The 144,179-nt window shown below is 34.6% G+C and overlaps 7 protein-coding genes across 8 annotated transcripts in view; 4 read left to right on the forward strand and 3 right to left on the reverse strand.

The window, feature by feature from the left end:
• The window catches only part of tap1 (transporter 1, ATP-binding cassette, sub-family B (MDR/TAP)), an 11,780-nt gene extending 10,113 nt beyond the window's left edge, over positions 1–1,667 (reverse strand). The window contains exons 1-3 of one of the 2 annotated variants that reach the window (XM_051132083.1): positions 1,437–1,667; positions 473–807; positions 174–363 (exon numbers count right to left, since the gene is read on the reverse strand). In XM_051132083.1, the coding sequence (XP_050988040.1) occupies positions 174–363; positions 473–799 (517 nt within the window). In that variant the 5' untranslated portion in view covers positions 800–807; positions 1,437–1,667. Of the gene's footprint in view, positions 1–173; positions 364–472; positions 808–1,193; positions 1,379–1,436 lie in introns of those variants that run through there. The other variant, XM_051132082.1, reaches the window with a different exon arrangement.
• Positions 1,668–3,523: 1,856 nt separating this feature from the next.
• On the forward strand, positions 3,524–16,653 carry notchl (notch receptor, like). Its single transcript, XM_051132286.1, has 11 exons — positions 3,524–3,788; positions 5,419–5,563; positions 7,906–8,238; positions 9,652–9,875; positions 10,481–10,781; positions 10,888–11,018; positions 12,741–12,799; positions 12,961–13,090; positions 13,635–13,732; positions 15,274–15,608; positions 15,691–16,653. The coding sequence occupies exons 1-11, from the start codon at positions 3,731–3,733 to the stop codon at positions 16,205–16,207; spliced, it is 2,331 nt and encodes a 776-aa protein (XP_050988243.1). The 5' UTR covers positions 3,524–3,730; the 3' UTR covers positions 16,208–16,653.
• A 3,085-nt stretch (positions 16,654–19,738) lies between these two features.
• Positions 19,739–31,605, reverse strand: pbx2 (pre-B-cell leukemia homeobox 2). Its single transcript, XM_051131462.1, is given in 9 exon segments — positions 19,739–20,829; positions 23,224–23,318; positions 25,325–25,466; positions 25,616–25,751; positions 26,158–26,348; positions 28,092–28,238; positions 28,240–28,337; positions 30,532–30,605; positions 31,246–31,605. Coding segments are annotated over 9 exon segments (1,209 nt in total). The 5' UTR covers positions 31,491–31,605; the 3' UTR covers positions 19,739–20,748.
• Positions 31,606–32,577: 972 nt separating this feature from the next.
• LOC127178531 (G-protein-signaling modulator 1) lies at positions 32,578–39,234 on the forward strand. Its single transcript, XM_051131463.1, has 5 exons — positions 32,578–32,920; positions 33,168–33,658; positions 36,747–36,903; positions 36,977–37,216; positions 38,794–39,234. Exons 2-5 carry the CDS (start codon positions 33,209–33,211, stop codon positions 38,847–38,849), a joined length of 903 nt encoding a protein of 300 aa, XP_050987420.1. The 5' UTR covers positions 32,578–32,920; positions 33,168–33,208; the 3' UTR covers positions 38,850–39,234.
• A 9,997-nt stretch (positions 39,235–49,231) lies between these two features.
• On the reverse strand, positions 49,232–113,509 carry ext1a (exostosin glycosyltransferase 1a). Its single transcript, XM_051131325.1, has 11 exons — positions 111,943–113,509; positions 62,389–62,482; positions 60,901–61,008; positions 58,009–58,128; positions 57,028–57,160; positions 56,818–56,936; positions 55,389–55,484; positions 55,097–55,186; positions 53,219–53,379; positions 52,915–53,086; positions 49,232–52,446 (listed from the first exon to the last, which is right to left on the reverse strand). The coding sequence occupies exons 1-11, from the start codon at positions 112,854–112,856 to the stop codon at positions 52,261–52,263; spliced, it is 2,193 nt and encodes a 730-aa protein (XP_050987282.1). The 5' UTR covers positions 112,857–113,509; the 3' UTR covers positions 49,232–52,260.
• Positions 113,510–131,705: 18,196 nt separating this feature from the next.
• On the forward strand, positions 131,706–139,936 carry rad21a (RAD21 cohesin complex component a). The gene is made up of 14 exons (XM_051131873.1): positions 131,706–131,831; positions 132,656–132,842; positions 132,920–133,049; positions 133,138–133,237; positions 133,349–133,455; positions 134,794–134,991; positions 135,074–135,196; positions 135,877–136,008; positions 136,135–136,358; positions 136,442–136,595; positions 137,190–137,335; positions 137,412–137,594; positions 139,208–139,291; positions 139,367–139,936. The coding sequence occupies exons 2-14, from the start codon at positions 132,699–132,701 to the stop codon at positions 139,556–139,558; spliced, it is 1,917 nt and encodes a 638-aa protein (XP_050987830.1). The 5' UTR covers positions 131,706–131,831; positions 132,656–132,698; the 3' UTR covers positions 139,559–139,936.
• Positions 139,937–143,717: 3,781 nt separating this feature from the next.
• eif3ha (eukaryotic translation initiation factor 3, subunit H, a) overlaps positions 143,718–144,179 on the forward strand; it is an 81,169-nt gene continuing 80,707 nt past the window's right edge. Inside the window, exon 1 of the mRNA XM_051131758.1 lies at positions 143,718–143,871. Within this exon, the coding sequence (XP_050987715.1) occupies positions 143,791–143,871 (81 nt within the window). The 5' untranslated portion in view covers positions 143,718–143,790. The remainder of the gene's footprint in view (positions 143,872–144,179) is intronic.

The following is a 144,179-nucleotide window of genomic DNA, read 5'->3' on the forward strand; positions in this document are numbered from 1 at the left end:
ATGAAGTTCTTAGCAATGCATATTACTAATCAAAAATTATGTTTTGATATATTCACAATAGAAAATATTAAGGATAATTCTGACCCATATTGTCGGCTATTGCTACAAATATACTTGTGCTACTTATGACTGGTTTTGTGGTTCAGGGTCACATATGTATGACACATTTTTACCTAATGAAGAAATAACCACGAAGAAAAAGACGGCTGCAAAGCGTCCACTAAAAGGCTTCATGTATCCCAGCAGCCTTTGCAGCGAAGCCTTCTGCTCCGTCTTCTCTTTTTTGGCTGTTGGGAGGAGAGTGGGAACATGTCGTTTCCACAGCAACAGAGACAAAGCCAACACCGCATAACCCTGAAGGACCTGAAATACAATGCACACATAAAAAATGTCACCGTATCTTCACACCTGACATTTAAAATAATCTTCCAGATGTCTGTACGCCATTTCAATGTGTTAAAACACATCTTACCCCTTGAAAGGTGTGCCAACCCCACACCAGCTCCACTGTGGACTTCTCACAAGCCCAGAGGAAAGATATATACACAGGATAGAGAAGACCGTGAATTATAGCTGTCTGTACACCCTCGAATCCTCTCATCCACGCCGGGCTGCCAGGGTAGGTGAAGGAGATGAAGAGGAGGAGACATGTTCGGAGGAGTCCACCGGCCCACAGCAGGATAAAAGTGTTATTAATGAAAGACGGGGACAGCTGGATAGCACCAATGAACATCACCGCACACACGTCCACACACACTGCCAACAGGGTGAACAGAGGAACGGCCATCTTATCCTTCATCTCCAGCACTGGCAAAGAGGAAACAACATTTAAAACAAATATGTGAATAAAAACAGAACAAATACACTTTTGCAATTAGTAACAACCTGTGTAGGGTGTGCATAAAATAGTCTTTATGACATCACAACATGCCATTATCATGTTACCATGTTTGAAGTAAAACAAATGTAGTTTTTGTTACTGGTTTCGTATAAGTAAATCACTTTCACTTTCACTCTAAAAATGATTTTCATTTATGTTCAATGAGTTTTTGCTTTCTTAACAGTTTATTTTATAACAAAGTAATAGGCAAATGTTTGGTTCATTCAAACACTGAGTAAATGTAAAAATTTCTCAGCACTGCATTTTGACAACAACTTCACTGAGGAGAAACAAAGAAACATACGTAACTTACCTGTTAGTCGATACTACTGAAAACAGCGTCAAAATTAATTTAAAGCTTACAATGTCGTTACAATTATTTAATACATTATAGCTTAAAAATAGTAAATAAACAAGAGAAAAGACAGTACTGCTCGTGTAAACTGCACACAAGGTTCAAAGCTGAAACTGAAAGTAAGATCTGCAAGGAAAATCCCATCTGAGCATAACTACTGAATATTAATTACGCAACGTGACGGCAGCGACGTAGTCCTACCTCATTGGTTGGATGGCAGGCGTCGGTGGGCAACTGGCCAATCAAAGTGGACTTATCTTATATGCATAACGTTGAATGTCCGTAAAAGTCCCGCACAGCTTTCGCTGTTTTGTAACTGTTCTCCTGTGTAAATAGGCGTATTTGACGGCTGCGACTCGTATCGCTGTTTTATCAGGGCTGTCGCGTCACAAATGCGGGTTTTAAGACGTTCTGGTCTCTTCGATTACGTTGCGCAGCGCGGTGCGTGGACGTGAACGACCCTACTGTAACGTCGGCGTGGCCTAATTAATATTCATAAGTGTTCAGTATAACCAGTCTCTATGCTCATAAAGGCTGGATGCAGATAACCAGTACAAATTATGCAGTATTTGCAGTACTTCTTTCTGTCTCTGTGTGTCATGCTTGCATAACTCCAGAAATTGCAAAAAAAAAAAAAACTGAATTTTCAGCATCAGTCCATTCTAATATGCTGATTGCTAATCATTTCATATTATTATCAATGTTGAAAACAGTCGTGCTGGTTATTATTTGTTGTGGAATATATTTATATACTTCCTATCAAAAGTTTTTTGAACAGTAAGATTTTTAATGTGTTTTAAAGAAGTCTCTTCTGCTCACCAAACCTGCATTTATTTGATCCAAAGTACTGCAAAAACAGTAAAAATGTAAAATATTTTTACTGTTTAAAACAACTTTTGCATCCTTGCGAAATAAAATTATTAATTTCTATAATTTATTTTCTTATACCAAGCTTTTGAATGTTATAGTGTATATTGTTACATAAGTTTTTTTTTTTTATTATTTCAGATAAATTCTGATCTTTGGATCTATATATTTAATCAAAGAATCCTTAAATAAGTCTCTTTTGCTCACCAAGCCTGCATTTATTTGATCCAAAGTACTGCAAAAACAGTAAAAATGTAAAATATTTTGACTGTTTAAAATAACTGTCTCTAAAAATGAGATATTGAAGTTTTTGTGGTATTGTCAACTATGTAAAATATACTACCAGTCAAAGGATTTTTAAAGTGTCTTCTGCTCACCAAGCCTGGATTTATTTGTTTCAAAGTAGAGCAAAAACAGTAACATTTTGAAATATTTTATTTTTTTAAATAACTTGTTTTCTATTTGAATATATTTTAAAATGTAATTTATTTCTGATTTCAAAGCTGAATTTTTAGCATCATTACTCCAGTCACATGATCCTTCAGAAATCATTCTAATATTCTGATTTGCTGCGCAAAAACATTTATTATTAGTATTATGTTAAAAACAGCTGAGTAGAATTTGTTCAGGTTTCTTTGATGAATAGAAAGTTCAGAAGAACAGCATTTACCTGAAATAGAAATATTTTGTAGCATTATAAATGTCTTTATCATCATGTCTTTTGATCAATTTAAAGCATCCTTGCTAAATAAAAGTATTAATTTCTATAAGTTATTTTCTTATACCAAGCTTTTGATCTTTGTATCTTTATATTTATCAAAGAATCCTGAAGAAAATGTACTCAACTGTTTTAAATATTGATAATATAATAATAAATAAAATGTTTAATAATAAAAAAATGTTTCTTGAACAGCAAATCATCATATTAGAATGATTTCTGAAGGATCATGTGACACTGAAGACTGTAATGATCGTTTTTAACATGATGAATGTCTTTATTGTCCATTTTAATCAACTTAATGTGTCCTTGCTGAATAAAAGTATTAATATCATTTTAAAAAATCTTACTGACCCAAGACTTTTGAACAGTAGTGTATATATCTATCTTCAAGTGAATATAATGAGAAAAAGCAACACAAATGTGTAAGACTTTTAGCAGGCATATAAAAATGAGATATTAAGTCTGGTTTGAACACAAGGAAGTGAAGGTTTTTTGTGTGGTATTGTTCAATTGTCCTGTCAAATTTCCTTCAACACAATTCATGCAGAAAAATAATTCATAAACAGGTCAAACTCCTGCGATAATAACGACCTTTCAAATTCACACACACACACTCGCTCCTATTCTTTTCCACACAGTGGCAGGAAGTCGTCCAGATATCCGCCGTGGTTTTGAAAAAGAATGAGGGACAAATTCGGGGAGGGAGCTGGTGAGGGTGTAGACATGAACGTTCACATGCCTCACACAGTATTACTGGACTGATGCTGCATCCATCTAAAGAAACCATCCAAGACTCCCTCAAATGAGAAGACACCAGTTCTTGGTCTTGGTGATTCATACTCGAGGGGTTGTAGTGTTGCATCAAAGAGGAACCTGACTAACTCCTGACTCGTCTGTGTGTTCAGACATGCACCTGACTGTAAGACTATCTATCATCTTATGGACTCTGTGCAAATTATCTCAAGGTGAGTCAAATTCAGTTTCCTGTGGATAGAAGTGATGGATGAATGAATAGATGGACACAGATGATTGCTGGTCTTCTAATGACCTACTTATTATAGCTGCAAATGAGAGAGGAATAGTATATAACTTGTTTTTATAACTTAATAAATGTAAAATTTAACCTGAATTTGAAGGAACTTTGTAAAAAGTTATATTAGTAATAATATTTATTACATTGTTTAAAAAATATTTATTAAATTACACATTAACATACAAAAACAAATTAATTATTTTAATTAGTTTATACTATTTTGTAAAAATCTGTAATATTTTTTAAATAAAAAGTTTTTTGTGATATTGTCAACTATGTAAAATACACTACCAGTCAAAGGATTTTTAATGTTTTTTAAAGAAGTCTCTTCTGCTCACCAAGCCTGGATTTATTTGTTTCAATATACAGCAAAAACAGTAACATTTTGAAATATTTTTATTATTTAAAATAACTGTTTTCTATTTGAATATATTTTAAAATGTAATTTATTCCTGTGATTTTAAAGCTGAATTTTTAGAATCATTACTTCAGTCACATGATCCTTCAGAAATCATTATAATATTCTGATTTGCTGCTCAAAAAACATTTATTATTATTATTATTATGTTGAAAACAGCTGAGTAGATTTTTTTCAGGTTTATTTGATGAATAGGAAGTTCAGATGAACAGCATTTATCTAAAACAGAATTCTTTTGTAACATTAGAAATGCCTTTATAATCACTTTTGATCAATTTAAAGCATCCTTGCTAAATAAAAAGTATTAATTTCTATCATTTGTTTCCAAAAAAATGATACTGACTCCTTTTGAATGGTACAATATATATTGTTTCAAAAGATTTTTACTGCAGATAAATGCTGATCTTTGGATCTTTCGATTCATCAAAGAATTCCACTCTGTAGTGTTTAAATATTGATAACAATAATAAATGTTTCTTGAACAGCAAATCAGAATATTAGAATGATTTCTGAAGGATCATGTGACTCTGAAGACTGGAGTAATGCTGAGAATTCAGCTTTTGTCACAGGAATAAATTACATTTTGAAATATATACAAATTATTTAAAATAGTTTAGAAATGTAACATTTTTACTGTTTTTGCTGTACTTTGGATCAAATAAATGCATGCTTGGTGAGCAGAAGAGACTTCTTTAACAAAAAAAAACATTAAAAATCTTACTGTGGTAGTGTATATACAATTTAAAAGTAAACCAGTTGAACTTTCTGTGTTTTGCTGTACAGAATTCTCTTCTATTGTTCAGCTTTTATGGCTTGATTTTGCTTTCACACACCTGTCAAAGCCATTGTCCCTCTCTATTCCATCCCTCATCGCTACAGTAATGCCCTTCAGTCTTCATCCACTCCCATTCCACCCCATTTCCTGTTGCTGTTCGTCTCTTCTGGAAACTTCCTGTTTGTGTCATGCCCCTCGTTTCCTGTTTCCTGAATTCAGGTCAAGGCCCCGCCCCCTCCAGCCAGGATGATGCTGAATATCTTTAGTTATGTGGGCCCTTTAATAGCTCAAAAACATGCTTGACATTGATACGTGTTCTACTCGTTTCTATGACATGATAATCATACCTACTTTTGCTTTCCCTAAAAGCCTCCCCTAGTGATCCATACAGCAGCTGTAGGGAAGGAAAAAGGTGCCAGGCCAAGTTTGGGAATGGAGTATGTGATGAGGAGTGCTCCAAGTCTGAATGTCTGAGAGATGGATTTGACTGCCTTAAAGACAAAGGCACCTGCATGTAAGAAAGCAGCATAGCACATGCTAATATCACATAAAAAAAATAATTAAAAAAAATATAAATAAATAAATAAATAACAGGAGAAGTAACTCCAGTTGTGGACAAAGTACAGATATCTAACAAAATATTATTCTAGAAAAAATATTAGTACTTCTTTTCAATTTTACTCGAGTAAAAGTATAAAGTACTGATCTATGAATGTATATTTTGTAATTTCATTTTAGATATATTATAATTCTACCGCTCAAAATCATTAAATGCGTTGACATATTAATTACATTTCCATAATAAACATTATAAAATATCAACGTCATGTAAAAATAAAAATAAATATATAACATATAGTATTTAAAAATTAGGAAAACTTATCCCATTGAGACAGTGATACGGTCATAAATAGAGATCTGATGAATCAGACTTGTGAATTCACTGACTCGTTAACTGAAGACTCGCTCTGGCCGGATCATTAGAATCAGCGAGTCATTATTGACTCGAGAACAGTTGTAATCCTATTAGTTCAATTCGAGAATGAATCGTTCGATTTGATTTGTGAACCGAGTCAACAGGTTCATTCAAAAGAATAAAGTCGCTCACGAATCGGACATCGCGACCGCGTCTCAGAGAGGTACCGTTAAGAATTTCTCCATTTCAAAATACCGGGAACGGCGTGTTTTTAAGAAATGTAGTGCAGTAAAAAGTACGATTTATTCTTTGGAATGTAGTGAAGTAAATCATTGCGATTTGCGAAATGATTTAACAGGTTCATTAATAAGAATCAACTCGCTCGCGAATCGGACACCGCTATCGAGTCTCGGAGCAGGTGGCGATTTCTCCATTTCAAAATAATGAGGAATGGCGTGTTTTAAAAAACAAAAATGTAGTGGAGTAAACAGTACGATTTATGCTTTTAATTTAAGGAGGTAAAACAGTGCGATTTGCGATCCGATTTAACAGGTTTGTTCAAAAGAATCAACTCGCTCGCGAATCGGACACCGCTATCGAGTCTCGGAGCTGGACACGATTTCTCCAGTTCAGTTAACGAGGAATGATGTGTTTTTAAGAAATGTAGTGGAGTAAAAAGTACGATTTATCTTTTTAACGTAGTGAAGTAAAACAGTGCGATTTGCGAACCGATTAAACAGGTTCGTTCAAAAGAGTCAACTCGTTCGCGAATCGGACACCGCTATCGAGTCTCGGTGTGGGTGACGATTTCTCCATTTTAAAACAACGAGGAATGACGTGTTTTTAAGAAATGTACTGGAGTAAAAAGTCCAATTTCTGCTTTGGAATGTAGTGAAGAGTGCGATTTGCGATCCGATTTAACAGGTACTTCAAAAGAATCAACTCGCTCGCGAATCGGACACCGCTATCGAGTTTCGGAGCTGGTGACGATTTCTCCAGTTCAAAATAACGAGGAACGACGTGTTTTTAAGAAATGTAGTGGAGTGAAAAGTACGATTTTTACTTTGGAATGTAGTGAAGTAAAAAAGTGCGATTTGCGAACCGATTCAATAGGTTCGTTCAAAAGAATCAACTCACTCGCGAATCGGACACCGCTATCGAGTCTCGGTGTGGGTGACGATTTCTCCATTTTAAAATAACGAGGAACGACGTGTTTTTAAGAAATGTAGTGGAGTAAAAAGTACGATTTTTGCTTTGGAATGTAGTAAAGTAAAACAGTGCGATTTGCGAACCGATTCAACAGGTTCGTTCAAAAGAATCAACTCGCTCGCGAATCGGACACCGCTATCGAGTCTCGGTGTGGGTGACGATTTCTCCATTTTAAAATAACGAGGAACGACGTGTTTTTAAGAAATGTAGTGGAGTAAAAAGTACGATTTTTGCTTTGGAATGTAGTAAAGTAAAACAGTGCGATTTGCGAACCGATTCAACAGGTTCGTTCAAAAGAATCAACTCGCTCGCGAATCGGACACCGCTATCGAGTCTCGGAGCTAGTGACAAGTTCTCCAGTTCAAAATAACGAGGAACAACATGTTTTTAAGTAAGTAGTGGAGTAACAAGTACGAGTTATGCTTTGGAATGTAGTGAAGTAAAAGTAAACCTTTCTTAAAAAAAAAAAAATACAACGATAGGCCTACTAGAGAAATGTAGGCCTACTTACAGTAAGTACAATAACGAAAAGAAAACTCTTTAGTAACTTCCCTAGAAAACTCTATGAAGAATGATTTATTTGTTATGAATAATTGTAACCATAGTTATAATATATCAAACTACATGCATAAAGTAAAAATCAAAGTTGTTATATGAGTTCATTGCAATGCAGTATGAATGTTTATAATTCATTATATGCATGCTTGATGTCAAATGTTTTGTTTTCTCAGTTCAGGGCATATTCAATACTGCCGAAATCATTATGACAATGGCCACTGCGACCAGGGCTGCCACACCGCCCCCTGTGGATGGGACGGCTCAGACTGCCACAAAAATCAGCACCCCAGTTGGGCCAAAGGAAGCCTCATACTGCACACTAGAATCCCGTTCCAGAGGGGTCAGATCCAGAATACCTCTCTTTTATGGCCCTTAAGCACTGTCCTGCAGACCAGCGTCAAACTCAGAGGGATGGCACCTCTCCAGCTCACCGCAGACTTACTTACAATGGACACCCAACAGCTTGTTGAGCTGCACGCCCAAACGCCATCCTATGACAGCAATGGGTTAGTGATACATGTTTTCAGTTTAAAAAAAATGCCATATTCTACATTTAAAGCTTTTATTTTATTTTATTTTGAAATTATTTCATTTAAAGAGGCCAAGTTCTACATTTCAAGCTTATATTTAAATTTATTTTATTTTATTACAGTCTATGTTTATGCATAAAAAATATAAATTATATTGTATTTTACTTTGTTTTTGTAGTCCATGTTAATCCATATACACCAAAAATACTCATAATGTAAATTAACTATAAATAAACCCCTAAAAATATACCTATAAAATAATGTAAAAAATAAATATTTTTAAGTCTAAAAAGGCCATATTCTACATTTCAAGCTTTTAAATTTATTTTATTTTATTTTATTTTAGTCCATGTTAATGAAGGGTTTTTGTATCAGAAATACTCATAAATAAACTGTAAAAAAAAAAAAGAGAAAAGTATACCTAAAAATAATGTAAAATAATTTAAAGAGGCCATATTCTACATTTCAAGTTTATTTTATTTTATTTTACTTAATTTTTATAGTCTATATTAATCAAGGGGTTGTGCACCAAAAATACTTATAATGTAAATAAACTAAAAATCAACCCCTAAAAACATACCTATAAACAAATGTAACAATAAATATTTGTAAGTTTAAAAAGCCATATTCTACATTTAAAGCTTTTACATTTATTTTATTTTATTTTATTTATTATTTTATATTAGTCCATGTTAAACAAGGGTTTATGTATCAGAAATACTCATAATATAAATAAACTGTAAAAAAAGAAAAATATATCTAAAAATAATGTAAAACAAATTATTTAAATATGCCATATTCTATATTTTAAGTTTTATTTTATGTTATTTTATTTCCATAGTCCATGTTAATCAAGGGGTTATTCACCAAAAATACTCATAATGTAGGCCATATTCTACATTTCAAACTTTTTTTATTTTATAGTATTGTATAATGTAATTCATAATATAAATAAAGTGTAAAAAACAAAAAAAACCTGAACATATACCTAAAAATAATGTAACAAATAATTTAAAGAGGCTGTATTCTACATTACAAGTTTTTATTTTATTATTTTATTTTATTTTATCACACAGCTATTTCCACCAACTCTCTGAGCTTACGAATTAGGCTGTTATTGCTATTATGCCTGAAATTTTATTTTATTGTTTTAAAGTGTATGTTAATCAAAGCTTTTTTGCACCAAAATTACTCATAATATAAATTAACTATTTAAAAAAATAAAAAAGAATTATTGATTGGCTAATCTGAATTCATGCACTTCATGTTTGATTTTAAGGCCATTTTGTTTTACTTTTATATAAGATTGTGAGTATTATCTGTTTTCCTGTAATCAGTAGTCTGTTTTCCAAACGTATGCTGACTGCATGTGCATTTTTTGTATTACAGGTCAGTGTTATTCCTGCAGCTGGATAACAGACCCTGCAACAGGAGAGACACCTGTTTCCACTATGCCATCGAGGCTGCACACTTCCTACGTGCCATCCTGGCACAGAATCATGCCTCATTTCCCATGATCCCAGAGATCCAGGCGGCTGTGATCAGTGTACAGGGATTTGATGAGGAAATAGGAACCAGAGAGGAGGTGAAACTGCTAATAGAGGAGGGCAACGGTGTGTTTTCGTTGTACTTTACCAAAACATAGCCATACTATTCAGACACTTGCAGAAGTACCTTATGCAAAATGTGAATTTTATTATTATTTACTTATTATTGTAGTTTCAAACCAGTATGCTGTTATTTTTCCTGCAAAAATGTTTGAAGGGGTCAACGGATGCCCATTCTCCAGTTGATATGATTCTTTAGGGTCTTATTGAAAAGTCTATTATATACTTTGGTTAAAAATTCTCAATGGTTGTGTAAAACAACACCCTTTTTACCTTGTCAAAATCAGCTCTGCAAAATGGGACTGTTACAGCTGATTTAGGGCGGGTCTGAGGTAAAATGCTCATGTCAATCAACTACCGTGGGAGCGGCCTCTGTCGGTGTGGCGAATGGCTAGATTTGAAAATTATTTTTACAGGTTAATTAAAAACCACTTCATGGATTTTTATCATTATAGGGTAGATTTGTACATACACTGCCAACACACATTAATGTTCAAACAACATGTAAAAGTGAAATTTGCATCCGATGACCCCTTTAATATTAGGATGTATTAATACTTTTAATTAAGAGCATTACTGAGATGCTAAATCTCACGTTTTAATTCATAAAGCCTGGATGTGGCCTGTGGTCGGTGTGGCGACGGGACTCGGTGTGGCTGCTGTCATGCTCATTACGGTGGTGTTCCTGTGGTTAAAGAAAAGAAGACAGAGACGAGGAGGAGAGCGAGTGCGTCACAGATCCACGGTGACCGATAGCAATAACGGCAGCAAGGCCTGGACCCGCCGCTCTGAGGAGAAAAGAAGCAGATCAGGAAGAGATAAAGACAAAAATGGGATGAAGAAAAACAAGAAAGGAAAAGACTCAGGAAAAAGACGCAAGGAGCCCCTCGGTGAGGATGCGATCCGTATGCGGTAAGTGTTCAAAGGAACTCAAGGGTCTTTGAAGAGTTTTCATACTGTGAGTGAGGAAACCACGCTAATGGCGAGGAATTGTCTGTGTCCTTTACGCTCTTTATAGACCCCTGAGGAAGGAACTGGACATCGGAAGTGACACCGATGTGACCCAGAGCTCAATGGAGGACATCAACAAGACCATCTGTGACCACAGATCACCAGACCAAAAACACTTCAACCAGCCACGCATGCTGGGTGAGACCTGAACTGACTGCAGCCACTTCACATATTCATATATTTTCAGTATTATTTATGTATTTGCTCTAAAATGGCAAGCAAAAAAAGGAGGGGTTTAAGGGTTTTTTAAGGTTTTTTTTTAGTAATTTTAGACCTTATTTCTAAGGAGCCCTAAAGGGACCTTTGCAAAAATAAAAATAGACAGACTTTGGCATGCTCACGAGAAACTCTCACGCAATAGTTTTTCATGAGCATGTAATAGAATTGGATTTCAATAGGGCAATACAGCCTATAATACTTTTTACTTTTGTAGATTAAACGCAAAAGTTTCTTGTGAGCATGCAAAAGTTTCTCATGTGCATGCAAAGGTTTTTTGTGAGTTTGCAATCGTGAGCATGTGAAAGTTTTTCTTGCGCATGTGAAAGTTTCTTGTGAGCATGCAATCGTGAGCATACAAAAGTTTTGCGCTCGCGTGAATACACAATAATTTCTCAAGAGCATGCAAAAGTTTCTCATGAGCACGTAAAAAAATCTCGTGCATGCAATAGTTTCTCAAAAGCACATGAAAGTGTCTCTTGAGCGTGCAATCGTGAGCACGTGAAAGTTTTTGTGTACACGAGAAAGTTTCTTGTGAATAAGCAATAGTTTCTCATGCACACACAAAAGTTTCCCATGAGCATGCACTCATGAGCAATAGTTTCTTGCACACAGGTGAAAGTTTCTTGGAAGCACACAAAAGTTTCTTGTGAGCAAGCAATAGTTTCTGGTGCGTATGCAAAAGTTTATTGTGTGCACGCAAAAGTTTCTCGTGAGCACATGAAAGTTTCTCACACGCATGGAAAACTTTATTGTGAGCATAAATGCAATTGTGAGTTTCTCATGAGCGTGCAATACTTTCTTGTGAACACACAATAGTTTCTCGTGAGCATGCAAAAAAGGTTTTTGTGCACATGCAGTAGTTTCATGAGCGTGCAATACTTTCTTGTGAGCACGCAAAAGTTTTTCATGAGCATGCAACAGTTTCTCGTGCACATGGAGTAGCTTCTCATGAGCATGCAATACTTTATTGTGAGCACGCAAAAGTTTCTTGTGAGCATGCAATAATTTCTCGTACGCATGCAGTAGTTTCTCATGAGCGTGCAATACTTTCTTGTGAGCGTGCAACAGTTTCTTGTGCGCATGCAGTAGTTTCTGGTGAACATGCGAAAGGTTCTCATGCACATGCAGTAGTTTCTCATGAGCATGCAAAGGTTTTTTTGTGCACATGCAGTAGTTTCTCATGAGCGTACAATACTTTCTCGAAAGCACGCAAAAGTTTCTTGTGCACATACAGTGGTGAACATGGGAATGTTTCTCATGCACATGCAGTAGTTTCTCATTAGCACGCAAAAGTTGCTCGTACATATGTGAATGTTTCTTGTGAGCATGCAATAGTTTCTCATACACACTTGAGAGTTTCCGTGAGCATTGACAAATTTCTTGTGCACATGCAGAAGTATAAGTTGAACAGATGCATGTAAACAAACTCAAATGTGTTTTTTCTAATAAGATTTACTCCCCCAACATAACCTTTGAAAATCATGTGCATCTGAATAACATTTGCATATCATTTTAAATGCATCATGAATAGAGAAAGTGCTAATTCTAATCTTGCATACTGTTTAGCTCAGGTAGGAGGAGAAATGGGACACAGCTACTGTACTTCAACTCAGTTGTGTTTCTCTGTTATTATACCTTTAGCTCCCCCTAGAGGATGGGAAAGAAACGCTGTCCCTACACCTCAAAAACCGCCAAGAAATGTGAGTTTATTTAATTTTAACAATATTTTAACATATTAATAATAACTTATTCTGCAACTCTCATAATGCATGCTATTAGAAAGAATTCTGGATTTGCTGCATTATTGTGCATTTGAAAAATTCTCTCTGTAGAGTTAATCTCTTGTGCTGTCATCTCTCAGACCGCTCCAGTGCAGTGGTGTGGCCCGGACGGCTCGGTCGTGCTGATCCGAGCTGTCAGAAGCGGGCTTGACCGAGTGGTTTTGGAACTCCTGAGAGCCGGAGTGCCGGTCAACAACACCGACCACACGGGTAAGAGCTCCATTAACCCCTTGCATGTGAAACGAGTCTCTTCAATCAATGTGGTCTTCAAGAATACATTACAGGAATAGTTTTTGTTTCCTTTGCAGTTGGGGAGTAATGTGTTTTGCCCTTTCTGATTTTGTCTTTGTCACTGTCTCTGTCCTGTCCTGAACTCCCCACTGCCGTCCACCGTCTCCTTCTGCTTCCCTCACGTCACTCCAGCACCCCTGATAAACACGTCTGATTCAGAACAGAGTTAATGTGCTGTAGCGCCCGGTCAATGTGGAAATAATGTATTAACCATCCATGCCTCTGTTTCTCTCTCTCTAAAATTTCCCTCTTATATTGTCCTGATGGTTGGCTTCCTGTTTTCCCTTTCCATAACACATTCCTGGATGCTGTCATGTCATTTTTTGGCTTCGTCCACTACTGTGTGACCCCTCTGTGTGCTACAACACGCCATTTCCTGATCACCCTTGTCCTCTTTGTTATCAATTCCTTCTTGCATCTCTTCTCTCTCTGTCTGTCTCTCTCTCTTATTCTCTTCATCCAGGGAGATCTGCCCTCCACTGGGCATGCTCAGTAAACCACCTCCCATTGACACGGACCCTCATTCGCTACGGTGCTGCAGTGGACATACAGGACCATAAGGTAAAGAAAAGTCAACCTTTTGTATAACCAAATGTATAAACCAGGGTTAAGCTGCATTCCGAATTTGAACTGGGGTAGCAAACAGGATACAACAGAATATTATTAGAATTTCAATTTAGGACATTAATGCAATTAATACAGTTAATTAATGCAATTTTTAACTAGTAAACAGGTAGAACAAACTAATGAATGAACAATGGATGGATAGATAGATTAATTCATGGATGGATGGAATGATGGATAGACAGACAGACAGACAGACAGATAGATAGATAGATAGATAGATAGATAGAGTGAATGAATGATGGATGGATGGATGGAATGACAGACAAAATGATAGAATGATGGAACAATAGAATCATAGCTGATAGATAGACAGACAGATAGATAGATAGATAGATAGATAGATAGATAGATAGATAGATAGATAGATGGACGGATACACTGACAGACAAAACGATAGAATGACGGAACAATAGATAGATAGATAGATAGATACAGAATGAATGAACTGTGGATGGATGGAATGAGAGACAGAACAATAGATAAAATGATAGAACGATAGATTGACGGAACGATGATAGATAGATGATAAATAGATAGATAGAATGAACGAATGATGGATGGATACACTGACAGACAAAATGATAGAATGACGGAACAATAGAATGATAGTTGATAGATAGATAGATAGATAGAAACGAATGATAGATAGATGGATACACTGACAGACAAAACTATAGAATGATGGAACAATAGAACGATAGATAGAACGACAGAGATAGATAGATAGATAGGTAGATAGATAGATACATAGATACAGAATGAATGAACGATGGATGGATGGAAAGAGAGAGAACAATAGATAAAATGATAGAACGGTAGATAGATAGATAGATAGATAGATGGGTAGATAAATAGATTGATAGATTGAATGAATGATGGATGGAACGACAGACAAAATGATAGAATGATGGAACAATAGAATCATAGCTGATAGATAGACAGACAGACAGATAGATAGATAGATAGATAGATAGATAGATAGATAGATAGATGGACGGATACACTGACAGACAAAACGATAGAATGACGGAACAATAGAACGATAGATAGAACGACAGATAGATAGATAGATACAGAATGAATGAACTGTGGATGGATGGAATGAGAGACAGAACAATAGATAAAATGATAGAACGATAGATTGACGGAACGATGATAGATAGATGATAAATAGATAGATAGAATGAACGAATGATGGATGGATACACTGACAGACAAAACGATAGAATGACGGAACGATAGAACAATAGAACGACAGAACGATAGATAGATAGATGGATGGATACACCGACAGACAAAACGATAGAATGACGGGACAATCGAACAATAGATAGATAGACAGACAGATAAATAGATACAGAATAAATCAACAATGGATGGATGGAATGAGAGACAGAACAACAGATAAAATGACAGAACAAGATCGATAGACAGATTACTATACATACTAATGAAATAAAAATCTTTCTCTTTAGGGTGAAACGGCTTTGTTTCTATCTGCTCTCCACGGTTGCTATGACACCGCACGATTCCTGCTGCTCAACGGGGCCAATCAAGATCTGTGTGACTGCAAGGGGCGGCGGCCACTGGATGTGGCTCGAGATGGATTACATCATCAGGTCCTTGAGCTCCTATTGGCTCACAGAGTTCACCGGGCACCGGTTCCTCTAGATCCCGCCACTGAGGTGCTCTGGGACGATCGCACTTACGTCTATTCTCCTTGGGTCGCATCTCCTCCATGTCTGCCTGGACGAAGTGCTTCGTTTTCGGGGGTCATCGGCCAAAGGGGGGTCCCAACACCTCCACCTACGTAAGTCAGCTATCAGCTCACTATTTCACTCAAATATCTTATACAATTTTACCAGCATGCTCTCATGTTTTGTTCTCAACAGTGATTGGCAGATGGGAAGAACGCAATGCTCCTCCCCCCAGAACTGGCGTCCAGCACCCAACCAATCAGCAACGGCACTGGTCAGCCCCAGGATTCTCGGCCGCCCGTCTCGACCTATCAGCACTCTCCAGGAAGTGACATCAGAGGCAGAAGACGAGGAGAGGGAGATGACCCAAAACATTACTCGAGCGGCAACACCTCACTTCCTGTCTCCACAACCCGCACCTCGACAACGCTCGTTCTCCTGTACCCAGCATGCACTGAACCGCCGTTCCAGTGGCAACCAACCAGAGCTCTCCGTGGCAACTGCAGCTGAAAAAATAGCCAATGAGCATGTAGAAATAGTGATTGTGCCACACCCGAGAGAAGCGGCCAGCCAGTTCGAGAGCAAAACCACAGGGAACGGCCACAGCGCAGCTCAGATGGACTCTGAGAGAGAGAATATGAGGAACTGCAACTCTAAAATCGGTGAAAGGATCAGTATTGAGCCCCCCGTCACCATCCAAAGCAGCTTGTGAGAGAAGATACAGAGAAAAGAAATTAGACGACTAAAAATGCACAAAACTCTCGTTTACAGTGTGTCATTTTATGGACTATTGAAATAATCTGATTATGTAATATTATTGGCGGAATCTCAGGAAAACATGTCCTCACCCCAAAATCAAAAGCAACTCATATTTGCATGAAACAAATAAAGCCTATATAGAACTATTAAGATTAGGGTTTTTTTGTATTTTGACTTTTTTATGACAATAAAACATATTTTTTCCTTTATTTCCTCTCTACTGTTATATGGTTGAATGTTTTGCTTTACTGTAATGTTGGATTTACTTTAATAGGTCACAGAATATACAAATAAAAAATCCTTTTGCACTACAGTAGTAGTGTAAGAAATTGCTTGTTAATATATTACAATAATTACTGTAACATTATCATTATTGTATATTATAGTAATTATATTACAGTATGTACAGTGGTTTTTTTATTATGCTAAAAATAGGCTTTTCTGTAAACAGACAAATGTTATGCATAATAAAAATCATAATACAAATAATGCAACATAAAATAATGCATCACAATCTTAATTATGCTTAAAATAGACTTAATTTTCTGTAAGAAAACATATATAAATTTGCGAACCCGCTCCGAAATGTTGATCTGAAACAACTGATTCACAAACCCCCACATAAGTCCAAATCTGAATCTAATGAATTGCGATCCGCGCTCCAAAGTTCAAATCTGAATAATGATTCGCGAACCATCAATTCAGATCAGGATTCGGAGCGCGGATCGCGAATCAGTCAATTCGCGAAATGGTTCCTTCTAAATCAAATGATTCTCCAACCCCCTTTGAAGTCCTGATCGAATGATTCGCGATCCGATTTGAGCGCTTCGAAACGGTGAATCATTTTGCGACACAATGGTTTAAAAGATTCAGAGTTTCGAAAAAGCACCATTTCGTCCATCACTATCCATCCTAAATAGTATGTGAGATTACAATAAGTGTGTCCCAAAGCATAGTATGCTGAAAAGAGTATGCCAAAAGTCCCTGGATGGTCTACTATTTCAGGTCGGTTTTTGAAGTGTGGATCCGTGCACACTCTAATGGCTAATATTCCCCACAATTCATTGCGGTTTGGCAGAGGATTCGTCCCAGAACTACAAATCGCGTTGAAAAAACTACAAACATGGCGGATGTCCGCGACCGGCGGTTAGATAAAGATGTTTAGAAAAAAGGGTATGAGTTACTAATAACATTCAACCTGGTAAAAATAATAATGTTACCTGTGTTACATTTCATCTGCAACAGCAATGTGAAGTTTTATTATCATCCGTTTGGTCGTTAACTTTTAAATGCATCATTATGCAGAAAATATGAGCAGAGTTTTCTTCATGAAAGACCCGCGACTGGCAGATCAACGTGCTTCTTTTCTCCCCAATACGGTAAGAAGTTAAATTAAATTAAATGTGGAAGGTGTTAACTGTGACAAGATGATTGACAAGATAAAGACACACAAGTTTGAATCAATCGGGGCGGTTCCAGCATAAATGACTCACTCAAATTATTTTGTGTGAAAAGACTGAAACAAACACTTACTTCATACTTTAATTCAAGCAGCTTTTAAGCATCTTGTCAGGAAAATTGCCATTTTCAAGGGTTTTCCTGGCCTTAAATTTTAAGAAGTCAAATTCAAGTACTTCAAGCACCTTGTATAAGCCCTAATGTTCACTAAAGTTTTCCAGAAAGAAGTATTACACCTGAATAAACTAGATGAGTAAAGTTTGAGAACATACTTTAAGTTGGCTTGAGAAAGCCTAGCCTGAAAGTTTGAAGCAGTTGTAAAAGTATGAAAGCAGCTAGCATCATTTAACACATTGCTTACATGATTTAACATGTTGTTAGCTTGTTGCTTGTATTTTTATAGGCTGATTACAATGTTGTTAGCATGATTAGCATGTTGATAGCATAATTAGCAAATTACTAGAATGTTGTTAGCATAATTAGCAATTTACTAGCATGTTTCTAGCCTGATTAGCATGTTGATAGCATGTTTCACGCACGATTAGCATGTTACTAGCATGTTTTTAACATGGCTAACGTGTTATTAGCATGTTTCTAACATGGCTAACATGTTACTAACATGTTTCTAACATGGTTAACATGTTACTAGCATGTTTCTAACATGGTTAACATGTTACTAGCATGTTGCTAGCACGATTAACATTATACTAGCATGTTGTTAGCATGTTTTTAACATGGTTAACATGCTGCTAGCATGATTAGCAAGTTACTAGCATGTTGTTAGCTTGATTAGCATGTTACTAGCATGTTTCTAGTATGATTAGCATGTAACTAGCACGTTGCTAGCATGATTAGCAAGTTACTAGCATGTTGGTAGCATGATTAGCATGTTTCTAACATGATTAGCATGTTACTAGCATGTTTCTAACATGATTAGCATGTTACTAACATTTTGTTAGCATGTTTCTAACATGCTTACCATGTTGCTGGCATGATTAGCAAGTTACTAGCATGTTGGTAGCATGATTAGTATGTTTCTAACATGATTAGCATGTTACTAGCATGTTGCTTACACAATTAGCATGTTACTAACATTTTGTTAACATGTTTCTAACATGATTAGCATGTTGCGGGCATGATTAGCAAGTTACTAGCATGTTGCTAGCATGATTAGCATGTTACTAGCATGTTGTTAGCATGCTTCCAGCATAATTAGCATGTAACTAGCATGTTGCTAGCATTATTACCAAGTTACTAGCATGTTGTTAGCACGATTAGCATGTTGCTAGCATGATTAACAAGTTACTAACATGTTGCTAACATGATTAGCATGTTGTTAGCATGTTACTAGCTGGTTGCTAACATGATTAGCATGTTACTAGCATGATTTAGATAGCTAGATAGATTAGAAATATTAGAGTGGAAGCTTAAATGAGTCTAAATTGATTAGAAATAGTACATAGAAGGGAAGCTTGATTGAGCCTCAAGGGATTCTGGGAGTTTGAAGAGTGTTGGCTCATTCGAACATTCCGTCAATGTAAGTCTATGGGATTTTTGGTGGTTTTGAAAGTCTGGTTTATGAAAACCGTAAGCCGGATCAGTCTGAAAAGATACAGCACACCGAGTCAGACCAGTCTGAAGGTCTGGGCCGAGTTTGGTGGTTCTAGCTTGAAAGCTCTAGGAGGAGATAGATACCGAAATTTGGCTCAGAAGAAGAAGAAGAAGAATCTTAAATAGTAGATCAGTAAGTTGACTTTCTCAAGCCAACTTAATTAATAGTAAAATTACATACTCACATGAGATGATTCCAGAATGGTCCACATTTCAGATTCAGTAACCGAATTCTCACTTTTGTGAGACGCTACTTCTAGCTTTAGTCCAACTGAAATATTGTCCACCAAAACATAAACATATCACTGGGAAATTACTCAGATCACTGAAGTTAAATTTACTGGAAGTTCTATACTGAATAAACATTATTCAGTGATAAAAATAAACGTAAAAAATTTTTTTTTAGCACAAATGATGAATGTGTACACAGACAGTCTTTATTGTAAAAGAGGTAGAGAATACAGGTGTTTCACTGTACAGAGAAAAGACAGCACTGTTGATATACTCATTCAAACGGTAAATAAAGACAGCAAACACACCTCATTCATATAACTGATACATACACAAACCCAGTAAAAAAGAGAAACACACACACACACGAAAAAAAAAAAAAAAAAAAAAAAAACAATCTTTGGATTTTTCTCTATTGCCCCCTTCACCCAAGCCAATTCTATCTGAGCTTTGAATAAACAATATAGAGCAGTGATAATAACAATAATAATATAACTATAATGAAAGCAGTATTAATGCAGTTTAAAAAGTTCCCCTTTCAACACCCAGATATTGCAGTAACAAATAGTGGAAGTTGTGATGTAGTGAAAAAGTGAAAATAAAACTAAAATAAAATATATGACGACATGATCTCATCCAACTCTTCTCTCTCACACAAACACACTCATTCATCCAAACGGAGAAAACGGCCCCATTCATGAAACAAAAGCTCAACAAATGCATAAATTGTTTGTAAAACTAAAACTTTTTATCTAAATTAGCATATATATATTATATATATATATATATATATATATATAGATAGATATAGTGTGTATGTGTGTGTATTTGTATACATATGTATACAACAAAACCTTATGGAAGTTAGCACACAAACACATTGGCATTAAAAAAAAAAAATCAGATTTTACGAACAATTTACTTGATGCTTCATGAATGAGGCCCATTCTTATGTGAATTATCGTATTAAATACAATACAACAATTTTCATAAGAAAAGCTTTATGAACGGTTTACACGGAAAATCTCTGCTCGTGTTTCATGAATGAGGCTCAATGTCAAGTCCGATAATGAGCTTCTAAAAACAAAAACGCGAAAAACTAAAAACTGCAGTTGGGTGGAAGAGTGACCATCATTCTTTCGTCATTCCGTTTGTCCTCCGGTGTCTGAGGCGGACGTCAGCGGAAGAAGCTCATCAGTCAGAGTTGTCGGAGTGATCACTGCCGGGTGAAGTGGCGGAGGGTGGCGTGTTCTGCTCCTGCCAGTTTCCATTAGTCTGCAGACACACAAAACTGCTGTTAAAACCATAAAAATTGGAAGAAAATCGATTTCTGTACAGAAATCTAACATACTAACATACATGACAGCATTTAATGGAGAAGTCCACTTCCAGAACAAATTTACAGATAATGTACTTCTAAGATGTTCACGTCTTTCTTTCTTCAGTCGTAAAGAAATTATGTTTTTTGAGGAAAACATTTCAGGATTTTTCTCCTTATAATGGACTTCTATGGTGCCCTGAGTTTGAACTTCCAAAATGCAGTTTAAACGCGGCTTCAAACGATCCCAAATGCGGTTGTCAACGATCCCAATGAAGAAAAATGGTTGTATCTAGTGAAACGATTGGTTATGTTCATTAAAAAAAATACAACTCAAATACTTTTTATTCTCAAACGCTCGTCTTGTCTTGCTCTGCCTGAACTGTGTATTGTAATTCAAGACAGTTAGGGTATGTTGAAAAACTCTGATCGTATTTTCTCCCTCAACTTCAAAAATCATTTCAAAATCATCCTACATCGCTGCAGAAGTTCTGACCCAGTCTTTGGAACGTGAACATGCAAAGAAGATCAAACAAAAAAGGTAAAACAGTGATATAGGACAATTTGAGGGAGTTGAGGTAAAACATGAGATGGGAGTTTTTCGACATACTCTAAACGGCATGAACCGGAAAAAACACAGAGTCCAGGCAGAAAAGGACGAGACGAGCATTTGAGATTAAAAAGTATATAATTGTAAGCCGTTTGAAGCCGCATTTAAATTGCATTTTGCAGTTCAGGGGCACCATAGAAGTCCACTATATGGAGAAAAATGCTGAAATGTTTTCCTCAAAAAGCATAATTTCTTTACAACTGAAGAAAGAAAGACATGAACATCTTGGATGACAAGGGGGTGAGTACATTATATGTGAATCTTTGTTCTGGAAGTGGACTTCTCCTTTAAGGCCTATTCACAGGGACTAGGAAAAAAAGTGCTTTTTTATAACTTTTTTTGATCCACGTTTTTAAGTAACAGTTTGGATCAATGGGGGGGAAAAAAACTAAATAAAAAAAATAAATAAATAAATAAAAATATTTTTTTTTTTTTAAGTTGTAGACATTATATTCAAAGTAACGCAGAAGCATTCACTTGTTTTATTGATTTCACCCCAGAAACCATATTGTAAATGCAATGCTTTCTTCTTTTAAAAAAAAAAGAAAGCTATTTTGTAAAATGGAACACATCATTAAAAAGCTGATCACATTTATAATTTTATTACTAATAAAAGTACAATATCATTATATCAATATATATTCCTATTTAACACTTATTTAGCACAAGTAAAATTTATACTGTCAGATAATACTATTAAAATAATAATAAACATTTATAAGGCACTTTATTTTTATTACTAATATTTCTACTACCAATATATTAGCATTACACCAATATATGACTATTTTACGCTTAAAACAAGTTAAATTTGTTAACTGATATTTTTAAACAAGTGAAATTTGATAATCTGATTTAACTATGTGATCATTTACATTTTGTAACAATATACATTTAATAACTATAATAATTTAAACAGTGCTTTATTATTTACTACACTATCAGTCAAAAGTTATTATAAAGTTTGTATTAGTATATTTAATATACTATATTTAACAATAGTATTATTTAACATTTATACAGCACTTTATTTACTATTTCTATTACTAATAATAGAACACTATTATTATCTTTTTATCAAAATACATTCATATTTCACATTTATTTGATTAGATAATATTTTAACCATTTATACAGCACTTTATTATTTCTATTACTAATAACAAAATATATTAATATTTCACACTTATTTAAAGTTAAATCTTTATTATTCAGATAATAGTAATTTAATTTTAACATTTATACAGCATTTTTCTGGATTTTCCACTTTTCCACTTTATCATATGTGTGTAATTCATCTTTGTTCACACACGTGAATGTTTCTCGTAAAATATTCATGGAAACTTCACACATTGCTCTTGACATGAACAGGCCTTAATTATAATCAACAAAGCATGAGAATCCTTGCCAAAAAAAGCATAACTGAGTAAAGATCACAGTGATGTGCATGTAAGTCATTTAAAAAGCGAGGCCGACAGAGGCAGACACAAGCATGCATGTAATGAGCTCCTCACCCGGCTCTCTCTGGTACTATAGAGTCTGTCTGAGAAGCGTGATTGAGCGTCCTACCAGAGAGAGAGAGGAAAAGGACATTTAGGCAGAGCTGCATGGCAAAGCAAACACACAAAACCACATCATTCATTCTAATGTTACTGAACCAGTGAGATCCAAACACATGCACGGAGATGATGACATGCAGCGGGGCGAAAGGAAATGCTGTTTGAGTTTGAGGAAGTCGTACCTGAGCTCCCATGTGATAGGGAGGCTGCTCGCCATTCATTGGAGGAACTCCTAGGAAGCAGTCAGCTGACCCTGACAGCGAGAATGACCCTGAGCCTTGGAAGAATGAGAGATGTATATATTTAATTACATATTATGCAAAAGTTTGATGCAAGGATGCATTAAACTGATCAAAACTGATAGTAAAGACATTTATAATGTAAAAACATTTGTGACCCTGGACCACAAAACCAGTCTTAAGTAGCACAGGTATATTTGTAGCAATAGCCAAAAATACATTGTATGGATCAAAACTATAGATTTTTCTTCATGCAAAAAAATCATTAGAATATTAAGTATAATATTAAGATCATGTTCCATAAAGATATTTTGTAAATTTCCTACCATAAATATATCCAAACTTAATTTTTCATTAGTAATATGCATTGCTAAGAACTTTAAAGGTGATTTTCTCAATATTTAGATTTTTTTGCACCCTCAGATTCCAGATTTTCAAATAGTTGTATCTTGGCAAAATACTGTCCTACCCTAACAAACCATACGTCAATGGAAAGCTTATTCAGCTTTCAGATGATGTATACATCTCAATTAAAAAAAAAAAAAAAAAATGGACCCATATGACTGACTTTGTGGTCCAGGTTCATATTTCTATTTCAAATAAATGCTATTCTTTTGCACTTTCTATTCAAAGAATCCTGAAAACATTTTTCAAAAAAATATGAAGCAGCACAACTGTTTAATATTAATACAAATCTGCATATTAGAATGATTTCTGAGGGATCATGTGACACCCTAGACTGAAGTAATGATGCTGAAAATTCAGCTTTGCATCACAGGAATAAATTACATTTTCAAATATATTAAAATAGAAAACAGCTATTTTAAATTGTAATAATATTTCACAATTATACTGTATTTTTAAACAAATAAATACAGCTTTGGTGAGGATAAGAGACTTTATAAACATTAAAATGGTGCCAAACATTTGAACAGTATATTAATATATTTATAAAACATATTTATTTATTGCTTTCAAACATATTTAATCCCTTTGGAGTTTAACAATTTTGGTTTAATTTTATTTGACTGATTCATTTATTCAGCTAAATCAAATTGTCCAATTTAATTAACTAAATATACATGGGTAAATATTAAGTTCCTTAATATGTATTAAAAGAGAACTTCATTTCCAGAAATGTCCTGATATTTACTCACCCCCTTGTCATCCAAGATGTCCATGTCTTAAAAGAAAAAGTCGTAAAAGAACTTATGTTTTTTGAGGCAAACATTTCAGGATTTCTCTCCATATAGTGGATTTCTACGGTGCCCGAGAGATTGAACTTTCAAAATGTAGTTTAAATGCAACTTCAAAGGGCTCCCAGCCAAGGAAGAAGGGTCTTATCTACCAAAACAATCTGTTATTTTCTAAAAAAAAATTGCAATTTATATACTTTTTAACCACAAATGCTCATCTTGTCTAACTCTGTCTGTACTCTGTGTTCATGTCAGTTAGGGTAGGTCGAAAAACTCCCATCTTATTTTCTCCTTCAACTTCAAAATCGTCTTACATCACCGTTTTACTTTTTTGTAAAGGGTGTTTGATCTTCTTTGCACGTTTACTTTGTAAACACTGGGTCGGTACTTCTGCAGTGATGTAGGATGATTTTGAAGTTGGAGGAAAAATTAGATGGGAGTTTTTTGACATACCCTAACTATCATGAACCGGAATAACACAGTTCACACAGAGCTCGCCAAGATGAGCATTTGAGGTTAAAAAGCATATAAATTGTCAATTTTTTAGAAAACGACTAATCATTTTGCTAGATAAGACCCTTCTTTCTTGGCTGGGATCGTGTAGAGCCCTTTGAAGCTGCATTTAAACTGCATTCAAACTTACAGGCACCATAGAAGTCCACTATATGGAGAGAAATCCTCAAATGTTTTCCTCAAAAAACAATTTCTTCACGACTGAAGAAAGGAAAACATGAACATCTTGGGATGACATGGGGGTAACTTCTCCTTTAAATACATCACTCAGGCCTGTTTCAAATCTCCAAAACTAGTGTGAAAACACCTTGTCAGAGCTAAAGACTTGAACTAACCAGTGGAGTTCGGAGTGTGGGGTGATTCCTCGCTCTGTGTCGCCCCTAAGGCCGTCTTCATGGCATACAGATTGGCCTCTTCCTGGAATTTGCCAATGTTCTTCTTATAGCGAATCCTCTTGTTGCCAAACCAGTTGGACACCTGTCACGATTTTAGAGCCAAAATGAAACTGATACGTCTCCAATGACCGGACGCTCCCGTAGTGCACTGAGAGCCAGGCTCCACTCAAATGCTCGAACGAAAACAAGCCAATTACATAGAGTAAATAGATCTGATATAGGAGCTCGTACCTGAGATACAGTGATACCGCACTGCTTGGCCAGCTCTTCTTTGGCCTCCTCGCTCGGGTAGGGGTTAGAGAGATGTGAATAGAAATACTCGTTCAGGACTTCTGTGGCCTGTTTACTAAAATTACGCCGTTTACGCCTGACAAAGCAAGAAAATGTCATAGTCAATAAAATCTGAAATCAACATTTGCATGAAGAACAAACAGGCTTTCTGCAGGTTTTATGAAAGTAAATTTAAGACTTTTTATAGACTGTTTTAAAAGCCATTGACATATTCGTTGTTGTTTTAAGCATAAACTCACTTAAATTTGTTCCATTTTTTAAGACTTAAGTAAATGCATCCTGATTATGCTTAGATATTTGTATTGGAAAACAAAAATATTGAGTAAAATATTTTTGCAATGCATGAAACATTTAATGCCATAATTTAAGACCTTAAAATTAAAAGAGTTTTGTGCAGAAACCCTGAAGAAAACTAAATGTACATTCTAAAATTAATGCATTTGTGCAAATATTTAATATCACAAAATGCGTTTTAATCCCACCTGGCGTCCAGAAAGCGTGAGCGCAGTATCATGACTGCTTCACAGGTGCTCTGTTTGAGCTGTGTCTGAATGGAGCTGAACTTGCGGTGGATGATGGCCACCATGCGCTCGATTTCACGTGGAGACACGGGCCGGGTGCGAGACTGCTCCCTCAGCAGGTTCATAACGTGGGTAGTGAACTCACTGCAGGCCTGGAAACAGCAATGAGATTAGAAAACAGCTCCTTTCTGTCCTTTCTGTGTTTTTTGTGTCAATTTTATGTCTTTATTTAAGGGAAAACGCTGTGCAAACTAAATTAAAAAAAATAACAGATCAAGATGTATTTCAGCTCAATAGTGTGCAACAGTTGGGTTCTGGAAATAAAAATCACATTCATTTTCTCCACAGAGCAACAGATTTTGAACAATAACTTATAAACCATTAAAAGTGAAACCTACTGTGAGCTACAAGGTTGTTAATCGACAGTATATGTTTTCATTGAAACCATATCCCACATTATTTCAACTTATTTTTTAAATAATTGTTTAACAGTGGAGTTCCTGATGAAAAACTACATTACCTATGATTCCGCAGAAAAATCTCCACGAATCAGAGAACAGGATCTCTTTAGCACCCATCCACTCCCATGAAGCACTGCGAATGATGTAATCAAGTCTCGAACTACTTGCATAACATCCATATTTTGCTATAAAATTAATTCACTCTCCCAGTCAAGTTGTTAAACAGTAAGTTTAAAATCTCATTTGCTCACTAAGCCTGCATTTATTTGACCCAAAGAACAGCAAAAACAGGAAAATAGAGATATTTTTATTACTTAAAATAACTTTTTTTCTATTTAAAAATGTTATTTATTCCTGTGATCAAAGTGCAATTTTAAGCATCATTACTCCAGTCTTCACTGTCACATGATCCTTCAAAACTCATTCTAATATGCTCATTTGCTGTCCAAGAAACATGTTTATTATCATCAATATTTAAAATAGTTTAGTACATTTTTTTTCCAGGATTCTTTGATGAATAAAGATCCGCATTTATCTGAAATAAAAAACTTTTTTTTTTTTTTGAGAAAGAAATTATAGAAATTAATACTTTTATTTAGCAAGGATGCTTTAAATTGATTGAAAGTGATAATAGGGACAATTGCAACGTTACAAAAGATTTCTATTTCAGATAAATGCTGTTCCTCTAAACTTTCTATTCGCCAAAGAAACCTGAAAAAAACTCTGCTGTATTATTATGTTTTCAATATAATAATAATAATAATAATAATAATAATAATAGTTTTTTGAGCAGCAAATAAGAATATCAGAATGATTTCTGAAATATCATGTGACTGGAGTAATGATGCTAAAAATTCAGCTTTGAAATCACATAAATAAATTACATTTGAAAATATATTCAAATAGAACACAGTTCTTTTAAATAGCAAAAACATTTCAAAATGTTACTGTTTTTCCTGTACTCTGAATCAAATAAATGCAGGCTTGGTGAGGAGAAAAGACTTCTTTAAAAAACATTAAAAATCGTACTGTTCAAAAACTTTTGACTGGTAGCGTATATGGTTTTTTTATATTTAATCAACATGTTTAAATCAATAGTTTCATATTTCTCCATCGTTTTTAATATAATTACAAGACTGACAACGCTTCATGGGATTGCAGTTCTTTTCTCACTTAAGTCGTAATACTTTTTGCTTCAAATCAAATTTTGCGGTGTCATGATTTTCCTCGTAGATGGTTGACTGGTTCACTTCTTTTAACTTTTTAACCATGGCTTTTATGGGATAAAAATGAATGAGAAAAATACTTCCAGAAAGAAAGCTGCTAAAAAAGTGCACTCTTATGCACTCTATTTACAGCTATGTGTGCAGGATTCTGGACCAATGAGATTTCGCTGGGGGCGTGGCTACCCAGCAGAATGGCAGCGATATGTACCTGCTCGTATTTTTCCAGCTCTGTGTGGTAAATGTTCCGAATTTGGCTCAACTTGCTTTTATAGTCGGAGTGCTCCAGTGAGCTGTCAGGTGACATCCCGCCAGAGCTAGTCGCGGCAGAGACCGCGGCGGCGGCTCCGCCCCCCTTTCTCTGGACCGGCCACTCCTTCGGCCAGCAGCATGTTGTCCAATCGCACGAGCTGTGGGTCTGGAGGCTCCTCCTCCTGAGCGTTTCTCATGGAAAGACCTGAAAATATGAAATTCATTCACTTACTGATTTTCCACCATCTTGTATTGTTACAATGTCAGTAGTATAAGTAAACAACCATTGTGTATTAATTTTATGTTGCCTGCACACACACACAAAAAAACATGTCAGCAAAAGTCAGCTGTATGATAAGTTTTACAACTTTTATTAAAGCTACAGATCGTACTTTAACATTTTCGTATCCCTGCTCACAGATAGGCTGATTGAGTCCGGTGCATTATGGGTAATGTAGTTTTCCCATGCTTTTTCACCACAGCCCTTTTCTTCTATTTGTTCTAGTCACGCAGCACAAAAAAAAAAATGCTTTTTTTTTTTTTTCCTTTAATATTCACCATATGTGACCCTGGATGACAAAACCAGTCATAAGGGTCAATTATTTGAAACTGAGATTTATACATCATCTGAAAGCTGATGAATAATATGTATAATAATCAATATTTGGCCAAGTTACAACTATTTGAAAATCTGGAATCTAAGGGTGCAAAAAAAAAAAAAATCTAAATGTTGAGAAAAATCACCTTTAAAGTTGTCCAAATGAAGCTTTTATATAGTTTTTATATACATCTACGGTAGAAAATTTACAAAATAGCTTCATAGAACATGATCTTTACTTAATATTCTAATGATTTTTGGAATAAAAAGAAAAAAATTATGTTTACATTTAAGAATGCAGATGCCTAATTGTACGACAACTGGTATTCGCACTTCAAATGTAAGAAATTTTGCATGTGAACAGTATGCATACGCACATAATATTAACACATTAATAAATATAATACAATATAAGATATAATTCCACAAATTGTACTGTAATGACTTCATTTATTTTAATGCCATACCAGCTTATTTGGAAATTTTCATACGAGTCATTCAAATTTAAAACAGAGAAGATATTCAAGACCTGTATTTCTTAAACTAAATTTGGGTTAACTTAATTAAAAACCCTGTGACAATTTTCCCAGAGGAGTATAAATATTACAATCCAATAGGTTTAATACAGTAATGGCAGTCAATGACCTACTAGATAAATATGAATTAGAATTATTTTTAATTTATTCCCTGGAGCAACACAAGGTTAAGTGCTTCAGTCAAGGGCAAAACATTAAGCAGGATGACTCATTTTGACAGTTCCTGTGTCATCACTGCTTTAACATTGCAACCACAATAGGTATTGCTTTATTTTGTTACACATACTCTAATTATGAGAGAGTTTATTTTCATTTATATACTATACAAAACATTTCAAAACAGCACTGTGCAATAAACACTGAATAATGCACGGCAGTAGTGTATGATTAATGACACGCAGCATGCAATACCAGGGAGCATGCCAAACCACGGAAATTAAAAGACTCCATTAGGCACAAAGCCATTTAATTACTAACCATCACAGTAAACATTTCAGTCCTCTTATGGGACCTCCTAAACTTAGACTTCATACAGACCAAAGACACATGCAATTATTAGTTCAATTCTTGCATGCAAATAATACGATGCAGCATGCAAATTAAAAGTTTTGTGTTGATATCCAGGACAGTTATTTCGTTTTCTAGTTTCTCATATAAGCCAATTATGATTTTATTGTTGCACTGATACCCTAATGCATGCAAATATGCAAAGATGTGCTGTCACATGCAAAAAATAGAGTTTGAGATATTATCGCTAAATACAGCTGAGAAAAATGTTTACTTGGTATTCAGGAACTGCAAATGTGGTCTTCAGACAAACCAGAAACCATTGTTATTGATGTGCGTTTAGTACAATTTCAACATTAATGCATGCAAATAATTTAGTATAACAAGCAGAGACTGTTTTATGGCATAAGAAGAAGATTATTTGAGAGCAACTTTAATTTTTAAAAGGTGCAGACCTGGTCAAACCCATAATCATAATGCTATTGTTGAGTAAAAAGTGCTGTTTTAACACTCAATCAATGCAATATTGCATGCAAACGTTGGGGTTTGAGAACACATTTAAAAACTACAATAAAATATAAATGGTTATTTAAGAAAATTGCTGAAATTATTGTATTTGTATGAGGTATACAGTCTCTGGCTTTGTTCTTGCAGAACATGGCGCCTGTGTCGAATCCAATGCCAACTTTTAAACCAATTATAAAGTTGCAGTTATGATATTTACCAGTTCTAAAACAAAATGCATGCGCATTACTCACCAGTTTTCTCTTTAATTTCGCACAGGACGCTGAATAAAGCCGGTTTCATCCGATGACAGTTTAAAGCGTGTTTTCTGTCACAAAACAACAAACAAAAGTCAGTTAGCTAACATTAGCATGCTACCGATGTAACAGTGACAGACTCACGTTAAATATATAAAACCTGAAATCGCGTTGGTAGTGGAAATAAAACATTTCACCACACCACTTTTGAGATTTTTTTTATACATATTAAATACTTATTACCCATTTCGATTCTCCTGACACGTTAGCCTTTCACCTTAGCTTCAGGCAGTGATTTGTGTTTTTGTGGAATGAATAAAAATAAAGTTACTTCTGTGATAAGATAAATGTGAATAAATATATTTAAATATATCTAATAGCCAATCCTTATTTTGCAACGTATATATCGCAAAAACTAAGAAAAAGAGTTTGTTTGAAGTCATGAAAAACGTAAACAATAGCAGCTAAGCCCGTGAACTTCAGCACACATTCTAATAATTGTTTAAACAGTAATAACTTTTTATATTTTATGTCTTGTTAAAAAAATAAAATAACATTCAAGTGTATTAAACACGAAATTATGTCATTAAAAATATATAAAAAAAAATACATTATTATATGTTTTAGCGTAACGTTACCCTTGTCTCACGCGTCCGTTAGCTTAATGCTAAACTTGTAAGTTTTCAAAGAAATATTTTTTTAATAACTCACTTTGCTTGAGCTTCGTCTAAACTTTGGTCGGTAATCGTCATGATCTGTTGCAGGATATCTCCAATGTCTCGGCGGTTGTCGTGTCCATTTTCTGCGCCTTCGAGGCCCGCGGGGTCTCCGTCGGGGCGGTGTTGAGAAGACGGGTGCACCGGGTTAAGGGGATGCATTCCCGGGTGGACGTTCAACCCGAGACCGCGGCTTACGCTGGGCCCGTTGCCTGTGATGGGCTGCTGCGGCTGCAACATCCTGAGCAGTACATTAATCTAGATGAGTGTGTGTGACTGTGAGTGAGAGTGTGTCCATGCATCACCACGCTGGAGTCCCCTAGCGATTGACAGATAAAAAACCGTGCCCTTGCATGGACGTAGGCATTCTGCAAATGCAAAAGTCAAGATATGAGTACATTCTGAGCACGCAGTCCTATTGCATAGGTCAAAAAACAGCATGAAAACACATAGTGGTGAAATTAAATGTAACAGTATCCAGTCAAGTCCATTAAATGTTTATTAAATGCAAACACACAAATATGCTAAAGTTCATAAAGGTTTTTGTGAATAAACCTCACAAACCTGTCAGGAACGTTTTCAGTTTGCATTTCATCCTAAAATCAAAAGGAAAAAAAAGTTAATTTAAAGGAAATGTAAATCCAGTTAGGCTTCAATTTATACTGATTTAAAATCAAACAAAACATCATATTACAGCGATTATATATAGGTGAAATTAAAAACTTAAAGAATTCCAGAATGATTTAGGATAGAAATGCACTTAGTATTTTTTTTTTTTAAATGTAAACATTACTTATTTATTGTTTGTTTGTTCACTCATTTATTTATTTGTTTGTTTTAAGGACAAAATGTGAACCAAGCACGTTCTTGACCATTTTCATGAGATTCACTCTAGTATCAAAACAAAGTTTTACTAAATTATGAAATGTGATATTCTTGCATGCACTGAGTTGCTCAACATATACAAGATTCCTTTCTGCAAGTGCATAGTTTACATGTCATCATCATGTCACAGCCTGAAGGCTTTAGGTTTGAACTGTAATCAACAGAACATGTTTTTTTGGTGCCAAATGGGACGTGAATGTCGATAATCTTATTGTAAATGCAAGACGCTCGATCGGTTTCTCCTCTGTGCTCAAGTCTTACTCTATATCACCAAGTCTAACTTCTCGTTTTGCTGGTAGTCAACAGGAAATCTGCAAAACCACAGACTGTGTTAAACAAACAGGCCGCCAGTTTCAACATGCAAGACTTTCATAGCTGTTGAGCGTCAGCACACATTTCCCATACGTATGATTATAAATTAGCTTTGTGTTTGAACAAAAGTGGGTTTAAACAGAGCGGACTGCATCATGCACTTCTCTAGTGCATTTCTATACGTCAGGCTATGCCACTAGTTGAACTGAAGTGGGCCAAATAAATAGGGGTGGATCACGGCCATAAGAGAGGAACAGGAAGAGACAGAGCAAGCAGGCTGTGAAGCAGTGAAGTTGTCGATGCATCGTGTCAGCTTTTAGCTCTTTTCAGATTCGTTTGTGAGAAACACACGTAAAGATTAGCCAAGATATGTGGGAGTTAATGCATGTTCGTACACGGAGGTGAGATGCATGTGGGCTTTACTTGACATTCCGCTGAGAGGACCTCATTTAAACTCGTCAAAGGTTGAGAAGGTAAGCAGGGCCGTAAAATGTCACCCACCATCTAACGCGGAGTTGAAATAAGTACAGTACTGTGTTGTGCATTGATAATGTTTTAGCTAAGATAGATTAGTTGTCATATTTCACATTCTAATACAGACTATGCTTTAAAAAGGTGGCATTATAAATGTTAGACATGCACGACTCTTCAGTGTCTCTCAATGTCTCAACTTGTTTAATATATGGAAATGAGTGTTCTCTAACTTCATACTTTTTGTAGGCTCTCTCATTTTCTTTCACGGGAGCTCAGCAGAAGCTACAATGAACTGCTCTGAGGTCAAAGTTGAAACCTCGGTGGACAAGCAGTTGGAGCCTCTTCTCATTCTCGAAGAGGGGGATGAACCCTTGGATGTGATAAACAGCAGCAGAGGAAGGACCGTGCTAAGAGTTAGGACGGCTGATGAAAACACAAACGATGACATTACAGAACCCACAGAGGGAAGTTCACATGATCACAACAATGTCCAAATAGGAAAAGGTGAGAGCGAAGCAATACAAGCAGAAATGAACGAGGAGACGAATGCAACTCTAGAACATCAGCAAGAAGAGAAGGTGGAAGATCACACGAAAACGGACAAGGGATCGTCAGATGGGACGGCTGCCGGACCGGAGAAGATGCCACAAGCAAAGACTCAAGACAAACCAAGCGCGCAAGGAGAAGTAAAACTGCGGCCTAAAGACAGACTGAGCCCTGATGATGCAAAGTTAACGGTAACATTTAATAATTACGTTCAATTTCATAGAATCTAATTGCATTGAGAAGACACCATGAAATGGCTTGACAAGTGTAGGTTTCCTTCCTGTGTTGATGTATTTCCTAAGTGGGCGGGACCTTTGAAGTGCTTTTTTAGGTTTAGGCCAATAGCCGTTAGGATATTTTAGTTCTAGAAATTAGACGTTTTATTATTTTATTATTTGAAATATTAGACACTACTTTTAAAAAGTTTGGGGTTGGTACGATTTTTTAATGTTTTTAAAAAGTCTCTCATGTGGTCAGCAAGGCTGCATTCATTTGATCAAAAATACTGTAAAAACAGTAAAATTGTGAAATATTGTTTTAGTGTAAAAGAGCTGTTTTCTTGAGTGTCGTATGATCCTTTAAAAATCTGATTTGCTGCTCAAGAAACATTTCTGATTATTGAAGTGTCGAAAACACTGCTTCATATTTTTGTGGAAACTATAATGTATTTTATTTTTCAGGATTCTTTGATGAATAGAAAGTTCAAAAGAACGGCATTTGCTGGAAATTAATTAGGGCACCTGCAGAATTTTTAAGATCAGATTTAAGACTTTTTAAGACCTGCACAAGTAAAATTAATGTCATATGCACTGTCTATGGTAACATATTAAGCTGTAAAATGACTGTAAAACAGTATGATTTGCAATTCAGATTCTGGTTTTCACAAAAAAATGTTTTATAAAATGATGAACTTCATACTTCAGACTTTCTAAACTATTTTTGAGAAAATGGATGCGTCAAAAGTATAAATGATTATATTAATGTAAAGAATTATTATCAATCAGTCATCATATTAATTAAACAACCAAATTGTTTAGATTTTTATAAGCATTAGCTTCTTGTCAATCCACCAGTTCACATTTACAATGCTGTGTGTTTACTGTGTAAAAATATGGGTCGATTTTCATACTAGTCTGAACAAAAACAGCAGACGGGCTTAATGAAAATGCAAATTCATTCTCTGCCAGCAGGTGGCACTTTGGAAACGGCAGAAATATACCAGTAACGATTGTACATAAGCACAGCAGCTGACTTTGAAACATACAGCTCTCATATTTATGTAAAATCATAGCTTTTTGAAGTTTAATTATTACATTAAGCCATGTCGCTAGTCTTGTCTTTCCGTCGCCAAATTTAAGATCTCTTGAAGTCATAATTTCCTGTACCAGCCTTAAATCTGATACAACTAAATTAATCCTTTTTAAGGACCATTGGAAATGTCTTTCCTGTCCTGACCAATTTAATATATCCTTGGTGAATAAGAGTGTTGAAATCTTTTTAAAAAATCTTCCTAACTCCAAACGTTTGACCAGGACTGTAAATGGGCCTCAAAGCTAACAAGCGTGGACTAATATTATTTAAAAAGCTTCACACAGTGACACTTACTATCAAAAAAAAAAAAATCCAAGGATTTGGACAATTTCAAAGATCTTTTAAAAGGAATTTTCAAAAATACAAAAGTGTAGTTCTGAAATTTGCAAACTAACACATCCCATTATTAATTAAGAATTTAAACAACATAAAGTGTACACAGGTTCTGCAATCTGATATATTTAAAAGTGAAATATAGCTGCAAGCAGCGATTACGGGGGGTTCAAGTGCTTTAAGGCATTTAAAGACATTATTTAGCAAGCCTGTAACCATCTATATCAATGATTTAAAAGAGCATTTTTGGCAAATCCAGATAATTTACCATAGAAACATGTTTTGAGTTTTCCTTTGGGTAAATTTGGACATGCCTTCTCTTCTAAACGACCCCGTTATAGCTTCCCAAAAAGAAAATGTTTTTGATAATTATTGACCTAGTGAGTCCAGAGAATTGTACTGTAGTTATTTTTTTCATATTGAGAGAAAAACCTAGGACTAGTTCGCAAAAGTAGGTGTTTGACATCTTCTCAATCATTTAACAAACGACTTGATTGACAGCAGTGGTTATGGAGGCAGAGCTGTACAGAATGAGGAGTTTTATGATATGATATAAATATTGTGTGTATGTGTAAAAAAAAACAACAACTGTGCAATGTACAATTGGTTACGCACTCGAAAAATGCGATATCTCCCCCAGTGGCTGATTTCTTTCAAATTTCTCACAGATCTTTGGGGCTGTGAGTCAAACAGGCCCACCAATTTTCATTCCGATCAGTCTCCGTTAACCTTGTCTAATAGGTGCTCAAAATCCATCACCCAATGGCGGCCATGTTTTTTTTAGATACACAAATGTCCTTACAGACACTTGTTGCACTTTGGACCAAGACCATGCACAGCGCTTGGTTGCGTAGGTATAGCCATTTTTAGTTTTTTCCCTCTTATAGCACCACCAAATGGCCAAGCTACGTGGTTTTTGTCCTGTGACCTCAGATTGAGCTCTTACATAAGAGTTTGTCAAGTCATAGACATTTTACTAAAAGTGGTCCTACCCCTTTCGAATGTTTTGGTGTCCCCCTTTGCGACGCTGAGTTGACAATTATTGATATTCACTCTCCAGAGAATCTTTATACACTGGCTTGGTTCCGATCGGCCGAAAAACCTAGGACTAGTTTGCAAAAGTAGATTTTTAAAAAAAAATCGAAAATACCTGAAATTTTTTTAGCGTGAACCAAGGATTTTGATGACATAAGACACTTGGGCCTGCGAGTGACCGTTTAGGGGTTATGATCGATTTCGTACTTTTGATCACTGTAGCGCCCCCGTCAGGCTGATTGGGGCAAGACTTGGTCACTTTGTAGGCGTAGTGAGTACTACCATCTCTCCAAGTTTCAAATCTCTATGACTTACGGTTTGGTCTGCACAATCAGTTTTGCATGGAGATCGCTGATCCTTGGTCATTCTAACAATTACTATGAACTTGAACCCCTAAAAAGTATATTCATCAAGAAACACCCTTTATTTTATCCATCAGAAACTTAATGGATTGTGTTGAGGAGATACTAGCACTTTTCTAAGCAATCTGACTTTTGGAAATTAAGCTTAGACACTTCTGAAAGGACTCTTTTGACAACAGACCTGTATGAGGTTCTTGAAGGATTTGATATGGTGATGATTTGTTTGTGATGTGCTCAGGTTCACAGGACATCTCCAGATTTCCCAGACGCTTTGTGCGAGCTGTTGTTCGCGTTGCAAGAAGGCCGGCGACTCAACGACCAGCGCTGCTCGTTCCGTCTGGAGCACCGCAGGAGATGTTACTCAGAGCCCAGCACACCTCGCCAAAGCCAGAGAGGTGAAGAAACAAACTGAACGCATTTCATCATCATAGTTATAGAAAATAATACACACTGTGTCTTTCCAAACAGTGGTGTTCTCCTCCATGACATCCCTGCAGAAGGAGGAGTTCTTCGATTTGTTGGCGACTTCTCAGGGTCGTCGACTGGATGACCAGCGAGCAGAACTCCAGGACGTTCCCTCTGCCCCCCCCACCTCCGCTGCCCAAGCCCAAGCAGAGGAAGAGCAGCTGGAAGATCCCAGAGGTCACCCGAACCGTTCCCACGCAAACGCCCAAAGAGGACTTATACAACATGATCGTCAATTCACAAGTGAGTGATGCTGAGATGTTGTTTATCGCTACTGGAACAGACACATTTGACCTAGTCTGTAACTGGCATGTTTGTTTTTGTATTTTTTGTATTTGAATTATGTCAGAAACATTTTCTTTTCTTATTGGTAACTTCACTTAACAGAGGAGTTCTCAAACTTGTTGATGCCAAGGGCCTCCAAAAATATTTCACATGCAGATGTATATTCCCATGTGTAAAAAGGCACAGTTAAACTGTGCGAAAAAAAAAAAAATAGTAAACATGATTTTAGAAAAAAACTTTTATTTATTTATTAAAGAATTAATAACTTTCTTGCCAATAAAAACTCTTGTTGGTACAAAAAGATCATAATTAATCTTAGAATTTCTGGTCATTAATGTCAAATCAGTAAAGTTTTTTTACATTTAAAATATTTTTAGTTTGTGAAATAATAATAATAATAATAATAACAACAACAATATAATAGCAATTATTATTAGTATTATTAAATTGCAAAATGTTATGATTAATACCACAATTTTTGGTCAGTAATGTCAAATTCTCCAAAGGCTAATGTTTTTTAATTTCTAAAATTATTATTATTGTATTAACTTTTTCATAACAACGACCACAATAACAATAATAATTATAATTATAATAATTTATTGTAATGTTAAAAAAAAAAAATATATATATATATATATATATATATATATATATAAAAACAAAATGTTTATAGTCAATATAATATACTACTACTACTACTAATAATAATAATAATTTATTGTATTTTTTAAAAATATTATTTATTATAACATTATATATAAAAATACAAAAATATTATTATTATTATTATTATTATTATTATTATTTTTATTACAAAACGTTTATAATCAATATAATAAAGTCTGGTCAGTAATGTCAAATTGGGAAAGGCTAATGTTTTTGATTTCTAAAATAATTATAATTATATTAAAAATATTATATTATTATTATTATTATTTTTATCATAATCATCATCATCATTATTTTAAGTATAATAATTATATTAAAATTATTATTATTAATATCAAAATGTTTATGACTAGTCTTTTATGGTCAGTAATGTCAAATTGGCAAAGGCTAGTTTTTATTTCTAAAAATATTATTATTGTATTACCTTTTTAATAACAATAATAGTAATAATAATAATAATAATAATAAAACTAATAATAATAATAATAATAATAATTATTATTATTATTAAAATCATAATTTAAGGTCAGTAATATCACATTGGTTAATGTTTTTGATTTCTAAAATTATTTTTACTGTATTAACCTTTCCATAATAATAATAATACATTTTATTTTTAATCACAAAATCATAAAATTATCATAAATTCTGGACAGTAATGTCAAATTGGTAAAGGCTAATGTTTAACAACAACAACAACAAAAATAAATAAATAAATAAATAAATAAATAAATAAATGAATGAATGAATGAATGAATGAATGAATGAATGAATGAATGAATAAATAAATAAATAAATAATAGTAATAATAATAATAACAATTATTAATTATAATAATAATGTATTTATTTTTATTTTGCCAGGCCCAGGGGCGGCTGGAGGAGCAGCGCAGTGCCGCTCCAGGACCGATGGACGATGAAGATTTCTTTTCATTGTTGCTGAAGGTCCAGGGCGGTAGAATGGATGAACAGAGAACGGAGCTCAAGCCTGTTTATTAAAAGATGCTATGATGAGCTGAGAATCAAACAGGAGGTTCCTGCTTTCCTGGGCCTGTTACAGTGTGAGGTTATCATGTCAGACTCTTTCCTGTTCAAATAACTTTAGAGATCTGACTACAAATATAAAAATACTTGCACTACTTTTCAACATTGCTACACTTACTGCGCTTGAATTCATAGCTCGATTATGAATGGGAGAGTCACAGAATATTTCTTGCATTTAAGGATAAAGTCATTTGAAGGATCTCTGCCTCTACTGTGTACATGCTGTTGTACGGAAATAAATGTTTTAAATGTAAATTATAATGTTTACTGTTGTTATGAACAGGTATGTAAACTTAAGAGCACCTTTGAAACATTTGTAATGTTGTAGTAAGATTTAACTAAGAAGTACATCCCACATTTTCCCACTAGATGGTGACAGAGACTAATCATTTTCATCATACTTGATTTGGACAAAGGATCCACTTACTGCAAAAAAATTATAATACATTTTAATTTTTATTTTTTTTTATAGGTATTATTTAAGTGGCTGGATAGTGGATAGTAATAATAAAGGTTATTGCATTAGATAATAAAATAGGATAACAAATGGCATTATTTTAAAGAACGACATTTAAGAAAGCACATTTTTCAAACAAAACACTGCAGAAAAAAGAAGTTTGTAAGGTTTCAGAACATAAAATCAATACATATAGTGTTGAAAGACAAAAAAAGAGTTATGAGCGACACAAGGAAAGGTGAAGGCCTCCTATGTGAGTCGGATCTCATTAAATTCGCTGTTGATTGGTGATGGAGGTGAGCAGACATGAAGGCTAATGAGAGCACAGTCTCTTTCCACAGGGACACGCGACTTTGACTTCAAACTAAAGCGTGAGGATTCAACACAAGCTGAAGGTCACACATGATGTTCGTTCTCATTGGACTGCGGCTTAATGAGGCGCTTCATTGAGGGACAAACGCTGTCATGTTTTCTTCCAGAGAGCGATGCTTGTCAGGTGTTGTTCACAAATCACCAGCTATACTGTTAACATTAGTGATTAGCATTTCTCATGCCTGAGCTTCCCCTGCGGTGATCAGGTTTGTGAACATGGCACTGCCTGCGCATTAATAGCAATTTGTGCTCAATTACAAGATCATGAGGCAGAAAATGTTTGCATGCTAAAAACGGTGGCACATCAGTATGCACAGCTTCCGACGTAATGCCTTCAATAAGTTAAGTTTGGCCAGAAACACAAAAACATGCAACATTTTCGCAAAAATTTAATGTGTTGTTTTTGATGGTTGTTGATATGAGAATTTTCAGTATTATATGCTCACACACACACACACATAAACACACACTAATTACAGCATTCTTCATGAATTTGCTTAGTAAAGTAATATTATTTAAAAATATTATATTTTAATAATATATAAAATATTATACTTATTTATAATATATATAATATTATTATAAGTAAAACAATATTATAATTTTATTTATTAATAAGAATATGCGTCCTATAATGTGGATTGCAAATAAATAAAAAAAGACTGAATAATTATTACATTAATTATTGAGTAATTTTTAAATAAACAATAAATTATATTATAAAATATAATAAATAAATTAAATTATATTCATGTATTCATTTATTCACACACACGCATAGTGTAAAAAAAATAAATAAATTACTGAATAATTTTTATTCAGTACCAAATAAAATAATAAATTAATTTATATCAAAATATAATTTATTTAAAATACTTATTTATTCAAAAACACATTATATGGATGTAAAATAATAATATGAATTATAAATGAATTTTGGTGTTTGCATTTGTATATATATATATATATTTACACACACACACATACATACACGCACAGATTACAATTATTTTAAAATTCATTAAAGAATTCTTGATTAATTTTTTTTAGTAAAATAATATATTAATGAGAATATATTTCCTTTAATGTGGATTGTAAATAAATATAAGTAAATTACTGAAAAAAAATATATATATATCAAAAGGTATTGGATATTTCAGGTTTTTGATCATTTCCTCCACTGAATGCTGAACACCAGTGATTTATATCGCTCTGAAACCTCTGATTGAATTCAGTCACTAAAAGAGACAAACAGCCATTCTTTATGAGCCACAGTCAGCGTTTGTGCCAAAAATCCTGCAGTAAATATAAGAGTGTCAGGCCTGAGCTCGCCTCCTTCACCCTCTTTGACCTCTCCACTCACCTGTGACCTCTGCTGCGTCCCGCAGGGCTCTGGATTTATGACGACCCGCTCAGCTTGGGATTCTCTGCATGACGCTGGGCTGTAGAGAGAGTCAATAGAGTGTTACAAATGAATCAGAATTAGTTTTCTGTTTTAGCATGCAGAGTTTTATTTATCCTTTTGAAATGTCACTGGCTCTGCATTTTCTTTTCGAGAGCATGTATTACCGCTCTGAAACAAGACTAATCGAGCACAACAATATTTGTGGGAAATGTATGTAGCTCTTTAATAATGCTTTATTAAGCATTCATGCTGCATGCTGATCAGTGCAGGATGATTTCACACCTTCCTGGCAAACACTTATTCACACCTAATGAATTTGCATGAAAAATAATGTTTTAATGAAAATATGAATATATGTATACACATAAATTAAATTAATTGTCAAAGATATACATACACATAAAAACACTTCAGAAACATGCTACTTAATAAATATATTTAGTAAAAAATAAATATAACATAAAAATATTATGTAATTAATATTTAAACTATATATTATTTTATTATTTATTTTAGATAAATTAGTTTAAATAAATATATAATAAAATGTGTAAAAATGAATAAAATGTGTGAATTTAACTAAATTCAAAATATTATATTACAAATATTATATTAACAATTACAAACTATAAATTAATTAGCAAAGATACATATATAAATCAACAGATATACGCAAATATAAATTGTCGCAAACATGAAAATGAATTTGACGTGTCCTTTAATGTGTATATGTAAACAAATCGAAATAAATTATAAATAATTAATAATTAACAATGATACAATATTTATAATTTTTTTATTATTTTATATATTATATAAAAATAAATTAAAATGTATTTATTTGTTAAATCTGCACTGCAAAAGGTAAAAAAATAAAAATGTTAAATCCAGATCATTTGAGGTCAGAATTGTGAAAGTCCAGTCATTCATCTCAGATCATTTCCTGTATCAGACAGTAATCAGATTACAGTTTTATCTTCTCTTGTTCTGGACAAATGGACTCGCTCTGGCCTCATCTAAACCCCCGCATCAGTCCGATTCATCTGAGCGTATCTTTTGAAACCAAAAATAACCATGCGGGTTGTGCTCACGGTCGAGGAGGCTTTGTCAGACTCTTACAGCTGCTTCATGTTGCTTCAAATTAAAAAAAATCTGTTGCAGGAAGATTAGCCGGCCCTGAACGCGAGCACGCTTTCTGACAGAGCCTGTCAGCGGCAGCTGTGTTTCCTGAACCAAACGTGATTATGATTTATTGCCGTATTTGTGCAAGATGAGGAAACATGGACTCAATATGGTTTCTTCTAAACAATGTCATTAGTTTTCGCATAAACACAAGAGCAGCCAGAAATCGGCACCATCAGACTTTAGCATACAACATTCACAATAAAACCAAGAGTACTGATCACATATTAATAATAAATTCTATATGTAGATTATGTAATTTTCTGTCTTTTTTGTAAGATGACGATTTAATTATATGTCCTATCATTAACGGCTGTTTTTCATGAAATCCTCAGTCTGGCTGACGATGGCCGCGGTTCAGGTTATTGTCGGGGCTCTGTGTCAAAACCACATAGTAAATCTGCAGAAATTAAAGCTCCAACTGCTTATTTACATGTTTCTTTACTGATCACAGGCAGATTTATGTGAACACAGCTGCTGATTTACCACAGATTTGAGTCAGCATGAATCCTCGTGCTTTACTCTGACTGCAGTATAAGCAGGCCATGTGAGAATGACTTTAAAATCCACGGTTGCCAGGTTTTCACAACAAAACTCGCCCAACTGCTACTCAGAACTAGCCCTAATCTATCCCCCGTTTGAAGGGGGGTCCCCCATTAAAAATCACATTCCGGGGGGTAAAATACACACTTTTTGGCGGGGCAACAGTTTTACCGCAGTGTTAAAGTAGCCCAATTCCACGGGAAACCGAAGACTTGGCAACATTGGAGATGGCTGACATATAATTATATAACTGCGTATAATTGTTAATACAATTTTAATGGCCTATTTACAGATGATATTAATAATATCCGAAATTTTGTATTTAATTTATTATCTTTCATTCTACGTAATAAATAGTTCACCCTAAATTCCATTAAAATATAAATATAAAACATTATAAAAATCTAAAACATTAACACAAGATAGGCCATTTCCAAAATTATTAGACAATTTAAATAATTGGTAAAACTTTACAATAAGTTCTCATAATCAACATTAACTAACAATGAGCAATACCTATTTTCTTACAATATTTATTGACCTGTTAACGTTAATGTTAAGTTAATAAAAAAAAAAAAAAACTGTTGTACAAATGTATTACGCTAGTAAATGTTGATATTAACATTAAGGACCAATATATGCTTTAGAAGTATTTCTCGTTGATAGTTCATGTTAATGTAGTTAAATAATGTAGTAAAAATAATTTCATCAATCCATCTTACTGGTGGACCATAAAATGTTTACATTTTATGGGTCTGATTTCCGGGCTTATCCGCGTCCAGCTATTTTTAGCTGTGCAAAACAGCTAGTTTTGCTCCTTGATATTGCAAATTGGTGTGTCTTATTTTATTTTGATTTATTATCTTAATTATGAACACACTGCTTTGTAGTGGTAACAGTTTTACTGTTTAATGCACATTGTTTTTCTATAGCGGAAGTCTCAGCCATAAGCTCACTTTTACATTGAAGAATAAGTTGGACAGAAACATGTATATAATTTAAACGCATTATATTTAATGAGCATTTTATTACTCTAATTCAGCCAAAATTCTGCCTATATTTATTTACTTTTTTAAAAAATCCTAAAGAAATGTGTTTGACATTTTGTGCTGTGCTGTAATATGTGACCCTGGACCACAAAATCAGTCATAAGGGTCAATTTTTGAAAATTGAGCTTTATACATCATCTGAAAGCTGAACAAACAAGCTTAGGATAAGACAATATTTGGCCGAAATACAACTATTTGAATATCTGGAATCTGAGGGTGCAAAAAAATCAAAATATTGAGAAAATCACCTTTAAAGTTTCCAAATGAAGCTCTTACTAATGCGTATTACTAATCAAAAATCAAGTTTTGATATATTTACAGTAAGAATTTTACAAAATATCTTCATGAAACATGATCTTTACTTAATTTCCTAATGATTTTTGGCATAAAAGAAAAATCTATAATTTTGACCCATACAATGTAATTTTGGCCATTGCTACAAATAAACCCCAGCGACTTAAGACTGATTTTGTGGTCCAGGGTCACATATTGTTTTGACAGTACTCAGTGTTGGGAAGGTTACTTTGGAAATGTAACAGGTTACAGATTACAAGTTACTTGATTTAAAATGTAATAAGTAGTGTAACTTTTCAATTACTTTATTAAAGTAATGTAATTATTACTTTTAAACACTTTTTGATTACTTTTCTACATTTCTAATATTTTCAACTGTTAATCATTTTGAAACATTTAAACCAGGCAGAGTTAACCTTACAGTAGCACTCAACACTGATTACTGTCAGACTTTCACAATCCTTTATCACTTGAATTAAGATTATAATAAGTAACATACATCTTTATTTTGCGGTAACAACTGGCTGAATGTACATTATCAAACTTATTACATAGCTGCTTGATAGATTATTTAGATGTTTTATACTTAGACATGAAACACTGATCTGAGTTGAAATATTTGAACGCAAAGCTTTCATGAAGAAATCAGTTGCTAGCAAACGGCAAGTTCAAACTAGACATTTTAGGGATACGGTGCAGTCATACCAGTTTTCTTACACAACATTTTACCACATAAATAATTAAGTAGTAGTACTAGTTTGTTAGTTATCTTATAATCCATTACAATGTACAAAAAATGGCAGCAAAAATAGAGCAAGTCCACGATACCAGGATGACAGAATTAAGAAACTGTACACATAATATTGAATTAAGCTTCAATATTTTATTAGCTAACCAAACGCAAAGCTTCCGCCAAGAAAAAAAGTATCAAGCATATAGCACTGACTTAAGTTGCCCCAAAAGAGCCTGAGCTGTGTAATAATTTAATTTAAAGCACAGCCACCACAAATTCACTTTTTTTTTTACTTATATTTTTGGGCTTTTTATGCCTTTTATTGTGATAGGACAGTAGAGAGATGACAGGAAAGAGCTGGGAGGAGAGAGGGGAGTGGGATCGGCAAAGGACCTCGAGACGGGAATCGAACTCCGGTCACCGTGAGCACAGTTGCGTTATATGTCATAACATAAATAACATCATAACAAGAAATAGTTTAATAGCTATGATACTGGGTTTGAAATCAAATGTTTGCATAGTTATGACAGAAAACACTAGTATCTAACAATGCCTTGGAAAAAACAATCTTAAAAAATAAAGATTATGCACACACCCAAATAGGAAATAAAACAGTTATCGAATAAGCATGTGTCCAAAACTCCTGAAACATTGGTGTCTCATTTTAGAGCAGTCAATGCAATTTATGAAAGAAGTCAATTAAATCTGTAAGTGGGGGTGGGTGCGTGAAAAAATTCAGATGTAACCCCCTTTGTAATCACTGGCATTTTTCAAAAGTAACTAATTTAATTACATATTCTTTTCTCAGTAACTGTAACTAATTACAATTACATTTATTTTGTAATTAAATTACGTGATTCCGTTACATGTAACTAATTACTCCCCAACACTGACAATACTGAGCTTAGCTCTTAGAAACAATTGTAAACATCAGAGAAAAAAGACATTATTAATGATGGATTTATTTTGATAGCCTATATAAAATCCTCTATTAAATTCCCGTCATATTTAAATTCCACTTCAGCATCCTGTGGAGCATCACCAATTCAATTTAAACACGCTCAGGAATTGAGAGAGAGCCAGTTGTTAAATTCAGTAAGTATAATGTGTGTTTGAGGGGATGAAGCGGTCCAGAGATTCAGCGCGACGCAGTCATGGAAGAAGATTCCAGCACAATGAGTGTCCCACTTGCCCGAGCTGTCAATGATTTATGAATGAGAAGCTTTCGCTTCGCTCTCTGTAATTCCCTCCAGAATGGCTGAAAGAGAACTGAGCTTTCATTACCGCAGCCCGTGACAGACTCTGACTCCCCGGCCAAACCACAGCCGCCTGACAATGATTTAAATGTGAAGGGTGTCATTTTTACGATGTTGATAGAATCATATAGCCAGAATGTCCATTAATACACACCATAAATGTGACCCTGGGCCACAAAACCAGTCTTAAGTCGCTGGGGTTTATTTGTAGCAATAGCCAAAAATACATTGTATGGGTCAAAATTGTAGATTTTTCTTTTATGCCAAAAATCATTAGGAAATTAAGTAAAGATCATGTTCCATGAAGATATTTTGTAAATTTCCTACTGTAAATATATCAAAATTTAATTTTTGATTAGTAATATGCATTGCAAAGAACTTAATTTGGACAACTTTAAAGGCGATTTTCTCAATATTTTGATTTTTTTGCACCCTCAGATTCCATATACTGAAATAGTTGTATCTCGGCTAAATATTGTTCTATCCTAACAAACTACACATTGATGGAAAGCTAATTTATTCAGCTTTCAGATGATGTATAAAGCTCAGTTTCGAAAAATGTACACTTATGACTGGTTTTGTGGTCCAGGGTCACAAATGATTTTTAGAAGATTACTGAAGTACATTTTACAAGTAAATACTATTTCAGTCTTTCTAATTCAATTCATGTTTAATTCAAAGTGTTACTTGCCCATTCTGTGTAATTATTTGGAAATTCACTAGGAATTTTAAAATAGTTAAAATTGATTCAACACACCAAAAAAAATATGATACTAAGGATGCAACGCACCTCGAGTCGACTAAAAATCGATAAAATATTTGACGATTCAAGTCGGTTTGTGATTCAAGATGTTAAACGAACGTCAGTGTGAATTTTCTCATATTGTTGAGTTGAATGAATCGTTACATCGCTATATGATTCAATTTGATATCACGTGATGCAATGAAAACAACACACAAACGTATCAAATATCATTTATTTCTTTTTTTATAAAAGCATTTTTTTTTATATCAAAAAATTCCAACTTTCGTTTTATTGTTCGTAATGATGTAAAATAAAGTCTTTACAGGGTCCAAGGATTAAAAGAATCAAAACTGAAATACATGAATCCTCATGTGTGCTAAATACACGTACAAACATGAGGCAGAGTGAATGAGCGACCGAGATGTTTCCTACAAAACAGGCAGGAATGTCAGAACTGAACCATAAGAAAAACTCCAGTGTTTGACAAAGAAAACTAAACGAAGTGAACAAGAACAGAGAGCAGATGCCCACATATGATCAGCGCTATAGAGGAGATTGTGGTGCTGAAGGCTAACAGAATAACTCAAAAGTGTCTTGAGAAAAGGCACATTCATTTGAGACAAAAAAGAGAGTAAAGCCTGATTGAATCTTGATATATCTGACTAGAACCTCATAATACCGATATATTACTTGGAGAGATGTTTGCCACAATTTTGGCCCAATTCATGCACATCAGATCAATTTTACATTAATGCAACTACTAAATAAGTTTTTCCTCATTTTAAATGATTTGGGACACATTCTGTTTTGTATTGTCATATTACTCCATGTTTCTTTCTCATGTAAATAAAATTAAGCAGTCCCTAATATTTGATCGCCATGCAAATATTAATGGTTAATCAAAATAACTACCATTCACACATTTCTATCATCACATGGTCCAAACCATCAATGTATAATATTCACCCCTAATGTCTTTAATAGAGAAAATGCTCTTACAAAAGCACTCTATATAGTACTTTTTTGTAATTGTAGGGACATCAAACCTTAAGTCAGTGTAGATGCCATATTTTATAAACAGTCGGTTCAATACTGTAGGGTGTACTGTCTTAAGGTGCTATATCATGTCATTTTTTGCAAAGATGTATTTTTATTGACAATACACTGAACAAAGTGTAGGTCCGTCCCTCATAGCAACGTTTTCATTTACGCAACATTATATATGGCATCTACCCTGACTATAGACCAAGTGTATGAATTTTGGACAAAAGTACTTTTGAATCAGTCTCCACTGGGACAGCCAGCTCTATCCATCCCGATCTGAGAAAAAACAGGAGTGATAATGAGTAAATAGCTCTTTCTTAGCAGAAAATCAATGGAAGACATTCTCAAAACTCAAGCTGAAGCTCTGAATGAATGACGTCCTCTCCTAATCAAGCATTTTCAGACGTTTCATTGATTTGCGAGCATAAACACAAAACTAGTGTTAAATATTTCTTTAGAATTACATATCCTGTGTGCTTAAGCTCAAGCCGTTGAGCGAGTAATCCTAGAAATACATACTAGCCACATACACACTGAAACAACATCGGGATTATTGAATCTGTTTTTCTGAAATGGAACAGTGTATAGAACTTTTAGAGAAAATATAAAAAATCTAAATAGATTTAAATTGATAGATTGGAACATCTATTTAAACAAAGAAATAGTGGCGAACGAAGATGTGTTAACATTCTAAATTTTCAGTAAACCACCTGTTTTAAGTGTCTCTTGAACTTTTTTAAATCTAAAATGTATTTGTCACTTTCAAATAGACGAATTCGGACCAAGATGAAGCAGTCAGAAGTGGAGTGACATCTGAATTAGCTGCAGTGTGAACGTGGCTTCTAATAAAGCATTACATTCATAAGACTCTCAAGAAAACCAGACAGAGATTGAGATGTTTGTGTCATTGGGTCTAAATCCTCCAAAAATACTAAAATTATGTCAGTTTGACAAATTACACCTAAAAGCTTGTATTAAAAAAAAACAACAACAAATTTTGGGCCAATTTGTGAAAATCCTACATTATAACCTTTTTGGCTGACTTGTCAAGACTGACAACAAAAGAGAAATGGACTGAAACATCTATTTAGAATCTCAGGTGTTTTAAAGAAAGAAATATTAATGAGTGGAGTTTAGAATGGGTATGAACATTTAGATTTTTTTTTTTAAAAGTTCAAAAAAGTTAAACCACTGTAATGGATTTGGTGTCATTAGACAAGTGGCATTGCTGCATTAACAACCAGTTATTAATAAGAATTGCAAAATGGGTTGTCATTGAACAATTTGAATGTAAAAATGTGTCAAAAACAAATTAAGACCAAGATGAAGCAGTCAGAAGTGGAGTGACATCTGAATTAGCTCCAGTGTGAATGTGGCCTCTGATATGGCATTAAACTCATAAGACTTGCAAGAAAACCAGACAAACGAAATGTCTGTAGCATAGGGTTGAAATCATCATCAAAAGAAAAAAAAACACTAAAAACCGTCAGTTTGACAAATTACACCAAGAGGCCTGTACAGAAAGAAAGAAAAAACAATAAACTTTGGGCCAATTTGTGGAAAACTTACATAATAGCCACATAACCTCTGGCTGACTTGTCGAGACTGACAACAAAAAAGAAATGGATTGCAACATCTGTTTAGAATCTCAGGTGTTTTAAAGAAAGAAACATCAGTGAGTGGAGTTTAGAATGGGTGTGAACGTTTTGAATTTGAAAACAGTGTGAACATGGTCTCTGATATGGCATTAAACTCATAAGACTTGCAAGAAAACCAGACAAATAAGATGTCTGTGGCATAGTGTTGAAATCATCAAAAAACAAAGCAAACAAAAAAAACACTAAAAATTGTCAGTTTGACAAAATGCACCAACAGGCCTGTACAGAAAGAAAGAAAAAAACAATAAACTTAAAACCTTCATAATAACCACATAAACTCTGGCTGACTTGTTGAGACTGATAACAAAAGAGAAATGGATTGCAACATCTATTTAGAATGTCTGATGTTTTAAAGAAAGAAACATTAGTGAGTTGAGTTCAGAATGGGTGTGAACGTTTGAAATTGTAAAATTTTAAATGACCATGAACAGATGTGGTGTTTTAAGCCACTCCATGTTTGTCATTAGACAAGTGACATTACTGCATGAACAACCAGTTATTAATATGAATTGCAAAACTGTCATTGAACAATTTGAATATAAACATGTGTCAAAAACAAATTAAGACCAAGATGAAGCAGTCAGAAGTGGAGTGACATCTGAATTAGCTGCAGTGTGAACATGGCCTTTGATATGGTATTGCACTCATAAGACTAACAAAAAAAACCATACAAACAAAATGTTTGTGGCATTGGGTTTAAATATTTAAAAAAAAAAAAAACTAAAATGTCAGTTTGACAAATTACACCAAAAGGCTTGTATAGAAAGAAAGAAAAAACAATGAACTGTGGGCCAATTTGTGGAAAAACTTCATAATAGCCACATAAACTCTGGCTGACTTGTCGAGACTGACCACAAAAGAGAAATGGATTGCAACATCTATTTAGAATATTTGGTGTTTTAAAGAAAGAAACATTAGTGAGTGGATTTTAGAATGGGTGTGAACATTCTGAAATGTAAAAAAAAAATTCAAACAGTCGTATACAGCCCTGTCATGTTTGTCATTAGATAAGTAGCATCACTGCATTAACAAATAGTTATTATTCATTTGAATTGTAAAAGTGGTTGTCATTGTAAATTTTGGATGTAAAAATGTGTCAAAAACAAATTAAGACCAAGATGAAGCAGTCAGAAGTGAAGTGACATCTGAATTAGCTGCAGTGTGAACATGGCCTTTGATATGGCAGTACACTCACAAGACTCGCAAGAAAACCAGACAAACTAAATGTTTGTGGCATTGGGTCTAAATTATAAAAAAAATACTAAAATAATGTCAGTTTGACAAAACACACCAAAAGGCTTGTATAGAAAGAAAGAAAAAACAATGAACTTTGGGCCAATTTGTGAAAAACCTACAAAATAGCCACATAAACTCTGGCTGACTTGTCAAGACTGACAACAAAAGAGAAATGGATTGCAACATCTATTTAGAATGTTTGGTGTTTTAAAGAAAGAAACATTATTGAGTGGAGATTCAAATGTGTGTGAACATTTAGAATTTTGTTTTTACATTTTTTTATTTTAAACCACTGTAAACAGATTTGGTGTTTTAAGCCCCTCCATGTTTGCCAGTGGACAAGTGGCATTGCTGCATTAACAACTAGTTATTATTAATATTAATTGTAAAACCGGTTGTCATTGAACAAATTGGATTTTTTAAATGAAGCAGTCACATGACATCTGAATTAGCTGCAGTGTGAATGTGGCCTTTGACACTCATTAAGACTCGCAAGAAACCAGACAAACGAGATGTTTGTGGCATTGGGTCTAAATCATCAAAAAATACTAAAATTATGTCAGTTTGATAAAACACACCAAAAGGCTTGTGTAGAAAGAAAGAAAAACAAAATGTTGGGCCAATTTGTGGAACACCTACATTTGAATCCAAATATAAAGCAGCATGAACAAGGTGTTTTTGCATTCATACAAAACCCCTTTGGACTCCCAGATACGGTCCATCTGAAAGCTCAGGCACTGTGACGTTGTGCGCAGTGTTTCGCACGCTTGACTTCTCCACGGGACGTCGTCCTGCGTCTTCAAGAGGGGCGTAACGCTTGCCGAAGGCGAACTGAATAAATATGCACGGCTGGATTGCGGGCGACTCTTCCAGCCAGGCGTATCGCACGTCTAACATGGAGAGGTCTGATCCAGAGGTTAAACCGGTGTGCGGTAGTCTATATTCTGACTGCATGTGGATGTGTGTGTGGCTGCCCGGCTTTGGCAAAGTTGCCATGGTCACCGTTGTCATTGGCAAAGCATTACAAGAGGGGGTGTGGAAGACAGAAAGCTGCCAACGTTGGCGCGTCTTTGTGTTGTGCTAAACATAACGTCAACGTGGTCTCGAATCGAACCTCTCGCTTTCATATATTTATAGTTAGTGACGATCTCTAACAGACGAGCACAACACTCTCCCCCAATCTCGATGCGCTCCCTCCCTGAGGGTTTCCGTGCCCCCGTTTTTATCCCTGTTGATCTGGTTTTTCAGGGTTCTGGGGGGATTTGGATGCCATTTCCCATCCCTGTTCAGAGGGAAAGGGTTGCTCAGCTTCGTCAGAGTCTCTCGATGTCTCTGTACTTTTTGCGCAGTATCGATACCTGGTCCTTGAACAGAACGGGATCCAGTCTCATCTGCGAATGGACCAGGGGCATGGTGCCAAACCAGCTGGCAAATTTGTTCATGCACGTCTGCCGCTGGGCAAAGTGGTCAGGATCAGCCCAACGTGATGCTCGGGATGTCTGTGGAGAAAAAGGGAATTAGTTAACTGCTACATCCACCTTATTTTTAACGTAAGAGTGGATGCAGCCATTTGTAACTTAATTGTGTGAGACATCTGGTGCCGTTTGCTTCCAGTTACTTTGGCTGCACCAACCTGTTATGCTGCTTGGAATGATTTCATTTTATTATCATAACCATGAACACAGTGATTTGTAGTGGAAACTGATTTACAGTTTACTGCACATTATTCACCGAACACATTCAAATTAACACACTGTCCTTATATGAGAATAGCAGAAGCTGTTGGAGGAAGCTGAAGTATTTCCTCAAGTCATTATAAGCTATTTTTGGGAGGGGAAAACACTGACGCATTTGTCTTAAACCCTTCCCCAGAATTCCTGATTTAACTCTGCAGGAAATACTAGCGCTCACACAGCTGAACATATGAGGCGAACGCCTGCATTACATTGATTTAATGCATTTTGTACCTGTCCCATCATCGTCTCCTTGTACTGCTTCTTTTGAGTGACCTTGATAGGAGGCATCTTAGTGACAGCAGACACCAAGAAGTTCATGAGGATGTCTTCACAGTTTGAGAGCTGGTCAACCATACTCTTCAAGCTGCCGGGCAGGTAGTGTGTATACAAGTAGTTATAATACCTGGAGTAAAAAAATATAGCTTGGTAAACACTTTTATGAAACTTTGGGCCTAGGGAACATCTCAGTTCTTCAGAACATTTCAGTTTCAGCAGTATAGGAGCGACTTTGTGCCTAATTGTGAAGGAATCTTACCTGTGGTAGAAAGCAGCTCCAGTCAGCACCATGGAGTAGTCATTGGTCCATTTGGAGGTGTAGCCCCAACGCTCCTTGTTAGAGTCCCAGAAATGGCTCCGTGCTGGGTATCCAACGATCCTCTCTGGGAAACTTTGCCAAACTGTGAAGGCAAAATCCACCTGTGGAAAAAAAAGTATCCTATATTTAGTACTTGCGCAACCATTCACACGTAAAAAACTAAAATTTGTCATTGTGTTGATTGATTTAAACTGCTTCTAAAAGCTTAGACACAATCAAGATCTCAGAAATATTTAACTCTGAATTCATAGTCCATCTTAAAAAGTGTATAACTCAAGTTGGTGGTCAACCAACGAGGTTAATATCGGTATCTACAGAGCAGGGTGACTGAAAACCAATTTATTGCTAAAAATACAATTTCAGCTACATTTTTAGTTTGAAATTAAAATGTAACAAATTTTGCATAGTTTGCATAACACTGCATTGTAATGCAAATCTCGAAACCAGTCGCAATTTTAGTGTATTTGCCAATAAATAGGTTTGTCAGGAAATAGTTTTTTATCAATATTCAATATAAATAGCAATTGCTTTGTCTAATGTCAGTGTCACCAAACTTTTTTAAATGTTATTTTAAAACAATGGATTTCAACAAGTCAAAACAACAAGAGCATATAAGCTTGTTTATGCCACAGGAAAAAATACATACGACTTTTATTTCACAATTCTGAGGAGAAAAGATTCTGAATTGTGAGATATCAAACTCGGAATTCTGAGGAAAAAAAAAGTCTGAATTGTGAGATAACTTGTAATTACCCATTTCATTTTTTATATTCTGTGGTGTAAACAAAAATACAAAATTCAGAATTGTGAGGTGTAATCTCAGAATTCCAGAGAAAAAGAAGTCGGAATTGTGAGGTGTATTCTCAGAATTCCCAGGAAAAAGTCACAATTGTGAGGTGTAATCTCAGAATTCCAGGGGGGAAAAGTCAGAATTGCGACGTGTAAACTCAGAATTCCAGGGGAAAAAAGTTGGAATTGTGAGGTGTAATCTCAGAATTCCAGGGGGAAAAAGTCAGAATTGCGAGGTGTAAACTCAGAATTCCAGAGAAAAAGGCGTCGGAATTGTGAGGTGTAATCTCAGAATTCCAGGGAAAAAAGTCAGAATTGTCAGGTGTAAACTCAGAATTCCAGGGGGGAAAAGTCAGAATTGCGACGTGTAAACTCAAAATTCCAGGGGAAAAAAGTTGGAATTGTGAGGTGTAAACTCAGAATTCTAGGCGGAAAAAAAATCTGAATTGCAAGGTGTAATCTCAGAATTCCAAGGAAAAAAGTTGGAATTGTGAGGTGTAAACTCAGAATTCCAGGGGGAAAAAAAGTCAGAACTGCGAGGTGTAATCTCAGAATTCCAAGGAAAGAAGTCAGACTTGCAAGGTGTAATCTCAGAATTCCAAGAAAAAAAGCTGGAATTGTGAGGTGTAAACTCAGAATTACTGGGAGAAAAAAAGTCGGAATTGTAACGTGTAAACTCAGAATCCTGGGTAAAAAGTAAGAAATGCACATTCTAAAAAAAACTTACTATTCCAAAAAATAAAAGACTTGTGAGATAACTAAAAAAAAATAAAAAAAATTACAATTACCTTGTTATTTTTAAATTCCGTAGCAGAAACAAGTTTCCATATATAATCTTATTTTTTCATAAGCCAAATCATTACCAAATAACTTGTGTTATGCTTTAACTGTGAGAGGGCAAAAAGTTACATAGTGCAACTTTAATGAGCACATGTACACAGAATTTCTGAAATAAATTGAGCAATTATTTTATACAATACTGGTACAAAATTCACAACAACCTAGTACCATATTGATTTGTTGGCTCACCTCTGTAGTCGAGAGCACAGTGTCTTCATCCAGACTCAAGACTGCATCAGTTTTGATATTTTCATAGGGCAGGAATCGACTGCTCATCACCTAAACATGTAATCAAGATGTGAAACCTCAACATCTCTGACTTTAGTAAGATAAATATTCAACGCAGAGCGCAAAACCACAGCAGCAACAAATCTATACACCATCCATCATTTGTCATCGCAGGCGAGTAACACCAGACACTTCATTTGATATGATGGGAATATAAAGACAGCACGGTTGAAAGCACAGAGTGGAGATTCACCTTGCTCTCGCCCTCGATTACGATGACTGGAACAGAGGTGGCAGGCCAGCGGTGCTTCGCAGGGAGAGGCTTGTCACAGTTCCACAAGACGATGATCTGACACAAGCACGTGGTGAGAACATGAGGTGCCGTGAATCAAGCTGTACCAGTGTCATTTCTACTACTCGGTACATTTTTATATCATATACACTACTGCCAGAAAGTTTAGGGTTGGTAAGTTGAGGCTCTCTTATCAACACTGTTTTTACTTGATCAAAAATATAACAAAAACAGTAATATTGCAAAATACTCCTACAATATAAAGAAACTGTTTTCTTTTTTTTTTTATGTATGTTGAAACGTAATTTACTCCTGTGATGCAAGGCAGAATTTTCAGCATCATTACTGCAGTCTTCAGTGTCTTATTATCCTTCATGCTGATTTGCTGCTCAAGAAATGGTCACTTTTGAAAAATTATTATAATTATTATTATTTTTTTTTTTTTATTACTTTTATTAGTCCTTGTCTGTAATAAACTTTTTTTCAATATTTAAAGATGGTAATTTTAAAAATCTTACTTTTCAATGTTAGGTGTCCTTGTCAAAGTGATAAATTATTATTATTATTTTAAAATCGGACTTTTAAATGTTAGTCCTTGCCTTAATAAACTAAATTAAATCATAAACTCCCAATATTTAAAGATGGTAATTTTATTAGTTTATTTTATTTTAGCACAGTTACATTTTTTATCGTTGGGGATTTTTTATTTTTGAGAACAGTGTTCAGTTTTCTTAATATTGTTTAAATAATACGTGTCTAAGCTTGACAAGTGCATATTTCTGAAAGCCTGATATAAAATAGAAAAAGATCAAATAAATATCAAAATTCAAAATATTAATAAAAAAATATTATAGTATCTCAATGATATTAAAATAACACTGATTAAAAATGAAATAAAATGTATATATTAGATGAAAAACTAAAATTTGAAAAAAAGCTACTAAAATAATGAAAACTAAAACTAAATTATTCATAAAGTTAAAGTGTCTAAACTTGACCAGAGGATATTTCTAAAAGCCTGATATAAAATATAAACATCTAAAAGATTAAAGAAAATATTTAAAATGAATAAAAACTATAATGATGCTAAAATAACACTGATTAAAACTGAAATAAAATATATATATTAAATGAAAATTAGAAATGTTTCCTTGGCAACTAACCAAAATAAAAAAAGTAGTAGTATTAAAATTAGGAAACCTAAAACTAAATTTAAAATAATTAAAGCTAAATAGAATTATTAAAAAAACTAAAACTAATAATAATTATAAAGGCATATAACAAAATGACTAAAACCTTAACTGAAAAATGAAATAAAATAAAAAAATCAAATTAAAAGCTGATTCAAAATACTATTACAGTACATAAATAATACTAAAATAACACTGACCTGGGCACAGTACTGTGATTTGGCCACAGCCACTAGCAACTTGAAAATCGGTTGAGACTGAGATACGAGAGGCGTGACAGCGTGAATGACGGCAGTGAACTTCTGCTGTGGTTTAACACCTGTGAAGATGATGATCAATACATTTAATTTAGACGATTCACATATATAAAACAGAGCTCTGATAGCTGCGGTTAAATAAAGGCTGCCTACCGAGCACAGCATAGAAGAAGGGGAAGTCGCCCAGGTAGGACGAGTATTGAGGCAAAGTGAAGAGTCCTCCAGGCAACCGGTTCCACATCAATGTGCTGCGGGCGTTGTGCTGTAACACACGGTCTTGGATGATCTGGGAAAAGCAGTCCAGAAAGAGTTTAGAAAATTATGAGATGTTTCAAATCAGTTTTTACCACTGATGTTCATTAGACTCAAATGGCTCAAATCTGACGAGCGTTTAACTTTCATAAACATAAGGCCAGCTGGACTGCATCCATGTTTACTTGGACTCATATTAATGCTCTGTATCACAGATCCACCCTTCAAGACCTGACCCGGGTGTCCTCTTACACACCAACAGCAATCCAGCACATCTCAGAGCTGCAGTGTTTCCTCCAGGGAGAAGTGTGTGAAACCAGAGCCTGAGACCGGCCCGACGTAGCTCTGTTTTCATTCAGGAATAGCTCCCGACATGACTGATCTCATGCGTTTCTGTCTACTGGAGGGTTTGGGAAAAGGTTGAAATTATATCTGTTCATTTTTAAGAAAATAAAGCTTTTAGGACCATTTAGATTTTTTTATCCAAGATCTAATTCACTTTATGATAATTATGAGTTATTTAAATAGTAAAATACTTCTGTAATGAGTATTTATGCTACATAAATCATTGTGCCAGGATGATTCTCATTACATTTTATCATTTAATCAGTTAAAATAATGATAAATACAAACTCGCAAATTCATCTGATTACGGATGCATTACTATAATGAGAAATTTGTTGTGAAAATGTGCTTAACGATCATGAAAATCACAACGCAAAAACCTTAATGGTCTTAAGATGTTCCATTAAATTTTAATTTAAATTTTAATTAATAAAAGGGTGAATATGACTCGGACAATTTTGTTGTGAGATTTATCTGACTAGTCTTTAGGTCTTGAAGGCTGCACATCTTGTTTTAATTGATCAGGAAGGTGCTTACCTCCAATGTTGTGAGCACAATTTTCTCCACAGAAGAGAAATACGCTTCCCACAAGAACTGCGTCTGCTGGCGGAGAGACAGAATGCGATCTTGATGGATGGAGCGAACCGTCGATGGAATCTGTGAGGAGATGGGAGCAGTGTGATAATGTATTTTCTATTTGACAGGCCTTTCCAATCGGAGGCAGCAGTTAAAATAACTGAAATTTCTCCCTGCGGACAGAGCGCTCTTACAAACTGGACTTTTTCAGGCGGTAGAGGAATTCTGAAGAGTAAGTTTGACGGAACTCTTCGCTTCAAAATGAAGACTTCCTATTCATTCTCATTTCAGGCTTTTGCTTAGGTGATTGCTAGGTAGTTTATAGGGTGTTGACATCTTTCTAGTTGCTATGTGGTTACTAAAGTAGCTGCTAAGGTGTTCTAAAAGATTGCTGGGCTACAGCAAATGTGTTATGAGTGATTGACATACATAGAATGACAGAACGATACACAGATCGATAGATAGAATGATAGAATGATAGACAGATAGATAGATAGATAGATAGAGAGATAGATAGATAGAGAGATAGATACAGAATGAAGATAGATGGAACGCTAAATAGAACGATAGAACAATAGAATAATAGAATGACAGATAGAACAGAATGATAGAACGGTAGAACGACAGATACATAGAACGTTAGATAGATGAACAAAGACAGAATGATAGAACAATGGAACAATAGAACGGTTAGATAGATAGATAGATAGACAGACAGATAAAACAATAGAAAGAATGACAGAAGGACAAAACAACAGATAGACAATGGTAGACAGAATGATAGAACGATAGATAGACAGATAGTAAGATTGATAGATAGATAGAACAACAGATAGAACTGCAGAACGACTAAACAATCAATAAAATGACAGAACGATAGATAGAATGGTAGATAAAACAATAGACAGAATGACAGATAGAACGATAATGGTAGATAGAACCATAGAACGACAAGTAGAATGATAGAACAATGGAACAATAGAACAACAGAATGATAGAATAATAGAAAGAAGGAACGCTAGATAGAACGATAGAACAATAGAACAATAGAATAATAAGGACAGATAGAACAAAAGAATGTCAGAAAGAACGACAGAACAACAGAACGATAGAATGATAGATACACAGATAGAACGATAGATAGATAGATAAATAGAACGACACAACGATAGGTAGAAAGATAAATGATGGAATGACAGATAGAATGGTAGATAAAACAATAGAAAGAATGACAGAAGGAGAAAACAACTGATCGACAATGATAGATAGAATGATAGATAGAACGACAGAACAGAATGACAGAATGATAGACAATGACAGAAAGAATGACTGAACGATAGATAGAATGATACAGTGACTGATGGAATGACAGAACGATACATAGATCGATAGATCGATAGACAGATAGATAGATCAATAGATAGATTGATAGATAAATAGAACGACACAACGATATGTAGAAAGATAGAACAATAGAATGATGGAACAATAGATAGATAGAATGTTAGATTGAACGATAGATAGAATGATAGATAAAACAATAGAAAGAATGACAGAAGGACAAAACAACTGATCAACAATGGTAGACAGAATGATAGATAGAACGATAGACAGACAGATAGACAGACAGATAGACAGATAGACACATAGATAGACATAGATATACAGATAGATATACAGATAGATATACAGATAGATATACAGATAGATAGACAGATAGACAGATAGATAGATAGACAGATAGATAGACAGACAGATAGACAGATAGATAGACAGATAGACAGACAGACAGATACACAGATAGACAGACAGATAGATAGATAGATAGATAGATAGATAGATAGATAGATAGATAGATAGATAGATAGATAGATACAGACAGATAGACAGATAGATAGATAGATAGATAGATAGACAGATAGACAGATAGATAGACAGATAGACAGACAGATAGACAGATAGACAGACAGATAGACAGACAGACAGATACACAGATAGATAGATAGATAGACAGATAGATAGATAGATAGATAGATAGATAGATAGATAGATAGATAGATAGATAGATAGATAGACAGATAGACAGACAGATAGACAGATAGACAGACAGATAGACAGACAGACAGATACACAGATAGATAGATAGACAGACAGACAGACAGACACTGGAATATAGCCTGGGGTCTTGCTCAGTCTTTCAGTGGTTCTGTTCCAGTATTTACTGAGAGGAGAAGTGAGTCACAGCAGGTGTGAGCGATTATTAAAGTCTCTCATCACTGTAAACACAAACGGCCCTTGAGGTGGATTTCCATTACAAATATCTCACTGGCCGATTAGTCTCACCTTTTGTTGAGCCAGTCAGTGCCACAGGGGCACAAGAGCATATTAAATGCAGAAATGTGCTACTGCGGCCTGACAGAAGCTGTCACTTCTCTCACTATAGACTGCCTTTCTACCGCAGGCCGCTAATCGGCGAGGGCAAGAGGTCCCATTTCAATTACAAAGCAACATGCACTTGCTTTCCCCGTGGAAGTCTCCAGAGGTCTGCAGACTGTCACTGATAGTTGCAAGCTTGTGCCCGGCAAATTAGCATGTGACATTAGAACGATTTAATTCATGCGTGGCTAAAGGCTTGAGAAAGCATGAGGTTAAAACTAATTTCAGCACATTTGTAACTTTCTTTTGGCAGCACTGCATGTACTTTCACAGAGGAGCCAATACTAGAATGTATTTCAGTTAAGATGCTGCCCATTTAGGCAGTAGACAGCAGTGAACAGAGCTGTTGTTTCAGACAGGAACAAGCAACACAATGCATCACATAAGCCGAGTTACTTTCTATCCCAAAAGTCGTACCTGTAGAAGAAGTCTCTCGTCCCCAATGACGGCAGCCGTGCGCCAGTCGATGATCTCTGAGAAGGGAAGCTCCCAGCCGTTACTGAGCATGACGGGAACACAAGCGGCCTGCACACACACAGACAGAGAGGCGAGTTAAAACAGGCTGAAGAAAAATAAAACAAGCGTCATGAAAATTTTATTAGCGTCTACGAGTGGAAAGTCTGAAAGCAAGAGGAGCTCTGACTTCAGACTGAGAAATGAGGAATCATGCTTTATCAGATCAGTCATGTTTCTGTTCCATCTTGAGCTCTGGGAAATCTGGCAGCGGCTGAGGGAAACACAAAGCGTGGCTCTGCCTGTTTGAACTCATAACAATGAAAACGAGGATGTGAGATAATCATCAGGAACAGAGATGGAGATCAATGCAAAAAGATACAGCTGTAATTTGCATATATATACACAAATATACATATGTAAAATATATATATATATATGCACCAATATGTCAATATATAGTAATGTGCAATACGGACAAATTATAAATAAAATCAAGCACATCCAAGCAGCTTTTCTGTGCATTTACACTGTCAAACACGTTCAGCATTCAGCTACAAATGAGCTGTCTCTTGTCGCTGTAGCAGCAGGTACCAACAGACAGATGGTGCATTGTTTATAATATCTAATGACTACCTGGTCTCCAATTTGCATTTCAGCTGCCATTATTGGTCATTAGTGCAGAGCGGCATTCATTATTTAGGATGGAGTTGCAGTGAAACCAATCCCAAATGCTCAAAATAACTCAAAATAATCATATTAAAAGCATTATCTGTCATCACTGCATCATGGTACCTCAACAGAACTTTATTGTAGATAAAACCCAATATTTCCCGTGTGTGTTTGCACAGGCTTGTAGTCCTGTCCCTAATCTGCTAAGCTGCTCCCACCCTCTGACCTCCCCTCATCCCGCTGTTATGGACTAATCCTTGCAGTGTCATTAACCAGCCCTTCAATCTGCTGAAATACATACAGACCAATACAGCCCCCGCGAGCTGAAAACAGACAAAAACACACACGCAGCATAAAAGCCCCGCAAACCTCAGCTAGTCAATCCTCAACACCCACACAATTCAAAACACAATATATAATGGCCTGTTAAGCCTCATGTCTGCACAACGTCAGACAACCTGAAAGAGCACAGCCACACTCCCACACAACAGACGGCCGGCTGATATTACATCGGCATCACAGAATAGTGCTGGTTAAGGATTTATTCTGCTGTGGATTTATTTGACATAGGAATAAAATAGCACAAATTAGATCACTTTTATAAGTAAATAGCGTATATATACACATTTTTATATTTATTTAATTATTTCCAGGCATACTGCCTAGCCTTAGTACTGCAGTGATAATAAGGTGTAGGTGTGTATGGGCTGAAAACACAGAACCTGCATGCCACTGCTAAAGTGTCTTCCGTTGGCTAGCAGTATTGGCGGAAAAATATACCTGCAGAGCCTCCAGGAAACGGAAAGAGCCCAGGCGGCGTCCTCGAGGCACGAGACAAAAAGTGGAGTTATGCAGCATTTCTTTATAGTCGTACCTGTTGAAAAAAGAAAACAAGGAAGCACATATTAAGAACCAAGGTCAGAAAACATCCTGGTGCAGGAAAACAGGCGGTGCACATCCTATCTGCATGGAAACTCAGTTTGTGCTCATCACATCTGGCACAGATTGTCAATCAAGCATGTCAATGGTTTGAAAACACTCAGACATGTGCTGTGGAAAACAAGCAACTACATACTTTCCAGTTTACAGGACCTTTTGAGTCACAAATGTTACTGCAAAACTACATAAACACCCATGTTACAGCAACACAATTCCCCCAAATGTTGTCCCAACCAGTCAAACACAATTGCGGAAGAATTTCATATAGGTACCACAACTAGTCAAAATAACCAGCTAGATCTCCATAGCAATAACTGGCAAATAACCAAAATACTCTAGCATTGCATAGCAACCAGCCAAAGTTCCAAATCAACCAGCCGGGTGTCTCTCAGCAACTAGTCAAAACACCAAAGCAACCATCTAGAGCACCCTAGCAATGTATATCAACCAGCTACGAGTTTATAGTTCACAATTCTGAGTGTATATCCCACAATTCCGAGTTTATATCCCACAATTTTGAGTTTATATCTTAAAATTCCGAGTTTATATCCCGCAGTTCCGATCTTATATCCTACAATTCTGAGTTGATATCTCACTTCTCCGAATTTCTGTCCCGCAATTCTTAGTTTATATCCCACAATTCTGAGTTTATATCTCGCTTCTCTGAATTTCTGTCCCGCAATTCTGAGTTTCTATCTCGCAATTCTTAGTTTACATCCCGAAATTCTGAGTTTCTATCCAGCAATTCCAAGTTTCTATCCAGCAATTCCAAGCTTACATCCTGCAATTCTCAGCTTCTATCCCACAATTCCGAGTTCATATCCAGCAATTCCGAGCTTATATCCTGCAATTCTGAGTTTATATCTCGCTGTTCTGAGTTTCTATCCTGCAGTTCTTAGTTTATATCTTTAAATTCTAAGTTTATATCCCACAATTCCGAGTTTATATCTCACAGTTCAGAATTTCCGAATTTATATTTCGCAATTCCTAGTTGATATCTCACAATTCCGAATTTATATCCTGCAATTTCTAGTTAATTTCCCGTTATTCAGTTTATATCCTACAATTCTGAGTTTATATCTCACAAGTCTGAATTTATATCCCACAATTATTAGTTTATATCTTGCAGTTCTCAGTTTATATCTCACAGTTCTGAATTTATATTTCACAATTATTAGTTTATATCTCACAATTCAGAATTTTTACCCCGCAATTCTGAATTCACATCCTGTAATTCCAAGTTTATATCTTGAAATTCCAAGTTTATATCCCGGAATTCCGAGCTTATATCTCGCAATTCCGAGTTTATATCCGCAATTACGAGTTTATATCCTGCAAATACGAGTTTATATCTTGCATTTCCAAAATTATATCTCACAATTCCTAGTTGATATCTCGCAATTCCGAATTTATATCCTGCAATTCCTACTTTAATTCCCACAATTCAGAGTTTATATTCTTATATTCTGCAATTTTTATTTAATGACGGAAAAAGACTGCCATTAAAATGTCTACTGTTTGTCCAAATGCCAGTTTGATTGATAGAACTAACACATTAACCTAACCTACTTGGTTTGCAGTGTAAAAAGGGTTACAGACATTTAGCGTCATAATATGAATCACACACGAGCGTGCACAGACAGTCAGAAGCGAGCTCTTAGAAATCCCCGTTCACGCTCTTGACCTCTCGACCTCTGCTTTGTAGGCTGCTCTTGCACTATGGTGGGATAAAAGCTTCAGCAAATGCTTTGAGTAGCGTTTCAGTCGGCACTTGGATTAAGGGGCTGTTTGGAATTCCTAATGCTACATTCCTGCTTCTTTCGCCCGTCTCGCCCTCCCTTCACCTCTCTTACACATTCTCCACCATGTTCTCTGCTCCTTCTCCTCCCTCTCTCCAATGAGTAATCGGTGATGCTGTGCATTCCAATGTGAAGCCCCTGAGGTCTTCCTTCACCTCTGCTCTTCAGCGCAGATGAAGGAACAGGCCATGACGCCTGCGGACAGCGAGACAGAAACTGCCCTGGCTTCGGCCCTAATGCTCTCAGGGTTTGAGATGAACGGTAAAGTTTGAGGTTCAAAGTCGGCAGGTGTTGTAGGATGCGGTAATAACCTCAAATGACCTTTCGGCTCAGTGGGTAACCTGATAAGGGATATCTGAAAATAGGACGGGATGATGCATTCGAAAGACTTCATACTTCGGCAGCATCACACGGTTTATCCTACCAGCTCACTCTGTGCGGAATAATATTTTTAATGACTCTCAAGCAGATGTTTAAAAGGACTAATATATATATGCACATAGTAAAATAATTTGTCAAAAAGTTCTTAATTAGTCTATTTGAGCCTTTAAGTACCAGGAAATGATACTAGCAGCTATGATTTGAAGCTTGTTTGTTATATGCAATATACAATTGTGTACAGTTAGGCAGGGCTGTGAACCGTAAGCCACTAGTCTATTTCTTTAAGATGGATGGCAGGCGAGAACACAGCACAGCACAGCATACGACTCTTGTTATAATGAATAGCAGTGAGTTCACACATGCAGGTCAGGAATAACTGCAACCCTGCGCCGTTACTCAAATACAAGCAGCCAGTCGAGCGTAGTGCAACTTGTTCTCATAACACACTCAGGCCGTGGCGAGGAAGTTCAACGCATACAGAAAGTAATGGAGTGGGTTGTGGGAAAGAACTTTCTGTTGGAATAAACACATCCATAATTCAGCTGGACCTTGATGAGGAGTCGCTCCATAGGCCTCCACGCTGATGATGACCACACACCACTCCACAACATAATACACTCAATACATTACACAAATACAGCTTCTTTGCTAGCACTGACAGATCCATGAAGAACCTTTAATGTGTGGAAAGTATACATGGGACAAATGTTTCCTTATAGTGGAAAAAGGTTCTTTAGATTGTTTAAAAATGAATAAGACCTGTTCTTGGGGAAACCAAAAAGGGTTCTTCTATGGTATTAAAAAAAAAAAATCCCTCTTTTTGGAGTGTACAAGGAAACCATGGTAAACAAATGGACTGTGTGTGATAATGTACATTAAGTAACTACAGCTCTAGAAACATCAGTTGCGTGTTTTTACCAAAAATAAATAAATTAATAAAAAATTTCAATTTTTAAATCAACTTCAACCATGTTTGTAAAAATAAATAAATAAACACAATTATGTAAAAAGAAAATTTTTACATAATTGTGTCCCTAAAAATAATATAATATTAATAATATTAACAATAAGTCTATAGAGCAGTGTATAGAGCAAGGCATAATTAAAATTTGTGCTAATTTGAAAGTCTTGCAAGCCAAATGAAAATATGCAACATGTTATAGCTTATGTAAATAAATAAATAAATATGCCTATAAAAAAAATAAATAAATAAAATAAGGCTATAAAATAAAAAAAACTGTTCTAACATAAAATACAATAAATAAAACAATATTAAGTTATTAAACAAAATAAAAAAAATAATAAAATAAAATAAAAAATATATATAATAAAATAAAATAAACACTAACAATAAGTCTGTATACAGTAAGGCATAATTATAATATGTGATAATTTAAAAAGTATTAAAAGCCAAATTAAAATATGCAACACGTTATCGCTTATGTAAAATAATAATAATAATAATAATAATAATAAATAAAAATAAAAACACCATCTAATCTCCAGTGGTGTCACTGTTAACTAAAACTATTAAAATGGTTTTCGCTAACTGAAATAAAGCTGAAATATAACTAAATGAGATGGAAAAACCAAACTTTAATATTTTGGAAAAACCAAAATATTAAATAACTTAAGATTACATTAAAGTACTAAAATGACTGAAATAAAAATAAATTAAAGCAAAATAGCAAAAAATAACTTTTTTGGAACATTTATTTTTAGGTGTTTACAGGAAAACATTACAAAGCGAAGAAAGCTTGACGTTGCTGTTGAAGGTGTCTCTTTAAACTGTCACCGTGGGTCGGCGGACACCGTTCACCCGATGCAAATCTCCTACATCAAGTTGACAAGCATGCAAGATGCATAAGAAAAAACAGTGAACTAGAACGTAGGCAGCCAAACTGTCTAAGTTTTCTTTGTTATGTTTATATTTGCCATTGTTGCCATAGCAGCCGGCTGGCATGGGTGGCATTTGTGCCTTAAATCAGATTAGTGGAAATGAGAGCTCGCATGGCGACTGCTGGCTTCACCAACGCTGCCAACCTGCTTGTAATGACTGTGTAATCAGAACAAGATTAAACCCGTACTTAACGCCCGTCCTGACACACAGACCTACACGTACAAACTCACAAACGTGTTACAACTGTTTTAACATCCACAGGATCAAGAGAAGAACAGCCTCTGAAGATACTGAAGCAGATCCAGAGGAAAGCAGCTGGTTCGAGTCTCTTGTGGTTGGTAGTAAATCCACGACTGCCATCTGGAAGGCAGCATGACAACATATGCGCCTATGATACAGATTTATGATGCTGCATTCTGTGCTACTAATGTCTGGACACATAATATAATAAAATGACTCATAATGCACAAGCCACACTGTTACAAACATCCCAAACACAGTGCATTTGGAATATAATAATATTATATTTATTTATTTTTCTTGCTGCAAATGCAATTCCATTGTACAGTGATCTGTTCTTTTATAAATATTAATAAATCAATTCTATTAAAGTGACAGAAAAGACATTTATAATGTTACAAAAGATTTCTATGGCAAATAAATGCTATTAAGTTTAAATAGGAGTCAACCAATAGACGTTTTTCAGGGCAGACGCAATACCGATTATTACAGATCAAGTAGACTGATAACCGATATTTTGAACTGATATATATGTCTGGTGTAAAAAAGAAAATTAATGTAAAAATTAAGAATAACAAGGGCTCTGACAAAAACTTATTTAATCAGCAAATCGTTTTTGAAAATGACTGATACCGATAACCATAAAAATGCTTAATATCGGTGCCGATAATCGGTCGAACCCTAATTTTGAACTTTCTATTCATGAATGAATCCTGTATGTATCAGTGTTTCCACAATATTAAGCATCACAAATACTTGCTTTAAATAATTTTAAAATAGGTTTTAAAAATGACTGATATCCATAAAAATGCTTAATATCGGTGCCGTATCAAGAATCACAACTGTTCTCAACATTGATAGTAATAATCAGAAATGTTTACTGAGCAGCAAATCAGCCTATCAGAATGATTTCTGAAGGATCATGTGACACTGAAGACTGGAGTAATGATGCTGAAAATTCAGCTTTGCATCACAGGAATAAATTACATTTTAAAATATATTCAAATAGAAAAAAAGTTACTTAAAATTATAATAATATTTCACAATTTTACTGTATTTTTGATCACTTCTTGGTGAGAACAGAGACTTCTGATCTGCTCTTTTATAACCAAAAATAATATTAAAAATGCATGAAAAGGTGAAAACAGCCAAACACAGTGCATTTAGAAAATCATATTTATTTGTTAAATCCCCCATTTTCCTTTTTCCTTTTGCAAATGCAATTCCATTGTACTGTGATCTGTTCTTTTATAACCAAAAATAATATTAAAAATGCATGAAAAAGTATTAAAAATGCATCATGCAAGTCAAGCTATGTTATCATAGATGGCCAAGCAAGAAGAAAAGACCATGAACTTGTAACATAGGTTCATGAACCACTTGTTTTACCCATGTACTATAGTATTTCTGTGGTACCAATTCAAAAAACATGGTTTTACTGTGTTAGACATACTGTATAATGCAACATGAAAATAATGTACGATTATAGTATTATATATAGCATATATACGATTATAGCATTTATCATTTTTGAAAATGACTGATACCGATAACCATAAAAATGCTTAATATCGATAATCAGTCGACCCCTAATTTTGAACTTTCTATTTATCAAAGAATACTATATGTATCAGCCCACAACAATATTAAGCATCACAACAGTTTTAACACTAATAAGAAGAAATGTCAGCGTATTAGAATGATTCCTGAAGGATCGTGTGACACTGAAGACTGGAGTAATGATGCTGAAAATTCAGCTTTGCATCACAGGAATAAATTCCATTTTAAAATATATTTAAATAGAAAAAAGTTATTTAAAATTCTAATAATATTTCACAATTTTACAGTTTTTACTTTTTTTTTTTTTTTCCTCAAATCTTGGTGAGAATATACAGTCCAAATGCATGAAAAGTTATTAAAAACGTAACATGCAAGTCAAGATATGATAACATAGATGGCCAAAAGAGAAGAAAGGACCATGAACTTGTAACATAGGTTCATGAATCACTTGTTTTAACCATGTACCATAGTATTTCTGTGGTATCAATTCAAAAAACATAGTATTACTGTGTTATACATACTGTATAATGCAACATTAAAATAATCTACGATGGATAATAGCATTTATCATTCAGTATAATGGTGAGCATAAACATTACACTGTTTAAGAGTTTGGGGTCAGATTTTTTGTAAAAATTAGTACTTTTATTTAACAAGGATGCATTAAACTGATTAAAAGTGACCGTAAAGACATTTATAATGTTACAAAAGATTATTGCAAATAAATGCTGTAAATTTTGAATAGGGTTTGACCGACATGTGTTTTTCAGGGCCGATACGATTATTACAGAACAAGTAGACCGATAACCGATATTTTGAACCGATACATGTCTGGTGTAAAAATAACAATTTAATGTCAAAATTAAGAATAACAAGGGCTCTAACAAAAAACTCTCTTTAAATACTTTGATTATTTTAGCGGTAAATCGGTTTTAAAAATGACCGATACGATAACCGATAAAAATGCTTAATGTCGGCGCCGATAACAATATCAAGCATCAAAACTGTTTTCAACATTGTGGTAATAATAATTGGTAATAATTAGACATGTTTTTTGAGCAACAAATCAGCATTTTAGAATGATTTCTGAAGGATCATGTGACACTAAAGACTGGAGTAATGATGCTGAAAATTCAGCTTTGATCACAGGAATAAATTACATTTTAAAATATATTAAAATAGAACACAGTTATTTAAAATTATAATAATATTTCACAGTTTTACTATTTTTTAACAATATTTTCAAAATCTTGGTGAGAACATAGAGACGACTTATATTTCTTTCAGTTTAACGTTAACACAAAATACAGGTCTTGTAACTGTACACAAACTGCTTTATGCTTCTGCTGGTTAAACTCAGTGTAATTTAATAGAGATGTTTTATAGCAGTCACTACAGTGCTAACTACACACTTCCCCTTCAGCTTGTTAGACAAAAGATGCCATTTGACTTCCGACAACAACAATGAATGTTAAGGGCAAAAATGCACCGCTTGCATCCGCTGTCTGCACAATCAAGAAAATAAGACATTAATGGCTTAGCCACAACTGGTTTGCCGATGTCCATTTATCCTGTAATCCCGCTCTGCTGACAGAGCGAAAACGCCATTTGTAAAGTCCAGAAGAGCTACTGCAAAAATACAGAGGAGTCATGCTAGTGCAAAAAAAAAAAACCTTTTTAAATATGCGCAGTATAGCGAACACAATTCTATTGCATGCAGTATCATATTGCATTATCACAATTAACAAAAACATGTAAGAATCATAAACTTTTGGTCACAGAGCTTATTTTCTACAATAAACCAGATCCATTGGAAAAATCCTATTGGGTTTTTGTCGAGAGAAACCAGAGTGATGCTAACTTATGGGTTGGCCTACAAAAACACGTTAACGTTGCAACGCTCTACTGAAAACTACCATCTGGACGGTTAAATGTTCTACATAAACCAAACGCAGGGAATTAACAGCTTCCAAATGAACTAACTTTCAAACACAAAGCACATTTGCTAAGAAACTAGGACACGTCGTCACAAGGTCTTCTGTCTCTCCAGAGTCAGAAAAACTTCCCCGTGCTCGTAACTTTCACGAGTTACTTTTGACTGGGGCTAAAGTCTAAAGGCTAAAGGCTAAAGGCTACTGGAAAGTTTATCCGCATTGCCGTGGCAGATGGTCCAAATGGATGCCTGGCCTCAAGGGCAAATACAGCTGATTAATTATCCAGTGCAGACTGTGTCATTAATCATAACTGACTCGAGTTAATATCATCCTGTGCTGTCCTGTAATTACGCTGGGAATTCACACTTGGGAACTTGGGATTTATTCTCCGAGCTGCTATTATCAAAACAACCCACGTATACTCCACAAATCAACAACACAGACAGCCAGGTGTGTTTATTAGGGAGGATACAGCAGCCTGATATACTTCAGGCGAAGCTGAAAAATAAAACAATGTCATTTTGAACAAAAGGTCAAAGACAGTTTTTTGGAGTTTGTTTAGGTAGTTTGAGACAGCAAACTTTACAGAAAAGTTTGTTCTGGCTGGCAAAAACCTTTGAATTCCCATTGGTCAGTGGCGATTATGTAATAAGTGGGTGTGGCTTTGGGGCTCCGCCTTCTTTAACATTTAATATACACACTACATACAAACAAAGCAAATAAAATAAAGAAACTAAAAATCAAAGTATACATAAAAGTAGTTAGAAATAAATAATGCAAACAAAGCAAACATACAATGTACAAATAAAAAAATAAAAAACAAATAAATTTTAAAAAATAACAGATAGAAACAAAACAAACAAAGTACACCTGAACTAAGCAAATAAACTAAAAATAAATAAAACCATAATTAACTAGAAACAAATCAAAGAAATTATGAACAAAATAATAAATAATATATATAAAAGTAATTAAAAATAAATAATGTAAACAAAACCATACAATGTACAAATAAAAAAATAAGAAATCAAAATAAAAAAATAAATAGCAGATGTAAACAAAACAAACATACACTACATATGAACAAAGCAAATAAACCACAAATAAATAACACCATATTAAACTAGAAACAAATCAATTAAATTATAAACAAAATAATAAATAACATGAAAGTAGTTAAAAATAACTAAACGCAAACAAAACAAACATACAATGTACAAATAAAAGAATAAAAAATAAAATTAAAATAAATAATAAAAAATGTAAAGTACATCTGAATGAAGCAAATAAACTAAAAATGAATAAAACCATAATAAAGTAGAAAAAATCAATTAAATTCTAAACAAAATAAATATAAATGTAATTAAAAATAAATAACGCAAACAAAAACATACAATATACAAAATAAAAATAAAATAAATAGCAGATGTAAACAAAACAAACATTACAAACACTACATACAAAGCAAATAAACTAACAATACCAAAAAAGAAATAAAAATAAATCAAACCATACTTAACTACAAAGAAATTATAAATAAATCATAAACTATAAGCAAACTAATAAATCAATAAATAAATAAATCCAAAGTACCACAACATGCTTAATAATTCTAATGTACAGAAATTAATGTCTAATGTCATTTTACAGATTTTTATTCGCTTTTAAGCACTTCACAAATAAACGTGACGTGACTTTTCTTGACTAGAATGCAAACACCCACATCTCTGTGATCAGATGCTTTCTTAACTACTGGTTTCTCACCACTGTCATTTTTTTGTGTGGTTATTTTATCAGTAAGAGGAATGCATTGCACATATTTACATATTCAATTAAACAAGCGTAAAAAATACTAACCCTCCACTAACAGTACATCACTATTTTAAAAAAAACTTTTTACCCCTAACTTTGGCGTAAGTATATCGGGTACTTCAGGTCACACACGGAAACCTTCATTTTTTGACCCAGGAGTACGGCGGTGCGCTCCAATGCCCGTGCTTTCTGTTTTCTGTCAGGAACCGTGTGTCTCAGACCTGAGGGTGAAAACACAGCACGGTCCTGTCTTCAAGATTTCTCGTCCTTATTAAAAGCCTGGAGAGGGCGTAGAGCGGGAGAGGAAGGGGCAGGGATTCACTGACCCCAGCAGCGGCGGGTCTGCGGAGCTGGAAGGAGGTGAACGCAGTCACTGAGACGCTCTAATGAGCTCACTAGCTCTCCCGGACGACCGCTGAGGCCCAACACCAGCGCTGGTTCACTGAGAACTAGTCGCAATTAGGAACTAATGCACACGTCTACACGACTGAGGCGTCGCTTCCTGAAAGTGGGGTGTGTTTGTTTGTGACAGGACGGGACATGAGTTTCAGACAGCGTCGTGGCTTATGTTGACCCTGGCCACCTGGTCGACCCGTAGATGTTGCTCCCGTCCGTGGAGAAAGGGCTAGCAGATGCCTGCGTGTTCTCGCTGGTTTTGCTCAACGTGTAGTTAATGTGCAACCAGGGCATGTGGAGTCTACGGTTTAATTGGACACATTTAATGAGAGAAGAGATCAAACTGGGACAAATAACGTGATATAAATAGCACTGCGGACTACAAATATGAATGAGATACTGAGATGGATCAATGTTTCTTTTAAATATTCATTAATCATCATTTTCATGGTAAACCGGATATTCTTGCTGTTTTAAAATAGAAATAGGCTAACATTCACAAGAAACTATCACAGTTATGATGCCAAAACAATGCACTTATTAAAACATGACTGCCTATTTTAAAATATCAACCTCTGTTAAGTTATAAATTAATAAGCATAGTCTTTTACATATTTATATACTGTGAAATAAATAAAAAACAATAATTAATAAAAATAAACATAATAATTATAAAATAAATAACATAAACAAACTGATGTAAATAAACAAAATAAAATAAAACATAAATGAACTAAAAATAAATAAACCATAAACTAAAAATTAATTAACTACAAATACCTAAACTACAAAATAAAAACAGACAAATAAATATTAAGCACCAAAACATTTTAAATAATTCTGAAGTAAATAATCATAGAAATAATTATTTATTTATTTATACAAATAATTAAAAAAGGAGGCTTTTGTGTAATTTAACTAATATATGTAAATAAGCAAACAAACAAATAAATATTAAGTATCAAAACATTTTAAAATAATTCTGAAGTAAATTTTAAGTCAGAGAAAAGGTTTAACATTTTTTACAAATGATTAAAAAAGGCTTTTCTGTAATTTTATTATGTAAGTAAATAAATAAAGTAAAAATACAAATAAATAAAAAGACAAAGAAAACAAAAGGAAAACTATAAATAAATAAACAAACAAAAAGCAGTCTTTTACATATTTAAATAATGTGTGATAAAATGATTAAAAATAAAAACAAACAAAATAATGGTAATATAAACAAACAGAGATGTAAATAAAACAAATAAATTAAAAACACATTAACTAAAAATAAATAAGCCACAAATAAACTAAAAATCAAACTACAAATACCTAAACTATAAAATAATAATAAAATAAAAAAACTGAATTTAATTTCAGCACATATGGTGTACGCTTGCCTAAAAACAACACACACACACACAAAAAATTAAGATAAAACACTGTTTGCAAGCTATTTTACTTTCCAAATAAAGATTTTGAAGTAGAAATGCAGCATCAATACATTACACACAATAAGACCAGGATCTTACTGCTGTTTATGTATCATCTGAAAAATCATTATACATTTTGTTACATTTTGATATAATCCACCCTCGTGTTTTTCAAAAAACTATATTCACTTAAAATGTCAATTTCATTCGATTAGAATGAAATAAGAGATGCTAGCAATCTTCTGTAATCCATCATGTACCTCCCTAGAGAAAACATGAAGTCCATTACAGTAAGGTAACAGCACGGGAGGCAAACCGGATCTTGCAGACGGGAGAAATCAAAAGAGGGGACTGAAAAGGAGATGCGACGTGTCATTTTAAATACGCTTTTACTAGGCTGTCGTGACACTGTCATTGTGCTCCGCCGTGAATTAGGAGACAGTTGGGAAGCTAAAAATAAACGAAGCTGGAGTTGAAAGACATTCTCATAAATAAAAAAAGAGCATCGGGATGAATTTTGCGCTGTCTGGTGGACTAGAAAAAGTCGCTGTGGTTGTGTCAGACTCCCACTGTCTTTAATCCCTCGCGGAGAGTTTTGCGTCGCTAAGCACATGAGTTCAAGCCAAAGGAATGCCAGTCTATGAGACGAAAACACACACACATACACACCAACAATCACACTCCACGTCTCTCGCTTTCAGCATGCATCTGAGATCCAAACGGCTCCTTCAACCCTGTTGGAAACAGCCAGGCTCATTTCCTCACAGCTATGCGCTAGTTTTAGCTTGCAGGGCCAATGCTGACTGCTGGGAAGATCAGCATTTCCAAAGGTCATAAAAGATCACATCACGAGACAAGACGTCCTTTGAAGACGTGTATTAATGGGCATCTGTCACCGTCTCCCAAAAAAAACTTGGGAAAGGCCTGGAAAAATTCCCAGGCATGTGGAAAATCATTTTTGCATGTCGAAAGCAAATGCACTCTGTATAGCACATGCATTAAAAAACTATTTAATGTCATTAGGAACCAAATGCATTCAAAATAGTAAATGCAACGGACAACGTAAGCACCGCAGAATGACTTATTCGCTCCATTATTAATTCTGAGCATAAAACAATAGTCTCGTTGGCTCTGTGCTGCTATTATGCGTATGAAGGAGTGGGTGGAGAAGCTCCACAGTCAGAGATTTCTATTATTTTCTCAAGCCTTTGGAAAGGATGGGTCACCACTGATGGAAAACCATCACTGAGCATTTTGTTCCTGTTTATTCTCCTCTCTATTAGTCATTTGTTCTCTTTGCTGCTGGGAATGAAAGTTTTTCCATAAATGGGGGAAAAACAAGTCCTTCGAACTCTTACTAGAACAGACATTACAAAGTTATAAACAATATCGGCATAGCTTGCTCTTGATCGAGCAGTAACAAGAAACAAAATGTGAAATATGTGGTAAAATGTTAGTGCACTTGAGGAAGCTAAAAAAGAAAACTGGATATTGTTTGTTCATCCTCATGTCTTTCGTCTGTGAAACACAAAAAAATACTTTGAAGAACATCTGTGTTTATTTGGCCATTGAACGAAAGTCAATGGGGTCCAATGTTGTTTGTGCCCCAATGTATCTTCTTTTTTTATTCCACGAAAGATGAAGAACATGAAGAACACAAACCAACTAGAACAAACATGTTTTTTTAAAAAAAAAAAAACATGTTCTTGGTAAAAAGGGGGTTTTCAGTGGCTGATGCATATATATGCGACTGGAAATGTACACTAGATGAACGCAAAATTCAATTATTTGACATATATATATATATATATATATATATATATATATATATATATATATATATATATATATTATTTATATATTATATATATGCTGATAACCTACATTAAAATGTAACATTTTTAAAATGTTAAACTCAGTAACTTAAATTTAAATTCTGTTATTGGTCAATGTTGATAACCTAGTTCAAATTTTTAAAAAGTTTCACATTTTAAATTCTGTCATTTAAATTTAAATTCTGTTATTGGTCAATGCTGATAACCTAGTTCAAAATTTCAAATTTTTCAAATGTTTAACATTTTAAATTCCGTCATTTAAATATAAATTCTGTTATTGGTCCATGCTGATAAGCTCATTTAAAGTTAGGACTGCACAATTAATCAAATTTCTAATCATGTTCACAATTACAGATGCCACATTTATGTAATTGTTCAAAGGCACAATTACAAAAAAAAAAAATCCACTTACATTATTCTGCTTTCTTATGATATGTGTATGTGTGTGTGTGTGTGTGTGTGTGTGTTTGTGTGAGTGTGTAAAAGAGTGTGTTTATTTTTCCTACAGGATCTTAAGGGTTTTTTTCTCATTGTTTTAATTTGTCAATTTTTACTTTTTTATATTTAAAGAAGAAACTATATATAAAAATGTGGCATGCAGTTGCTTCAAACAATGGTATAAAGCTATTCAAAACATCATTCAATGTAAACTGTGATAATCCTAATTAATAATCACAATTACAATTTCAAGGGAATAATCAACAATTATGATTTTTGCCATAATTGTGCAGCCCTATTCAAAGTCCATTATTTTTAAATGTTTAAAATTTTAAATTCAGTCATTTGAATTTAAATTCTGTTATTGGTCAATGCTGACAGCTAGTTCAAAATTCTGAAAATTTAGAGAAAAGGTGTATTTTATTTTTTTTACGAATGATTAAAAAACAAAAAAAGGAGGTTTTTCTGTAATGTAACTAATAAATGTAAATAAAAAAGCAAAAATTCAAATGAATAACGGATGTAAATAAAAAGACAAATAAGTTCAAATTTTAAAATGTTTAAAATTTTAAATTCTGTCATTTAAATTTTAATTCTGTTATTGCTTAATGCTGATAACCTAGTTAATATATATATATTTTTTAAATGTTTAAACATGTAAATTCCATCATTTAAATTTAAATTCTGTTATTGGCCAATGCTGAAACCCAAGTTCAAAGTTCACATTTTTTAAATGTTTAAAATTTTAAATTTCATCATTTAATTTTATATACTGTTATTGGTGATAACCTAGTTCAAAGTTAAAATATTTTACATTTTTTAAATTTTTAATTCAGTAATTTAAATTTAAATTCTGTTATCGGTCAATGGTAATAACCTACTTCAAATTTCAAATTTGTAACATTTTTTAACATGTTATGTTTAAATGTTTAAATTCCATCATGTAAATTCTGTTATTGGTAACCTAGTAACCTAGTTCAAAGTTCAGATTTTTTTATTTTAAATTCATTGTCATTTAAATTTAAATTCTGTTATAGGTTAATGCTGATAACCTAGCTCAAAGTAAAAAAAAAAATTAAATGTTCACATTTTTAAGTTTTGTAATTTAAAGTTAAATTCTGTTATTATTTTTATTATTTGGAGATCATCAGTGAACAACAATCTAAAATTCAGTCTGTTCCCCACATAAACTATCTTAGAACTTCAGAAGACTTAAAATACAGTCACATTAGTTTCTATTTAAGATATTTTTATGGTGCTTTTTGTCTTTTTTTTCAGCTTGACAGCCATTATCACTGCAAACTGCTTTTGTATGGAAACAAGCTGTGTATGTAGTCTTTACAATTCCTCCTTGTGTGTTCAACAGTATGTAATGTAAATAATGTAAAGTAAATACTGAAAGTAGTTTTATTTTTAAGTGAACTATTCTTTTAAATTAAAGGTCAATTTAATTCCAAAAACTATAAAAGACACCATCAAAGACTTCCCACCGGTCATGTGTGATTCACAGATCCTTCATTTGCTGAACGGGTTCAAAGGAAGCTTCATTAAACATTTACAGTAGCTCAGAGTGGAGGATCTCGACGCAGCTCTGCTCTCTCTGACCTGGGGTTAATTTATCTAATTACTGCACAAAGCATTCACATTCACGGCCCGTTTCATCCACACCGATTCATCACTCCTTCATTTGCCTTTCATTCCCTCCCTTGCTTTAATCTAATGGGTTTCATGTGTACCATGGCTTACAACTGTGAATTTAGCACAGAACTAATGGAATTTCCCATTATAGAACTGGTGTTCAGAGACAAGTTATTGTTTATAATACTAATCCGAACAAGACAGGGTAATGCAATACTCTGAAAACCTTAGATTAGATACATGCATGAGCATAAAAGTATTAATCAGTTCTGACACTTAGTGTGCGCACAAAATCTAAAATACCAAATCAGCATATTAGAATAATTTCTGAAGTATCATGCGACACTGAAGACTAAAGTAATGATGCTGAAAATTCAGCTTTGATCACAGGAATAAATCACAGTTTTAAATATACTGAAATAGAAAACAGTTATTTTGCGTTTTAATAATATTTCATAATATTTCTGATTTTACTGTATTTTTGATCAAATAAATGTAGCCTTGGTGAGCGAATAAGTCTTCTTTCTTCAAAAACATTACAAATCTTTTTCTGTGTAAAGTCCTATCTAACACCCCAAACAACTATAAAAATGATGAGATATTTACAGCTTAAATAATAAAACATTTTAAGGTTCCATGTGAAAATTAGGACATTTTACTTCTATTGTAAGTGCCAAATAAAACGAAGAATGAGTTATTTATGCTAACAATGGTGTTGATTACGCTTGACTCATGTTGCACCCAGAGTATTCGTTTACTGGAATATTTCATCCAAAAATAACATTCTTATAAATCAAAGCATGTCGACTAAAGAAAGGACCTTTCTCCATATAAAGGACAAAATGACTTTAAAAAAAAGATCTACCTACACTCACACAGCTGTGTGAAATGTAAGTCAGGCTATCTCTACTTCCTGAAAGAGATACGTTTGACTGGACAGATAATTACACAGAAGGCATTCGTCTGAACTTCAGCCAGCTGTGTCCAACACGGCCAGCGCTGAAACATCTCAACAGGAAGAACATTCACCTTAATGTCCATGAGACTTCCTTCTTACGTTTGTATAAATAAAATAAAGTCAACAGACCACAAATGATTCATAACTGAAATTAAAATTACTTAAATAAAGGTAAAATATTTAAATAAACCATCACCCAGTCATGTCCATCACAACTACACCGTAAAAAAAAAAAAGTTTTCTTTTTCCCCAATGCTGCAAATATAGAGTTTCTCGCTACTTTAAAATTTGCCATTTTATTCAAAGTGCTACATGCAGATTTTTTACAATTATTTGTGAAATTACTTTAACAATTTTGACTCCCAATAAAAAAAATGCATGAAAGTTATTTACCTTGTTTACAAAGAAGCCAGAAGTGTTAAAAAATAAATAATATAAAACTAAAATTATTTTATGGAGTGTTATTTCCAATTAAGCCATTAAATAGTTAATTGTTAAAATATTAATTTAATTTACGGCTTGCTATGAAATTAGCCATAGCAAGATAAAAATATATTTTATTGCAAAAAGTTACACTATATATGTATAAGTAAAAGCAGCCTTTGTGAGCAGAAAAGAATGATTTATGACTAAAAGATATGTTTATAACTTTAAATTTTGTCATTTAAATGTAAATTCTGTTATTGGTCAATGCTGATAACCTGGTCCAAAGTTCAAATTTTTAAAATGTTTAACATTTTAAATTCTGTCATTTAAATTGAGATTCTGTTATTGGTCAATGCTCATAACCCTAGTTACATTTTTTTTACCATTTTTAAAATGTTTAACATTTTAAATTCTGTCATTTAGATTTATGACTAAAAAAAGCTAAATGTGTCAACAAAGAAAACATACACAATTAACTTTATTAACTTGAAGCGTCATATCAAGCAGTCAAATTAAGTGTACATGTAAAATGCAAAATTTAATTGAATATGTTAAATTTAATTCTCTCTCTTGCTATGAAACAAACCATAAAGACATTTTATTGCAAATACACTGGAAAAAGTTATTTCCACCACGTTATTAAACAATGTAATATATGTTAAATTACATTTGCTGTCCATTATTGGACATTTTTAGCTGCCAAATAAAAATGTGCAAAGTCATTTTTAGGCCAAAGTCTAGTTTTATCCTCATATGTAAACTATATTATCGCCTTGCTCTAATCTGCTAAACGCAACTTTGAGATATAAACACATTTAAAATTGTTTTTTATGAATATTGTCAATAACATACTCATTGTATGCTTTGCTATGGACAGTCAGCAAGCGCTCATCAGAACGCAGGCCAACGAGAGGCTTCAGGCCGATCGATTTATCAGGATGAGTCACAGAAACCCAAGAACAGCAGCTTGTGTCGTCTGCGCTGGGTTCATGTATCGGTGAGACACATGGGGGTCAGCGCTGAAGGCTGATGGAGTGATTGGTAAGGTCACCGCTGGGCTAAAGCTCATTCTGCCCTCTCTGGTCAGCATTACAACTGCTACAGTCCCTGGATGCACCGGCCGCATGCATAATTCACCACAGAGGAAACCATGTTGACAAAGAGACAAGCCAAGACATGCAAATATTGATTCCACCGTCCTGTAGCGCACAACACGCTCACTCGACTGCTTAATTCACCCCGCTTCGCCAAACATTATAGGACAAGACTCAGAAATGAGGTAGGGCTTAGGGCACGAATGGCAACAAAAATTTAAGAAACACCCTATATTAATAATAAAAAGTAGTGGTTATGAGATTATGATATCTTGTGCATTACAGCTACTTTTGTACTAATTTGTTTTGGAATATTAACAGCCACAATTCTTCAGACTAAAAATAATTTTCAATAATTAATTAAAATAAGTTATTGAATGGATGACATGCTGAGTTCTTATATGATTAGTTTTTAAATACATTTTTTTTAAATTTATAACTGAAGACCGGAGTAATGATGCTGAAAATTCAGCATTGCATCACAAATATATTACACTTTACAATATATTCAAATACAAAACAGTTATTTTAAATTGTAATAATATTTCACAATTTGTCTGTATTTTTTTTAACTGAAGCACGGAGTAAAGATGCTGAAAATTCACAGAAATAAATTACACTTTAAAATATATTCAAATAGGAAAGTTATTTTAAATTGTAATAATATTTCACAATTTTACTGTACTTTTGATAAAACAAATGCAGCCTTGGTAAGCATAAGAGACTTTAAAATAAAATAAAATAATAAAATAATAAAATAAAATAAAAAATAAAATAAAATAAAATAAAATAATAGCAGTAATGACTTTGTATATTGTTACAAAAATATTTTTCTAATAGATACTGTTTTTTATTTATAACTGAAGACTGGAGTAATGATGCAAAAAATTTAGCTTTGCATCACAGAAATAAATTACATTTTAAAATATATTCCAATAAAAAAGCAGTTATTTTAAAGTGTAATAAAATTTCACAATATTACTGTATTTTAATAAAATAAATACAGCCTTTATAAACATAAGAGTTTGTTTAAAATTAAATAAAATAATAAAATAAAATAAAATAAAAAAATAAAACAAAATGAAATGAAATAAAATGATATAATTTAATTAAATTAGTAAAAATTCCACAACTTTTGAAATGTGTAGTGCACTATTATTTTAGAATAATTCAGATACTATTATAGTTTTTATTAACATATTGAATTTGAATAATTTGAATTTGAATAATTTTAATTAAACTTTTAGCAATTTTATTGTCAATTTATTGTTTTATTTTATTTTATTTTATTAGTTTTAGTTTTTTTTTTCTAAAAGAGACTATATTTAATTATTCTAGTATCAAATTAAACTAAACAGAAATAAGAAATGTTTCTTTGTCAGTAAGACAAAATAAACTGTTTATTATATTTTATTTTATTTTATTTTATTTTATTTAAAGTAATTTTTTATGGGTTTCAATTTTAGTTAACTATAATAACTATAATTTCATATCCATTTATTTACTTCATAGGTAGTCATGTAATAAGGGACATAATATAGAAACAGCCAGAGCAAAACTAAAATTTTCATAGTAAGATCAACACATGGATGCATTACTACACCCCTAACACCCATTAACCTTTTCAACCAGTAATCAACCAGCATCCAGACCATAATAACTACAGGTTATATTGAGTTTCTGACCTACCAGGGGTGAAAAAGCACCACATTAGAAGCGGGCAAACAGATCTCAAGGAATGCATTCACACTGGTACGCCATAATCCTCTCGGGTCAGGGAGAGGCCGTTGGGTTTAATGAGGTATGATGGGAACACAGGGGTCCTGCCGAGTGGAATATAATGACGAGTTCCCAGATCTCCAGAGCAGGAAGCGAACAAGCTCGCATCCGCATGAGAATTCCTAGAATGGAACGAATCCAACGGAGAACCAACTGCTCCGACACCCGGAGAAAGCGAAACTCCAGCCGAGAGGAGGGCGAAAGCAGGAGCGTGGGGACTAATGGCAGACTGGATTTCTAATTGCATTTGATTTCACTCGGACTCCTAATGAGCCGCACTCAACGAAGCCCATTTGCACTAATTCCTGCACAACCGACACGAGCACAAAAACAGCAAAGACACGGAGTTGAAAGCGGCCGGCAAATCATGCCAAGCGAGGCTGGTTAACGCTCTCTCCGGCCAAAACTGTGGGCAGGTAATTAGTTTAACAGCGGGTGGGATTAAAAAGCGAGCTTCCAGCCGAGGTCTTTGGTTATAGCCTCACACAGGGGAGTCCGCAGCAGAGCTGGCAGACACCGTTTTTATGAAGCATGGCCAATTTCGAGTGCAGGATCAGAGCCTTGTGTTAACAGACCAGGTGCTCTTAAACCACCTGGATCTCCACAGTCTTACAGTAAACGGAAGAAAAGGTTACATATTTAGTTTTTAGAGAATTCAAATGAACATCATTTATTTAAATTCAATATTTTGTAACACTGTAGTTGAGAAAGCCAACTTACTGAAATGCCATTTAAACTTCTTATTCTTCTTCTTCTGAGACTAAATATGTCGACACTAACTCCTCCTACAGCTTTAACTCTACAAACGCCAAACTCAGCTGAGGTCTTCAGACTGAACCAACTAAGTGTGCTATATCTTTTCTAACTTATAGGACAAAAAAAAAAAAAAATCCCATAGACTTACACTGACAGAATGGTCAAAACTCCCAGAATCCCTTGAGACTCAGTCAAGCTTCCCTTCTATTTACTGTATTTCTAATCCATTTAAAACTCATTCAAACTAACTTCCTAATCATGTTAAAAACATGCTAACAACATGCTAGTAACTTGTTAATCATGCTAACAACATGCTAGTAACCTGCTAATCATGCTAACTACATGCTAATAGCATGCTAATCATGCTAGAAACATGCTAGTAACTCGCTAATCATGTTAGAAACATGTGAACAACATGATAGTAACTTGCTAATCATGTTAACATGCTAGTAACTTGCTAATCATGCTAACAACATGCTATTAGCATGCTAATCATGCTAGAAACATGCTAGTAACTCGCTAATCATGCTAACAACATGCTAGTAACTTCTTAGTAACTAGTAACTTGCTAATCATGCTCACAACATGCTAATAACATGCTAATCATGCCAGAACCAGGCTATTAACATGCTAATCATGTTAAAATCATGCTAACAACATGCTAGTAACTTGCTAATCATGTTAACAACATGCTAGTAACTTCCTAGTAACTAGTAACTTGTTAATCATGCTCACAACATGCTAATAACATGCTAATCATGCTAGAACCAGGCTATTAACATGCTAATCATGTTAACAACATGCTAGTAACTTCCTAGTAACTAGTAACTTGTTAATCATGCTCACAACATGCTAATAACATGCTAATCATGCTAGAACCAGGCTATTAACATGCTAATCATGTTAACAACATGCTAGTAACTTCCTAGTAACTAGTAACTTGCTAATCCTGCTCACAACATGCTAATAGCGTGCTAATCATGCTAGAAACAGGCTATTAACATGCTAATCATGTTAGAATCATGCTAACAACATGCTAGTAATTTGCTAATCATGCTAACAGCATGCTAGTAACTTCCTAGTAACTTGCTAATCATGGTAACAACATGCTAGTAACTTCCTAGTAACTTGTTAAATCATGCTAGAAGCACACTAACAACATGCTAGTAACTTGCTAATCATGATAACAACATGCTAGTAACATGCAAATCATGCTACCAACATGCTAACAATTTGCTAATCATGCTAGCAACCCACTAATCATGTTAGACACATGCTAGCAACATGCTAGCAACTTGCTAATCATGCTAGAAATATGCTAGCAACCTGCTAATCAAGCTAACAACATGCTAACAACATGTTAATAATGTTAAAAACATGCTAGCAACCTGCTAATCATGCTAGAAACATGCTATCTATGTATCTATCTATCTGACAGACCGCATTCAAACTTTAACCTTTTAAAACTATTTTAAACTTCAACTATTTCAGACTGAAAACCATCCAAACTTTTTAAACTTTTCAAACTTTCTGGTCCAGCTTTCTCAATCCAACTTAAAGTTTGTCTTGACAAACTTTATCTAGTTGTCATTATTGTCACACTCGATCAGTTTATTAAATTGTAAAAGTACTACCATTCAAAAAACAATTAATTTTTAAATATGAAATTAATAATTTTATAGCTAATTATAAATATATAAATATTCAAGGGTCTGTAAAAATGTTGTGTACATTTATATGATGAAATATACAATAAAAACAGTAATATTGTGAAATATTACAATTTAAAATAACTTTATTCCCTATTTTAATACATTTTAAAATTCAAACATTTGTGCCACCTAATATTTTTGCGTAAACATTTTTTTCCCCCCAAATTCTTTTATTATAAAGTTCAAATGAACATTTTTGATTTAAATTAAAATATTTTGTAACATTATAAATGTCATTAAGGTCACTTTATTATAAGGTCAGTTTATTAAATTAAAAAGTACTACCATTTAAAAGTTTTTTTTTTTTTATTAAGTTTTTTTAATGTAATTAATACTTTTATAACTAATCATAAATATATAAAAATTTAGGGGTCTGTAAAAACGGTTTTCGAAAGAAGTATATTTACATGTATATGATCCAAAATATAATAAAAATAGTAATATTGTGAAATATAAATTTAAAATAAATTAATATATTTTAACATTTATTCCTGTGATGAATTATAATTACCGTTTAAAACTATAGTGCCGCTTAACTATCTAGAAAGTATGGACTATTTAACCTATTATGTGCGTGCTTTGTTTTTCTATGGTTTTTAAAACATAAATGTGATACTCTGTTGAAGTCAACTGTGAACTTCATAAATGGACGCCCATGTAGTGCATCTCTTCAGCTGCCTATGTAGTCAGCAAGGCAGCTTACTAGTTTTTGGAAAAGACATTAAGAAAATCATTAGCTATAATATGGTATTAGCACTAAGGGTTTTTCTGATTTAAGGGGTTAATGCAATTGGCACCTGGATTAAAATCTAAAGTTCAAAATTGTTTTGGTTATTAAATTCCATGAACAATGCACTGAATGAGGGTACTGAGAAACACTCTTCCTCCACCCAGAAATGTTCCATCTGCAAATGAACATGAGATTGATATCGTGCAGAGGTGGGTTTTCCGCCTGTGCCGTTGTGGTGATGTTCAGACAGGTTTAGGAGACGCACCAGTCGCCAAAAGTGCCAGACAAATTCGGGAAAGGTGCAACATGATCTCCGGCAATCACCAGCGTCACCAGAAAGTGGACAAAGGCCAAGACAAGTCCAGGCAAAAGGCAACAAAACTCCAGCGGTGGGAGGTGAAGCAAGTTATCAGAGACAAGGTAGACATCTTGATTGTGGAGAAAAAAAGAAAGAAACTACGCGTGCAATTCAACCTCCAAATAAGATTTTTTTAAGGAATAGTTCACCCAAGTTCATCAGTGCTGTTTCTGTTAACGAAAACTAAAACTATTTCTTGAAACTATGAAACTATTAATCTAATCTATGTAAAATTACATGAAAAATTACTTAAATTTATTTCAGTTTGATTTTTTAATGAACCAAAATGACTTAAATAAATTAAAATAAAGCTATAAAAATATGAAAATAAAATAATATAATAAGAATAAAAAAATATATTCAAAATAAATAGAACATTAAAAAAAGTGATGAAATCACACAAAATTACTAAAACTAAAATTAAAAGTGAAAATATTAAAAGACATTACAAATGAATAATATATATTATAATAATATATAAATAATACTGAAATGCCACTGTTATACAATGAAAATGTTCTTTTACAGTCGCTCTCTAACCAATGACATTTAACATGACCGATCATCAAAACCTATTTAATCATTTCATCAGACATTAAATATAACAAAATTCCTACAGACTATTTTTATTGTACTTTTTTGGTGTTACTGTGTCTCTTTATGAAGCTTGACAGCATCCATTCAAATTCATACAGAATACCAGAGTCTTCACGAAGGGCCCTATGATTTGAATGAATGGAGCAGACGAGTGGTTTCATTTACTAGACACAGAAGCATGCATGACACTCGCGGTGATTTCTGCATTTGACCGTTCCATTTTAGGAAAACATCATATCATATACACACAGAAATGTAAAGGTAGACACGACAACCCGTCAAAATAAAAGTCTGGTTTAACTGGAAGACACTGTGCCAGAAATATATTACTACCATTACTACTACTACAACTAAAATAAAACAAACATTATTTTTAAGGGTATAATCACACAACAAATTCCCCTTTTTTTGCCCAAAAAATATTGCTTAATTTTCAATAATTAAAAGATAAATGAAATGAATGTTTTATGCCTTAATTTGATAACCAGAACATGTAAATACACAACACAGAATTTCTGAGGGTAAAAAAAAACCTTTCATAAGACTATTTTAAGAATAAATTTGAATAAATTAAGTATACATTCAAATAATTAGGCATGCTAAAACACAGAATTTGATAACAATAAAACATATGGTAAGAAAAAATAAAACATTTCATAGGGCCCTAAACATGTAGTTTTTGTTAAACCTTTATTAAATTGATGTGAAATTGTATAAGTTTCATGATTTGAATTAATTAGACATGCTCTTTGATTAATAAAATGTAATTTAACCATTAAATAGTAGTTGATAAAAACTGAAAAAAAAAAAAAAACGGAATCCAAAAAATTAAAACTGAAAAAATGGTATTTGGAACAAAATAAAACTGAATTTGGGAATAAATAATAATAAATCTAAATATGAAAAACAGTTGCTATTTTGTGGCTAAAGAACCCATAACTACATTCATAACACCCTTAAAAATAAAGGTATCAACAGGAGTTTTTGTACTGATGCCATTTTTGGTTCTCCAAATTGAAAAGAAACCTTTTTCCATTATAAGGAACCTTTTATGGAATAAAAAGTTTCCACAGATGTCATATGCAACTAAAGATTCCAATAACAAACCTTTATTTTTTAAGGCATTTTTATGGCATTGCTATTGATTTCCTGCACTATTCAGGATGTGCATATCTGCGGCCCAGGATAAGTCAGCCCACACCGGCGTGTTTTATGGCCGCCCGCATTCGAATGGGCACCAAACCCTTATAGGCTCTTATCTCAGCAGATGAAGTGAAGCCTCTGAGAGAGCAGATAAGTGTATTTTTAAGAGTGCAGAAGTGTCTATCTTCAGAGCAGTCAGAGCTTTTCCCACGCAAAGGCCCTGGCTTTGGGCATCGGGTTATCATGACACCTCTTCTCTTTGTAAAAGCTGCTGCCATTATCGGAATACGCCAACTCTGTGTCCATGAAAGCAACAGATCCCTGTCGGTGAGCATGAAACCGGGCGACTACATACAAATACCAGCATTTAAAGCAATAAATCACACCAAAATATAAATGCTGACATCACTTACTCACCCTCATGACATTTTAAACCCGTATGTCTTTTTCTTGTGTGAAATTCTTCTTTTCTATACAATAAATGCATGATACAAAGAAATGCAAATAAGATCCAACGGGCAAGATTTTTTTCTGCATATTACTATTAACTTTCATCCTCTGACTCCTGTTTGTACAATCTAAGCATGTAACTGCTTTACCAATTTTAAAGGACTTCTTTTATCGGTTGAGGGAATGATTCAATGCCCACTGAACGAATCTGCTTGAGCCGCAAACTGTTTCAGACGGTTCAGTCCGATTTTGGTCAATTGATTCATCTAGTTCACTAAAAAGAATCAGTTCAAAAGAATGATTCTTTTGCAAACCAGATCATTACTTTTAAAGACTGATTACAGCACAAGCAAACACAAAGTGAATTGGTTGAGGGAATGATTCAATGGCCACTGAAAAAAAAAAACACTCTGTGTTTTGAAGAATGTTCATGCTGCTTTTTTTTATACAACAAAATCAGCTCCAAAAAGGACAACAAAACTCCACAAAATTACTTTGAATATGCAAATAAGATTCAAGAGCTACAAACAGGCAAGAATTTCTCCGAAAATTATTCTTCACTTTCATTTTAGTCTCATGCTTATCAAGCACAAAACTGCTTTTTAGTGACTGACTATAGCACAAGAAAACAACAAGTGAATCAGTATTCAATCTGTATTCAATGGCCACTGAATACATCCGTTTGAGTAGTGTTGTCAAAAGACCCGGTACTTCGGTACCAAGTCGGTACTAAAAAAAATTAAATGTTACGGTACCAGGTTTTCTTAAGTACCGGTGGTACCGAGCACCCGGTCAACCCGGTTCTTACTGCGCTATGCGAAAAGTACACACTGCGCAGTTGTTGCGTCTTCTTCACAAAAGCACAGAGACACGGCGACCGGCGGTGCTGCTGATGCGGATGCTCTGAATCCGCTTGTTGAAAAGAAAGGAGGAAGGAGCCACGTGTGGAAATATTTTGTATTTGCGGCTGATGACAAGGGCAACATCATAGATCATCAGAAACCCATTTGCAAACGGTGCATCGAAGTTCTTTCTCAAAAGGAGGAAATACATCGAACTTAATAAAACACCTCAAAGACTGACACCCAGATTTAATGAAAGAGTTCAAGCAGGTAAGTTTTCATTTAATTTTATATTTAGAGCTTTTGTTATAAAAATTATACCTTAAATAAACATCGCCATTTGCTTAGTTAATTGTTAGCATAAGCGCGGCTAATGCTAACGCGAGTATTAGAATAAACTTCTTTATTACGTGTTTAATGCTCCTATAGCGTTTATTAAAAAAAAAAAAAACAGGACATGATAGTGTGGTATTTTTACACACCTGAGGCTTTTAAATGACATGTGTAGCTAAAATATGTGTGTTAGAGAACAAATGTACAAATGTATGGTTAATGTTTATAGCCTTAAAATCGGTCCATCAGAAAAGCAGTTCTAGGCTATGAAATATAGTTTGCGCAGTTTGATTAAATAAAAGTACAGTCAAATACAGTCCTGTATAGTTTGGTAAAAGATACTTTTCATTAACATGACTTAATATTATCTAACATCAAGTTACAGTGAGTGAACATTAATTAATGTGTGTGAATTTTGTTTTATACAAACATTTGATGGTTCATGTTTGTTCATTGTGCGTGAAATAATGTTAACAGATACAACTTTTAATTTAAAATAAATTATTAATACATTTTGAAATTAAGAGAATAATTGCTATGTAACACTTGTTTATTAAGTCATGTTAAATGGAGTCTTTTTGTAAAGTGTTTTAATAAGACAGTTTCCGTCTGTGCAACATTGATATCTTACACTCAATATAAGTAATCTTATCTAACTTTGTTATAAAAAGCTGAGGTTTGTTATTTACTGAAAAGTTATATATAAAGTTCTGTTTAGCTGGTGTCAATCTAATATTGCATTTAGTTAGACTCGGCCAATTGTTTTACTCAAGTATATTATATTTTCCTTTTACAGCTGCAGGCTGAAGAAGACCACGAACCAAACTCCTAAGCAGACAACGGTTCCAGATGCTTTTCAGCAGCAGAAGTATGACAAAAACTCACCTGAGGCAAGAAAACTGAACCGAGCTGTTGCTGAATTCACATGTATGGATTAAGTGCCAGTTTATACAGTGAAAAATGGGGATTTCAGCAAATGCTTCATCACCTCAGCCCAAAATACCAGCTTCCAAGTCAAAACTTTGTTTTATTTTTGTTTGTTATAAATAAAAATAGTGTTGTTCAATTCATGTTTTTGTGTTTTGATTTGGTACCGAAATTGGTACCGAGAACCGTGGATTTTCACTGGTATTGGTACAGAATACTGAAATTTTGGTACCGTGACAACACTACGTTTGAGCCACAAAGTGTTTCAGACAGTTCATTCAGATTTGGTGAATTGATTCATCTAGTTCATTAAAAAGAATTGGTTCAAAAGAATGATTCAAATTCAAATTTATTTGTATAGTGCTTTTCACAATACATATCGTTGCAAAGCAACTTTACACCAAATTAAAGTTTTTACAATATATTTAGTAGTAGCTTAGTAGTGGTGACTATGTCACGTTCATGATTCGTCATGATCCAGATCATTACTTTAAAACACTGACTATAGCACAAGCAAACACCAAGTGAATCAGTTGAGGGAATGATTCAATGGCCACTGAATAAATCCTCTCAAGCCACAAACTGTTTTAGACTGTTTCAGTCCAATTTGGTGAACTGATTCATCTAATTCACTACAAAGAATCGGTTCAAAAAAATGATTCGTCATTAACCAGATCATTACTTTCAACGACTGACTATAGCACAAGAAAACAACACGGAAATCAGTTGATGGAATGATTCAATGGCCACTGAACAAATCAGCTTGATCCGCAATGTATTTCAGACAGTTCAGTCCGATTTGGTGAACTGATTCATTTGGTTCACTATAAAGAATTGGTTAAAAAAAATTATTCATTCACGAACCAGATCATTACTTTCAGCGACTGGAAACAGGATGTGCATGTGAATCAGAGAGAATGATTCAGTGCCACTGAATCTGAATGAATCTCTTTAGTGATTCTGATTCAAAAGAGTCAAATATCTAGGCCGAATCAAAGCCACTATTTTGGGTGAACGATTCCTCTACACAGCCTCAGTTCGGCTATAACGCATTGAGCCAAATTTATGATGCCTCCAGGCTCCTTGTAACCGATTAGTAATTAAAGCATATAATTGCCTTTGGAATGTCAAGTCATTTTTTAACTTGACAATAAGCAATTCAGAGGCACCGATAATGTAGTATTTGATTAAAATTCAAAATTATCTAATAGCATGATGATATTAATTTCAAAACCCTAATACTTCTCTCAGCGGGAGACAAGGAAGAGCTGGAGGCAGGATCATTATCAAATATTTTTGGAACAAGCGCCGGAGCACATTTCGCACACACCACAGAAACTGACAGTGACGAGTCCAATCGGGTCAGAATGACTCAAATGGACTCATAATCCGCGTACAGAATCGGCAGCTGCGGTTGCAGATTAATGGCTGGGATTTGCTCTGTGCTGGTCGTTCTACGTATTTCTCCTTGTAGCTTTCAAAACATATTTCATCGTACAAGATGAAACTGCAAACTGCAAATGCCCTGTCATACCAAGGAAGCAAGTCATCACTGGCTCCGGAGCGCCGGCAGAAGCAGCGCCCTGGTCACATGCAGGACAAGTCCAATGCGTACTGGAAATATCTGCTCTCAGCATTCCTTGTCAAATATATCACCTGCACAGCGCTGCCAAGGTCTACAAATACATCATCCTGTCAGAACACCTGGAACGCTTGGTAAACAAATGACAATGGCCTACAGCCCAAAGGAGCGGCGGCCAGAGCAGGAGGAAAATATTCACTGTTTTTGGGGAATGGGTGTAGGACACATACACAGTCTAAAACTTAACCCAACCATGAAATACAGCTAGTTTGCTTTAACCAGTTTGTTTCGTAAAAGCTCACAAGCCAATGGTGTCAGAAAAGACCTTTGAATGCTTGATTTTGATTTTTGAAGACATTTCTACTTTTAAGTACAAGAAATTTGGTAGAAAAAATATTTAAATGCAATTTTTCCAATAGAAATCGTGATTGCAATCTATAATGGAATTTTTTAAAAATAATTTCAGGTTTACTGTGCTTATATAATTAGAAAAAAATAAGAAATATAAATAATAATAATAATTATTATTATTACTACTACTACTACTACATAATTGTTATAAATAATATAAATATTCTATTGTATAAACAATGATACAATAAACATAAAATAAAAAATACAAAAAACAAAACAAGAAATACTGCTATGTAATGTCAATATGACTATAATAATAAATAATAATAATTATTATTATTATTATTATTATTATTAATAATAATAATAACAAACTTAAATACTAAAAACAAAAAAAATACATATTAAAATATGTGAATGTAAATTAAAAAATTTGACACTGACATATGTCAATATGGATAATAATAATAGCTGATGATAATAATAATAATAATAATAATTATTATTATTATTATTATTATTATTATTATTAATAAACAAACTTAAAAATACAAAAAACAACAACAAAACAAATCAGGAAATACTGCTATTGTAATATGTCAGTGTAAATAAAAAACTAATGTGTCAATATGACAATAATAAAATATAATACTACTAATAATAATAATAATAATAATTATTATTATTATTAATAATAAACAATTTAAAAACACTAAAAAACAAAGCAGGAAATACTATTACTATTTATTATTATTATTATTATTAATAATAATAAACAACTTATTTAAGTAAACAAAATATTTAAAAAAACAAAACACTGTTTTTGTAATATGTCAGAACAAGGAACACTGTTATTGTAATATGTCAGTGTAAATAAAAAAAAAACTAATGTGTCATTATGGTTAATAATAATAATAATAATAATTATTATTATTATTATTATTATTATTACTATTATTTATATAATTAAACTGAAAAATATTTAAAAACAAAAGAAATACCGCTATTGTAATATTTCACTGTAAAATAAAGTATATAAAATTAAACTGATGACTTAAAATGATATTTAAAAGACTTGTACACACACATGCAAATAATTAAATACATAAAATGGATCAGAAATGCGTAGTTCATGCATTCAGTTTATGAACATTATAACCTTCGCTCTTCATTAATGTGCATCAGCTGCACACAATGGGTCCATTAGTCAGAGCCGGCAGTCTGTTAATCCATGTTTTTTTTTTACGGGTCTGCTTGTTCACCAATCATCCATTTATCCTCCTACGCGCATATGGAAAATGTCGATTCAGCTTACATTAAACAAGGTGAAAAGCTCTGAATATTCAAATGGCTTACTCTCACACTGAGAGAAGGAAACACATGCATAATGCAGAAGCTGAGGTGGACTGACACGAGTCGGGTCAAACATTTTGAGCTTACACAACCGCTATCCTGTCACTTCATGGCCATAAGTGCTTAAAAAGGCTTGTGACGGCACAGGTGAGTCTTGCACCTGATTTGACCAATCTCGACAGTTACTCTGCATTCCTCTGTCTTTGGTTGCTGAGGAAATGCGACCAGACAAGGTCTCCATCGCAGTGGAGCTTTCACTGCACATAATGCACTGCAAACGTGGGAGTCCTATGCAAATGAGAAAGTTTACAGAGGTCATATGTGAAACTTTTGCTATAGCATTACATTTTTTTTCTCACAGTCCACTTAAGTCAAGTGTTTTTACATTGAAAAGTCAATTCAGTATTTCATGACTATTTAGCACTGTCACTTTGACACATACTTAAAGGAATAGTTCACCCAAAAATGACCTTCAGGACATCCAGGATGTAGATGAACTTGTTTTGTTATCAGAACAGATTTGGTGAAATAGCATTCATGATTTGTTCACCGATAGATGTGAATGGGTGCCGCCAGACTGAGAATCCAAACAGCTGATAAAAACATCACAATAATCCATAAACAATCTAAAACAATCATAACATCTTATGAAGAGAAAAAAAGCTTCATGTTTGTAAGAAACAAATCAATCTTTAAGATGTTTTTAACATAAAAGCTTCTGGCTGAAATATGAGTTCTCTATCTATAGCATTGCTTTCTGCAGTGAATAAATAGTCTCGTCTGAATCAGGAGAGAAATATGCACAGGCTAAAACAGATCTAAATAAATATGGGTGGATTTTAATGCGAGAGGACAACAATAGATGGATTTCTTCACTGAAGGAAGCGTTATCATGGATTACGGACATGTATTTTGGCCAGAAGCTTTTCACTTCAATTTATGGTAGTTGATGAACTGAAGTGGTGTTTTTTTCTCATTCTGACGGCACCCATTCACTGCAGAGGATCCATTGGTGATGCAATGCAAAATTTTTTCCAGATCTGTTCTGATGAAGAAACCAACTCATCTACATCTTGAATGGCCAGAAGGTGAGTAAGTTTTCAGCAAATTATTATTTTGGGGGAAACTATTCCTTTTGTGAAAGTAGCCCAAGTAAAAGAAAATGCTATGATTTAATTCATACATCACTTAGGGACCAATGAAACCAGTTTTATTTTTTCCCAAAATTCCATTTTATTTTTTTCCAAATTCCATTTTTTTCATTTTAATTTTTCTGGATTCTGTTTTTTCCATTTAAATTTTTCTGGACTCTTTTTTTTAAATGGTTAAATTACATTTTATTAATCAAACGTCTTAATTAAAATTATGAATCTTATACAAAATCAATTTATCATTAATGTTTAGGACCCTATGAAATGTTTTTTTTTTCACCTTCTGTTTTATTGTTGCCAAATGTCTAATTACTTGAATGCATAAAAACAACTTAATTTATTAAAGTTTATTTTTACAATATTTTAAAAATATTTAAATTTTTCTGGTTATCAAATGAAGGCATAAAATATTAATTTAAATTCTCTTTTAATCAAATGACAATTAAACAAACTATTTTTTGGCAAACAAAGTTAATATTAAATATAAAACATTAAAGAAATATTGTGTGATTATTACTTGATAAATAAATTGTGATCATTCTGTTAGATAAGACCCTTCTTCCTCACCTGGGATCGTTTATAGCCCTTTGAAGCTGCATTTAAACTACATGTTGGAAGTTCAAACTCGGGGCACCAATCAAGTCCATTAAATGAAGAAAAATCCTGAAATGTTTTCCTCAAAAACCATAATTTCTTTATGACTGAACACAGAAAGACATGAACATCTTGTATGACAAGGGGTTGAGTAAATTATTTGTGAATTGTTGTTCTGGAAGTGGACTTCTCCTTCAATGCTACAGTCAAGCTACTGTAAATCTGAGGCTTGTCTGATTCTCATCACAGCATGTTTGCAACATGTTGACCAAGCATTTGCATCTGCATACTTGCATTGAGTACATTTCCAGCTGTTTTTGCTACTTGGCTGACCTCTTTCCTTGCTAAATGAGTTGTAACGCTTTCACCAAGTTGCTAAATATTGAATCTGCTTTATGTAAATGTGGCGGTAATATGGTAATTTGCTGAAAATGAGAAAAAAGGCATTAAAAGCATTTAGTATGCGAGGCACCACTATTTGCCCGACTATTTAAAGAACATCTGAAAATGCCAGAAAGACCTGTACTGCTTTCCAAGCCTTTTAACCTTGCCTTGTTCCGTTCCTCAGGAGACACAAGAACATCTGTTCACTCCCACTGCCTCTTTCCATCAGCAAGAAATACGGCTATTAAGCTACATCTGGAAAACACACCCTCAGTTTTCAGGAACCAAAAGCAAAGTAAAGCAACTTTAGGACCCTTTTAGGAGGGGTGGCTACTTATGAAAACAATAAAATAGAAAAACCAGTATGTTCAAGTAACATTTCTATTGCAGTGCTGCAATATATTGTTGAATGGAAGGGAATTTTGTTTCGCAGTTTGCATAATTTTTTAAAATAAAAAAATATCTTTAAAAAAAAAAGAAAATTCTTCAAAAGCAATGCAGGCCTACCTTTTTTGGACAGAATTTGACAAGTTTAGCAGTTGTAGCATGACAACTGGTAACATAAAATAATATACAAAATAAAATAAACAAAAAGTAAAAAAAATTAAAAAATAAAATAAAATAAAAAATAGTTTCTGAGGTACAAGACTTCTATATTAATTCTATATTAATGTTCAAAGTTTGGGTCCAGTAATTTTTTTTAAAGAATATGTATACTTTAATTGAGCAAGGATGCATAAAACTGATTAAAAGTGACAGTAAAGACATTTATAATCTTACAAAATATTAATATTTGAAATGATTTTGAATTTGTTATTTTAAAATTCCTATTCATCAAAGAATTCTGAAAAAAGCATCATGATGAAGAGTCATGTGACACTGAAGACTGGAGTAATGATGCTGAAAATTCAGCATTGCATCACAGAAATAAATTAAATTTCAAAATATATTCAAACAGAAAACAGTTATTTTAAATTGTAAAAATATTTCACAATGTTACTGTTTTTGCTGTATTTCTGATCAAATAAATAGAAGAGATGCCTTTCAAAAACATCCTATTGACCCCAAAGATTTGAATAGTAGTATAGACTTTAGCCTTTGTAGCACGACAATTAGTGCAGACAATAATTAAAATAAAACAATATAAAAATAAAATAAATAAAAAGTAAAATAAAATAAATAGTTTCTGAAATACAAGACTTTTACATTACTGTTCAAAAGTTTGGGGTCAGTAATTTTTTTGTAATACTTTTACTCAGCAAGGATGCATTAAACTGATTAAAATTATTTTCTGCACCAACTGACAATGAAGACATTTAGAATGTTACAAAGGATTCACATTATTACTATTCTGACTGTATTTTTGATCAAATAAATGCAGCATTGATGAGCAGAATGAACAGTCTTTCTTATTGAGCCCAAACTTTTGAATGGTAGTGTAAGTGTTGACACGAGACTAGTGTGATAAATCCCTTACTAACCTTGTTTGTGGAAAATGATATCCAAACTTTCAAGTTCAGTAACGTATGACTGGAAATTCATTAACCTAGTAAAGTATTTCCACATCAAAAGCACTATTTAGAAAACTTGCAGCTTAAAAAAGAAATGAGTTTTACTGAATAATTCATGCAAATGCTTTAACAAAAATACAACAGCCCGCATTCAAAGAGTGCTGCTTTAACTGTGATATCTGGGAAGAAAACAAAGCAAAACTAGGTCAATATTATATTCTGTTACAACTGACATCCCACAAATACTAGAGAAGCATAACTTTTCTAAACATCCAAGTCTACAAAACTTTTTTAAATACACATTTAATCTTTGTCTCATAAAAATTAGATTACTGCGCTGAAAAATACTGCTTATATTCCTGACCTCTATTTGTTACCATACTAAAAAGGAGATAATTCACTTGAAAAACATTTTAATTTATGAACTAGAGCCGGCAGAGTGAATGTCTCGTCAATAACACATATTGCTACCAAATGTTGATCAAACCAAAGAGAGCACAGGGAAAACCCGAACATTAAATGTGTCAGGGAAAAATAAGTTTTATGGGGAAGCATCTGTATAGTCTGTAATTAAACATGTTGACTAATGTCATACTTCAAAACGCCTGGAGAACCCTTCATAAACCGAGGCTATGACCACATCAGACAAAAACCAGAGTAAACATCACAACTACCGGAAAACCAGGTGAAAGGTCAATGTTTTGCCACTTCTGTGTCCTTTCTGTTTCCAGGACCTGCTGAAACATCCCTCACCCGTTTGATACTCATATAATGAGCCCAACATCACTGACTTAATCAAAGACTAAAACTCTACGAACTACTTCCAGAAAACGAGAGAGAAACCCAATATGAATGCACTGGAGAAACATCAAATGAAAACAGGGATGATGCTCATTTACGTTCCCTGCTTATTGTCTAATGCTAAAGTACAAACAGTGTCAGTGTCGTAGCATAAATCTAGTGTGAAATCCCCAAACTCAACCAGCAGCCTCCGCTCTCAACGGTCAGCCAGCGAGAGAGAGAGACTATCTGCCACGGCCAGAAGGGATCAAATGCTCACCGTAAAACTGAAAGCTCACGTCACGCTTCTAATTAAGAAGCGGTGCCAAACGAGAGATGAGAAAAACACATGCTAGCCGTATGATGTGAGGACTGCCTGACGTCGACGTACGAGATGTATTTATAGAGAGGATTTAATCCACGTCTCTGGCTTAGCTGCGGCGAGATGCAAGCCAACACGTTCACTCTAACCCACTCCCAGTAACTGTAGGGAATGAGACAAGGAAATGACATGCAAAACAAGACGGGGAAACAAAGAAAACACATTTGGTTACTGTTGTTAGTGATTCATTATATGCTGTCTTGTCCAAAGCAAACTATTCCATATTGTTGGGTTTATAACAATACCTTGAATCAATGTACAATTTGAAGTAATTCACATGAATGAATCAAACTTACCAAATGATGTTGTTTTTCAATGCTTTAATGGGTTGTATGATTGCAGAATTTGGATCTTCTTTACAACTCAAACCAAATCCTACACTAAAAGCCTTATTTTAAAGGAGAAGTCCACTTCCACAACAACAATTTACAAATGATTTACTCGCCCCCTTGTCATCCAAGATGTTCATGTCTTTCTGTCTTCAGTCGTGAAGAAATTATGTTTTCTGAGGAAAACATTTCAGGATTTTTCTGCATATAATGGACTTCATTGGTGTCCGATTTTGAACTTCCAAAATGTAGTTTAAATGCAGCTTCAAAGGGCTCTAAACGATCCCAGCCGAGGAAGAAGGGTCTTATCTAACGAAATGATCGGTCATTGTTTTCGGAAAATAAAAATTTGTTTACTTTTTTAGCACAAAAGCTTGTGTAGCACAGGCTCTGGGATGCACGTCCACGGGCTGTTCTTGAACGATTCATTCATTTTGAACAAATCTTTAATGTGACTCGGGAAGAATGAGTCGTCTCAGGGAATGACTATTAGGTTCTGTACTGGAATTAGTTCACCTGTTTCAAGTCTTCGGGTTTTTTGAGTCGTTCATTCATTTTATGGCGTCACGTGATGCTGATTTTGCTAAAATGAACTAACTGACTCAAAAAAAGATTCGTTCATTTTGCTGAACCAGACTCAAAGGTCCGAGTCGGTAAAATGATCCAAACTTCCCATCACTACTACGAATCACGTCTTTGAATCACCACAAGTTCATCGTCTGTGTACTCCGGCTCAAAAAGTTAGTGTATGGCGAAAAACTCCATGTTATTTTCTCCTACAACTTCAGAATTGTCATACATCATTGTATTTTTTTGTTTGTAAACAATGTTTGACTTACTTGCACTTTCTTAGCCTTTGTGCGTTTACTTCGTAAACACTGGGTCTGTAGTTCCGCCTACGTTTCACATGACCTATCGTCGTGATTCAATAGTATGTGAATGCGCATCCCAGACCTGTGCTACACGAGCTTTTGTGTTTAAAAAGTATACACATTTTTTTTTTTCCCCAAAAAAATGAATGGTCGTTTCACTAGATAAGACCCTTCTTCCTCGGCTGGGATCGTTTAGAGCCCTTTGAAGCTGCATTTAAACTACATTTTGTGAAGTTCAAAATTGGGGCACCAGTGAAGTCCATTATATGGACAAAAATCCTGAAATGTTTTCCTCAAAAAACATAATTTCTTCATGACTGAAGACAGAAAGACATGAACATCTTGGATGACAAGGGGGTGAGTAAATTATTTGTGAATTGTTGTTCTGGAAGTGGACTTCTCCTTTAACTTAAAAGTAGTTTAAACTCACTCAAGTTCTTAAACTTTCTTTGAAGAATCTTTCTGTAGCCGATCCATAATTTGAGTCATTAGCATTCTGCTTTACTGTCTCAATGCTGGTTGAATAAACAGATAACATTTAATCTAATTAAAAACTGATAAAACGGCCATTTCTATTTGATTGTATGACATGTATCAATGATTATTCGAATCGATTCACTGCAATGGACAGTTTGAACTAATTCACACAAATGAATCAAACTTGAAAGAATCATCAACTCTGTCCTAAGGCTTTTATATTCGAGATTTGTACGATTTTAAAATTTGAGAAATAGCCGTTGGCTCTTTTTTGCAACACAAAGTTAGTATTTTAACTTTAAAAAACAGCTCTACCTCGCTTAAGTTCTTTAAAGTTCTCTCTGAAATCTTAAGGTTGACTTTGGTTTTGACTCTTGAGGCTGATCTGTCATTTGAGTCATTAGCATTCTGCTCTACTGACTCAATGTTGTTTGCACAAACATATAACATTTAATCTAAATGAAAACTAATAAAACCAGCCATTTGTACATGGTTGTTTGACTGTATAACATCTATCAGTAATCAGAGTTTTGAATCAATTCACTACAATGAACAGTTTGAACCAGTTCACATAAACAAATCAAACTTGAATGAATCAACAGCTTTGTTGTTGGTGAGTTGTACGATTGCAAAATTTGGGAAACTTAGCCTTTGGGTCATTTTACGCAAATCAAATCAATTTTTAACAGCAAAAGTTATATTTTAACTACAAAAAAGCTTAAAATCACAGCTTTGAATCAATTTACTGCAAACTAATTCACATAAATAAATCAAATAACTCAGATGTTGTTTTTCTACGATTGTAAGATTGCAAAACTTGAGAAATGTAGCCTTTGGCTCTTTTTTGCAACTCAAATAAATTTCAACTGCAAAAGTCATGGCCTATTTTAACTTCAAAAATAGCTCAAGCTCAGTCAAGTTTTCTTTAAAACTCTACAAAATTCTGCACCAACATCAGTTGACTTTGGGTTTGACTGATTCTGGCATGTCATTCAATTCATTAGCATTCTCCTCTACTGGCTCAATGCGGTTTGAACAAACAGATAACTTTTAATCAAAATAAAAACCGATCAAACCAGCCATTTTTGCATGGTTGTTCGACCGTATAGCATTCTAAAGCTTATCTGTTAGTCTGATATGCAACTCTGTGGTTGTGGAAAGAACGTTCCCAAAACACCAATGTAAACACTGCTGATTGTAAAAACAGTTGATTACAAGTGAGAAAGAGGCCACAAAAACTCATCAGTGCTGTTTGTGAAGGCCAGAATGACTAATACTTGGAGTTAGTGATTTGAACAAACCGCTAACCCAAACTAATAAACTTCAGAGCATGACTTGACCCGGACAAGTACGACAGTGATGTTCTTTTGCAACCCAGCCTCAGATGATAAACATACCTGTGGCGACATTTCTGCAAAATTATATAACACTGCTTCTTGCATGTTTTGACAACACTTTCAAAGTGAAAAGTGCAGTTCAGTTTTACCAAAAACAGATTCGAATGAATCTGGCAGCATTTTATTACATTGGTTGTTCTATGCATGGAGGCATAGATGACATGATATTACAACGCATTTGCTGAAGTAACCATGCCATTTTTGCTTGCTTCTACAATTTTTAAGCTCCTTTATAAATGAGATTGCATCTGAATGCTCCACATCAGAAGTGCAATGCTCTACCGGGTGTGCTAACAAGCAAGTTTACATCTGAAAAGCCATGCATATGGAGCTGGTTATGTAACGCAAACATCAAACTTTATTAGTTCACATTTTTTGCACTATGATAAAAGTGTTTTGAGATCAACACATAGTGCAAGTAACCATCTGAAAGCAATCTTTATTAATCAATAATCTGCTCTGTAATCATATTTTGCATGAAAAGGAATAAAAGTTGTTGGTGTTTAACAGCCTCTACTGTTCATTTCAGTTGGAAACTAAAATAAATTGGTACATTTTTGCAGTGTATGTAGGTAGAAGCATGATTTTCCAACAAGCCAGTGTTAGATTCTTGCCTGTCAGTTGACCTAAGCTACATCTAAATCCCTTTTCAATCAAACTTGAATGAATCAACAGCTCTGTTTTAACACTTTCATCTATCAATGATTCCTTGTATCAAAGCTTTGAATCGATTCACTGCAATGGATAGTTTGAACCAATTCACACTAATGAATCAAACTTGAATGAATCAACAACTCTGTTTTAACGCTTTCATATCGGCAAGTCGTATGATTACAAAGTTTGAATCGATTCACTGCAATGGACAGTTTAATTCACATAAATGAATCAAACTTGCCAACTCTGATGATGTTTTTCTACAACAGCTCTTTTTAAGGCTTTCCTATTCAGGTTTTGTGCAAATGCAAAATTTGAGACATATAGCCTTTGGGTCTTTTTTTGCAACCGAAATCAATTTCAACAGCAAAAATCATATTTTATCTTCAAAAATAGCTCGAACTCATTAAGGTTCTCTTTAAAATTCTCTTTGAAATCTTTAGGTTGACTTTGGGTTTGACTGACTCTTATAGCTGAAACGTAATTTGAGTCACCTGTTGTGCTAACAAGCAAGTTTACATTAGAAAAGCTCTATGTAGCTGGTTATATATTGCAAACATCAAACTGTGTTAGTTTACATTTTCTGCACTATGATAAAAATGTTTTGATGTCAACACATAGGATTGTGCAAGGAACCATTTGAAAATAATCTTTATTAATCAATAATCTGCCCTGTAATCATAATTTGCATGAAGACGAATAAAAGTTATGGTTCATTTCAGGTGGAAACTGAAATAAATTGGTACATTTTTGGAGTGTATCTAGGTAGAAGCACGATTTTCCAACAAGCCAAAATTAGATTTTTGACCTAAACTACGTCTAATGACACATCTGGAGAGTTGTTAGCTGGAAAAAAAACACCTAAACAGGCTAATCAAGCTCTTTAGAGTTACTAGAAAGCCACAACCACGTGAGTTTGATCAGGGTTGGAGCTGAACCCTGCAGAAAAGTTATCTTAAGGGCCTTGAAAACACACAATCAAATGACTTGTAAACAACGATATGGCATGTTTACTCGTTGCCAGACTACATCATCATTCGGCCAGTGGAAACATAGGCAGAACAGAAAAATCACAGATCCCTCTGTGATGCATTATGGAAGAAAAGGGGTAAAGTAAATCTGAGCATGTGATTATTTGACTTGTGTCAGCAAGCAACCACCTAGAAACCACATAGCAACATGATAAACTACTCAGCAAACGTAGTGGCACATTTTGCATTGAAAAGCATCTCAGTGAAAAAACAAAAACTTTCTAGGGGATTCCCAAGGATTCAATTCAGAAAATCACTTGGCCAATTCATGTCTATTCTGAAAAGGAGATTCTGCGCGTTTTCCCACACACTGAATGGCTTTTGCCCATCTGGTTTCCACATACACGGTGTGAAACAGTCTAAACTATCATTACATCCGACCCGCACATTAGCTGAACACTTGACCCAGGACACATCAGCCTGTGAATACTACATTCATGTTACCATGTAATAGCAAAACCATTAACAGAGCTGAACTGAGCTTCATCTAACACATGAATCAACAAATCCTTCAAAAATAACTGAAAAAGAAACCTATCAGCCCTAGGACTGGGCAATATGGCTAAAAAAATTTTCATATCAGCCGATATCAATTATCATCACGATAAATGTCAAATTTTGATTTAAAGGCAGATTTTTGCTACAATGTGAAAGTTGTTAAAATTAGACGGTTAAAAGTGGCTTTAAAATATTCTTTATAGTCAGAACATGACAAACACTTCATGTTTTTTGAATACTTCACACTTTTTTTCTAAACAAAAAATATATATTTCTTAGTTGCATGCATGTTTTAATGAGTAATATTGTTTCAAATCAAAAAACAGGTTTGTGTTACCTGATAAAATTAATAATAATAATAAAACATTTTTTTGTCTCTTGGAAACACACATTTGATAGTAGCTTGAGTTCGAATGCAGATGTAGATTTATGTTTATTAACAAATCAGTAATATCTGTAAAAAATTGTAGCAACCTCATTTTTATATGGTGAAAGTTAATTATTCTGACTGTTTGAGTTTTTTTTAATTAACCATTGCTCTTCTATAGTATCATCCATAGATCACAGTAACAGTTAAAACCACAAATACAGCATCATAATAGCATGGTAAAAATGTAATATGGTTCCCAGATATTTGTATGAAAAACAGTAGTCTAAATACATTTAGTATAAATGCATAAATACTATAGCTTAATCAAACATTACTGTAATTATATTCAATTACTCCTCCTTCAATACATTTAATACATGTCTACATTGATAATATATTAAAATTCAACACAAACATACCGACATTTCTGACCACTGTGCAGTTAGCGCTACTGCAGTAAATCTATGGTAAATGATGGCGATTTGTAGGTTTAAAAGCCTTCTGACTGTATCATTGCACACCGTTTTTCTCCTGTTTGTCAGCGCTGTTTCATCTGGCTATAAACAGAGTCATTTGTGTTCTTCACTAAATTCAAGCGTATCACACTGGCGCTGTTTATAGACCGAGACTCAACGTCAGCAAATGAACGCATCTGCACTAGTAAATTCGCGCCATGCCGCCGTTAGAAATTTGATCCAAGCGGATAAACGGTCTGAGTGGCGCACTTTGACTAGCGCTCTTTTGTTCCGCCTTTGCTGCATAAACATTCTATTGAACATTTATCGAACTCTTGTTATCGTTTATCGAGGAAATTCATATCGCGCCATAATTATCGTTATCGATTTATCGCCCAGCCCTAGTTTGCCCATGCATTTACGTTTTAGAGGACATTTTCTCATCTGCCAGACAAAAACCAAAGGTAAGATTGTTTGGAAAAGTTAAGCCATGCTAATTTACTGAATGAGATGACTTAAAGAGCTTATTGTGTGAGAGACAATGTGAACTACCAATGACTAACCAAATGAACAGGCTCTTATGAGATCTTGTGAGAATTTCCAAACCGAAATCCAATGAGTGACAGCAAAAACTAAAATACGAGAGGCTACAATGAGCCCGACGCTGCTCTCGACTTATTGAGCTTACAGCCTAATTTGAGAGGTTTATAATCACTACATGCAGATATGAGCCCTTAAAGACGCTTGGCGATGTTCTTATCAACAGGGTTTTGATTAATAAAAGAAAATGTTTTATCATTATTATCGCCAACTGAATGCTCTCACCAAAATGTTTTCATATCCCAGTATATTACGATCTCCAGAGCTTGCGAGATACTTGGGTCGTAATTGAGCGGTGAGGAAGAAGCGGAGAAGCAGTTGATTTGTGAATAGTCCGCTGTCTGCTGAAGTGTGCTATCTTATTAAAGCCGCTGCAGAGCCTGAGTACATAATTACAGCTGCCCGTGCAGGCGAAAGTAGTCAAATCTGCATTACAGAAGTGAGACAAGAGCCTTCAAATTAGTACTTCCTTTTCAGAGGACACAGTAATACAGGGAAAGCTGTGGAAGAGTCACGGATCCTCTGTGTGAAAGCAAAAAGAAAAGACTATGAAAGAATCAGAGATGATATATTTAGAGAAATTAGATAAAAGTCAAATGATACTTGCAGAATTTTTGAATACAAAAGCCAAAAATATGAGATAAAAACTAAAGTTACTTTAAAAGTCATAAACTTCACCAACTCAAGCTATGGAACACTTCTTGCACTTGTCTCCCTGGAAGTCTTAAAATAAAAAATTAAATTAAATTAAATTAAATAAAAAATATATAATCTAAAAATCTAAGATGAAATAAAATAAAAAAAACTATAAACAATAAATAAGACAAAATAAATAAAAATTAAATATAAAATAAACAAAAATAAATAAATAAATAAATAAATTAAAATAAACTATAAACAATAAAATAAAAAAATTAAATCAAAATTAAATAAAATTAAATATAAAATAAAAATAAAATTAAATAAATAAATAGAATTAAATAAAATACAAAATATTTTAACTTAATTTAAAAAATTTGACTGAATAATATAAATTAATTTAAAATGACATTTCATAAAACAAATGCATTTCATTAAACTATTAATTTCACAAATACATTTCATTCAACATAATTTAGTACACATTTTTACTGCCTTTTACTTTTTGCATTAATTGTTTTTAATTAAATTTTTTAATTTGAAAAAAAAAAAAAATAAATCGAGCAGAGCATTACTTTGTTTAGAAAAAAAGCAAAGCTTTTTAAGACATTTCAGTTGAAGTGCATGAACATGAAATTAATAATAAAATAAATACTGCATAAAGGCTGAAAAATAGAGATTTTTAAAACAAATTTGAATTGTTGGCACTCTGGTAGTAATAATTGAGAAACACTGTATGCTGAAAAACTTAGTCTTGCAATACAAAGAAAACTAACATGAGGCTCACAACTGTCAATTTATTCAGTGACACAAAGTCTAAATACAGCAAAAATAAAACCCGTGTGAACACAGAAGCTTAGACGAATGATTCAAATCTCAACACCATCGAGAACGGACTCGCGACATTTTGCACGACTGGTGTTTTCAGTGGCTGAATCGAGACAATCACAACTTCCTTGTTATTAGTAACAGATAAAGGCTGGATCTTCCACATAATAGGCAGTGGAAAATGGGGAGAGGATTACTTCCACCTTATTGAACCACAGACAGCACTGTTGTGTCCAGTGTGACCACGTTTGATTTGCAAGCACATGAGCTAAACGCTGAGCATTACTGTTTGATTTGGTTTTTGCACTTTTGAATGCTCATATTCTAGCCAAAACATCAACTAGTCAACTTGTTTAGACAGCAAAAGAAATCTTGGTAAAACTTTACTTTAAGTCTTTATATATAATGCATTCTAAAAGTATCTGTAATGCATTAATTATGCACCTTAAAATGCATTGTATGATCTCATGAATAATTGTAGCCACCACTATACAACATTATCTATTCAGTGTTACACCTTTAGATAATGCATTAAAAGACATGACAACCCTTTATCATGCATTATACAAGCGAAGCATTACAGGAATGTTTTTTCTTTTTTTTTATTCCAAAAAAAAAAAAAAAAGACAAGAAACAAATGAGTTGCACCAACCAACAAGCAGCAGCAGATGGGTTTAATCACTAAAAACTGCATATGTACGTCAGCTGTCTGGCCCGCTGTCATTTTCTTTTGTCAATGACAGCATATAAGCCACTTCCTCAGAGCCCCAATTAAGAAGCAGCCTAATGAGGGTTTGGGATTGGTTTAAGATGATTAACTGTGTTAACAGGGCACCAGAGCAAATCCAAGGTTATGCAACCTAACAGGCACTGTCATCAGCCAGCGTCCAAGTTTCTTTGAAACGGGCACTCGCCAATCAGATTAAGGCGAGCTTTCCAAAAGACGTACGGCCTGAACTAGACAACAGATGCAATACAGACGCTTCTGGGCAGATCATCAAGTATTTTGTGTGTTTTGTTTTTAACATCCGTGGAAACACTCAAGCTCAACTCTTTCTAATCATTCTTCCTAGTTTCCGTAAAGCAGAGCTTTTGATTTAATAACTTTCAAAAAGCTACACAGGAACAGAAATTAAGTTTTGGATTTTGAGAAATTTAGCATCAACTTACATCACTTGCTCACCAACGGATCCTCTGCAGTGAATGGGTGCCGTCAGAATGAGAGTCTAATAAACACATCACAATAATCCACAAGTAATCCACACAACTTCATTCCATCAATTAACATTGTTGTAAAGTGAAAATCTGAAAATGTTTGTAAAAACAAATCCATCAAGATGTTTTTAACTTCAAATACAAGCTCATAATCCACATTAAAGTCCATCTCCTGTTGTCGTCTTACATCAAATCCACTGACATGTTTGTTTAGAGCGGTTTTAGACTGTTTTTGCTTGTAAATAGGTTGATTTGTGCATATTTCTCACCTGATTCAGATGACCTTTTCACTGGAGAAAGCACTATTATGGATACAGAACTCTCATTTGTGACCCTGAACCACAAAACCAGTCTTAAGTAGCACAGGTATATTTGTAGCAAAAACCAAAAATGATCGATTTTATTTTTTTGTGTCAAAAATCATTAGGATATTAAGCAAAAATCATGTTCCATGAACATATTTTGTAAGTTTTCCACCGTAAATATATCAAAACTTAACTTCTGCATTGCTAAGAACTTTGTTTGGACAACTTTAAGACGATTTTCTCAATATTTTGATTTTTTTGCACCCTTAGATTTCAGATTTTCAAAAATTGTACTATCCGAAAAAAACATATATCAGTGGAAAGCTTATTTATAATAATATGTATAAAAATTACCCTTATGACTGGTTTTGTGGTCCAGGGTCACATTTGGACCCTTATTCTGACGGCACCCATACATCACAGAGGGTCCATTGGTGAGCAGAGATGTAATGCTAAATTTCTCCAAATCTGTTTTGAAGGAGAAACAAACTCTACATCTTGGATGTCCTGAGGGCGAGTACATTTTCAGAAAATTTTCATTTTTAGGTGAACAATTTTTTAGTGCACAATAATTGCATGAAAATTCCTTCAAAAATCACTACTACCCATGCAGTTCAATTTGGTCGATTTCAGGCTATTCATTTTGTTTCATCATCTTTCGTGAGCAAATCTGAAATGCTGGACAGGAATGATGCATGATTTTGTGCTCATGAATAATTCATAAACATCCTGAAATTTTCAAGCTGAGAAAAAAAACATAACATGAATAAAATACATCTGATCAATTATTCAGCGCCACAGCCGTCAGCATTTCACATTCACAAGAACGGTCATGTTCAACAACTTCAGCATCCGTCCTTGCAGAGCGCAAGCGGAGAGAAGGCCTATGGCTACAGTGGGAAATGAGAATGAAATGAACATCCGCCTCCAATGGATATACACCATGCATTTTTCATAGTTGTCATACGCAACTTTGAGGAAAACGGCCCATACTGAGAGCTTCTATGCAACCAAGTGTGCTAAAATTTAGTTTTAAATGTTTGAGTGTGCCTTGGGATGTCAAAAGAAGCTTACTCCATGATCAAAGTGAATTTGGTTCATATATTCACATGTAAATACAGTAAAAACTAAAAATCCTTTCCACTAATGCTATTGCACCCTATATAAAAACACATGTGGGTAAGCACAGCTGTAACTCTGATGCATCAAGTTGCTACTGCATGTGCTACACTGATTTCACCAAAGTTAACGTACTTTTATGCAATCAGCTTTACATTAGGCTCAAAAACACAATGCATACCCATAGTAAAATCACTGTAACCTGAGGTCTTGAGTGGCTTATTGCATATTAAAATTCAGATGGAATGAAACATGCACTATTTATTTATTTTTATATGCTTTAAAGATGAACTTGAAAAAGTGATTATAGACTTTTTATAATTATTTTAATATTTGATAAATAAATCAAATAAATATCAATAGGAAATGCAAATAAATAAGAAAATTGCTTTATTTATTTATTTATTTTTACAAAAGTAATTTTTTTTATGAAGTTGCAAATAAAGATAGAAGTACATTTTACTAAAATATATTTTAGAATGGACTATTTAGAAATTATAACCCTGGACCACAAAACCTGTCTTAAGTAGCACAGGTATATTTGTAGCAATAGCCAACAATAAATTGTATGGGTCAAAAATTATCGATTTTTCTTATGCCAAAAATCATTAGGATGTTAGGTAAAGATCATGTTCCATGAAGATATTTTGTAAATTTCCTACCGTAAATATATCAAAACTTAATTTTTGATTAGTAATATGCATTGCTAAGAACTTCATTTGGACAACTTTAAAGGCAATTTTCTCAATATATAGATTTTTTTGCACCCTCAGATTCCAGATTTGTAAATAGTTGTATCTTGGCCAAATAGTGTCATATCCTAACATGTCATACATCAATTAAAAGCTTATTTAGCTTTCAGATAAAGAAAAGACCCTTATAACTAGTTTTGTGGTTCAGGGTCACATATTTATATTCAAAATTATGTTATATTTATTTCAGTGTGTTACTTACCATTAATTTGTATTGTTCTGTGAAATTTTTGAGTGAAAATTGTTTCTACCCCAACTTTTTTTTGTGCACATCAGCCGTCCTGCCATCTAGATATCAGCATCAAACCATAAAAAAAACCAACCAGTCATCCACCATCCACACCAAATTCAAAGTGTGAATAATATTTCATCAGTGATGTCTCATTGTTAAGTATGCTAGAGCACACAGCTGTGTTTCGGCAGGGTTATGTTGTTAACTGTGTGAGTGGCATGTGAGTATCTCTTCAAGTCACCCAGAACAGCCTGTCGGTAGGCGGGTTGACACTGAGGTCACGCTGCCAGAGACGAGAGGTCACCCAGGACACAAGCATTCCAGTGTGATGGAGTGGGGTCTGGGAAACGGCTGTTTAAACAGAGAGAAGGCTGCTTTCCCCCCACTGGCACCAGGGACATTGTTTCCACTAATCCTTCAGAGCTCCCCGTCCCGTCCCACCGAGCACGGCAGCCACCAGGGAAAAAAAACACAGCAGGAAACCGGAGCCCGAGGCACCCACGACAGAGACGAAGATTGCTGTTTGTTTAACAGCAAGTAAAGGGGATGCAAGAGTTTGACTTCTTAACACCTGCCACTCGGATCAAAGAGGCGTAATAACAATTGAGGGGGGGGAATTACACAGCATAATGTTTATTGCAATCCTAGTTCAGATGCAAACAGATAAGACACAGCCATACTGGGATATATCCTGATTGCGTGTGGTAGATATTCCGGGAGCATTCAGGGTTATGTCATACACACTGAAAGCTTTTGCTTCCTACGAATTGTACATCTTAATGCATTAAAGCCAGAGAAGCTTTTTCATGTGCAATTCATTGGAAATTATATGTTATGATAAGCATCAGCTTAGGGTTTAAAAACCATTGCATTAGAAAAAAATCTTGCTTTTATCATCATTTGAAACAAGTTTAACATAAAACTGATATCTGGTGCAAGCATTTCAGTGTTTGTTACACAATTTTCAGTGTTTTTTTTTTTTTTTTTCACCACAATGACAGCAAATATGTTTTGATAACACTTAAAAGATCATTAAACAACATTAAAATAATGAGGAATATTAGTGGCCCCAAAAAGTACTTTGGACTGAATGGAACTGCAATCAACAACAAAATATTAAGAAAGAAAGAGCACATGCCCACTACTCCGGCACATTTCACAAAAATAACTAAATTATTTCACTATAAATCATCATGACACCAGTTGCTTAAAGTCAATGCAAACACACCAGAGAAGTTTAGCATCTTTTTTCAGTTTCTTTAACATTTCATTATTTAATGCATAAAAACATAAATAAAAAAAAAAATTAATTAAAATAATTATCAGAACAAATAGAAAACTATTTTTATTTTAATCACAACAAAATCTAAAGAGAATGTCTTTTGTGAAATGTTTTGGCTAAAAAAACAAACAAAAATTCTTTCATTTTCTCTAAAACATGTTTAATATATCTTTAATAGAACAGATGTTTCAAAAATAATGTCTTTAGTGAAATGTTTTGGCTTAAAAATATAAAAATAAAATATAAAATTATCAAAACAAATATCTTTAGTAGAAATATATTTTTATTTTAATCACAACTAATCTAAAAAGAATGTCTTTTGTGAAATATTTTGGCTTAAAACAATCGCAAATTTCTTTAGCATCTTTAAAACGTCTTTAATACATCTTTAATAGAACAGATGTCATTAAAAATGTCTTTCGTGCAATGTTTTGGTTTAAAAACATAAAAATAACTATTAAAGTAAAATAATTATCAGAACAAATATCTTTAATAGAAAAATATTTTAATTTTAATTTTTAAAACATTTAATAGAGCTCATGTCTTCTCAGAAATGTTTAAAAACATAAAATATAAAATTAAATTAATTTAAATTAATTAAAAACATTTAACATTAATAACACTTGCTATTGATATTGTTATTTACTCCAGTGACATTCATAAATTCTAAGTGTGCAAATACTTTTTGAGGCCACTGTACATGATCTACTGTTCTGTTTTTCATAATTTAATAATATTTGGGAGTTTTACAAAGTGCCAACGTTTTTAACCGTAGAAATCCATATGTTCTTACCTGTCATATTCAGCATTGTCCTTGTCGCATCGAGCATCTTTATGCTTCTGCCAGTCTTTGCCGTGTTTGCACGTGGTGAGGAGAACCACGTCTTCAGCATTGTGGATGTGATAAAGCGCATTCCTCGTATCAGATCCGATCCCAGTCAGATAGCGCTTGCCTTTAAAAACCAGCACATATTTCCTAAAGGGAGGGATGGTGTTGTATTTTAAATACCCCCTTTCTCCTCCAGTTCGGGGGTGATCTTTGGAGAACAATGGGATGGAGATGTCAAAATTGGGTCTGAAGTTCTCCGTGCTGATGCTGGCTTTGGCCAACATGGCTTGTCCGATATCAAACCCCAAATCCTCCGTGTAATCCGGCCATGTGCCCGAATACAGGTTAAAGATCAGGTGATTCCTCCCGTTATTCCACAGGTTCAAGTTCTGGATCTTAGTTTTGAGGTTGTGGACGTACTGAGGAGACAGCTGGTCTCGGTCCAAGGTGTCAAGGTTCAAAACAAAAAGGCAAGCCTGTCCCGGGTCAGAAGTGTAGAACCTGGAGCCCTCAATGGAGGACAAGATGTTTTGGTAGCTTTCTGAGATCTTCTCACCTTTCTGTTGAGGGTAGACGTAGACTTTAAAGCCGTTCCTCCTGCACAAGGAGAAATCAAAGCAAGAGTCCATTCTGCACTTGTAACCTCCAGAGTTGTCATCTCTTTTGTGTCTCGGAGAAGTGCGCACATTATAGTCCTCCGTTTCGGTCTGATCCCAAGGAATAAAAGCTCGTAAGAGGTCTGAGAAGTGGGGCCAGTGTGGATGGGGGTCATCCCCTCGGTTTGGAGTCCTTCTGGACGCTGGTCCCTGCAGGTAAAAGAGAAGAATGAGACACACACCTGCAGAGAACAGAATTAAATAGCGTTTTTTGGCCTGCATGTGTCCTTAGATCCAGATGGAGCTGGTTGCTGATGAATCCGAAGGTCTCAACTCCGGCTGGACAGCATCTTCCACAGACCTGCAGGGATTTGATGCTCTCAACTTCCACCTTGCGATTCCAATCCCAAATCCAGAGCATGTGGGCGACTTAACCTTAAACCCCTTTTATGGATCTACCTCTCTCCTCTCCGGTGCCTGGTTTACATTAGACAGCATCTAAACTACTGACAGATGACATCTGAACTGTTCCGGATCAATCAGAAAGTACTTTCAGAGTTCCTGAAATCCAGCCTGGAGGAAGTCCAGCAGGAGCAGTCCGAGAAATTTCCCAGAGATGGGTCTCATGTGATGCGTGTGAGTCAGAAAGACCCTGTCACAAACTTCCCGAGCGGAGAAATCCTCACAGATCCGTGTATTCTCACATATTTTTCTCTGATAAATCCTCCAAAGGGCTGGTTGTCTTTACAATCGTGTGGTTGCTGTTCTCTTACCTCTCGTCAAAAAACAAACCGACGCGTTTTTCTCTTCCTTGTTACATTCAAAACGCGTTCGCGACGCCGATGATACAACGTTACATTCCAGCGCTTTAATCTGAAGCGTCCAGTTGCGATTGTTACATTGTAGCATTCCAATCCCAGCACGACGTCTGCTGACGTCACGCGCCTCCGTCGTACACCGCGTGCCGTGATTGGGTCGCGTCATTTCCGGGCGGGCCGACGCTTCTGTAACCCTTTCACGACCACAGTCGAGCGTGAAGGTATTTTAAAGCAACAACACATGTAGTGATAAACAGAATTGTTTAGTCGCTTTATAATGTTTGAGCATCGCTGTATTAGAAATCAATATGTCAATGAAGTGACGTTTATTTTAAACAAAGCTGGCATAATTTCCAATTAAAAATAAGTTACGTTTGAGACAATAAAAATGAAGACAGTTTAAAAACACTGTTTGGTTGCCAGTCATTAGACTATGTGTGCAGTTAAAATATGACTTGCTCTTAAAAAAAAAAAATATATATATATATATATATATATATATAAATCTGGGTTAAAAGATAATTTACAGGTTAGGTCAAAAGTTTACATACACCTTGCAGAATTTGCAAAATGTTAATTATTTTTCCAAAATAAGAGGGATCATACAAAATGCATGTTATTTTTTATTTAGTACTGACCTGAATAAGATATTTCACATAAAAGACATATACATATATATAATAATATAAAATACATATAGTCCACAAGAGAAAATAATAGTTGAATTTATAAAAATGACCCCTTTCAAAAGTTTACGTACACTTGAGTTTTAATACTGTTTTTTTGTTTATGTTTTTGTTCAACTGAGTTAAACTGCGGCCGCTGTTCTTCAGAAAAAATTCTTCAGGTCCCACAAATTCTTTGGTTTTTCAGCATTTTTGTGTATTTGATCCCTTTCCAACAATGACTGTATGATTTTGAGATCCATCTTTTCACACTCAGGACAACTGATGGACTCATATGTAATTATAGAAGGTTAAAATGCTCACTGGTGCTCCGGAAGGAAACACGATGCATTAAGAGCCAGGGGTGAAAACTTTTGAACAGAATGAAGATGTGTACATTTTTCTTATTTTGCCTAAATATCATGTTTTTTTCATTTAGTACTGCCCTTCAAAAGCTACAGAAGATACTTACATGTTTCCCAGAAGACAAAATAAGCTAAATTTACCCTGATCTTCAAATTCAAAAGTTTTCACCCCCAGCTCCTGATGCATTGCGTCTCCTTCTGAAGCATCAGTAAGCGTTTAAACCCTCTGTAATAGTTGTATATGAGTCCCTCACGTGTCCTCGGTGTGAAAAGATGCATTTCAAAATCATACAGTAATTGCTGGAAAGGGTTCAAATAGACAAAAATGCTGAAAAACCAAAGAATTTGTGGGATTTTTCTGAAGACCAGCAGGCAGTTGAACTGTTCAGAACAAACAAGGGACTCATGAACAACTTTAAAAAAAAAAACAGGATTATTCAGGTAACAACACATTATTAAGAATCAAGTGTATGTAAACTTTTGAACAGGGTCATTTTTATGAAATTCAACAATTATTTTATCTTGTGGACTATATGTAAAGTCTTTTATGTGAAATATCTTATTCAGGTCAGTACTAAATAAAAAATAAAATGCTTTTTGTATGATCCCTCTTATTTTGGTAAAATAATTAACATTTTGCAGATTTTGCAAGATGTAAGTAAACTTTTGACCTCAACTGTAACAATATTAATGTTGCCAAAAACATTTAGATAGCAAGATTTGATAGGAAGAGAGCTGTGTAAAGATTGTTAATATATGAAAATATAACAACATACAATTTTAGAAAGACATGTGGTGTATATATAATATATATATATATATATATATATATATATATAAACTATTCCTTAACTAGGCCATAATTGCATATAATTCTGATTTATTATAGCTCTTTGAAAAGCAACAGCACAATAAACTTAAGATAAAGAGTAAAGAACAGTGATGTTCATATATATTTTTTGGCTTTGTAAATTAAAGTATATTATCTGTATGTAATATACCAGTCGGAGGGCATCAAATGATTCTTTGAATTATTTGTACAGCTGCAGGGGTCTGAGAGGAGAGAGAGCTGAAACAGGGAGGTGCAAAGGAGGTATTTGAAACCACATTCCTCGGAAGTTGTGGAGCCGTATCCGTATTCGGGTGCTCCTATGGGCCAGTGATCAAAGTGGAGGTCTTGCCTCCTCTCCTTTCTGTCCAGCATTCCTTCCATCCTCTCATTCTTTCCTTTGGAGCTAATATTGCAAGTCACATTTATATTCACACTTGGCTCTTTGAACATGTTTGATTGGCACAGATTGAACTTTTTTATTTAATTTTCTGTGCTGATTTTAGATGGAAATCCTGCAGAATATGGTACTATGTAATTGTTTAGTGTCATCCAGACTTATGACTTTCTATTCATTGTGCATCTTTATAATGGACATTTGAAATAATTAATTAAACTTTTATTCACATTTTAAATGATATGTAAGTTTGATCCATTGATCTTACAGGGAGATTTATTTAAGGTTCTTAAATTGATCAAAAGTGACAGTAAATAAATTTATAACATAAAAGATATTTTAACTTTCTAATCATCAAAGAATCCTGCACTCTCAGAAAAAGGTTCAAAAGCTGTCACTGGGACGGTTCTCTTTCAAAAGGTATACATTTGTAACTTATTTACCCCTAAAGGGTGCATTTTAGCACCTTAAAGGCACACAGTGAGCTTTTGACAATGAGCTTTTGTACCATTTTTTTCTGAGAGTGTGAAGAAAGAAAAGTATCATGGTTTCCACAAAATAATGAGGAGCACAACTGTTTTCGTCACTAAAAATAATAATATAAAATTTTTTTGAGCAGCAAATCAGTGTGACATTGAAGAGTGGTGTAATGATGCTAAATATTCAGCTTTGTATCACAAAAATAAATTTAATTTTAAAATGTATTAAAAGAGAAAACAGGTCTTTTGAATTGTAATAATATTTCACAATATAACTGTTTTTTCTGTATTTTTAATCAAATAAATCCAGCCATAGTGAGCATAATATACGTCTTTTAAAAAAAGTTTGGTATTCAACCACCAAAATGACATTTATTGAAATGACATTTATTGTGTGTATTATGAACTATCTAGCACATTTAGCAATGTTATCAATCATTTAAAAATGACTTTTGTAAAAATGTACAGCCTAACCATCAGTGTTGGGGAGTAACTAATTACATGTAACGGAATTACGTAATTTAATTACAAAATAAATGTAACTGTAATTAGTTACAGTTACTGAGAAAAAATATGTAACTAAATTACAGTTACTTTTGAAAAATGGCAGTGATTACAAAGGGGATTACATCTGAATTTTTCACACACCCACCCCCACTTACAGATTTAAATATACTTCTTTTAAATTGCATTGACTGCTCTAAAATGAGACACCAATGTTTCAGGAGTTTAGGACACAGAATAGGACACATGCTTATTCGATAACTGTTTTATTTCCTATTTGGGTTTATGCATAAACTTAATTTTTTAAGATTGTTTTTCCAAGGCATTGTTAGATGCTAGTGTTTTCTGTCATAACTATGCAAACATTTGATTTCAAACCCAGTATCATAGCTATTAAACTATTTCTTGTTATGATGTTATTTATGTTATGACATATAACGCAACTGCGTTCACGGTGACCGGAGTTTGATTCCCGCCTCGAGGTCCTTTGCCGATCCCGCTCCCCTCTCTCCTCCCAGCTCTTTCCTGTCATCTCTCTACTGTCCTATCACAATAAAAGGCATAAAAAGCCCAAAAATATAAGTAAAAAAAAAAAGTCTGAATTTGTGGTGGCTGTGCCTGGTATCGTTGACTTGCTCTATTGTTGCTGCCATTTTTTGTAAATTGTAATGGATTATAAGATAACTAACAAACTAGTACTACTACTTAATTATTTATGTGGTGAAATGTTGTGTAAGAAAACTGGTATGACTGCACCGTATCCCTAAAATGTCTAGTTTGAACTTGCCGTTTGCTAGCAACTGATTTTTTCATGAAAGCTTTGCGTTCAAATATTTCAACTCAGATCAGTGTTTCATGTCTAAGTATTTTGACACGAAACATCTAAATAATCTATCAAGCAGCTATGTAATAAGTTAGATAATGTACATTCAGCCAGTTGTTATCGCAAAATAAAGATGTATGTTACTTATATTATAATCTTAATTCAAGTGATAAAGGATTTTGAAAGTCTGACAGCATGCAGTGTTGAACGCTACTGAAAGGTTAACTCTGCCTGGTTTAAATGTTTCAAAATGAATAACAGTTGAAAATATTAGAAATGTAGAAAAAAGTATCAAAAAGTATTTAAAAGTAATGTTACATTAATAAAGTAATTGAAAAGTTACACTACTTATTACATTTTAAATCAAGTAACTCGTAATCTGTAACCTATTACATTTCCAAAGTAACCTTCCCAACACTGTTAACCATGCAGATTTATGTCACCTATCATGCATAGATTCACTGTTTGTTAGGTAGAGCGAGAAGGTTCTGTTTTTGTTTGCCTAGAGAAAGTAAATGTAATGGTGTATCAATAATTAAATGAAGCTCTTTGTCGAGCAGAATAAAGGCTCAAAATGAATCTCTGGAGGTCTGGAAGTGACCCTCAGAACAACACGACCAATGCAGAGTCATTTAAATTCCCCAACAGCCTCAGCAGAACCTAAAAAGCTATTATATCCAGTGGGGCCATTATCATTAAGCATCATTAGCATGCTTTTGCCACCGTGGGCTGTCGACATGACGTGTAGATTTTAGACTATAGTCGTAGACTCACACACACGAACCACCACAATCCGTTTACTGACCGTCAGATGCAAACTGCACACAAAAGATCACAAATCCCACCCTCAGGCCCATGCTTCTTTTACTTTTGAATGAACAGGATTTTTAATGAAAGAGTCTACACACATTTCCTTGTTGTTTAATTATGTTCTCTATGATACTCCATTGAAACTTCATTGATATTTTGCAAGTTTGCAAATGCAATCATATCTGAATTAAAAACCTGATACAATGGTGATACAATACAAAATGATTTGCATTGTTTAAATAAAGTGAACCATTTAAAAAAATAATTTTTATAAGGGACGTGTGATTAGTCACTTTACATGTTGATCTCTTCTTGTCTAATGAGGCAGTTCTTGGCTAAAAAAGTTGTAAAGTGGTGCAATAAGACTTGAAACGTGCAATTTCAATGCCTTGTTTTGATTTGATTGATTACGTGATGACAAATCTGGAAGAAGCCAAATGATATCTTTAATATTTACATGCATAAACACAAGAAAATCTTGCTCAAGTACATGATGCATTGGAATGCTTTCTCATGGTTTTCCCTCCTGGATATTTAACAGTTCACTGAGTTCATTTCCTTTACTTAACCGAGAACGTACAGTCTACTTGTGCGTGTAGAGTTTATGATAAATTGAGTATTACTGAGTGTGAACCATAAAGATTGGTTATGTCAGCTTAACCTTAATTTGTACTTTAAAGGATAAATTATCATGCCGAAACACGCAGCACTCTGATCTCCAGCAGACATATGCTATGGGGAAACCGCAGGAGTAATGTAACATACGGCTCATCAGTTGACAGACTGCTTGAAGTCTGATAATATCGCTGGAGGAACACAGCTGACAACTACTTTATCAAATATTCTTTGACTTACTGTGAAACAGTCTGTTATTAATAATACAAAAAAATGAGTCAAAACAAAAATAAATGTCAAACTCAGGAGTGAATGCTGATGGGATGGCTGCTATGACTCAATATGAGTAAATATTACCTCATACTTCACCTGACTGTTGAGACAAGGAACAAAACAGGATACTGGACTGCAAACATTAAAGATGAACAAATACAACCTGTTTTCTTTTGTTTTTAAATGACAAATAAGTGTTATAATATTTCTAAACATTTTGATTTTATATTTTCAATTTTAATTTTAGTTTAACCTTGACATTTACATGTATGCATTTGGCAGACACTTCTATCCGACTTAACATTGCATTTAAGGTAAATCAGTTCATACTTTGTAATTTTATGTGCTTTTGTCATTTTTATTAGTATTATTTTTTAAATGTTTCTGTCTGCTTATTGTATTATAGTTATTTGCCAAGGGATTATTTCTTTTTTTAGATATATATATCTGTGATTTATAATATACACACTACCGGTCAAAAATTTTTGAATAGTACGTTTTAATGTTTTTAAAGAAGTCATCCGAAGTACAGCAAAAAGTAAAATTTTGAAATATTTGTATTATTTAAATGAACTGTTTTCTATTTTGATATATTTTAAAATGTAATTTATTCCTGTGATTTCAAAGCTGAATTTTATGTAACATTTATAATGTTACAAAAGATTTCTATTTCAGATAAATGCTCTTTTTCTGAACTTTCTATCCATCAACGAACCCTGAAAAATTCCACTCAGCTGTTTTTAACATAATAATAATAATAAAAATAATAATAATTATAATAAATGTTTTTTAACAACAAATCAGAATATTAGAATGATTTCTGAAGAATCATGTGAGTAATGATGCTAAAAAATAATCTTTAAAATCACAGGAATAAATTACATTTTAAAATATATTCAAATAGAAAACAGTTAATATAAATAGTAAAAACATTTCAAATTTTGGCCATTTCTCCTGTGCTTTGAATCAAATAAATGCAGGCTTAGTGAGCAAAAGAGACTTCTTTAAAAAAAACATTTCAAAAACTGGTAGTGTACAGGGCCATCTCAATAAATTAGAATGTCATGGAAAAATTCATTTATTTCAGTAATTCAACTCAAATTGTGAAACTTGTGTATTAAATAAATAGACTGAAGTAGTTTAAGTCTTTGGTTCTTTTAATTGTGATGATTGTGGCTCACATTTAACAAAAACCCACCAATTCACTCTCAGCAAATTAGAATATGGTGACATGCCAATCAGCTAATCAACTCAAAACACCTGCAAAGGTTTCCTGAGCCTTCAAAATGGTCTCTCAGTTCACTAGGCTACACAATCATGGAGAAGACTGCTGATCTAACAGTTGTCCAGAAGACAATCACTGACACCCTTCACAAGGAGGGTAAGCCACAAACATTCATTGCCAAAGAAGCTGACTGTTCACAGAGTGCTGTATCCAAGCATGTTAACAGAACTTTGAGTGGAAGGAAAAAGTGTGGAAGAAAAAGATGCACAACCGCAGCCTTGAGAGGCTTGTCAAGCAAAATCGATTTAAGAATTTGGGTGAACTTCACAAGGAATGGACTGAGGCTGGGGGCAAGGCATCAAGAGCCACCACACACAGACCTGTCAAGGAATTTGGCTGCAGTTGTCATATTCCTCTTGTTAAGCCACTCGTGAACCACAGACTACGCCAGATACGTCTTACCTGGGCTAAGGAGAAGAAGAAATGCACTGTTGCCCAGTGGCCCAAAATCCTCTTTTCAGATGAGAGCAAGTTTTGTATTTCATTTGGAAACCAAGGTCCTAGAGTCTGGAGGAAGGGTGGAGAAGCTCATAGCCCAAGCTGCTTAAAGTCCAGTGTTAAGTTTCCACAGTCTGTGATGATTTGGGGTGCAGTGTCATCTGCTGGTGTTGGTCCACTGTGTTTTTTGAAAACCAAAGTTACTGCACCCATTTACCAAGAAATTTTAGAGCACTTCATGCTTCCTTCTGCTGACCAGCTTTTTAAAAATGGTGATTTAATTTTCGACAGGATTTGGCACCTGCCCACACTGCCAAAAACACCAAAAGTTGGTTAAATGACCATGGTGTTGGTGTGCTTGACTGGCCAGCAAACTCACCAGACCTGAACCCCATAGAGAATCTATTGGGTATTGTCAAGATGAAAATGAGAAACAAGAGACCAAAAAAATGCAGATGAGCTGAAGGCCACTGTCAAAGAAACCTGGGCTTCCATACCACCTCAGCAGTGCCACAGACTGATCACCTCCACGCCACACTGAATTGAGGCAGTAATTAAAGCAAAAGGAGCCCCTACCAAGTATTGAGTACATATACAGTAAATGAACATACTTTCCAGAAGGCCAACAATTCACAAATTTTTTTTTTTTTTTTACTGGTCTTATGAAGTATTCTAATTTGTTGAGATAGTGAATTGGTGGGTTTTTGTTAAATATGAGCCAAAATCATCACAATTAAAAGAACCAAAGACTTAAACTACTTCAGTCTGTGTGCAATGAATTTAATACACAAGTTTCACATTTTGAGTTGAATTACTGAAATAAATTAACTTTTCCATGACATTATAATTTATTGAGATGCACCTGTTAATGATGTACTACACTAATAAGCATACAAATGCACAGCACACATAAATGTTGTGTAAAATATTTCACTTTAACTTGAACTCGATTGAACTTTGAATGAGCTCACTACAATGCATTCTGTGATTGCATACTGTATGATGATGTTTACATAGGCAGCTCAGAGCTCACTGTAGGTTTAGCAACAGAAGGCCTTTTTAAAAAGAAAATACATCAACACATTTCAGACAGTTTGTTGAAATTTATGGAGTGATGAATAGTTTGCATTGACTCTCCCACTGCTTGACAAAGAGGCAAATCTGATGTGAAAATTTGCCAAAACACTTCGCTTGAGTTGGCATTCATATTCAGTGGTTGTTTAACCAGGGATGTTTACACTACTGCATGTCACTCGTTTGCAGCCCATTCGTTTGCAACTCGAATGTTCAACCCATTGCGAAAGTGCATGACATAGTGCCATGAGCACATCAAAACACAGAAACGAGATACATTTAACAAGCAACCACCTGCAATAGTTCTATACCTCGCTGTGTGAACAATCTGCCCCAGATATGAATGACTACATAAGCATATGGAAAGATGTAAAGACAACGTAGCTTTGTGTTATAATCCTCGGAGATCTGGGACGGTCTACATCTTTCCGTAGATAAAATCTATCTCAGATTCTTTTGCGCAGTCACCCGTCAATACGGAGGTTTAATTGATGTAGAAATAATCTGACTGTCAAAGGCGTGTTAATACCACCGTCCCTGGTTGCTTACTTATGACAGTGCAGGGAGAATAGCATCATATCAACAGCTCTGAATTCCTAAAGGCTTCATCTAATCTCTATGTGCTGTTTGCAATCGGAGGTTGCAGAATGAACAGGCTGATACACGTAGCGACTCCAATGACAAGACGATGAGGGATCTGATAGGATCTGAGTCTGGTAGACGTGGTAAAACTACTGTCAGCTTTCTGAGGAACGCTTGAATTCACAGAATCAAAAGATTGACACGTTGCTTTCACACTAGAAGCGAGCAACCTATGAACTTAAAGTAGAATATAAACTTCAAGCAGAATATAAGAAGATTTTTACTTTATATCCAGAAAATGTAGTATTTCTCATATAGAATTCACTGCCACTATGACCAAAGACTCTATAGTTTTAAATAGAGGGTTTGCACTTACGTCACAATTTAGTCAGTTACCCGGATGCGGGTCTATATTGGCGATACTCGGATGTAAACAACAGCACGGATTGCATGGTTAATGTACTGCTGAATACGATGTTCTACTAATTTATGCTGTCTATACCACATGAAAAATGTGTGGAAGCTGCTGAATCATATAGAGAAGGACTTAGTAAGCAAAAAAGGGCGCAATATTTTGACAAACTAAAATTAATAGGTGGTAAAGATACTAGCCAAGATATTAGCCTAATATTTCACCTACCTGTCCAGAAATGATAAGAACAAACATGAATATTGTCAAGATTCTTGCCCTGGAAATTCTGGAAATCCTTGGCCATCCACAAACACCTTTTGTTCCTCAGACAGTTTTTCACACTCTTCTTCTTGATTTGTTATAACTTTCAGTATATAGCACTCCAAATGGTTTTCCCAGTCAGACCGATTAGTACAGCCCAAAACATGACAATAATTGACCATTTTCAGCAGCAATAATCAGCAAAATATGCATGTTTCATTCGGTTCAGTGGCATTGTTTACGTTGAGTGCCGCCAATACGGTTGACTGATGACGCTTCGTAAAAACACTCTATAGGGAAAAATGCAATGCTCAATATTGCTGCTCTATCGCAGAAAGCTCTGCCTTCTGAATAAAAAAGACAATCGCTAATCGGTAAAGTCAGGAAAAGAAACTTTTTTTGATGCTATTTGAGCAAAAGAAACAATAATTTTCTCAGATTTCATTGGTGATATCAAATATGAAATTTAAACGTAAGCTTGGTGAACAGTTTTGGAGAATTTGATGTTTTACTATTCAAAGAGTGCTCGCATGGCCCGAAAGGCATTTCAAAGATGGCCGCTGAGTGAAATGACTTGCTTTAAAGGGACTTTGCTATGACATAGTGGTTGCCAGGGGGTTGCTATGCATTTGGTAAAGGTCTTCTGATTGTTTTTTTTTTTTATTTTCAAGTGAAAATTGTAATGGTGTGCACACCGAAAGCGAATTTAATTAAGTACATTGCATACAAAGTCCATGTAAAGACACAAGTTTGCGCTGTGCGACGTGAATGACGTGAACTGGGCAATGTGATTTCCCCGAATGTGCAATATCACGTCTTCCACACAAGTTGAAAAATTTCAAATTGACAAGCCAACACAGATGTGATTTAAACTACAATTCATCGACTGGCCGCTAGAGACTGGCTCCAAAAGGAAGTCAATCCCATAGACCCGCCCATATTAAAATGCCCAACTTTACAGCAGAAAAAAATATGTTTAGAGCCTGGTATAAAAAGTGGTTTTGGTTTATATAGCTAATTTTGCCTTTCATGACTGTGAGGGGCATTAATTTTTATATAACTCATAATTATATTAAGTCTTACAGTTCTGCATAATTAAGAGCATGGCCATTTGAGTGACAGGTGGATTGCCACTGTTGTCACCACCATCAAGCTAAGTGGGCGTGGTTTCATCGACCAGCTCCACCCAAACCCCGCCTCTTTGCCCATTTTTGATTATCCAGGAGTAACGATGGCCGGCTCCGCCCACTTTGTGCTTTAGAAATGCTCTTCAGAAACCTACGTCAGGGACACTACGTCCATGTTTTTTTTTTACAATCTTTGGTTTTCGCACAAGCCGGTCGGTGAAGAACATTTTGAAATGTCCGGTTGTTTCAGAAAAAGGAGGAAAGCATTACTCGATTATTTTATTTGTGCAAGTGACACGAAAAACATCCCACGAGTAATCTAGAGCGATAACGCAGTGAGAATATCCACTTTGGATAACACGTTTGGTGTGTGATTGCTTAGAAAAGTATGCCTCTTCTCAACAATCATCCTGAAGTCAATGGGTTTTTTAAATGGGGTTTCGGTCAAACATCTGAAATAATCTCATTGAGAAACATCTCAAAATTTTTACATTTCATCCTACAATGCATCCCCAGACTGAACAGGTGAACTCATCTACTCACTAGTCGCTTTTACAGTTTCATTGTGATGCAAACGTTTGTATTGGTCTACAAAAATAAGCATCAGTGCTGTGCTCTATAGTATTAGAAAAGCTTGACTTGACTAATGACAGACTTTTCATGCAATGCCAATAAAAAGGTGTTTAGAAATGCTACGTACCTAAAAATAGAAGAGAAATGAACTGTTTTCAGCCTTGCCGTCAGGCCTGCCAGCCCCGCGGTCTCACGGCAGGCCACGGAGACCATTTATATGCAAATACATCTGACAGTTTCAATGTGTTCACATAATAAAAGACAGACGTTTGATCAAGACGAATTTCAGATCAGAGTGTTTAGGTCTCCAGTTGCGTCTTTTCATCTGACACTCACCTATAAACGCTCAGAACCTCCTCTCTCCATTTTTGTCTTCCTTACACTTCTCTGAAGCTTTGATCATGCTGAGATTCACACATTTATCTACATCTGAGAACAATGAAATAAGTCATGCAGATGCATGATATTTACATACGGTTGCATATGCTTGATTAAACCTGAGATCTTTTAAATATCCCAATGTTTTTCCTAGGACTTTTGCTCAAGTCTCCTTTATATATTTTCTCTTAAGAAAACAGCCTGAAATCTGAAATCAAAGGCATAAACATTTCGCATCAAATTCTCCTAAGACTAAATGATCTGAGCTACATTTATCATTAACATTTATAAGTTCTCTGAAATACTACACATATTTCCAAAATTCACTCTGGTCTCTGGCAGTAATGCAATTTCTTTTGTCACGTGGTCCACCATAAAACCAGTAATAAGGGTACATTTTTTTAATTCAAAATTCAAACATCAAAGCTGAATAAATAAGCTTTCAACTGATGTATGGTTTGTTAGGATAGGACAATATTTGGCCGAGATACAACTATTTGAAAATCTGGAATCTGAGGGTGCAAACAAAATAAAAATATTGCGAAAATTACCTTTAAAGTTGTCCAAATCTGTCTTAGCAATGCATATTACTAATCAAAAATGAAGTTTTTATATATTTATGGTAGGAAATTTACAAAATATCCTCATGAAGCATGATCTTTAGTTAATATCCTAATGATTTTTGGCATAAGAAAAATTGATCATTTTGACCCATACAAATGTATTTTTGGCTATTGCTACAAATACACCTGTGCTACTTAAGACTAGTTTTGTGGTCCAGGGTCACAAATACAACTTACTGAAATGTATCATCTCTCATGTAATCACACAATCAGTGTTTCAACTGCAGAAAATTCGAATAAATCAGCTTGTGAATCTGCCATTACGTATACCTCAGGAGACTCATTCAATGTCCTTAACTCGTTAGTTGGAAAAAGGTAATAGATTGTTTTATATATTAGCCAGATCATAACTGCAATATATTTAATTAGGGTTTTAAGTGTGTAGCGCTGAAACCTTATTGTAATTGTTAGATTGGCCAAGGATCAGCAATCTCCATGTAAAACTGATCGTGCAGACCTAACCGTAAGTTGTAGAGACTTGAAACTTGGAGGGATGGTAGTACTCACACCGCTAACAATGTCACCAAGGCTCGCCCCAATCGGCCTGATGGGGGCGCTACAGCGATAAAGAGTACGAAATCGCTTTTAAGTCCTAAACCGTCAGTTGCGGTCTCAAGTGTCTAATGTTGTTGGAATCTTTGGCTCATGCCGGGACAAAACGCATGCCTCAGATTTGATTGTGAATTTTTCACCAAAACGTTCGAAAGGGGCGGGGCCACTTTTATTAAAACGCCTATTAAAACTCCTAAACAGAATGACGTATATTCGCCAAACTCAGAAAACGTATGTAAAAGGTCAATCTGAAGTCACCGGATGGAAATCGTGGCGTTACACTGTAAAAAAAAAATTACCCTGTAAAAAAACGGGAATCTACTGGCAGCTGTGGTTGCCAGCATCTTACTGTAAAACTACAGTGTGCTACTGTTTTTGAAATTAACAGCAAAATGCCGTTTTGTCATCTACAGTATACAACTGTAATTTAGCAGCATATATCTGTACATACTACTTGGTGGCACTATAAGAGGAAAAAAAACATTAAAAAGGCTATACCTGTGCAACTATTTGTCCTATCAACATTAAAATTGCTGTGCACAGTCTTGGTCCAAAGTGCCACAAGTGTCTACAAGAACATCTCATGGCCGCCACTGGCCGATGAATTTTGAGCACCTATTAGAAAAGTTTAACAGAGGCCAATTGAAACGAAACTCGGTGGGCCTGTTCGACTCACAGCCTCATGGAAATTTCCTCCTTTTTCTAAATTGTACGTTTTTCGTACATATGTGCGATATTCATATCATATGCTAGAATTCCTCATTCCAGACAAGTCTGCTTCTAGAACCACTGCTGTCAATCAAATCGTTTGTTAAATGATTGGGAAAATGTAAAAAACCTACTTTTGCAAAGTAGGTTTTTTCGCTCTATTTGGGAAAAAAACACTGCAGTACAATTCTCTGACCTCTCTAGGTCAATAATTATCAAAAGAATGTTGGAATTTTCCCTTTGGGAAGCTATAACGGGGTTGTTTAGAAAAGGGGCCTGTCCAAATTTAACCAAAATCCTACAAACCTAAAGGAAAACTCAAAACTTCAAGAAACCTGGTGAGCACATGTGAAAGGTGATTCTAAGCAAGCATGCAAAGTTTGAGGAGATCAGCCCATAGCTGGTTTTATAACAGTTAGAAACGTTAAAAATTTTTTTTATTTTTTTATAGTAAATTACCTGGATTTTCAAAAAATGATTTTCAAACCATTGATTTAGGTGGTTACAGGCTTGGTAAAAAAATGTCTTTTTTTTCATATGTGCTGACATGCCTTAAATCTTTTGAACCCTGATAATCGCTGCTTGCAGCTATATTTAACCTCATTTTTTAATAAATCTTGCAATTGTAAAGAAGCTTGAAATTGTTTGCAATATTTAGAGTCCATTTTTCTCACAAACAAGTTTAAATTAAATGATTATCACCATTTAAATGATTATCTCCACAATAATCTGGAGTTGGTAGGAAATATATATAGAAACCTAGGGACTTTTCTCCCTCTTATTCATGTGTTTCTGCCCCAGTGACTCAGAATCATGGTTCAGTCAGGTCACATATATGTTTATGTATGGCCTTATTGTGAAGTCAGTTTGACAATATCTTTATTCATGAGTAAACAAACATATGAGATACAAATTCATGCAGTGTTTCTGTGCTCCCTGGAAAGTGTACAACAGAGATTTTACATTTAATAGCTAAAAAGGCAGACCACATGTCACTGTGATATCTTGCACCTTTTTAAATATGAGATTGTGGACCCTGGGTGGCTCACACATCTTTCAATTGAAACTGAGCCTGTGTGGAATTTCAATTGGATAAAATGGAATCAATTCACTAGGAGTTTTAATTTGCACATTTTGATTAGTCCCATTTCTCAGCGCTGGTCCCAATGAATACAAACCACGTCTGATATGCTAAGCAATGCCATCACCTTTTCTCATTACCATGCCAAACAGACATGAGAGGAGGGCAAGGGGATTGTACACGTCGACCTGTAGCACTTCAGGGTTTTGTTAACTCGGAGACGTACCAAAGGCCCGTTTAGGCAAGCCAGTTTGATTTGTGGTCAGCCAAAAATGAAAAATTGCTGAATGTGCTCACCCTCAGGCCATCCCAAGATGTAGATGAGTTTGTTTCTTCTTTAGAACAGATTTGCTTACTCACCAGTGGATTTTCTGCAGTGAATGGGTGCCGTTAGAATGAGAGTCCAAACAGCTGATTAAAACATCACAATAATCCAGATGACTCCAGTACATCAGTTAACATCTTGTGAAGAAATCCATCCTCTGTTGTCCACCAACATACTAGTTTAGAACTGTTATGGCTTGTAAACAGTGCTTGATTGGTGTATATTTTCTCAGATTTTTTACTGGAGTCGGAATTATTATGGCTAGAGGACTCGGATTTTAGCTGAAAGCAATGAAAAATTATGTATTTGTTTCTTACAAACAAACAGCTTTTCTCACAAGATGTTAATTGATGGACTGGAGTGATGTGCATTATTTGTGGATTATTCTGATGCTTTTATCAGCTGTTTGGACTCTCATTCTGACGGCACCCATTCACTGCAGAGGATCCATTGCTGAGCAATTGATGTGATGCTAAATTTAGATGAAGAAACAAACTCATCTACATCTCGAATGGCCTGAGGGTGAGTCAATTTTCTGTCAATTTTAGGGCTGTCAAACGATCAATCGTGATTAATCGCATACAAAATAAAAGTTTGAGTTTACCTAATATATGTGTGTGTACCATGTGCAATTATTTTGTATACATAAATACAAACACATTTATGTATATATTTAAGAAATATTTACAAGTATGTGTATTTATTATATTTATTATAAGTATGTGTATTTATAAATACAATTTTTTTCATAACATATTTCTCTTAAATATATACATTAATTTCTGTGTATTTATATATACATAATAACTACACACAGTACACACACATATATTAGGCAAACTCAAACTTTTATTTTGTATGCAATTAATCGTGATTAATCGTTTGACAGCTCTAGTTTCATTTTTTGATAAACATTTGCTTTAATACTGAGAGTACTTCAAGCACCAGTGCATGAAATCAAGCTTTTGTAGCTGGAAAAATCAACGTTCAAATAATATGCTTTTAGGGCATACACATTTACATGTTTATGACTATTATGCAATTTCACATTATGGTGTTCCAATAAAGCATGGCATTGCATTTCTAATGTGACACAGGGGCTTTCACGGTCATATCTGAAATTGTTTCCTCTGAAAATTCCAGCGTGCCTTAGCGAGATCTAAATTCATTTAGTCTCGATATCAAAGGCGCAATAGATCAATGGCAGAGAATAGCTTCGGGTCTGTGCGGCGAACGCCCCTTAATCACCTCTCCCAGTTTAAATCAACTTAGCACCATGAAAGAAACTCAGGCCTTTAATGACTAGCCTTTGGTAACTCAGTCAACTCCTTTTTAATAGAAGCCAATCAAAGCCTCCAGCAAACTACACGCAAGGAGTGAAATCAATTACTGACTGCACATCGATCAGTTTTAATATAGTTTGAGGGTCATGTTTATATGTTGATGATGAGAATAGACTAATGATATGTATTTTTAGTTTTCTTTTGCTTATTTATGTAGAAGGGAAAGCGGTAGAGTTATTTTTGGTGTTGAATGTTTCCAATTTTTTGCCTGAGTTTGTCTTTTTCCTCAAATTTTGTATGCATGCAAATTGTTTAATATTCAAGATACACATTTTTAGTAATTGTGCAGTTAATGTTGTATTTTCATTACGATTTGGAATATTTGTCCTCTCCCCAAATTTGTCACTAACGAAACACATATATGTTTTAATATAAAGGGTTATATTGACCTATTAAGATTTTGCTTACACCTTCCTTGTAAATATATGTATTTTTCTGTTTATAAAAAAAGTTTTCAGAGGTCAATTATTAACAATTAGAATTTTAACAATATTTTAGGTGTGATTTATGAGATTTTTCTTTGTAAAAAGCAAAAAATTTATCATACTGATTTCAAACAGAAGGATTCATTGGTTTGATTATACACTGAACCAAACACTATAATAACATCTTAGCTGATAATTCAGTATACTTTATTTTTGACAAAACATACCATGTTTTGGTACTGACAGCACATTTTGTGTAGTGACAGTAATGCTTTACTAATAATAACATACAAAAAAATTGCATAACTATTAAAATTTTGTTTATTTCCTCCAAATATGAGGATTATGTGTTCCTTTTTGTCACTTTTGAAACAATGATGACATGTTTCGGTCGTGACTGTTTCAGTAGTGACAATTTTAGATATTTTCATGGTTAGCTAGCACAGTTCCAAACTGTGGTACACATATAAAAACTAAATGTTATGGAATAACTCCCAAAAAAGTGTTTAATTATAGTGACATAAAAAATGCGGGCATTTTTTTAAAATACATGAAGTTTCACAGTTTACAAAGAAAATATAAATATTTTTTAAATATTTAATATATTTTATTACTTCAAATTAAAAAAAAAAAAAATCAAAAAGATACTTTTAAAAACAACAATGGAAAAAAATGCAAAAATTATTTCAATATCATTTTCATTCATTTAAATTTAAAGGTTTGGGTTCGGGACACCTCCCAATTGGAAAGTACCCACTAAATGATGATTTTATATTTACTAAGCTTGCTGATAGTTTACATATTATTGTGGGTTTCAGTAGATAATAAAATGATCTTAGTAAACATCTAACGTTTTGAATACTAAACTGCTTTTTAAATGTGTTTTTGGTTGTGGGACAGCAGTTTGCACCATATTTCTAGAATGGCCCATATACATATTTAACACACACACACACAAAAATACATTTTTGGCCAACATAAATTTATACAGTTACTCTGTTTGTTAATTTACATATTCGGCAGACGATTTTTATCCAAAGCGTTTAACTACAGTGCATTCAAATGTATACCTTTTTTATGAGCACGTTATGAAACGTACATCTGTTCATCTGTTCATGCACACACACAAAAGAGACTGCATACATATAGGAACTGTAGATGAATTCGACTTCCTGTCGCTCAAAACCCCGAATTCGTTTAGTAACACAACACCGCCCTCTGCCAACCGCACAGCGCGCCGTCATTGGGCTCCACTACAACCAAGTCTTGTCAATCACCAGCTAAGCCCCTCCTACCGCCAGCCTCCCCTGCAGCCGCTTCCTGTCAATCACTAACCAAGCACCTCCCACCGCCAAATTTTGACTGTAAACATCCCGCCGAGAGCGCGCGCCATCTTTGTCGGATTCAATGAGAGGAAACGGTTGCTAACTTCTCTCCGCAGGAGGGGAGAGAATAGACTACCCGCAATCACTCGGATAAAATATTTTGAATGGTACGTACTGGAAAATGTGCGTTGTTGCGGATAAGTGTGCCTGTGAAGTGGAATTATTAGCTGGGAGTGTGAAATTTGACGGTCGCGCTGCTTACGTGCTGTTGCTAATCAACAGTTGGCTAATGCTAATTGCTAACGATAGCTTGAAAATAATTTAGCTTTGCGGGCATTATTAAAATTCTAAATAGTATTGGTTTCTAACTTTTATTCGTTGTTTGTGAACGAGAAAAAATAAACTCTGCCATTTATAGCTTTTAAAAAAATATATATATCGGCTATTTTAGGTTTACGTAGCGCTGCTTGCTAATCAACAACTTAACGTTAGCCAGCGCTTGTGTGAAAATGAACACAACTGCTTTATGTCTTTAATAAATGCACATTTTCTGTAGTTTGGGTGTATTCAACTGTTTAAAAGTTTTGCATTGGATAACACGCCGCATTGGTTGCATGCAACTGTGTTTTTCCTCGTCGCCTTCATGTTTTAATGTTGGTGTGAAGGCGGGCAATGCTTTTAAATGCTACTAATGTATTTCACCTGACTTGTAACTTAGACTAAGTGTACAATACTTCTAATCTAAACGTGTTTTTGGTGTCTTGCGTTAGATTTGACTTTTGCGTGTTTGTGCATTTCATTGACCGGCTGTGGATTAATATGTAATAGAAATTATGCATTCTATCAATCTAATGTATTCTGTATTTCAAAATCTAGTGACTTGCCTATGATGGTTAAATTGCTGTCTGTGTAGGCATATTCTGGTGCGTAGGTTTTGGGACATTATGCTTAAGTTTTACGAATTTACAAATATTTTTGTGTCTCCTTACAGGTGTAGTGGAAAGATCTCAGAGCTTTGACCAGACACCAGGGCAATGTTTTACGCCCACTTCGTCCTCAGTAAACGTGGGCCGCTGGCCAAGATCTGGCTGGCGGCCCATTGGGACAAAAAGCTGACCAAAGCACACGTCTTTGAATGCAACCTGGAGAGCAGCGTGGAAAGCATCATTTCACCAAAGGTGAGTTTTTAACACTGCTGCTTTTGAACGGTGTGTGTTCATGCATATGTTAAATCTGTTTTGTTTCGGTTAAATAGGTGAAAATGGCTCTGCGTACATCTGGCCATCTTCTCTTGGGCGTGGTGAGGATCTACCACAGAAAAGCCAAGTATCTTCTGGCTGATTGTAATGAAGCATTTATCAAGATCAAAATGGCTTTCCGCCCAGGTAGGGAATCTAAAAGCACATTTTAGTGAAATTTCAGTCACCTGGGTTTGACCCGTCTGTGTTTAGTAGAGTGCATTGTGTTTTTTAGGTGTCGTTGATCTGCCAGAAGACAACCGTGAGGCTGCATACAACGCCATTACCTTACCGGAGGAGTTCCACGATTTTGACCAGCCACTTCCTGATCTGGAGTAAGAAAAACTTGTTGTCTTCTGTTGTTTACAAGTATATATTTCGTTGTATTTACTCCTTCTGAATGTGACTTTTGTTTATGATTTATAAATTAAATTCTTTTATTTCAGTGATATAGATGTAGCACAGCAGTTCACCCTGAACCAGAGTCGTGTTGAGGAGATCACCATGAGGGAGGAAGTAGGAAACATCAGCCTTATGGCTGACAATGACTTCGGTAAAAACTCATAAGCTTTTTCGTTTTTATCAATGTTTTACTACAAGTCAGAAATATATTTGTGTTGGTAGTTATTGGCAAAGGATTTCTTGAGTAATGACAATCAAACAAATCAATTATATAAATTATTTTTTTAATATTAAAGCATAATTTCTATTTGAAAAACCTTATTACAAGTTATAGCATTTTTATAATTAAAGACTCTTTATTTCCGTATCTCAATCAGAGGAAAAGTTCACCCAAAAGTGAAAAGCTATAAAATAAATCCATCAAGATGATATCCATAATTCTGCTTTCTCCAGTGAAAATGTCATTATCTCTGAATCAGGAGAGAAAAATGCACAGTTTAAGTTCTGTTTACAAACGAAGACGAATTATGGGTGGGTTTTGATGTGAAAAGACAAGAGATGGGTTTTTTCACTGGAGAAAGTGTTATTATAGATTATGGACTGGTATAGTGTTGGTTTAAAGTTAAAATGCCTTAATGGTTTTGTTTCTTACAAACATGCAGCTTTTCACTTCACAACAAGTTAATTGATGGACTGGAGTTGTGTGGATTACTTGTGAATTATTGTGATGTGTTTTTATCAGCTGTTTGAACTATAGACAAGAGTCACTAGATGAGGGGGTTTGCACTTGCATCACGATTTGGTCAGTTACAAGGATGCGTGGCCATATTGGTGATACTCGGATGTAAACGGCAGCGCAGATTGCTTGGTTAATGTACTACTGAATATGTTGTTCTACTAATGTATGCTGTCTAAACCATGGAAAAAAGCTTGGAAGCTGATAAATCATATAGAGAAGAACTTAGTAAGTAGGAAAAGGCACAATATTTTGACAAAATAAAGTTAATAGGTGGTAAAGATACTTACAAGCAGTAATAATTAAGATATTAGCCTAATATTTCACCTTCCTGACCAGAAATTATAAAAACAGATACGAATATTAGCAAGATTCTTGCCCTGGAAATCCTGCTTCAGTTTGGTCAAGCACAAATGCAATTTTGTCCCTCAGACAGTTTTTTTTGCACTCTTCTCCTTGATTTGTTATAACTTATAGCAGTCTATAGTTCTCCAAATGTTTTTCCCCCGTACAACAGATAAGTACAGCCCAAAACGTGACAACAATTGAAAACTTTCAGGAGCAAAAAAAATATGCTGGTTTTGTTTGGTTCAGTGGCATTGTTTACGTCCAGTGCCGCCAATTGATGACACGTTGTGAAAACAATCTATACTTGGGCGGCTTATCTAAGCAGTCTGTGTGTGGGAAACACTTTATTCTAGTGAGTCACGTGATCCATTTTCTCATAACTTAGTGCTGGTAATGTCATATCAGGTGACTTCGGCATGGATGACCGTGAGATGATGAGGGAGGAGAATGCTTTTGAGGTGGACATCATCCATGGATCCTCTGCCTCCACCCTGCTTCTGGAAGCTGAGCCTGGTCCTGCTCACCTCCCTGACAAAACGACCAACCTTGAGTATGATGACTTCGGGGACAACAACCTGGAAAACAGTGATGGTGGAATTCTGAGTAAGTTCCAATTTGATTTTTGACCTGTGTAATGTTCATGCAATGATAGTGTGATACTAAACCGGTGTCTGCTCAATTTCAGTGGATAAGATTCTGAGCAATGAGGATGGTGGCGGTATATTCGATGATCCTCCAGCTATCACTGACAGCGTGATGATGCCTCAAGACCATGGCGATGATGACGACGATTTTGATGCTTTTTCGCGTAAGTAAAACCTACAAAAAATCTTAGGTGTTGCTTGTGTCTATAAAATAACTAGGAAATGTGGAAAACATGTCGTAAACTTTTTTTTTTTTTTTTTTTTTGTTTACTGCTGAAGTTTTCCTTGCCATGCAAATCAAGTTTTTGTAGAAATGTATAGACTGCAGTAAAAGATTTTTATTCTTCTGAACTTTGTTCTATGACAAATGAGGTGTGACATGATCAAGTTCCTGCATCCTTTTTGTATTCACTGACTCAGTTACTTGAAGTGGCTTAACCAAGTGAGATGTTTATTTATTTATTTATTTAAAAATATTTCTTGATATTGTCCTGACTTCCTAAATTCCTAAAAACATATTTTTTAGGTAGTAAACTATTTGGTTAAATCTTTTTTTTAGGTTAGACAATTAAATGCATATTAACATTAACTAAGAAAATGTTAATAATATTTTACAATATTATTTTTGTAATTTGTGTAATATTTTCTGACAATTATTTTATTTATTTACTTTTAATTTATTATTATTATTATTATTATTTTTTTTTTTACAAGGGATAAGTCAATGTCTGTATCATGTACCATGGAATTTACATTGCATTTTTTCTATATGACAGTTCCATTACATTTTTGAATAATATTTTAATGTATTTTTAAACAAATCTGCACATTTGCATTATTTCAGCTGCTGCCGGTCCGGACAGTCCAGACTCTGGACCAGTGGAGCCTCTTCCCAACACCACAGACCAGACAGAACAGACTACTCTGGTGCCCAATGAAGATGAAGCATTTGCTCTTGAGCCCATCGATATTACTGGTAAAAATGAAAATTTGCATTGAATTGAATGTTTAAATGCATCTCAGCCTCATAGCTTGTTTCAGCTATATTATGAATTTTGTGGCCTGAATATCCATTAATACAACACTTGTGGTGTGTCCTTAGTGAAAGAGACCAAGGCTAAGAGAAAGAGAAAGCTCATCGTCGACAGTCTGAAGGAGCTGGACAGTAAGACTATCCGCGCTCAGTTGAGCGACTATTCCGATATTGTCACCACGCTGGATTTGGCTCCTCCTACTAAGAAGCTGATGATGTGGAAGGAGACTGGTGGTGTGGAGAAGCTGTTCTCATTGCCTGCTCAGCCTCTCTGGAACGGCCGACTGCTGAAGGTGATGGTTGATCTTGCGTCACCGTAACATTAGTATGTTAAAGCTAATTAAAGCTGAAATAACGGGAAATGTTTCTCTTGCAGATGTTTACTCGCTGCTTGACTCCACTGGTGCCTGATGAGCTGAGAAAGAGGAGGAAGGGAGGAGAGGCTGACAGCCTGGAGGACTTCCTGAAAGAGCTGGAGAACCCAGAAGTGCCCAGAGAGGAGGCGCTGGGTCACAGGAGTGAAGTGATTGGTAAGCTCTTGGCTTGCTGTTGAGTGGCTTCACAAGCACGAATGCTGTAGCTTAACACACAGAGTCTGGGGAACACAAATGAGCGATAGGTGGGCATTGGAAAAGTTAGAGAAAATATTGTAAAAATGTGAAAACAAACAAAGAAAATAAGTTAAATTGAATAAAAAAATATTCAAATAAATAATGCAAATGTATTTAAATAAATAGATCTAATAGTACAGTACTATATTAATTAGACAATGCATGCAATAGGAAATTATTTCTATAATTGTTGAAAATGTTAAAATGTAAAAAATCAAAATGTTTCAAATTATTAAAATAAATAATAAACATTTATTTAATTTAAATATGTAAATAAAAATAGGCATAGGGAGTTTTTTTTAATTAAAAATTACAAGCTATTAGCTTGTAAATGTAGTTTAGCTTATAAAAATATAGTTGCCTTTTAAATTTTACAATAGGGATCTCTTGAATGGGGAAGATCATATTTCCATGGCTTTCCATGGTCCATGGCTAAAAGATTGAAACCCCCTGGCATAACACAGTTGTGTCAGTCATTTGACAGCCTCAAGTGAAAGTCTTTGTGTCCTGCAGATCAGACCATCATGGAGGAGCCAAGTATGCTGCAGGCTTCCTCTATGGAGGGCAGCAGAACCGCTCTGGACGAGTCCATGATGCCGCCTCCATCTCGCCAGCGTGGAGTCAAGCGCAAGTCGCTTGAGAAGGATGTAGCACTGCCTGTAAGTCAACCAGATAATCAAGCTGCCTAGTAAAGGTTTTGGAACGAAACCTAATGGTGCATAATTGTCATTCCAGCCAATGGGAGTGTTGGATCAGACGCTTCAGCCCGTGGATCAGTCGATCCTTTCCCAACCGCTCGACATGCCGCAGGTGGATCTTCCTCCTGAGGACAGCGCCAGCCTCTCTAGACTGGTACCAGAGTTGGACCTGTTAGATGACAAGGGCAAGGATAAAGACAAGGATGACAGCGATGAAGAGGTGAGATGTTTGTGGAAGCCCATTCCCACCATGGAAAAAATGTGACGACTTATATCACAATTCTGAAGTCAGAATTTTGAGAGGAAAAAGTAGTAATTGCCTTTTTTGTGGTGGAAACAAAAAACAATTATGAAGTCAGGATTCAGAAAAAAAGTCTGAATTCTGAGTAAGCATTAACTGTGCATTGTGAGATACAAGAACTAGTCAAGAACTATGTACAGAACAAAATAAATACATTCAAAATGGTTTGTAACATCAAACTTGCAGTTTAATTATTTTTCTCAAAATAGCTCAAAAACTGACTTCACAGTTCTGAGGAAAAAGTCCAAATTCTGAGTTTTTATCTTGCAATTCTGAATTTTTTTTTTCTTAGAATTGCGAGATAAACGACAGTTACTACTTTTTTCGATTCTGTGGCAGAAGCTAAAAAGATTTTTAACAGTCTAAGTTAAAACAGACTTAATATCTCACATTTTTCTCAATTGCAAGTTTGTATTTCTCAGTTCTGACCTTTTACTTTGCAATTCTGAGGAAAAAAGTCCCAATTTTAAGTTCATATGTTGCAATTATAAATTTTTTTCTCAGAACTGTAAGATGTCACAATTATTATTTTTTTTAATTATTATTCTATGGGAGAAGCAAAACAGAATTTTGACTTAATCTCAAATTTTTTCAGAATTGCGAATTTGTATCACTCAGTTCTGACGTTTTACTTCGCAGTTCTGAAAGAAAGTCCAGATTTTTATATCTTGTAATTCTGACTTTTCTCAAAATTGCAAGAAAAGTCATGATTACTACTAGTTTTAATTCTATGGCAGAATCAAAACCGAATTTCTTAAATATGACTTGATATCTTAGAATTGCAAATTTGTATCTCTGTTCTGACTTTTTACTTCACAATTCTGAGAAAAAAGTAAAAATTCTGAGTTTATATCTTTCAATTTTACTTTTTTTTTTTTTTTTTTTTTTTTTTTTTCTCAGAATTGTAAGAAAGTCACAATTACTACTTTTTTTTTTTTTTTGGTTAATTCCATGGCAGAAGCAAAACCGAATTACGACAGAATTTGACTTAATATCTCACATTTTTCTCAGAACTACAAGTTTGTATCTGTCAGTTCTGACTTTCTACTTCACAGTTCTGAGAAAAAGTTCAAATTCTAAGTTTATATCTTTTTTTTTTCAGAATTGCAAGAAGTCACAATTACTATTTTTAAATTCTGTGGCAGAAGCAAAACAGATTTGACTTAATCTCTCATATTTCTCAGAATTGCAAGTTTGTCTCTCAGTTCTGACTTTTTTAACTTTGTAGTTCTGATGGGGAAAAAGGTCAATTTGAGTTCAAAGTCCCAATTATTACATTTGTTTTTAATTCTGTGGCAGAAGATTTCTCAATTTTGACTTTTTGCTTCGCTATTCTGGGAAAAAGTAGTCAGAATTCTGAGTTTGTATCTTGAAATTCTGAGATCTAAATTCTCAGTTCTCAGAATTGCATGAAAAAAAAAGTAAGAATTGTGAGAGGAAAGAGTCATTAATTTTTTTTTTTTTTTTTTAAATCCCATTTGCTGAAACAAGCTTTCATGTTACTGATAATTGTTCAATGTTTTAATCAACAGGGTGAGGACGGACAAGGAGGAGACCAGGACCAAGAGGAGCGACGGTGGAACAAGAGAACTCAGCAGATGCTTCACGGTCTTCAGGTTTGTATTTGGAGCATATTCGTTCACAATAAAGACATTCAAAATGCATTTGCTCATTTTCTTCTGTTTTGACAGCGCGTGGTGGCTAAAACTGGAGCCCAGTCCATCAGCCTGCTCGAGCTGTGCAGAAACAACAACAAGAAACAGGCTGCGGCCAAGTTTTACAGCTTCCTGGTGCTGAAGAAACAGCAGGCCATCGAGCTGACGCAGACCGAGCCCTACAGCGACATCGTTGCCACACCAGGGCCGCGGTTCCATATTGTATAGATGCGTACTCTCTATTTTGTTTTTTGTTTTTAGTAGTTGTATTTAACAGTTTTGTTTTGCTACTGTTGCTTTTTGTATCAGTTTTTGTCCTCTGGGGCCAATTTTTGAGGTTTTGAGTCAAATCCAATAGATCATGAAGACATTGTACCTACATAGGTGTTATTTGTTAGTACATGTTGGACCTCCATATTGTCAAAACCATTGGGATGTTTCAGTTTCACTACTTGTTTTGTTTTTGTTTCTCTCCATTGTTCTGTTTTTATTTTCCTTCATAAGCTTTACCCCAGTAAGTTTTACCTTTGTAGTAGAGTTAGTGATGTGTACATTTTAACTTTTTAATAATGTCACAATTGAGAGACAAAGGTTTATTTTTGGAAACCCAAGTGGATTTAATGACACAATAGTTCAGTGTTTTGTATCTCTCTTTTAATGGCAATTATGACTATTAAAGGTTTGTTAAACTTCTACATACAATTGGAATTTTTATGCACTTGTGATTAAATTTTGATATTGATTTAAAAAAAAAAAGTTTCTATATTGTTTTGTACTGGTTGAGATCTATGGTATGCTTAGCAGAAATAATACAAATTTCAACTTAAGTCAGGGGTCGGGAACTTTTTTTGAACAAAAAAGAGCAATATGTGTAATTTTTTTAAAAATACATATGTGAAATAGCCACAGCACTAAAATAAATAAATATATATATATATATATATATATATATATGTATATACACTGCTCAAAAAAATAAAGGGAACACTAAAATAACACATCCTAGATCTGAATGAATGAAATATTCTTATTAAATACTTTGTTCTTTACATAGTTGAATGTGCTGTCAACAAAATCACACAAAAATTATCAATGAAAATCAAATTTATTAACCCATGGAGGTCTGGATTTGGAGTCACACTCAAAATTGAAGTGGAAAAACACACTACAGGCTGATCCAACTTTGATGTAATGTCCTTAAAACAAGTTAAAATTAGGCTCAGTAGTGTGTGTGGCCTCCACGTGCCTGTTTGACCTCCCTACAATGCCTGGGCAAGCTCCTGATGAGGTGGCGGATGGTCTCCTGAGGGATCTCCTCCCAGACCTGGACTAAAGCATCCGCCAACTCCTGGACAGTCTGTGGTGCAACGTGGCATTGGTGGATGGAGCGCAACATGATGTCCCAGATGTGCTCAATTGGATTCAGGTCTGGGGAATGGGCGGGCCAGTGCATAGCATCAATGCCTTCGTCTTGCAGGAAATGCTGACACACTCCATGAATTCTAGGATTGTCTTGCATTAGGAGGAGCCCAGGGCCAACCGCACTGGCATATGGTCTCACAAGGGGTCTGAGGATCTCATCTCGGTACCTAATGGCAGTCAGGCTACCTCTGGCGAGTGCATGGAGGACTGTGCGGCCCTCCAAAGAAATGCTACCCCACACCATTATTGACCCACTGCCAAACCGGTCATGCTGGAGGATGTTGCAGGCAGCAGAACGTTCTCCACGGCGTCTCCAGACTCTGTCACTTCTGTCACGTGCTCAGTGTGAACCTGCTTTCATCTGTGGAGAGCACAGGGCGCCAGTGGCGAATTTGCCAATCTTGGTGTTCTCTGGCAAATGCCAAACGTCCTGTATGGTGTTGGGCTGTAAGCACAACCCCCACCTGTGGACGTCGGGCCCTCATACCACCCTCATGGAGTCTGTTTCTGACTGTTTGAGCAGACACATGCACATTTGTGGCCTGCTGGAGGTCATTTTGCAGGGCTCTGGCAGTGCTCCTCCTGTTCCTCCTTGCACAAAGGCGGAGGTAGCGGTCCTGCTGCTGGGTTGTTGCCCTCCTACGGCCTCCTCCATGTCTCCTGATGTACTGGCCTGTCTCCTGGTAGCGCCTCCATGCTCTGGACACTACGCTGACAGACACAGCAAACCTTCTTGCCACAGCTCGCATTGATGTGCTATCCTGGATGAGCTGCACTACCTGAGCCACTTGTGTGGGTTGTAGACTCTCATGCTACCACTAGAAAGAAAGCACCGCCAGCATTCAGAAGTGACCAAAACATCAGCCAGAAAGCATAGGAAATAAGAAGTGGTTTGTGGTCACCACCTGCAGAAGGGGTGTCTTGCTAATTGCCTATAATTTCCACACGTTGTCTATTCCATTTGCACAACAGCATGTGAAATTGATTGTCAATCAGTGTTGCTTCCTAAGTGGGCAGTTTAATTTCACAGAAGTGTGATTGACTTGGAGTTACATTGTGTTGTTTAAGTGTTCCCTTTATTTTTTTATGCAGTGTGTATATATATATATATATATATATATGTATGTATATATATGTATATATATACACTACCGTTCAAAAGTTTGGGGTCAGTACATTTTTATTGTTGCTTTTTTTTTTTTTTAAGAAATTAATACTTTTATTCACCAAGTATGTATTAAGTTAATAATTAAAAGTTAATAATAAATAGTTTACATTGTTATAAAATATTTATATTTTGAATAAACACTGTACTTTTTAAACTTGTTATTCATGAAAGAATCCTGAAAAAAAAAAATCACAGGTTCCAAAAAATATTTGGCAGCACAACTGCTGTTATTATCCAACATTGATCATTCTAATAATAAATCCGCATATTAGAATGATTTCTGAAGGATCACGTGACACTTAAGACTGGAGTAACAGCTGATAAAAATTCAGCTTTTCATCACAGAAATAAATTCTGTTTTAAAGTGTGTTAAAATAAAAAACATTTTATATTGTAAAAACATTTTGCAATATTACTGTTTTTTTTCTATATTTTTAAACAAATAAATGCAGCCTTGATGAGCATAAGAGACTTCTTTAAAGACTATTACAAGTCTTACTGACCCCAAACTTTTGAACGGTAGTGTATGTATATATATATATATGTGTGTGTATATATATAAATATATATATATATATATATATATATATAATGTCCCTAGACAACTAAAAAAAAAAAAGTCTTGGATAATTTGTACGTTTGTGTTTTTACTTATACGTTCTGACACACATTATATGTCCATCAAATGCTTTTACTTCAAACTCGCTAAATCCCAGCCTCAGCTCAATTAGAAGTGCTGGAACTTACATAGAAACCTATTCATAGGAGCCTGATAAAAATGCTTATTTTAAAGAAAAAAGTCAAATGGATTTAGAGGCTTTTGCACTCTTCATATATATATATATATATATATATATATATACAGTAGTCAGCATTTAAAGTGGATCAAAAAAGTTAAAGTTGTCCTAAAACAAGAACGAGTATTGTTTTGGTTTTAGGACAACTTTGATTTAAAAGGTTTTGATCCACTTCAAATGTTGACTAGTATATATATATAATATATTTTGCACTACACTAATCTTTATAATCACCAAGACTCATGGAGGAATCATGGAGCTCAGCCTTTTTATACTGTATCTCACAATGCATTATTCTTCTCAAATAATTATTTGACATTTCTTACACCAAAACACTAAATAACATTTTTCATTTGACGATGACAACTGCAATCAGTGTTGACAGCAAAATCCACCTTTTTTTTGACGCGGAAGTAAGATTATGGGTGAGGCTTCCGGTTTATTAGCCACTACAATAAATAACTAATAACAATGTGCAGTACAAACAAGTGAGCTCATAATTAAGATAATACATAAAAATAATGGTAAGACACACCAATTTGCAATATCACAGCCAAAAATAGCTGGGAAGATGAGACCGGAAGCCAGACCCATAAAATTTACACATGGCCTCGCCTGCCCTTAAAACCAAACATCGTGTTCTGGGGGATAAAATACAAGTTTTTTTGTTGGAGTTCCCCTTGGTAAATTCGCATTTCAGGGTCTAAATGTGACGTTATTGGAGGCGAACAAAAAAAATTACCCGCGGCAACAGTGTTAAAGTAGCCCAGTTCCGCAGAAAGACCGCGGACTTGGCAACACTGGACTAGCACTCTTTTAAATAAACGCATTGCGCTGTTTGTGGCCATTTAACCTCTATTGTGAGTTGTTAAATTATTACTTTAATAATATCACAATGCAGTATTTTTGCTTTTAACTTCAGGACGACGTTTCACCCCTTTACGTTTCTAAATCGCGACTCTTATTTTGACATGGTAAAAGTCTCCTCGTAACGTCTTCACACAGGAAGTAGTCCGTTCGTTCCGGAAAAACCTCCTTGCACGTGTTTTGGCCCTTTCCCTCTTTATCTGACAATGGCTAGCCGCAAAGAATCAGCTGCTTCAGGGTCCAATCCACTGGATTCCCCGGTGAAACAGATCCAGATCGATGGGCTGGTGAGTAAACTTTGTTGTTAAGTGATTATTTTGAAGCGTAAAGCGATTGTTTGTCGGCGAGTCGTGTTGTGTTCAGCTGTAGGTTGGTAGGGGGAGCTCAGCTTTCATCGTTCACTGTATCAGGGCGCGCAATGAAAATATACCGTGGAAATACTGTATTTTTGTGGTTTAGTTTATGTAACACCAGTACTTTAAACTTGCTACTTCTCGAAAAATGTATTGTGGTGGTACAACCATCTGCTGCTATCACTGTACCATAGTATTTTGAGATATACCATGGTACTGAAGTTGCTATGGTATCTGTCCTT

Source organism: Labeo rohita, chromosome 16, assembly GCF_022985175.1.
Source record: "Labeo rohita strain BAU-BD-2019 chromosome 16, IGBB_LRoh.1.0, whole genome shotgun sequence".
Lineage (NCBI taxonomy): Eukaryota > Metazoa > Chordata > Actinopteri > Cypriniformes > Cyprinidae > Labeo > Labeo rohita.

Bases quoted from the DNA above. Each gene is read 5' to 3' on its own strand.
- notchl (XM_051132286.1), top strand. From the start codon at position 3,731: ATGCACCTGACTGTAAGACTATCTATCATCTTATGGACTCTGTGCAAA. The intron at 11,019-12,740 runs GTGAGACCTGAA...TTATACCTTTAG, and splicing joins CAACCAGCCACGCATGCTGG to CTCCCCCTAGAGGATGGGAA. The intron at 13,091-13,634 runs GTAAGAGCTCCA...CTCTTCATCCAG, and splicing joins CAACAACACCGACCACACGG to GGAGATCTGCCCTCCACTGG.
- LOC127178531 (XM_051131463.1), top strand. From the start codon at position 33,209: ATGAACTGCTCTGAGGTCAAAGTTGAAACCTCGGTGGACAAGCAGTTG. The intron at 36,904-36,976 runs GTGAAGAAACAA...CTTTCCAAACAG, and splicing joins ACCTCGCCAAAGCCAGAGAG to TGGTGTTCTCCTCCATGACA. The intron at 37,217-38,793 runs GTGAGTGATGCT...TTATTTTGCCAG, and splicing joins ACATGATCGTCAATTCACAA to GCCCAGGGGCGGCTGGAGGA.
- ext1a (XM_051131325.1), bottom strand. From the start codon at position 112,856: ATGCAGGCCAAAAAACGCTATTTAATTCTGTTCTCTGCAGGTGTGTGT. The intron at 58,129-60,900 runs GTACGACTTTTG...ATCTCCTCACAG, and splicing joins ACGAGAGACTTCTTCTACAG to ATTCCATCGACGGTTCGCTC. The intron at 57,161-58,008 runs GTAAGCACCTTC...TGCTTTTCCCAG, and splicing joins TTGTGCTCACAACATTGGAG to ATCATCCAAGACCGTGTGTT.
- rad21a (XM_051131873.1), top strand. From the start codon at position 132,699: ATGTTTTACGCCCACTTCGTCCTCAGTAAACGTGGGCCGCTGGCCAAG. The intron at 133,238-133,348 runs GTAAGAAAAACT...CTTTTATTTCAG, and splicing joins CAGCCACTTCCTGATCTGGA to TGATATAGATGTAGCACAGC. The intron at 136,596-137,189 runs GTAAGCTCTTGG...TGTGTCCTGCAG, and splicing joins TCACAGGAGTGAAGTGATTG to ATCAGACCATCATGGAGGAG.